The following is a 144,179-nucleotide window of genomic DNA, read 5'->3' on the forward strand; positions in this document are numbered from 1 at the left end:
AAGTTTGTCCATGGAAAAATCCTCCCCGGTAACCCTCCCCCTCAAATATCCCCCCCCCAAACCAAAAAAATCCCCCTGAAAACGTCTGTACACTTCTTATTAACCATTACTATATGTACAAACAGGTCAAAGATTGTAACTTGCAGCCCCTCCCACGGGGACTGCGGGGGAATAATTCGTCCCCAAAGACATAGTTATTGGGCTTTTCGACTGTGGTGAATAAAATAGCTATCTCAGAATTTTGATCCGGTGAATTTGGGGGAAAATGACCATGGGAGGGGCCCTAGGTTCCCTCCAATTTTTTGGTCACTTAAACAGGGTATTAGAAATTATCATTTCCGTTAGATTGAGCTCTTTCGCGACATTATGGGACCACTGAGTCGATACGATCACCTCTGGAAAAAAAAAACAACAAATAAACACGCATCCGTCATTTGTCTTCTGGCAAAAAATGCGAAATTCCACGTTTTTATAGATTGGGGCTTGAAACTTCCACAACAAGGTTCTCTGATACGCCGAATCTGATGTGTGATTTTTGTTAAGATCGCATGACTTTTAGGGGGTGTTTCCCCCTATTTTCTAAAATGAGGCAAATTTTTTCAGGCTCGTATATTTTGATGGCTAAGACTAATCTTGATGAAACTTATATATTTAAAATCAGCATTAAAATGCCATTCTTTTGATATAACTATTGGTATCAAAATTCCATTGTTTTTTTTTAGAGTTTTGGTTACTATTCAGCCTGGTTGCTCCTTACTACAGCTCGTTACCACGAACTGTTTAAAAATGTGGAATTTTGTGTTTTTTGTCAGAAGGCAGATCACGAATGCGTGTTTATTTGTTTGTTTTTTTTTTTTCAGGGGTGATCGTATTGACCCAGTGGTCATAGAATATTACGAGAGGGTTCATTCTAACGGAAATGGAAAGTTCTAGTGCCCTTTTTAATTGACCAAAAAATCGGAGGGCACCTAGGCCCCTGTCGCACGCTAATTATTTTCCCAAAGTCATCGGATCAAAATTTTGAGATAGCCATTTTATTCAGCGTTGTTGAAAATCCTTACAACCATGCCTTTTGGGATGACCTACTCCCCCACAGTCCCCGTGGGAGGGGCTACAAGTTACTAACACTGACCAGTGCTAACATGTAGTAATGGTTATTGGGAAATGTACAGACGTTTTCTTGGGCGTTTTCATTTGGTTGGGGGCAGGGGTTGAGAAGAGGGGGATATGTCAGGGGAACTTTTCACGGGTGAATTTGTCATGGGGGAAGAAAATTTCTATGAAGGGAGCGCAGGATTTTCTAGCATTATTTAAAAAAACAATGAAAAAATAAATATGACAATGTTTTTCAACTGAAAGGAACAGAATATTCCTGTTATTATTTTCCTGTAATTATTAATTCCTGTAAATATTCCAGAATAATTTCTGTTAAAAGGAACAGAAATTATTACGCATAAGAAGGGCTCTCTTCCTCCTAATACCTCGCTTTTTACGCTAAAGTATTTTTTAGAAATTTCAACTATTTATTCTACGGCTTTTGTTATTCAGGGGTCATTCTTAAGAAACTGGGACAAAATTTAAGCTTTAGCGTGAAGAGTGAGGTACTGACGAGGGGGTGAACCCCCTCATATATGTAATAAAAATATGAGAATACAGAAGTTTCTTTACGTAAGCTAATTTTTAAGTTGCGTATATCTTTAACTAATAAAATTTATTTTTAATAATAATTTTACTAATTAAAACATTCATAAAAAAACAAAAGTTCTAGTTGCCTTTTTAAGTAACCAAAAAATCGGAGGGCAACTAGACCTCCATCCGCGCTTCTTAATTTTCATCAAGATCATTCGATCAAAATTATGAGAAAACCATTTAGCCCCCCAAAAAAAAAAATTAATACGCAAATTTCGTTTTAATTATTCATCTGCGGAGAGCATAAATAAAAAAATGCATTGATTCGAAAACGTTCAGAAATTAAATTAAATAAAAACAAGTGTTTTTTAACTTAAAGTAAGGAGTGACATTAAAACATAAAACGAACTGAAATTACTTCAAAATGAAAGGGACCGCTTCCTCATCAGCGCCCCGCTCTTCACGCTAAAGTCCGACTCTTTCTCTTAACTCTATTTTTAAAACAGTAAAAACTTTAGCGTAAAGAGCGGGGCGTTCACGAGGAAGCAGTCCCTTTCATATACGAAGTAATTTCTGTTCGTTTTAAGTTTTAATGTCACTCCTTACTTTCAGTTATTTTTTTTTTCAATTCAATTCGTAAGAAAACTTTGGTTTTCTGAGAATCCTCGAAGAAAGCTTTCAACTAAGTTTGGTGTTTAGTTTTGAATTAATCAACTGAGTTATTTTAATTAGCCTATTCCTATGAAAAAAAGTGGAAAAAAATAAATTTTCAAATGTACTCTGTGCATGCCGTCCCAGTTTTATATTAAGTAAAAAAACTAATTTTTTTAGATGAAAGTAAGGAGCGACATTAAAACTTAAAACGAACAGAAATTACTCCGTAATTCCGTATGGGTTGTCCCTTCCGCAATCCCTTGCTCTTTACGCTAAAGCTTTTAATTGTTTTAAAAAGTAGAATTGTGGCAAAGGGTCAAACTTTAGCGTAAAGAGCGATGGATTGCGGAGGGGACAACCCATTTTATATACGGAGTAATTTCTGTACGTTTTAAGTTTTAATTTCGCTCCTTACTTTCATCTAAAAAAATTAGTTTTTTTTATTTAATTTCTGAACGTTTTTGAATTAATGCAAGTTTCATATCGTTCAGCCGGCTGTTTAAACAGCCGTTTTTGGCGTTTTTAAAATGTGTGCTCTCAATTGACACTGTCCACCACAAAATAAATTGCTGCATCCCTACCCACATAAAAGATATCACATTTATTATCCTTATATATATCACTGCGATGATGGTCATTAATTAAGCAACTAGGATAGAATATAATGGGTATTTCAACTTTTGTGATTTAAGCCTCATTTGTTATTTTGTTTTTTGACCTCTGTTGGGGACCATTATTTACACTTTAAGTCTTTGTGAGATTCCTTACTCATATTTTTTAACTGTGCGAAGACACATTATCAGTCAGACAATGATAATTGATGAACCTATCAGAACAATTGGTTATGCTGCTTCATTTGAGATAGCACAAAATGTTATATCATCAAATTTTGTTTAACCGTAGAAGACTCGAACTACTTAATAAACGACTTAAATAGTATAGAAATAGAATAATATAAATATATAATAATATAATAGAATAATATTAAAATTATTGGAGACCCCCATATATTTAGAAAAATCATTAAGGAACTGCTTTTTGTAGAATATGAGTTGTGATTGATTCATTTATTTCCCGGGATATGATGTTCCCGGAGGCAAAGTAAATTAATGATTTTTTTATATTTATTGTTTAGTGTGATTGTTGTATTAGTTATGTCGGTGGCCAAGTATTCTTTTTGATTTAAGGATTTTGTTTTCTCTACCTCCCCCACGGGAAAACTTTCCTTTTTATGGGAGGTAGCAATATTTTTTTTGCGTATTATGAGTTATATGAATAAATCCTTCTCTTTTCAATAGTATACGGGAGATTGCAAGATTAACCAAGTGAAATAACTGTCTGAAATAACACAACTGATTTTTAGGGTCATTGTCTTAAAGTTTTCATATGGGAAAGGGCGAAATAAGGTAAAACCTATTTCTGAGCAATACCCCCATCCATTCAACCTCTGTACAGGTAACTTCGTGAATTTAACTTTTAAATTCCATTTTCAAGCTATTTCTACAGTAAGATAAGAGCCATCCTCTCCAAGGACATACTTTTGGGGATGGAGGTCTTGAGGTCCAGCTCTCTGGCCCCGAATAAATACGTTTTTCTTATTATTGAGCCCCCCTTCCCAAAAAAACACCCTTCAAAAAGGAAAAAAATCCTGCACAAATTCCCGACTCTCCCTTCAGGATAAAACTATGAAGCTAACATAAGGAACCAAATACGAATTTGAGAAAAGCTGTTTTAGAAAAAAATAACTTATGTTGTTCTTGAGCCTTAAATACTAGAAAAAAGTCGGGCTTGTAGCCGTACCGTCAGATAGAAGTCCTAAGCTTAATAGGAAGTTGTCATTGCTTTCGCAAGTAATGGTGGCGATCAAAGTAAATAGCAACGGTTATTTTCTTTTATGGGTAGATCACAAGCTCTTTAAATTGGACGTGTTTGTGTTTCAGGGGAACTAGAATTTTTTTATTGTCACTTACTAATTGTCAGAAATACAGAATGTAACTATAAGCTGTAACTTGGTACCTTCTGTGTAAAATAAATCACTCTTCACTCGGCAGGTCTTGGTATCCCAAATGTTAAAACCCACAGCCTACGAAGAGATACCACGCTCTTACGGTACCGGGTACCTGAAGATACATTCCAAAAGCAAACATCCGAATAGAGTATTAGTAAATAGCAGACTCCTTACAAGCATCCTTATCGTACGTTCAATTCAACATATCCCAAAAAATTAATGAAGATTAAAGAGTAAGTCACTCCTACTCCATATTAAACTGAAGCACCTTTTCCCGAAAAGCTGCATATTCCGGTAATAAAAATATGTCTCTTTAGGTATGAAGTTTTCCCTCCCCCAATAAAGATTCACTGAACTTCCCTGTAATATTTCCAACTCAACTAAATGATGATGTATAATCGTTAGTATTTTTGTATAAGTAGTAATAAACATTGATTTTGTATTGACTACATACATATATAGCGATAAATATGCCACCCCATTTCCAATAGTACTAAACCGATTAACTATTTCAAGATTTGCAATTAGTAGCATATTGGATCTCGTGAGTTATTTTCCCCTGTTACTTCATTTCTGTTACTCTGTTACCTGTTACTTTGTTCTAATATTTTATGTGTCAAAACTTCAAAAAAAGTCTCTTTAAGAATTTTGAATGAAGGTCTAACTTTAGTGTAAAGAGTGGGGTGTCGAGGAGGAGGCAGCACACATATAAACTTCTCAGGTTTTAGCGCTTCTCCTCACTTTCAGCTGAAAAAATAGTTTTTCTTAAAATTTAACTTCAGATTTTTTTCGAATAATATCCGGATAAATACCTCCTCATTCATTGTAATTACCCTAAGGAAGTCCCCCCACGTAAAATTCTCCCTCCATGAATTTGCCCCGTAAAAGTGTGTCATCGCTACAAATGCCCCCCTCCCCCCCAAAAAAAACAACAACATATTGTGCACTAGTCCGCATGAAAAGTTATTCTTAGCTTATTCTTCATAATCTTACTAAAAAAATATACTAATTTCTGATCGTTTATTAATTCATTCCGAAAATTACTTCTACGTCGAAAAATTTTCCTAGATCCCTCCCCTCCATCGAGAAGTTTCTCGTAGATAATTCTAACAGACAGTTCTTCATGGATTATTTCTCATGAGGTGAATGAGCAAATTTGTATTTGAATTCAGCCAAATTTCCCCCGTGTAAAATTTCTGCTGAAAAGTCTACCACCCCCCCCCCCCTCCCCGAAAACTTCCCTTACAATGGAAAATCATCCCTGTAGAAAATAGCTCTATTCCTAAGAATATACCACACTTTCAAGGAATCTGTCATAGTCTTTCCTCTCCGACAAATACAACCCCCCTCCCAAAAAAAAAACCGTGCAAAATACGCCTTGTTGAAAATAATCACCGGCGAATCTCCCCTTTGAAAATACTCCCTCCCTTAGCAAGTTGGTCTCCAATCACTTTCGACTTATAATAAAGGACTAGAACACTGGTGGATCCAGGGGGTGGGACCCTTAACCCCCCGAGATTTCTCCCGTGCCCCCTTTTCTCTGTTTGTTTCTTTTTTCACTCTTTGACTTAATAAATTTGTCAATTATTGGCACCTTTGTGACATTCAGCTTTCCCTAAGATTTTGCTCCTTGGCATACCTGTCACATTGACCCCCCCCCCCAAGATTTTGCTCTCTAACTAAAAGTCAAGTCTCTTAATTAACTTAGTTCAAATTCCATTACTTTACGTGCTCTAAAATAGACAAGGCAATCAAATAGAAGATGATTACATGTTTCCATTAGACTCGCGGAATTACAATGAAGAGTCAGCTTTCCAAATCCTATTTTAACAAGAGGTAAGAGCTCATATGGCACTTGTGATAGTCGAATCGGGGAAACACCCCCCTCTTAATTCCCCGAAAGAGAGTAGATCCAGTCCGGTCACGTCAATCACGTATCTACGACATTTGCTTATTCTACCAACCAAGTTTCATCCCGATCTCTTCACTCAAGACGTTTTCCGAGATTTCCAGTTTACCTCTCCAACTCCCCCCCCCCCAATGTCACCATACTTGGTCGGACTTTAAAAAAATAGCTCTGAGACATAATTTCTATCTAAATATCAAATAAGATCCGGTCACCCGTTTCTTAAGTTAAAAATACCTCAATTTTTCTAATCTTTCCGAATTACCCCCCCCCCCACCACCAACTTCCCCAAAGAGAGTGGATTCCGTCCAGTTATGTCAATCACGTACCTAGGACTTGTGCTTATTCTTCCCACCAAGTTTCATCCCAATCTCTCTCACTCGAAGCGTTTACCAAGATTTCCTGTTCCCCCCTCAAACTCTCCCAGTATCACCAGATATGGTCGGGATCTAAAATAAAAACTCGGAGACACGAGGTCCTTCTAAATATCGAATTTCATTAAGGTCCGATCACCCATTCATAAATTAAAAATCTCTCAATTTTTTTTCAATTTTTCCTCTCCCTCCAGCCCTCCAGGTAGTTGAATAAGGGAAACGACTGTTATCATGTCAATTTGTGCAGGTCCCTGACACGCCTACCAATCTTCATCGTCCTAGCACGTCCAACTCGCCAAAGAACTGGAAATCCCCCCAACTCCCCCAAAAAGAGCGGATCCGTTCCAATTATGTCAATCAAGTATCTAGAACTTGTGCTTATTCTTCGCATCAAGTTTCATCCCGATCTCTCCACTCTAAGCGTTTTCCAAGATTTCTGTTTTCCCCCTCCAGTCCTCTTTGTCCCCGGATCCGATTCGAATGGAAAATTGAGAATCTGAGACATAAGATCCTTCTATATATCAAGTTTAATTAAGATCCGATCACCCATTCGTAAGATAACAATACCTCAATTTTCAAGTTTTCCAAGAATTCCGGTTTCCGCTCGAACTCCCCCCATTATCACTGGATCTGGTCGGGATTTAAAATGAGAGCTCTAAAGCACAAGATCCTACTAAATATCAAATTTCATGAAGGTCTAATCACCCGTTCGTAAGTTACAAATACCTCATTGTTTCTATTTTTTCCGAATTACTCCCCCCCCCCTAACTCCACCAAAGAGAGCAGATCCCGTCCGGTTATGTCAGTCACGTATTTTGGAATCGTTCTTATTCTTACCATCAAGTTTAATCCTGATCTCTCTGCTTTAAGTGTTTTCAAATGATTTCTAGTCCCTCCCCCCCCAATGACGCTGGATCCGGTGGGGATTTAAAATAAGAGATCTGACTTACGAGGTCCTTCTAAATATGAAATTTCATAAGATCTGATCACTTCTTCGCAAGTTAAAAATACCTCATTTTTTCTAATTTTTTCGAATTAACTGTAACCCCAACCCCCAGATGGCCAAGTCAGGAAAACGACTATTTATAATTTGATCTGGTCTGGTTCCTGATACGCCTGCCAAATTTCATCGTCCTAGCTTACCTGGAAGTGCCGTCAATTTTGTTGCCACATATGACAACTAGAGTTTCTCCAAATCTTCCTAATCCAGCGAACGTCGATTCGGCATCAGTTATGTCAAACATGAAGATCCCACCTAGTCCCTAAGAAAAGACAGAGATCAATAATTAAGGAAGCTAAAGCAAATACAAAAAAAAAACTTGAAAAGTCATAAACAAAAAAATAGGATCTGGGCTATTATAATTTATAAAGACTTGATCCATAATTTCCATTAGTTTCCTATAATCTTTTATGTTTTTAGTACATAATCAAAATTTTCATTAACAAGTCGATTTTTGAGGCAAAAGGGGATAGTAGAATAAAACCCTAAAATTCCCTGGAGGAGTAGGATAAATCTAAGGTGGATTCCATCCATCAGCTGATGTTCAGGTGTGCATACAATGATAAAAAAGGACAACCAATGTCATGTGGAACACATTCTTCAAATAATTTAGCTAAAATAAAAGCTTACCAAAGACCGGATTGAAAAGTTGATCAATGACTAGTTGAAAGAATTCTTTTGAGATAGCCCCCCCCCCTCTACTCCTTGTTCTCCTTCAAATTTTACGACAAGCTGTTTTTAAAATCATCTGGTCTTTAATACAGTGACAGGTATTTCCCGCAAAATACTGGACAAGGAAACTTTAATCATGCCCAAAACGCAAATATTGTCTGTTCACGTGACTCAGGTTTTAAGGTCACACGACCACGTGAATCAGAACTATAAGCAGTATAATGATATGGTGCTTTTTTAATGGCTAACAAAAACTAAGCAACAGCGCAAAAATGCAAAAGATGAAGAAAACAACAGTACCTTAGATTGCATTTGATGGGAGTTTCTTTTGCTATTACTAAAATGTAACCCCAGTATTATACATTAGTTAGGTACTGTAAGAAATATCCAATTTGCAAAGTGGGTCCTCAATCCATATCGTTCAGAAAATTTGATTTTCTTACGATTCTCTTCTATGATTTACTTTATTTTTCGTTTAAACAGCCATTTTTGGCGTTTTTAAAATGTGTGCTCTCAATTGACACTGTCCACCACAAAATAAATTGCTGCATCCCTACCCACATAAAAGATATCACATTTCTTATCCTTATATATATATCACTGCGATGATGGTCATTAATTAAGCAACTAGGATAGAATATAATGGGTATTTCAACTTATGTGATCTAAGCCTCATTTGTTATTTTGTTTTTTGACCTCTGTTGGGGACCATTATTTACACTTTAAGTTTTTGTGAGATTCCTTACTCATATTTTTTAACTGTGCGAAGACACATTATCAGTCAGACAATGATAATTGATGAACCTATCAGAACAATTGGTTATGCTGCTTCATTTGAGATAGCATAAAATGTTATATAATGAAATTTTGTTTAACCGTAGAAGACTCGAACGGCTTAATAAACGACTTAAACTTCCAAAGAAGCAAAAAAAAAAAAAATAAGGGTAAATAGTACATAATAATATAATAGAATGATATAACATTATGGCCGTGATTAAGTGAACTGATGGAACTCGAAAATCCCACGTTAAATCGAAAATTTATATTTAAAAAGTACTCAAGTATTCATTGGCCGAAGATGCCGCTTTTAATATCAGGCCATAGCTTCTTGAAGATGCTACAAAATGTTTGAAAGGATTTTGCTCTATTTCCTCTAATTGCTTAGAAATCTTAGAAAATGTCTAGGTCTTTTTCACAAGTGTACTCGATAAAGGATATTGCTTTTAGAACAAAATCGGTACTATCATGAGCAGAAGACAATAACCTGTAAGATGATTGGAACCATTTTTCGATTTATTTTCCTGTTTTCTAACAGTCCCCTAGAATATTTTCAGCTACCTGAAATTTTTACAAGTCGGTTGCCAGAAAGAATATTTTCAGATCACCGATAATACCCCCCGGAGACCAAAATGACAAGCTGGTATAATCAGCTGCTTGTTAATAGAGTGTAAAATTTTCATAAATTATTTCAATGCAATGAAGAAACCCAGAAATGAGAAATAGTCAGGAGCCTTCAGTAAAGTTGTGCACACAAAGCCGAAATAATGAGGAAAATTAAATCAAAGCGAGGTATACATCTTAAAAGTGTTACCACACATAGACAGCGCCTTTGTAAAAAGTATTTGGAGCTTGGTAGATGTAAATATCCAAAATACCTAATAATGCGGTACGGTGAAGAACTAGACAGGTCAAGAGATTAAGGTCAAGTGACAAACCTTGAGGCGGAGCAGAACCCCATAGATTCCTCCCCGTTGCCCTACCGGGTCGTGACTGGTGGTAGAAACTTGGATTGCGACGAATTGAAGGATTGCCGGCTAGAGACTTAGGGCGTTGAAGAGGAAAAGCCCCTTTCATATACGGAGTAATTTCTGTTCGTTTTAAGTTTTAATGTCGCTCCTTACTTTCATTTAAAAAAACTCGTTTTTTTGTTTAATTTCTGGACGTCTTTGAATTAATGCATGGGTTGATCTTGGCTCTCCACACATAAATAATTAAAACGAAATTTGCATATTATTTTTTGGGGCTAAATGGCTTTTTCACAGTTTTAATCGGAAGATTTTGAGAAAAAAAGGAGCGAGGGAGGAGACCTAGTTGCCCTCCTATTTTTTGATTACTTAAAAAGGCAACTATAACTTTTAACTTTTTACGAACATTTTCATAAGTAAAAAATATACGTAACTTTTGAATTAAATTACGTAGCGAACTTCAATATTCGTATGTTTTTATTGCGTATATGAGGGGGCTCACCCATCGTCGATACATCGCTCTTGATATTTAAGCTTAAATTTTGTCCCAATTCCTTAAGAATGACCCCTGAATCACAAAGGCCGTAGAATAAATAGTTGAAATTACTAAAAATGCTTTAGCATAAAAAGCGAGGAATTACGAGGAGGTAGACACCTCAGATGCGTAATAAATTCTGTTCGTTTTAAGTTTTAATGCTGCTTCTTACTTTCAGTAGAAAAAAAAACTTTTCATGTTTATTTTTTTATTATTTTTTTAAACAATGCTAGAAAATCCTGCGCCCCCTCCATTGAAAGTCTCTTCCCCCATGAGAAGTTTGTCCATGGAAAAATCCTCCCCGGTAACCCTCCCCCTCAAATATCCCCCCCCCCAAACCAAAAAAATCCCCCTGAAAACGTCTGTACACTTCTTATTAACCATTACTATATGTACAAACAGGTCAAAGATTGTAACTTGCAGCCCCTCCCACGGGGACTGCGGGGGAATAATTCGTCCCCAAAGACATAGTTATTGGGCTTTTCGACTGTGGTGAATAAAATAGCTATCTCAGAATTTTGATCCGGTGAATTTGGGGGAAAATGACCGTGGGAGGGGCCCTAGGTTCCCTCCAATTTTTTGGTCACTTAAACAGGGTATTAGAAATTATCATTTCCGTTAGATTGAGCTCTTTCGCGACATTATGGGACCACTGAGTCGATACGATCACCTCTGGAAAAAAAAAACAACAAATAAACACGCATCCGTGATTTGTCTTCTGGCAAAAAATGCGAAATTCCACGTTTTTATAGATTGGGGCTTGAAACTTCCACAACAAGGTTCTCTGATACGCCGAATCTGATGTGTGATTTTTGTTAAGATCGCATGACTTTTAGGGGGTGTTTCCCCCTATTTTCTAAAATGAGGCAAATTTTTTCAGGCTCGTATATTTTGATGGCTAAGACTAATCTTGATGAAACTTATATATTTAAAATCAGCATTAAAATGCCATTCTTTTGATATAACTATTGGTATCAAAATTCCATTTTTTTTTAGAGTTTTGGTTACTATTCAGCCTGGTTGCTCCTTACTACAGCTCGTTACCACGAACTGTTTAAAAATGTGGAATTTTGTGTTTTTTGTCAGAAGGCAGATCACGTGTTTATTTGTTTGTTTTTTTTTTTTCAGGGGTGATCGTATTGACCCAGTGGTCATAGAATATTACGAGAGGGTTCATTCTAACGGAAATGGAAAGTTCTAGTGCCCTTTTTAATTGACCAAAAAATCGGAGGGCACCTAGGCCCCTGTCGCACGCTAATTATTTTCCCAAAGTCATCGGATCAAAATTTTGAGATAGCCATTTTATTCAGCGTTGTTGAAAATCCTTACAACCATGCCTTTTGGGATGACCTACTCCCCCACAGTCCCCGTGGGAGGGGCTACAAGTTACTAACACTGACCAGTGCTAACATGTAGTAATGGTTATTGGGAAATGTACAGACGTTTTCTTGGGCGTTTTCATTTGGTTGGGGGCAGGGGTTGAGAAGAGGGGGATATGTCAGGGGAACTTTTCACGGGTGAATTTGTCATGGGGGAAGAAAATTTCTATGAAGGGAGCGCAGGATTTTCTAGCATTATTTAAAAAAACAATGAAAAAATAAATATGACAATGTTTTTCAACTGAAAGGAACAGAATATTCCTGTTATTATTTTCCTGTAATTATTAATTCCTGTAAATATTCCAGAATAATTGTTAAAAGGAACAGAAATTATTACGCATAAGAAGGGCTCTCTTCCTCCTAATACCTCGCTTTTTACGCTAAAGTATTTTTTAGAAATTTCAACTATTTATTCTACGGCTTTTGTTATTCAGGGGTCATTCTTAAGAAACTGGGACAAAATTTAAGCTTTAGCGTGAAGAGTGAGGTACTGACGAGGGGGTGAACCCCCTCATATATGTAATAAAAATATGAGAATACAGAAGTTTCTTTACGTAAGCTAATTTTTAAGTTGCGTATATCTTTAACTAATAAAATTTATTTTTAATAATAATTTTACTAATTAAAACATTCATAAAAAAACAAAAGTTCTAGTTGCCTTTTTAAGTAACCAAAAAATCGGAGGGCAACTAGACCTCCATCCGCGCTTCTTAATTTTCATCAAGATCATTCGATCAAAATTATGAGAAAACCATTTAGCCCCCCAAAAAAAAAAATTAATACGCAAATTTCGTTTTAATTATTCATCTGCGGAGAGCATAAATAAAAAAACGCATTGATTCGAAAACGTTCAGAAATTAAATTAAATAAAAACAAGTGTTTTTTAACTTAAAGTAAGGAGTGACATTAAAACATAAAACGAACAGAAATTACTTCAAAATGAAAGGGACTGCTTCCTCATCAGCGCCCCGCTCTTCACGCTAAAGTCCGACTCTTTCTCTTAACTCTATCTTTAAAACAGTAAAAACTTTAGCGTAAAGAGCGGGGCGTTCACGAGGAAGCAGTCCCTTTCATATACGAAGTAATTTCTGTTCGTTTTAAGTTTTAATGTCACTCCTTACTTTCAGTTATTTTTTTTTTCAATTCAATTCGTAAGAAAACTTTGGTTTTCTGAGAATCCTCGAAGAAAGCTTTCAACTAAGTTTGGTGTTTAGTTTTGAATTAATCAACTGAGTTATTTTAATTAGCCTATTCCTATGAAAAAAAGTGGAAAAAAATAAATTTTCAAATGTACTCTGTGCATGCCGTCCCAGTTTTATATTAAGTAAAAAAACTAATTTTTTTAGATGAAAGTAAGGAGCGACATTAAAACTTAAAACGAACAGAAATTACTCCGTAATTCCGTATGGGTTGTCCCTTCCGCAATCCCTTGCTCTTTACGCTAAAGCTTTTAATTGTTTTAAAAAGTAGAATTGTGGCAAAGGGTCAAACTTTAGCGTAAAGAGCGATGGATTGCGGAGGGGACAACCCATTTTATATACGGAGTAATTTCTGTACGTTTTAAGTTTTAATTTCGCTCCTTACTTTCATCTAAAAAAATTAGTTTTTTTTATTTAATTTCTGAACGTTTTCCTCGATCCACATCGTTCAGAAAATTTCATATTCTTACAATTCTCTTCTATGATTTATTTTATTTTTCGTTTAAACAGCCGTTTTTGACATTTTTAAAATGTGTGCTCTCAATTGACACTGTCCACCACAAAATAAATTGCTGCATCCCTACCCACATAAAAGATATCACATTTTTTATCCTTATATATATATATATATATATATATATATATATATATATATATATATATATATATATATATATATATATATATATATATATCACTGCGATGATGGTCATTAATTAAGCAACAAGGATAGAATATAATGGGTATTTCAACTTTTGTGATCTAAGCCTCATTTGTTATTTTGTTTTTTGACCTCTGTTGAGGACCATTATTTAGACTTTAAGTCTTTGTGAGATTCCTTACTCACATTTTTTGGCTGTGTGAAGACACATTATCAGTCAGACAATGATAGTTAATGAACCTATCAGAACAATTGGTTATGCTGCTTCATTTGAGATAGCACAAAATGTTATATCATCAAATTTTGTTTAACCGTAGAAGACTCGAACTACTTAATAAACGACTTAAATAGTATAGAAATAGAATAATATAAATATATAATAATATAATAGAATAATATTAAATTATTGGAGACCCCCATATATTTAGAAAAATCATTAAGGAACTGCTTTTTGTAGAATATGAGTTGTGATTGATTCATTTATTTCCCGGGATATGATGTTCCCGGAGGCAAAGTAAATTAATGATTTTTTTATATTTATTGTTTAGTGTGATTGTTGTATTAGTTATGTCGGTGGCCAAATATTCTTTTTGATTTAAGGATTTTGTTTTCTCTACCTCCCCCACGGGAAAACTTTCCTTTTTATGGGAGGTAGCAATATTTTTTTTGGCGTATTATGAGTTATATGAATAAATCCTTCTCTTTTCAATAGTATACGGGAGATTGCAAGATTAACCAAGTGAAATAACTGTCTGAAATAACACAACTGATTTTTAGGGTCATTGTCTTAAAGTTTTCATATGGGAAAGGGCGAAATAAGGTAAAACCTATTTCTGAGCAATACCCCCATCCATTCAACCTCTGTACAGGTAACTTCGTGAATTTAACTTTTAAATTCCATTTTCAAGCTATTTCTACAGTAAGATAAGAGCCATCCTCTCCAAGGACATACTTTTGGGGATGGAGGTCTTGAGGTCCAGCTCTCTGGTCCCATATAAATACGTTTTTCTTATTATTGAGCCCCCCTTCCCAAAAAAACACCCTTCAAAAAGGAAAAAAATCCTGCACATATTCCCGACTCTCCCTTCAGGATAAAACTATGAAGCTAACATAAGGAACCAAATACGAATTTGAGAAAAGCTGTTTTAGAAAAAAAATAACTTATATTGTTCTTGAGCCTTAAATACTAGAAAAAAGTCGGGCTTGTAGCCGTACCGTCAGATAGAAGTCCTAAGCTTAATAGGAAGTTGTCATTGCTTTCGCAAGTAATGGTGGCGATCAAAGTAAATAGCAACGGTTATTTTCTTTTATGGGTAGATCACAAGCTCTTTAAATTGGACGTGTTTGTGTTTCAGGGGAACTAGAATTTTTTTATTGTCACTTACTAATTGTCAGAAATACAGAATGTAACTATAAGCTGTAACTTGGTACCTTCTGTGTAAAATAAATCACTCTTCACTCGGCAGGTCTTGGTATCCCAAATGTTAAAACCCACAGCCTACGAAGAGATACCTCGCTCTTACGGTACCGGGTACCTGAAGATACATTCCAAAAGCAAACATCCGAATAGAGTATTAGTAAATAGCAGACTCCTTACAAGCATCCTTATCGTACGTTCAATTCAACATATCCCAAAAAATTAATGAAGATTAAAGAGTAAGTCACTCCTACTCCATATTAAACTGAAGCACCTTTTCCCGAAAAGCTGCATATTCCGGTAATAAAAATATGTCTCTTTAGGTATGAAGTTTTCCCTCCCCCAATAAAGATTCACTGAACTTCCCTGTAATATTTCCAACTCAACTAAATGATGATGTATAATCGTTAGTATTTTTGTATAAGTAGTAATAAACATTGATTTTGTATTGACTACATACATATATAGCGATAAATATGCCACCCCCATTTCCAATAGTACTAAACCGATTAACTATTTCAAGATTTGCAATTAGTAGCATATTGGATCTCGTGAGTTATTTTCCCCTGTTACTTCATTTCTGTTACTCTGTTACCTGTTACTTTGTTCTAATATTTTATGTGTCAAAACTTCAAAAAAAGTCTCTTTAAGAATTTTGAATGAAGGTCTAACTTTAGTGTAAAGAGTGGGGTGTCGAGGAGGAGGCAGCACACATATAAACTTCTCAGGTTTTAGCGCTTCTCCTCACTTTCAGCTGAAAAAATAGTTTTTCTTAAAATTTAACTTCAGATTTTTTTCGAATAATATCCGGATAAATACCTCCTCATTCATGGTAATTACACTAAGGAAGTCCCCCCACGTAAAATTCTCCCTCCATGAATTTGCCCCGTAAAAGTGTGTCATCGCTACAAATGCCCCCCTCCCCCAATAAAAAAACAACAACATATTGTGCACTAGTCCGCATGAAAAGTTATTCTTAGCTTATTCTTCATAATCTTACTAAAAAAATATACTAATTTCTGATCGTTTATTAATTCATTCCGAAAATTACTTCTACGTCGAAAAATTTTCCTAGATCCCTCCCCTCCATCGAGAAGTTTCTCGTAGATAATTCTAACAGACAGTTCTTCATGGATTATTTCTCATGAGGTGAATGAGCAAATTTGTATTTGAATTCAGCCAAATTTCCCCCGTGTAAAATTTCTGCTGAAAAGTCTACCACCCCCCCCCCCCTCCCCGAAAACTTCCCTTACAATGGAAAATCATCCCTGTAGAAAATAGCTCTATTCCTAAGAATATACCACACTTTCAAGGAATCTGTCATAGTCTTTCCTCTCCGACAAATACAACCCCCCTCCCAAAAAAAAACCGTGCAAAATACGCCTTGTTGAAAATAATCACCGGCGAATCTCCCCTTGGAAAATACTCCCTCCCTTAGCAAGTTGGTCTCCAATCACTTTCGACTTATAATAAAGGACTAGAACACTGGTGGATCCAGGGGGTGGGACCCTTAACCCCCCGAGATTTCTCCCGTGCCCCCTTTTCTCTGTTTGTTTCTTTTTTCACTCTTTGACTTAATAAATTTGTCAATTATTGGCACCTTTGTGACATTCAGCTTTCCCTAAGATTTTGCTCCTTGGCATACCTGTCACATTGACCCCCCCCCCCCAAGATTTTGCTCTCTAACTAAAAGTCAAGTCTCTTAATTAACTTAGTTCAAATTCCATTACTTTACGTGCTCTAAAATAGACAAGGCAATCAAATAGAAGATGATTACATGTTTCCATTAGACTCGCGGAATTACAATGAAGAGTCAGCTTTCCAAATCCTATTTTAACAAGAGGTAAGAGCTCATATGGCACTTGTGATAGTCGAATCGGGGAAACACCCCCCCCCCTCCTAATTCCCCGAAAGAGAGTAGATCCAGTCCGGTCACGTCAATCACGTATCTACGACATTTGCTTATTCTACCAACCAAGTTTCATCCCGATCTCTTCACTCAAGACGTTTTCCGAGATTTCCAGTTTACCTCTCCAACTCCCCCCCCCCCCAATGTCACCATACTTGGTCGGACTTTAAAAAAATAGCTCTGAGACATAATTTCTATCTAAATATCAAATAAGATCCGGTCACCCGTTTCTTAAGTTAAAAATACCTCAATTTTTCTAATCTTTCCGAATTACCACCCCCCCACCACCAACTTCCCCAAAGAGAGTGGATTCCGTCCAGTTATGTCAATCACGTACCTAGGACTTGTGCTTATTCTTCCCACCAAGTTTCATCCCAATCTCTCTCACTCGAAGCGTTTACCAAGATTTCCTGTTCCCCCCTCAAACTCTCCCAGTATCACCAGATATGGTCGGGATCTAAAATAAAAACTCGGAGACACGAGGTCCTTCTAAATATCGAATTTCATTAAGGTCCGATCACCCATTCATAAATTAAAAATCTCTCAATTTTTTTTCAATTTTTCCTCTCCCTCCAGCCCTCCAGGTAGTTGAATAAGGGAAACGACTGTTATCATGTCAATTTGTGCAGGTCCCTGACACGCCTACCAATCTTCATCGTCCTAGCACGTCCAACTCGCCAAAGAACTGGAAATCCCCCCAACTCCCCCAAAAAGAGCGGATCCGTTCCAATTATGTCAATCAAGTATCTAGAACTTGTGCTTATTCTTCGCATCAAGTTTCATCCCGATCTCTCCACTCTAAGCGTTTTCCAAGATTTCTGTTTTTCCCCTCCAGTCCTCTTTGTCCCCGATCCGATTCGAATGGAAAATTGAGAATCTGAGACATAAGATCCTTCTATATATCAAGTTTAATTAAGATCCGATCACCCTTTCGTAAGATAACAATACCTCAATTTTCACGTTTTCCAAGAATTCCGGTTTCCGCTCGAACTCCCCCCCCATTATCACTGTTTCTGGTCGGGATTTAAAATGAGAGCTCTAAAGCACAAGATCCTACTAAATATCAAATTTCATGAAGGTCTAATCACCCGTTCGTACGTTACAAATACCTCATTGTTTCTAATTTTTCCGAATTACTCCCCCCCCCCCTAACTCCACCAAAGAGAGCGGATCCCGTCCGGTTATGTCAGTCACGTATTTTGGAATCGTTCTTATTCTTACCATCAAGTTTAATCCTGATCTCTCTGCTTTAAGTGTTTTCAAATGATTTCTAGTCCCTCCCCCCCAATGACGCTGGATCCGGTGGGGATTTAAAATAAGAGATCTGACTTACGAGGTCCTTCTAAATATGAAATGTCATAAGATCTGATCACTTCTTCGCAAGTTAAAAATACCTCATTTTTTCTAATTTTTTCGAATTAACTGTAACCCCAACCCCCAGATGGCCAAGTCAGGAAAACGACTATTTATAATTTGATCTGGTCTGGTTCCTGATACGCCTGCCAAATTTCATCGTCCTAGCTTACCTGGAAGTGCCGTCAATTTTGTTGCCACATATGACAACTAGAGTTTCTCCAAATCTTCCTAATCCAGCGAACGTCGATTCGGCATCAGTTATGTCAAACATGAAGATCCCACCTAGTCCCTAAGAAAAGACAGAGATCAATAATTAAGGAAGCTAAAGCAAATACGAAAAAAAAACTTGAAAAGTCATAAACAAAAAAATAGGATCTGGGCTATTATAATTTATAAAGACTTGATCCATAATTTCCATTAGTTTCCTATAATCTTTTATGTTTTTAGCATATAATCAAAATTTTCATTAACAAGTCAATTTTTGAGCCAAAAGGGGATAGTAGAATAAAACCCTAAAATTCCCTGGAGGAGTAGGATAAATCTAAGGTGGATTCCATCCATCCCATGATGTTCAGGTGTGCATACGATCATAACAAAAAATATTTCCAAGAGAATGGGGGAGAAAAAACCCTTCAAGCAGTCTTAGATTTTTCGTCTTTTGGACCAAAGGTCCAGGTGTCAGACTTCTAAGGTCCTGGCCCTAAACAGTATAAAAATTCACATAATGTTTACTAAAAAACGTAAAAGACTAAATTCCAAATAAGTGGAGGGGTTTCAAAAGAGCAGATTCACTAAGACAAATTATTTTATTTCTATATTATATTTCCCCCACTATGTAAAAATAGGTTTTGACTTCTGATTGTCCTCAAATTTTACACTGAACTTGATGGCGGGTTCAGAGCGATTGGGTTTGAAACCCAGGGAATCACTCTGATCCAAACATCGGTTGAGCTAGACAAATCTCCTAGAGAGAAAGGAGTTCAAAGTACCGGATAAAATGTATACTTTTTTTCTGTCACCTTGATTCAGACAACATTCATACATTTCACTTGGAATTTCAGGTGCATATGGAATGAGGGTAGCCTTCCAACCTAGCCCCTTCCCAGAAATATATGTATATTTCACGATTCAAATATACCTGTATTTTTAATATTGAACACTTGTTTTGAAACAAGAGCTAAGAGCTCATATGGCACGTGTGACGAAGTCGGAAGAGCCAAGAGCTCATATGGTACAAGCTTTAACGAAATTTTAAGAATCAATAGAATGATTTAAAAGTAAAATCAGAAGCTTAATGCTGGTCGGGATTTAAAATAAGAGCTATGAGACAACACAACAACCTCTTAAATATCAAAATTCATTAAGATCCGATCACCCACTGGTAAGTTAATAATACCTCATTTTTTCTAAATTTTACCTCTCCCTTCAACCCCCCCCCCCCCAGATGGTCAAATCGGGAGAAACAACTTTATCAAGACAATTTGTACGAGTACCTGACACGCCTACCAATTTTGATCGTCCTAGCACGTCCAGAAGCACCAAACTCGCCAAAGCGCTAGACCCCCCCCCCCCCCAGCTCCCACAAAGAGATCGGATTCAGTCCGGTTATGTCGGTAATATATCTACAACATTTGCTTACTCTATCCATTACGTTTCATCCGATCTCTCCAATCTAAGCGTTTTCCAAGATTTCGGTTTCCCTCTCCAATTCCCTCCAGTGTCACCAAATCTAGTCGGGATTCAAAATAAGAGCTCTGAGACATGAATTCCCTCTAAATATATAATTTCATTAATATCAGGTCACCAGTTCTTAAGTTGAAAATACCTCAATTTTTCTATTTTTCCCGAATTAACATATCCCCCCAAACTCCCCCAAAGAGACTGGATCCGTTCAGTTATGTCAATATACGTAACTAGAACTTGTTCTTATTCTTCTCATCAAGTTTCATCCCGATCTCTCCACTCTAAGCGTTTTTCTGTAGATTTCTGTTTCCCCCTCCAGCCCCCTATGTCCCTGGATCCCATTATAATTGAAAATAGAACATATGAGACATAGGATCTTTTTATATATCAAGTTTCATTAAGATCCGATCATCCATTTGTATGATACAGATACCTCAATTTTCACGTTTTTCAAGATTTCCGGTTTCCCCCTCCAACTCACCCCAATGTCACCAGATCTGGTCGGGATTTAAAATAAGAGCTCTGAAGAACAAGATCCTTCTAAATATAAAAATTCCCTGAATATAAAATATCTCAGGTCCCAGACCTGGTAGAGTGTTCATATTTTTTTTTACATACTCCTAGATACATAGGCTAACAGATAAACAAAAAAGATACATGGCTTTTTCACATATATGACTGATATTCAACATTATTTATGAGTAACAAATTACAGACCAACTAAAAGAAGACGCAAGTTGAAACATTTGGTTTGAAAGTAAATTAAAGTTTTAAGATGGGGTAAGTGGAAATCAAAATGACAAATCCTCAAGCTTGTAGGATTGGACTATTTAAACATTCAGACTGTTTTCAGACAATTTATACACCTTCCAAAAAATTACAATTTGTATCAGAATTAACCGAGGAAGAAAAAGAATTAATTCAACTTGGATCTGGAATCAATTTAAAAATGTTTGTTCCCATCATAGCTACTACTTTCTCAATGTATTTGAAAAATATCAAACAGTATGCATAGATTCATTAAAAAACACAACAAGCCAATAGAAAAGTCACTAAGAAGTATATCTTTAAGTTTTTCAAAACAATTGTGTGAAAAAAATATTTTTATTTAACCTGGACAAAAAGAGATGCCCTTCATGTCAAAACTTCTGTGAAGAAAAAACTAAAATCACTTAAAATGAATCTGATGATGAACTAATGATTGAATTGGATTCATTTGAATCTAGAAATGTCTCCCTTTCACAAAAAAAATGCAGCCTTAGATGATTTGGGTTTAACTCTAATTAAACGTGATAATTTGTCATCACATAGTAAGGGATTGCATTACAAAAGAAAAGTTGAAAAAGTAACAAAAGAAGTAAAGAAAAAATCTCCAAAGCTCTAGATCATGACATTGAAATGTCAGAAGACAAAAGAAATTTTATCAAAAAAGCAGAAGATTTTGATAAGCTTGTGGGCTTTTTAAAAGAAAAAAACTTATGTCTGTTGGGAGATCCCAAAAAGTCCAGATTCTGACTTTGGTGCCAGAAAAAAGTTGCTACAGAATTTCAGATGACCGATATATGGTAGAACAAGCAAGAAAACTTAAACGAGAAAAAGGTATCCTAGCTATCCCTGACCCTAAAAAAGGTAACACACTCCAAAAACACAGTTAAACTTGTGACAGACTTTTACCAAAGTGATGAGAATTCAAGAGTTTTACCCAGAGCAAAAGATAAAGTGAGCATTAAAAAATATTTCGATGCAAAAAAGACTTATTCTCAGTAATTTGAGAGAGGTTTACTCTTGTTTTAAGGCTAATGGTCTTTTTTGTTCCCGCCGAATTTCTGAAACAGATTCTAAGAATCTTAATAACGCCACTGCTAGTATCTATTCGATAGCAAACTCGTTTATGAGACTTGACAAAAACATAAACCAGTGGGAGAAAAAAACAAAAGATGTTTGTTTAGTAAAAGCACGTTAGATTCTACGGAGATTAATTTAGATGAACAGGTTATGTAAAAGAAAATATACCCACTGCTGAGGTAAAAATAGTGTTTTCTTTTGCACATCAATTTAAAGGGTAATCCTATATTTTTTCGCTCAGAGATTTTGATTCGATGTGCATTGAATGCAAATGGTAGAACTTGTACGAAAAGTAGACAAATCTTTTATTTTCGAGATAGGTGTCTGTTTTGAAATGTAAAGCGTGAACTCTCCCAAACCTCAACCGAGACCGAGTCCGTTTGGAAATGAAAATTGTTTGGCTATTGGGAGAACCCTTGGGTATTGAGAATTGCAAGCAGTTAGCCAGGTGGGTGAAACACCCACCTGGCTATTTTCTTTTAATCTTCAGTTCTCGAAGTCCACCAGTCCCCAAACTTAAACCTCGTCATGTTACTTCTGAATTCCTTTTTACAAATTGTGATGAAAATGAAATAAATGAAATAATTATGAGTATGAAATAACAATCCTGTGGAGTAGATGAAGTATCGTTAAAGCAACAAAAACAATTGTTATTTCTATTTTGACTCATCTGATTAATTTATCACTTGAAGAGGGAACTTTTCCAGAAAGACTTAAATTAGCCCGAGTGCTACCCCTTCACCAAGGGAAGTCAAAAAATGAACCAAGTAATTACCGATCCATTTCTATTTTACCTTTTTTTCGAAGATTTATGAGAAAGTAGTCCATGAAAGAATGTATGATTACCTCCAGGAGTAGAATCTTCTGTGCGATACCCAACTTGGCTTTCGCAAAGGACTTTACGGATATGCACCAGCTATCTGGAATTCAATCCCCTTGGAAATCCGGAACTCAAATAACCTTACTACCTTCAAGCGAGCAGTGAAGGGTCGTTACAGAAATACTGTTTGGATTTGAATATCATGCGGTCCTCCTCTTTTCGGTCTTTTCTTTTTTTTTTTTTTTTTCTCTTCGTCACTCCCCTTTTTTCTCTTTTTTGATAAATCCAGTTGATTCGTTGTTTCTGTTAGTTGATTGTTTAATTATTCTTTAGTTAAGTTTCTGCCCTAGTCAAGCACTTTTGTGCTTTCCTGGCAGATTATGTACATGTAATTATGTGTTTTTATTTAAATATATATGATTGAATTGAATTGAAGAATTCCTGCGAACAAAACTCTAGCACAGCTTGCATCAAACAATAAGTGCGTAATTGGTAATTTGATGTGTGTGTAGACTTGTTCCTGTGTTTGCGTACGTTTGTGTTTTTGTGCTCCTCAATCTCATCCTGCTAAATAACTAAGAAGACTAATCCGCCATTCCATCATAAATTTACTATGAAAAAGTAGCATATAAACAGAATTGATGGAAATAAAACTAATTTATTGGGAAGATAACAAGAGGAAAAGTTTGTGTAAAACGAAAAACTCAATGCATACCCGTACTAATGAACTTATTTTGGAAGAAATATAGCCTCTCAGGCGCATACGGGTTAAAGCACATAAAAAAGAATTTTTATTGAAATAGAAGAAAAGCGATAACAGTAAAAAGTTCGGGATTTCCCAAAAGGAATTTAAAAACCCTTGTCCATCGTATCTGCCCCCATTAAAATACAACAACGAAAACAAACAGTCCACACATGCAAAAGTAAACTACCCAAAGAAAAAGGATGAATGTTTGAGAGGTTTTTCACTCTCAGAAATCATATACCTCAGGTGGCTAGTACCAAGCATGGCAGAAGTGTGCCAAGCATAGCGGAACTGTGAGAACAGTACTAGATCTGTGCCAAGCATGACATAAGTATCCCAAGCATGGCAGATGTCTGCTAAGTCTGATACAAGATCGTGATTTCATAGCAATCTGGGAATGTACATTATACAATTAGGCTAGTGAGTTAAGTAATCGAAAATTAAAGAGCCATTTGAAACAGACGGACAGAAAATAAAATCCTTCAATGATCTAAATGTGAAACGGTCAAACATTACTGTCTATGCATAATTGACTGAAAATGAAGAGAAATAAAAATAAATAATTATACCAAACATAAAAGAAATGGGTACTGCTATATACAAATAATTAAATCCTAAACGATTGAAAATTAAAATGAGTGCTAAAGTTAAACCAAAAAGGACACAAATTACTGCCCATAGGAGTTGGGCTAGAGTTCCCTTCTAATCGTAAACCAAAATAAAAAATTGTCGCTAAATAGAATCTGTAAACCTTAATTGTTGATGCTTCCTGTAATTAGTATATTAAACACTAAATAATTATACATTACACATTCAGTTCATTTTCAATATCTTTCCAGTCACCTTGATTTTTATAGGTTTTTTTTTTGTCAGTATTTTGGAATTAATAAGATGAAAGCTATTTTACTTGTAATAAGATTAGGGCGTTAACGTTATTTTGTGTAAGGGCGAGATGCACAAGATTTCGGAAAGAAACTTAATGATGCTTTAATTAAATACCAAAAATGAACGAATTGTACAGAAAACGTAATAATTGTAGGAAGAACTATAAAAATCACAAATATTAAGCCCAAGTAACATACAAGAAATTTATAAAAAAAACTAAAATTGTTTGTATTAAATGTATTTAATATACTTCAGACCAGATAAGAAACTTCATTATTTTTGGACATTGACGAAGAATGAGACAGAAATTTACGGAGGAAAAAAGAATTTTCCTTGCCAATATTTTTTAACACATTTTTTTTATCAAACACGAAGATTTATCTATTCCAAATCAGACCAAATTATTTCTTCAAAATCACTGTTTTCATGCATTGAGTTCCTGGTAAATTCACTGTTCTCCCCCGATCCCTTCTGTGCGTTTTTTTTCTTGCTGTTCACTTCAACTCGACTCAACCTTCTTTTTTTTCCTCTTTTTATTTCTTGAGACAAGCTTGAGTCCTTCGGTTGGTGGGCTGTTGTACATTTTACAGACACAGGTTCTCTGATTTCCATATTCCTTGCAACCCTTGAGAGTCTAAAATTTCAGGAAGTAAGGATTCATTCCAGAAGGCTTCAAGCTTCGGAAATATTTTTTCCCAGTAGTCTTTCGATCGGTGAACTGTAATTATTTCCCAATCCTCAATAGAGTTATAAACTATTAAGTGGCATACCATTTTATCCAGTATCTCGAGTTGGCCTTGTATCTGGGCGAAATACCTGTGATTTTTTTTTAGCTGAAGACCTTCACTGGATAATTCAAGAAAAAATGCTTTAACTAAATTTTTTGACTGGGCCACATCATAAATGGTTTTGAACTCTGGTATATTATGCACCGTTTTTATCTCTATAGGTGTGCCATTAGGGAGCAGTCCATCTACAGATGCAGCAAGATACTGATACTGTGGATGCACACTGAGTCCTATTTGATCTCCCTTTACGACTTTTAAGTTGAATTTGTTTTCATATGCTTCTAGTGCCACTACTTCTAAATCTAAGCCCTTTTTCATTAGGGCAGAGCAGAATCTAGGTCCCAAGTTTCGAATTTGCTTAACAATTGGGGCAACTCTGGTGCTGTTTTTTCTGGTTGCAATTCTGTGGAAGTAACTACTAGTTATTCTCTTAGATCTTTCTTCAACCCAAGTGTCATTTTTGGATTGGCCCTTGGTACTGTTGAACAAACAGCTTATACTGGCAAAATCCAATTTTAAATTCTCGTCAGTATATTTTTGTATGGCCAAATTCATTTCATCAGAAGTCATGTCTGGCTTATTGCAATTTGGTCCATAGTCACGATTACCAAAGTTATAGTTTCTATTTTTTAACTTAGCAACGTGTTTTCCTCCAAGAGCACTATAATAACTGGTCAAATTACGTTTAGATATTACACGGAGTTTAGCCGTTTTATTACAATATTTTTTTGTTACGCTAGAAGGACTAAGCCCAAAAATATTTTTCCAAGCTAATTGATGCCATTTTGGACCTGAATTATAAGCAAGACTTGCTCCATGAACTCTTGCATGATATGAACCTCGTTTAGACCGGCTTATTTGCTTTCCTCCGATGGATTTAGCAACAACTGACATGTAGCTTTCAGCTAAGTTTGTAGTTGCGTCATTTCGAAGCTGATCTGCTTTTCGACACACAATATCGACCTCTGTCATAACATCTTCAAACACGTGCAGGGGAAAATTATTCCACCGATCTTCTATTTTACTATTCACGGTCAATTCAGCAATCTTAGGACAGCCAGAATCACATTTTGTGTGGTTTCCGAAAACATGGTACGGACCTCTTTTTAACAAGATTTTCAACTCTTCTGCTGTTCCATTATTTTCAGAATTTATTTTTATCGCACCCCTTAAATTTTTTGTCAGTTGCTGGATAATTCCTCGGGGAAGACATTTTGTGTACAAACCTTTTTTATTTTTGCACAAATTATATAGATGGGCTGTATAGTTTTTTGTGACGTGATTTGCACATTCATGTTTCCGTATGTTGGAACCGTAGGAAACACTTTGTTTTAGCTTATAAAAAACACTGGAATCACCGTCACCGATAAACTCTAAAAACTGTAATCCGTGCATCTCCTCACTGGAACGAAAGCCTTCAACTAGAATATCTGTTTTCATGCTCCTTGAATTTCCGTTATAATTCAGAAAGCAGAAATGATCTTTGGGAATTACTTTGGCGTTTGCAGAAGAAAAACATATATAACAGTATTTATTTTTTATGCCAACATATAACAGTTTTTTCGTAAATGCATCTATGATAACTGCAACACATCCTTTGGCCGAATGATCGTGTCCTTTGCTACGCTTATTCCAGCCTCCATCACATATCACTTTTGTCCAGTATGAGTCCTCCTTATACCTATCATCATGAATGGCTGATTTTAAGGCCTCTCGTCCATTTTCTAGCAAAATTTCCGATAAACTATTCATCCAAGCATTACCAAGCTGCCTTTCAATACGGGAATAAACTATTCGTGACATTGGTTTCACTCCAAGCACCCCGAAGAATTCACACAATGTAGAATACCCTCCTCCACTACCCATGGCTCCCCAAACAGCCTTCGAATTCAAGCAGCCTTTAAGACTTGATTTTTTTTCGGAAAAAGCAACCTGTGTCTGGTCCGTAAAACTTGAAAGATATTCTTTTACGCTTGTTGCTGGACATTCTGGTTCACCTTTAATCCTCTTTCCCCAGTTACACTTATTACACTTAACTTTCAGTTCAGTTTTCAGGCCTTTCTTTTCTAATTGCTTTATAATCAATTTTCCGTGATCGCAACTGATTTTGTGTCTGAATGCTGAAATTACTTCAGCAAGGAAATACCTTAGATTCACAATGCAGTTTCCATCTGGAATTCCAGATAAGTCTATCTCAGTATTCGTATCGGGGCAATCAACACCGTAAGAACCACTACCGTTTCCCAATTTATTTGAATCGTCTATGAGAGGATTTGCTGAAAATTCTTCTGAAATTTTTGATCCATTTGACAAATTATCTTTATCTTGTTCTCCAAGCAGCACCTTTCTAAAAAAAATGAAAAGAACCATAGAAAAAAAAACAGCGACCCGGCTCAATAGTAAACGAAAGTCTAAAAAACGAAATTTTGATACTAACAAATACGTCAAAAGAATCGGATTTTAATTAAATTTAGTCCTACCCATCAAAAGATAAGAGCCTGAGAAAATTTGTCTTATTTTGGAAAAAAGGGGGAAACACGCCCTAAAAGTCATAGAATTGTTTTGCCAGAAGACTGATCAAGGGTGTGTGTTTATTTGTTTTTTGTTTTCTTTTTCCCAGGGGTGATCGTATCGACCCATTGGTCCTAGGGTGTCACAAGAGGGCTCATTTTAATGAAAATGAAAAGTTCCAGTGCCCTTTTTAAGCAACCAAAAATTGGAGGGCACCTAGGCCCCCTCCCACTTTCATTTTTTTCTCAAAGTCAACAGATCAAAATTTTGAGATAGCCATTTTCTTAAACATAGTCAAAAAACATAATAAGATGTCTTTGGGGACGACTTACTCCCCCATAGTTTCCGGGGGAGGGGCTACAAGTTATAAACTTTGACCAGTGTTTACCTTGACCTGATGCCCACTTAATTGGACAATCTGTCTTGGCTTTTTCTACAATTGGCCATGACTTGACTTTTCCCATAACTATTCCTTTTAATTAAAAGTCAAAGGTTGAGGGGTTTTGGCTGAGGGGGGGTAGAGGGGAGGGAGGTACGTTGAAGGATCTTTACTTAGAGGAATTTGTCACGGGGGAAAGAAATTCAATGAAGGGGCATAGGATTTTCTAGCATTATTAAAAAAAAAACACTGAAAAAATAATAATGAAGAAGTTTTTCAACTGAAAGTAAGGAGCAGCATTAAAACTTAAAACGAACAGAAATTATTACGCATATGAGGGGTTCATCTCCTCCTAAATACCTCGCTCTTTCCGCTAAAGTAATTTCAACTATATATTCTACGGACTTGGTGATTCTAGGGTCATTCTTAAAGAACCGGGAGAAAATTTAAGCTTTAGTGTAAAGAGCGAGGTATTGACGAAAGGGCAAACCCCCTCATATATGTAATACAAATATACAAAGTTCTAGGTGCTTTTATAAGTTACCAAAAATTGGAGGGCGACTAGACCTCCTCCCCCATCCCATTTTCTTCAAGATCGTCAGAACAAAAATATGAGAAAGCCATTTAGACAAAAAAAGATATGCAAATTTCGTTGTGCGGTGAGCCAAATCAAAACATGCATTAATTTAAAAACGTTCAGAAATTACATAAAAAAAAAGTTTTTTTAACTTCAAGTAAGGAGCGACATTAAAACTTAAAACGAACAGAAATTATTCCGTATATGAAAGGGGTAGTCCCCTCCTCAACGCCTCGCTCTTTACGCTAAAGTTTCTTATTGTTTTAAAAAGTATAGTTGTGAGAAAGAGTCAAACTTTAGCGTAGAGAGCGGGACATTGAGGAGGGGACTACCCCCTTTCATAAACGGAATAATTTTTGTTCGTTTTAATGTCGCTCCTTACATGCAGTTAAAAAAAACTTGTTTTTTTATTTAATGGACAAGAGGGAATGAAACTTGTATATGTAATTTTTATTTACCGGTATTTTAAATTCAGCCACCTTTTGTTGATAATTTTCTTCCTCATAGCTCAAATGTCTTATTGACTTCAGTTGACAAGTCAACATTTTTAATCAGAGACACAATGCCTTCTAGGCGTAATGCCTAAAATTGGATAAGAATCCCGCCTTTTTTTCTATTGGCTAATAAACAACGCTATTAAGCCGGAAACAGGGGTAAAATAAGTAAAAAGTAAGCACATTTTGAAATTGTATTTTTCTGATTTTGCTTTCAAACTATTTATGATAGACATCAGAAATTTTCTATAATGGTTGTAGATTATAAAATCTACATATGATCCAAAATTCTACCCTCTGGAGCCAACTTCATACCTTCTAGCAATAAAAATGTTGAAAATTAAAAATAATTTTTTGCACCGTTAAAAATAAAAATATAACAATTCTGCAACCAACATTTTTTTTTAAATACTGGCAGGATGAACTAAAAAAAAAAATCAACTGTCATTTCCCATCCACTAAATTTTTATTCACCAAACCAAAATAACTTGATTTCTTTTTTTTGCACAATAGGTAAAGCATATACAGAAAAAGTGAAACCAACATTTTTTCCCTTTTTAACTCGAGAGTCATCAAAAAAAAAAATCAGTTCAAAATCACCTAAATCGCAGAAGTTATTCATGATTTTCTATCATAGGAGAAATAGCATTGGACACAAATTAAGACCATTAGCCTTAAATGGGAATGCCCCAACTTGAAAATAGAATTCCCGAAATTTTGCAGTATAAGACCAAAGTGGTGTGTCCTTGCTGGGTCAGCAGGTACCCATACAGTATGTGTATGCAACATACACCAGAATGTGAAATTGTTACTAGATGTTGTAAAAATTGAAGAAAGTTACAAAGATTTGACCAAGATGTTGGTTTGTAATGTTGAAAACAGTGAGTGTATGCTATGCCATTGTGACAAATGTCCGTCTGATGATGCCCTAATTGAATATTTAACTGCAAAATTGAGTGAAGATTATGATTTAGAAGAAGAAATAATTATAAGCCAATGGGTTAATACTCACAGGACAGAAATGGTTAAGCAATCAATCAGCATTGAAAGCTTTATTTCTTTACTGAGCAAATCGGTAGAAAACCTAATCCCACATTCATATATTACAAAATCACAGTCTAAAACATTCAAAAAACTGAAAGAAGATCTGCCTTTGAATACAGCAATTGTAATAATGGATTTCAGTGAAAATTATTCTTACACCATTCTTACACCAATGATGTTATCCAGATGTTAGACAGCAGCATTTTGCCAAACCTCAGGATAAGGTCACCCAAATGGACTGGTTGGTTTTAGTAGCTTTTAGGCAAAGCCCTATTTTGGAGGCAACAAATTGATGGTCGGTGTTCCCAAGTTCGGCGCTTTGGTTGGTGAGACAACTCGGTACAGACGACAGCCATCGCCAGCGCATGATTATATAATCAATATATTCAAAAACTTCAAAAAACGTACTAAAATTTTTTTATCTTCAATTTTTTACGTTTTTATGTGTCAAAAAAACATTTCGGGGGGGGGGAGGGGTAGGCGGACCTACCCTCTGGATACGGCCTTGCTTGCATCTTGCAAGGACTTCTTTCTCTTTCGTGGAATTGTCACACCTTATGACACTTCTTTTCTATGACTTTTTTCAATATATGTTTGTTTGTAACCATTTACACGGTTTCAATATAGTTGTACCATGTTTCAATCCTTTTTTTCTTTAGCTGTTTTAATGTATGGTCACAGGAAACAAACGAACATATGTGTACTTCATTCATACATAAACTTTATATATATATATATATATATATATATCAAGCCTAGCATTGGTGTCTTAGGTGTCCTAATCAAGCAATTAGCATGCCAGAGCTGAAATAGAGCAGAACCAGAGAGAGTGAGAGAGTGAGAGAGAGTTATCACACAACCAAAGTTATCACTAGAACAAAATTCATCCAGTTGGACTCTACTTGAATATATTTAAAATCAGCATTAAAATATGATTCTTTTGATTTAGCTATTGGTATCAAAATTCCATTTTTTAGAGTTTTGGTTACTATTGAGCAGGGTCACTCCTTACTATAGTTTGTTACCACAAACTGTTTGAAAAGGATGGTAAAGTTTTAACTTCCAACCATTGTTTCATAAGTGATGATATACAAAATGACACTTGTTTTGTGAATTGCATTATAATTACTATTTTGCTAATTTGCTTATATTTATTTTTTGCTTATATGTCTGAAAAGTGAATTCGATTCAGTAGGAGTGCATTCTTTCCGATCTACACTAATGCTTTTTTGCTTTACTATGGCTTTCATTTTTCCTCTTTTTTATTACCAACTTCAGATTTTATTCTGACAAATTAAGTCTGCATTGAGGTTGAATGATTTTTTTTTTCCACAAAATACAAATTTAATACCTTTTTAGTATCGGGCTATAATAGTATATTTTATCAAATTGGTGGTTGAAGATTTGTCTGGATGAGAACCCTTTCCAAGTTCACAAGGCTCGCCTTAACTTAAAAAATCGCAAGCGTCATTTATTTAAAAACGAGACGTCTTGACAGGAGATGAAGACTGTAACTTGCTACGGGGTCTAGGAGAAGGAGCATGCAAAAGAAGGGATTGTAAACCCCCCTTTAAGGATTTTTGATCATGGAGATTACAACAGCGCCTTTGTCCTAGTGTTACCACTTCAGAAATGGCAGAAAAGACTGTCATTTTGGTACCGTACGCAACTTTATGGTAGAGTAGTTAAGACTAAAACATTTTAGAGTTTGTATTTACCAGCATTTTAGACCCCTTTACGCAACATTAGATATTCTGTTGCACAAAATACCATAAAACGACGCTTTGTTGTGGCGCAATCACTTAAAAAGGGCACTAGATATTGAGAATTTACTTTCAAATGCTCTCTCCGAATATTCTACCACTACTTAGCGATAAAATTACCCCTGGAGCTACCCATATAACACTGCGATTTTTCTTGTTCAAAGGAACGGATTGTTAGTCTCTAGTTAACATTTTTGGACGACGGTGATTCCAACGGTGGCCTTTTCCTTTCGATTAAATAAAAAAAAAGAGTTTTTTTAACTGAAAGTAAGGAGCAACATTAAAACTTAAAACAAACAGAAATTATCCTGTATATGAAAGGGGCTGTCCCCTCCTCAACTATTTTTTTTAATAGAATTGTGAGAAAGAGTCACACTTTAGCGTGACGTTGAGGAGGGGACAGCTCTTTAATGGAATAGTTTCTGTTCGTTTTAAGTTTTAATGTCGCTGCTTACTTTCAGTTAAAAAAAATTGTTTTGTTTTTTATTTAACTTCTGAAGGGTTGTAAATTAAAGCAAGTTTTGATTTTTGATTGGACTATTTTCAGAAAATAGGGCGGGGGAAGGGGGCCTAGTTGCCTTCCAATTTTTTTGTTACTTATAAAGGCCATTAGAACTTCTAATTTTATTAATTTTATACGAACGTTTTTATGAGTAATAAACACACATAACTTACGAATTAACTTACTTAACGAGCTTCTATATTCGTATATTTTTATTACGTGTATGAGGGGAATTCGCCCCCTCGTTAATGCCTCTCTCTTTACTCTAAAGTTTGAATTTTGTTCCGATTCTTTAAGAATGATCCCTGAATCACAAAGGCAGTTTAATTAGAATAAAAGCTCTTTTGAAATCACTAAAAATACTTTAGCGTACAGACCGAGGTCTTCAGGAAGGGACGAATCCCCTCATATACGTAATAATTTCTGTTTGTTTTAAGTTATAATGTTGCTCCTTGCTTTCAGGTGAAAAAACTTTCTTTTTCATGTAATTTCTCATTGTTTCCTTAAATAATGCTGAAAAATCCAGCGCCCCCTTCATGGAAATTCGCCTCCCCCATGATAAATGTTTCCATGGAAAGATCCTCCCATGTAACTCCCTCCCCCTGACCCGCCCTCCACCACCAGAAAAATCCCCCCTGAAAACGTTCCAATAACCAATACTATATGTAAACAATGGGCAAAGTCCATAGCTTGCAGTTCTTCCCCCGGGGACTGTGGGGGATCCAGTGGTCCTCAAAGACATAGTTATTAGATTGTTCGACTATGCTTAATAAAATAGCTATGTCAAAATTTTGACACGGCGACTTTGGGAAAAAATGTGCGTTGGAGGGGGCCTAGTTTCCCTGATCCCTTTCGCGACATTCTAGGACTACTGGGTTGATACGATCACCCCTGGAAAAAAAAATAAATACGTGATCTTTCTTCTGGAGAAAAATAAAAAATTCCACATTTTTGCAGATAGGAGCTGCAGTAGAGTTCTCTAATGCGCTGAATCTGATGGTGTATTTTTCATTTAGATTCTATGACTTTTAGGGGGTGTTTTCCCCTTTTCTCGAAAATAAGGCTAATTTTCTCAGGTTTGTAATTTTTGATGGGTAAGGCTAAACTTGATAAAACTCATATATTGAAAATCAGCATAAAAATTCGATTCTTTTTATGTATCTATTGGTACCAAAATTCAATTTTTTAGAGTTTCGGTTACTATTGAGCCGGGTCTATCCTTACTGCAGTTCGTTACCACCAACTGTCTGATCGGACATCCATTTTGAGTTATTTCAAGCTCTTTTTTGAAATCTACAAAATTTTCGTGATAAACTTTTATTAAGAATTTAAACCGATATAACGCTTATGATTCCTGAATAACTTTTAAATGGATAATGTGTCTCACTGAGCAGTTTTCTTTTTTTCTTTTCAAAACGCACTTTTAAATTTTCGGTTTAAAGCTTTTGTCGCCAAAAGCCGTATTTACTAATACTTTTATTTCCCCTTCTGTGTTTGGGATTTTACTCTGCCAAAAGACAATAAAGCTCATTAACAGTTAAACTTTTTGAGGAATCAAAGCCTATCTTTTTCAAATAGATAACAAACAAAGAATTCAACCGTATTGGTTAACTATAAGTATGATAAGGATAAAAGATAAGGTGTCAAAAGATAAGGATATTTTTTCAGTCATGTTTCTGTTTCTTCAAAAAAAGAAGCCATAACACGTCACTTTTACGGATGAGAGGTAACCAAGAACTAAGGGTAATTCTTTTGTAGTTTCCCATCGCAACACTCACATCTAATCATAGGCATAATTTATTATTGAGTTACATTTTCTTTGTTTAGACCACCACTTCATATCGTGAAAAGGGCTCTTTCGATGGAAATCGAGAGGCTAGTGCCCTTTTTAAGTCAAAAGTTATCGGAGGGCAACTAGCCCTCTCCCACGACCACAACTTCCCAAGACACATCAAATCTAAATCTTGAGATAACCATTTTGTTCAACGTAGTTGAAAGGTCCGGAAATTATATATTTGAGTATGACAACCCCCCAAGCCCTCATGGCAAGGCTTGTAAGTTATGACTTGGGGGCACACAAGGTAAATATAGAAAGGGTGATCGTATAAGCTTCGGTAGGGGTCATTGGGTTGGTAATCAGAAATTGTTGTGCCCATTTGAGATTCTGAGTGATCAGAGGGTAAAACCCCTCCCCCACACCTCCTATTTTCCCAAAACACATGTGATATAAGTTTTGAGATGGTCATTTGATATCTTGGAAACTTCGAAAAGAGCTCATTCGATTGCAAGTTGAAAGGGCTAGGGCACAAATTAATATTCAAAAGTGATTGGAGTGCTCCTACTACTCCACTCTCACGCCCACCATTTCTCCAAACGCATCCAATTAAAATTTCAAGATAGCCATTTTGTTTAACGTAGTAGAAAGCTCCAGAAATTATATATTTGAGGATGACAACCCCTCCCCCCCCCAGTCCTCGTGGAAAGGGTAGTAAGTTATGCCCCAGGGGCATATAAGGTATACAGAAAGCGTAATCGTAAAACTTCGAAAGGGGCTCAATGGATTGGTAACCAGAAGTTTTAGTGCCCTTTTCGAGATTCAGAGTGACCGGAGATTAGATCTCCCCCCCCCACACATACACATGCACCTCGTATTTTCCCAAAATGTATGTGATAAAAATTTTGAGATGACCATTTGTTATCTTAGAAACTTCAAAAAGAGCTCATTCAATTGAACATTGAAAGAGGCTAGTGCCCTTTTTAATAGTCAAAAGTGATTGGAGGGCAACAAACCCTCCTCCCACGCCCACCGTTTCTCCAAACACATCCAATCTAATTTCTGAGATGGTCATTTTGGTCAACATAGTTAAAATGTCCAAAACCTATATCATTGAGAATGACAACCCCTCCCCCTCCCCAAGAGTCCTCAGAACAAGAGTTTTAAGTTATGCCCTTTGGGGCATCTAAGATATTTATAGTGAGCACGATTGTAAAAACACCAGAATGGGCTCATTTACTTGGAAATCAGCTATTCTAGTGCCCTTTTTAAGATTCAGAGTGATTGGAGGGTGGATTTCCCCTGTAAACCTTGCATTTTCTCGAAATGCATCTGACAGAAATTTTGAGAAGGTCATTTGTTGTCGTATAAAATTCGAAAAAAAGCTCAGTGGATTAAAAACTGAATGGGCTAGTGCTGTGTTAAATAGTCGAAAGTGATTGGAGGGCAATAACCCCCCGCCCCGCCAACCAATTCCCCAAACACATCCAATAAAAATTTTGAGATAGCAATTTTGTTCAAAATAGTTGAAAGATCCGGAAATTATGTTTTTGATGATACCAAACCCACAGCCTTCAGGGCAACGGTTGTAAGTTATGCCCTGGGGACATATAAGGGATATATATAGAAAGGGGGATCGTATAAATTTCGTAGGGGGCATATTGGATTGGTAGTCACAAGTTATAGTGCCATTTATGAGATTCTGAGTTATTTGTGGAGTGGTATCCCATCCACACCTCGAATTTTCCCGAGATGCGTCTGATAGAAATTTTGAGATGGTCATTTGTTGTCTTAAAAACTTCGAAAGCAGCTCATTCGATTGGAAATTGAGAGAGCCAGTGCCCTTTTTAAGATTCAAAGTGATCAGAGTGTGGATACCCCCCCTCGCCCAATACCACGTTTTCCCAAGATACATCTGATAATTTTATGTTTAATTGATTAATTTATATCTGATAATTTTGAAATGGCCATTTGTTGTCGTAAAAACTTCAAAAACAGCTCATTCGATAAGAAAATGAAAGGACAAGTACCCTTTTTAATACTCGAATAACCATGTTGTTCAAACGTAATTGAAAGGTCCGGAAATTATGTCTTAAAGAATGACAACCTACCTCCCTCTCCCCCTAGTCCTCAGAGCAACGCTTTTAAGTTATACCCCAGGGACATAAATTACATATAGAAAAGGTGATTGTATAAACTTTGGAGGGGGCTCATTCGATTGGTTCAGAAGTTCTAGTGCCCTTTTTAAGAATCAGAATGATTGGAGGGTGGATACCCTCCCCCACACCTCGGGGTTTCCCAAAATGCATCTTATAGAAATTTTTAGATGGCCATTTGTTGCCGTAAAAACTTCAAAAACAGCTCATTCGACTGGAAATTGAAAGGGCTAGTGTCGTTTTTAATAGTCGACAGTGATTGGAGGGCAACTAACGCCTCCTCCCAAACCCACCATTTCCCCAAACACATCTATTCAAAATTTTGAGATAGCCATTTTATTCAACGTAATTGAAAGGTCCGGAAATTATGTCTTTCAGGATGGCGACCCCCACCCCCACAGTCCTCAGGGCAAGGGTCGTAAGTAATGCCCCTGGGTCATGTAAGTTATAATTCGGAGGGGGCTCATTCGATTGGTAACCAGAAGGTTTATTGCCCTTTTTGAGATTCAGAGTGATCTGAGTGTGGATACCCCACACCTCGTACTTCCGCGAAATGCAAATTATAGAAATTTGAGATGGCCATTTGTTGTCGTAGAAACTTTTGTTGTCGTAGAAACTTCTAAAATTGGAAATGATTCGATTGGAAAAAGAAAGGGTCATTACCCTTTTTAATAGTCGAAAGTGATTGGAGTGCGACAAACCCCCCTCGCATGCTCACTATTTCGCCAAACACATCTTATCAAAATTTTGAAATGGCCATTTTGTTCAAAGTAATTCAAAGGTCTAGAAATTACGTCTTTGAGAATGAAACCTCCCACAGCCCTCAGGGTAAGGGTTTTAGTTTTTGCCCTGGGGGCACATAAGGTACATATAGAAAGAGTGACCATATAAAATTTGGAGGGGGTGAATTGTATTTTTATTCAGAAGTTATAGCGCCTTTTTAAGATTTAGAGTGATCGAAGGCTGGATACCTCCCCCCACGCCTTGTTTTCCCGAAATACATCTGATGAAAATTTTGAGTATGACCATTTTTTGTCGAATCTCCAAAAACAGCTCATTTGATTGGAAGTTGAAAGGGTCAGTGCTCTTTTTAATAGTCGAAAGCGATTGGAGGGCAATTAGCCACCCTCCCACGCCCACCATTTCAACACACACATCCAATCAAAATTTTGAGATAGCCATTTTCTTCAACGTAATTGAAATGTTCGGAAACTATGTCTTTGAGGATGATAAACTCCATCCCAACAGACCTCATGGCAGGAGTCGTAAGTAATGCCATGGGGCATATAAGGTATATATAGAAAGAGTGATCGTATAAACTTCAGAGGGGCATATTGTATTGGTAATAAGAAGTTTTAGTGCCCTTTGTAAGATTCAGAGTGACCGGAGGGTCAATACCCCCCTGAACCTCATATTTTCCTGAAATGCATCTGATTGAAATTTTGAGATGGCCATTTGTTATCGTAAAAACTTCGATAAAGGAAATTCTCATTCAATTGGAAATTGAAAGGATTCCCAAAACACATCTAAATAAATATTTTGAGATAGGCATTTTGTTGAACATAATTGAAAGTTCTGAAAACTATGTTTTTGACAGCCCCCATACCTTTTTAAGACCAGAACATAATTTGCACTTTACTGAAAACAATATACATTTAATGTTGTCGCTTTGGTTTTACTTGTTTAAAGTGTTTTTACTAGATATATGAAGTGCAAAGCCCCCTCCCCCTTTAACTCCAACTACAGTGCGAGTGTCTGGTGCCCTTTTTAAGAGTAACAAGAGATTGGAGAATAAGCAGCCCTTCTCTCACGCCATTTTCCAAACGCATCCTGTCAAAATTTTTAGACATTTTGTTCAGCACAGTAGAACAGTCCAGTAACTATGTCTTTAGGGATATTGGGCATGTCAAACCCCCACAATTATGCAATTGGCCCATTATGCTTTAAAACTGAATGTTGCTTTAAAATAAATCAAAAGGCAATGTGATTATGGTTGCCAATAAGACACCTCAGCAACATATCGAGAACGACCGGGGGTGTTAAGTTGAAACTTTTTGGTGTGCTACTATTACTACTTCTGCTCTTACAGTTTAAATAAATAAAAACGGTGTTAGTGTATCCAAGTTGTCAAAGCGCATAGATAGGATATTTTGAGAATAATAATAATATTAAGTTTTATCTTTCAGGTCAACTTCAGAAGCTATAAAATTACATTAAAGATTACACTGTTTGTGTCAAGATTGAAACCTGTTGAAAAAGTTTCTCCAACATACAAATAGCAACCTATGGATTCTATGTGCTTATACAAAATAAAATACAAAATAATTTTGCAATGTTTTCACCTTTCTTACTTTCATAATTAAAAAATTATCAAAACCTCAAGGCTTTGTATGTCAATTAAACTGACAATCCATGGTCATTATGTTGTTGTTTTTTGTTTTTTTTAGTAAAGTGCAAATTGTGTTCTGGTCTTGAGAAGGCATGGGGGTTATCAGCCCTAATCATGTAAATTTTTGTTCGTCTTGAGTTTAACTCGGCTATTTATTGTATTTTCTGTTCGTATTTATTGATATTGGTTTGTGGTAGTTTTATGCTTGGAAGATAATTTGAATTAATTTTTGCTCATTCTTGGCTTAATGGAGCTCTTTACTTTTCTTTGGACACTAGTTTTGTGGTAAAAGTTTTTTTTTTAATTGATCCACATCAAGAAGGTGCTTCCAATGTTTCTCCATAATAACAAATTTGGTTATTAGACTTACAAAGAAGCGTTTCAGAAAATTTGGGCCTAGTATGAGATAAAAAATATCACCAGAGAGAAAAATCACAGTTTCAGAAGAGATTCAGTTTAGAGCCATTTTGGCATATAAATTCAACGATTTTTGCATCAACTTAAAAAAGAGTGCACACAATTCTATACTATGTAGTAGAGTTCACATACTAATAAATTGATTTTAATTTGAATAAAACAAATACAAAAAGTCAATTATATGGCAATTGATATGCCTACTATAGGTCTCTGATACCACTTGAGACAAAGAAACATTTTTCCCCCTTCATCATAGAGAGGAACTTGTACAGACGTATACAGCAGAATTATACATAACTATAGCTATTTGTCTAGGATGCTTTCTTAGTTGTTTTTTCAGTTTCTTATTTTTTTTTTTTTACAAGAGCAAATTCAGTGATGCAAAGATTATTACAAGTTCTTCAACGTCAACCTCAACATCTATGAAAAGTAAAAAGACGAATTGTTTTTACCCAATTCACGGTTATTTAAGCTTCAAAATCCAAATTTGGTTATAAAACTAGCTAGAATAAAGTCTTTTCGTTTGTATTCTTGTCGAATCTGATAGTTATAATAATTTTGTTGCAAATTTATACCTGGGGAATTTCTCTGTTTGTGTCATTTGTGAAAGGGTGACTGTTGCTATGCGCAAACAAAGCAGCATTTACTTCATTGTTAGTGTCCCCTCCATGCTCCCCTGTTGAAGTCATTCCATGATCACCAAATACAAGAAGTAGGCTATTGGGTGGGAGATTCTCCATAACTAGCCTAAAATAAAATTTTAATTGGATAATCTATCAATCTATATAAAACCTTAAAAAAGGAACTATTACTGGGCTCATTCCTCTTTGCTAGTATTATTTCGTAGATGGCACTTAAGTAAACTCAAATCTAGGCTCTAATCTAAACACAAGACAGTTAAAATGAATGGATAGCAATCTTCTACATTACATTAAAAGAGGTTATTCAAAAACGCTAGGTTTTGGTGAACAGTAAATGTCATAATTATTCCGGTAAAAAATCAGTCACATGAAATGACACAGACAGGATTACTGACGATAACAGCATGCTCCAAAGTTTAAGTGTCAGCAATAATAATTTATTATTTGTTGTTATTTTAATTCCAAGAAACTAGATAACACAAAATTATGAGCAATTTGTATTACTTATAGGAACAAAATGGACAACAATTTTAGCCCCTTTTACATATAAGGCAACCATGATTATAAGTATTTTTGGGGCTAAATATCACTTTATCTGTCATTTTAAGCTGAAAGTCGTAAAAAAAAAACATTTAATAAAAATAATGATTGTATAAGAAATGATTAATTGTAATTGATGATCATTAACAATAATTGGGTTCTGAAACAGACCCAAAGTAGCCTTGAAAAAAAAAAAAAACAATAAGGCTTTAATAACTGACGTGATCCCGCTTTGCTTTATTATTGTTTAGCCTTACTTTTCTAGTCTTTGATCTAAATTAAGTACAATATAAATTTTACCGTACAAATACACCCATTTCCTTAAGTTTTCTTTTCATTTCTTGATGATTCAGGCCGTACCTATGACCAGCATGATCCACTCCAAGACAATGAACTATTAGCAGTTTCCAATCTTTTTTCTTCAATTTGTGAAAGATTTGACGCTCAAAACCTCTATCTACCGTATCCAAATCCCACATATCAAAGGAAGGATAGGGATAGGACCGCAAAAATCTAAAAAAAAGACACATTTTCATGTGTTTTTGAACAGAGACATAACAATGGATAATTAAATATTCGTTCTCTTACAGATTATTGAAGGAAAAGAAAGTCTCAAAACTCTTGCTTATGAGATCTTGGCAAGAATCTAACAATGACTCAGAGAAATAAAAAAAAAAAGTTGTGAGGGGAATTTTTTGAAGGGAGGGGTTAGTTGACGGTGGAGTGATACCTGGAAGCGCTAAAAGATTAGAGATCTTCTGAGCATCACCAGGCGGTTTTAGCTTGATATACTAACCATACTACTGACATATTAATAAAGAATACAAGACTTACTAAGAAAGACTAGCTGGGTATTTCTATTTATAACAATATACAAGCACAAAGTAAATACATCCAAAATTTTGAGACCACCTTTGGGACATTTTTTCAATGCCAAAACAAAAAAAAATATAACAGAACAAAAAGACAAAAGAATAAAAGAGATTGAAAAGGACCAAAAAAAAAAAACACGATTTATTTATTATTGGAGTTCTCCTCAAACAAGAAGAAGATAAACCTCCCACTTGGAAAACATAAAAACAACCTGAGAGAAGAAGAAAAGATTTAGGACACAAGTTATGATCATCTAAACTGTCAAAAAGATTATTGATGAAACCCAATTTTTGGTGACAAGTGGTGTAATAAAACTACTATGGCAATGATTTAATAAGAGCTTTCTTTGAAGAATCTCCAATTTGAAACCTACATGAAAAATCCTAATTTATTTGTCGTACTATTCACAATACCAACTAATTACTTTTTGCTTTTTATAACATTAAATTACTCATATTAAAGTACAATACGTTATATAGATATTTCAAGAGCAATATTAGCTTCACAGATTACAAGAGTTAATGCTACAAAACGTGTTAGCTAAGTGACAGGTTGACTTCCATCCTTTTATATGGAAAAAGCTGGAAAAGTTGTAATAATTCATGTCATATTGTTGTTAATTGTCTAGTTATATACTCTAACATTTAAACCAGATCACATTCTGCAAATGTTTTCACTAATAGCTATCTAAATAGTTTCAACAGAAATATGGCCAAGGAAAACATGTTATATTTATTCATAGATTGTATCTGAAGAAGTTGGAACTAGTCATATTGACACAATAAAATACAGCACATGTGGCGCTGAAGCATATGTTCAAGGTTTTCTGTTATTTAAGATAAAGTTTGATTAAAAAGCCAGGCTGAAACATGGGAACTTATTTAGGTGGAGGGCGTATAACAAACTTAAACACCCATTTATGATAAAGATGAGATAACACATATCTACATTGAAAAGATATATAAGAGAACCATGGAAAACAAAATTGTAGTTACAATACACACATACGCAAACAAATAGGGAAATACAGACACTAAGACCCAAAGAAAAGGCGCTTATGCAAGGGAGAAAAGAAAGGGGGATTATTTAATTTGCAAGAAAACTTCCTTAAATACACTGAGCACAGATTCCTTTCAATATTAAGAAGAAATGGTGAAAGTTGACGAAATAGAGGACAGATTGATTTGTTTCAATTTGTGAAAACAGAGAAGTACGCCAAAAAGAGCATATTTAATGCGTATCTAATAAATTTAAACAAAAATTCCAGGTTAAGTTTGATCCTTATAAATCAATTTCTTTAAAAGTATTTAGAGCAATTTTTTTTCTGTTTTCCTTGGGATATTTGAAAAATGTCTTTTGGCTTCATAGTTCTATCTAGAGTCGAACCACAAATACAGTCTAGTCAAATCATACATACTAGTAAAATCACCATTATGATGCTAGACTAATTCAAATCTTACTTCCTCTTTGGTCCACCATTATCTTTGCATTTTGCAACACTAGCTTAAGTAATAATATGCTTAGAAAATTACACTTTAGTTACTTAGTATTTCAGTAGTTGTTGTAGAGGAAATACGCTCGGCTTTCGCCCTCTGCGTCACCAAACAATAATTAAACTAAAATCATAGAAACGAAAAGAACATACAAATCAAATAAATTAAATCATCTTCTCTTCTCACCACACTCTTGTGACTGAAAAAAAAAAAAAAAAAATGAAATTACAACCAGTTGGAAATCTTTATTGAAGACACAAAAACTCCCAATGCCTCCAATATTTTTAACTCCTTATCTTTACTAACACGAGTGAAACCTAAAACGAGAGGAGTGGACGTCTTCAGGCCCAACGATTCAATTTTTCTGATCAGAATATTTCTCTTACTTGTGAAACGAGGGCATTCTGAGAGAATGTGATCTATTGTTTCATCAATATTTACACACCTATAAAAAAGGCATGACTTGCTATCTGTAAGATGATATAGTGCTTGACGAGATCTGGTCATTGCATGACCAGTTCTCAGACGGAAAATAGAGTTTGCAATTTTCCTATTTGGGTGGATAAGGTGATGTGGGATATAATGCCCCTCAAAAGACAAAACATAAATATTTGTTGTTGCAATACATGTATTATTAATTCTAAGAGAACTTGCAGCAGAGGTTATTAACTTTGAAGTTTCATTTACAGTGAGAGCAACCTTCCAAGTAATTGGGTGGTGGATAGCCTGTTTTGCAATACTGTCAGCAATTTCATTTCCCTTAATCCTTATGTGAGAAGGAACCCAGACCATTTTCAGTTGAAGACCATCAGAAGACATTATTTTCTGAATCTTTCCCTGTAGATGAACAATAATTGGAATAACTTTTCCTTGCCTCTTTTTTAGATCAGAAAGAACACTTTTAGAGTCAGAAAAGATAACAAATGCGCCTGATCCTACTTCCAGCACTGTATCCAAAGCTTTTTGGAGAGCAAGACATTCTGCATGGAAAATGGAGATTCCATCTGGAACTCTAATCCCAACTGATGAGCCATTCCACTCAGAAAAAATGCCTATGGATGCCTTCCCATCATTTGAGACAGATCCATCAGTAAATATCTTTTTCTAATTATAAAATTCAACCATTTTAGCTAGTGTAAGTTGATGAAGGATTAGACTATTCATTTTATTCTTAGGACAATCCATGCCAGGGATTTTTATATCTATAACATTATCAATGCTATTAGGAGGGTTGGGAGATATCTGGGTCTGACAAGAAAAGATTAGGTTTTCAGGAACACCTATACCATTCAGCAAGGAGACCAACTTGATAATGGCTGGACTACTATATGTCTTCCGATTTTCATAGAGAAATGTATGATTTATGAGACATAGTATTTCAGTTATCTTAACTACGAATTTTACATGCCTGAAGAGTTCAAATATGGTTGCTCTAGTAGGGATTTGCGCCAAAGAAGAACAAAGAGTCTTTATCCTCCTCTACTGGCTGAAAGAGTAGGTTCACACGCGTATAAAGTAGGTAGGGTATAGATAGTGATGTGTGTTTTTTGATTTTGAATAGTATGTGTGCACTTACAGGGATTATTCAACTGGGAAAATATACACAAGACTATATAGTTCCTACTTCTTACGGTCTTATTTTTCATTATTCCTAAAATTATCCTCTAAATTCACAACTCCCTCCTAAGAGGAAAGGTATTTCTCTTGGTACATGAATGGGGCTTAAATTCATCACAATTCAACATAAAGAAATAGTCAACAAAGAGGTCTATAAAAATTGATCAAGAAGTTTAAATACAGACAAACAGGCATAAAACAGAGACAGCAGTGTGTCAGGGTCAAATAGTTACAATTCTAAATAACATCTTTGACCTTAAAATTGCAAAGTCAACATCGTTTTATTAGCCTGTTAGTTAATGCACAATCCACGACAATCTAATAATCATCAGCTTTTAGAAAGACTTAACGAAGCACCCACGGTTATTTCTAGTAATTGGTAAAGATTTATGAATTAATGTTCATACTTGTGGCTTAATCCAGAATATCTTGGACAATAGATCATTACTAATAACCTTTAATTCGAGCTTTATAATAAGCCATAATAGCTTTAGAAAAATTAGAGAACCTTAAAGAACCTCCCCACAAGGAACCTCAAGGAAAAATCCTTCGAAAAGTATAATACAGTTCTAGAAGAATTGAAAATAATACTTCAAAATAAAGCTAAGTGAATATGGATAATAATTTTTCCTTAAGGAAATCAGATATTTTCATAGCGCTAAAGCAACTTCTAAGACATCTTAGCAAAAACAAAAGTAGGAACTGAATCCATAGAGTAATTGAAGCGTTTCAGCTATGCTGGAGTGTCCACACTTTGAAAATAATTAAAGTAGAACTTATTTACTTTAATACTGAGTTTCCACGCCAGTACTAGCACTACCCTAAGTATTGCACAAAGTGCTAGACTACCTCACAGGAAATATGGAATCCCAAGTGCTAGCACGCTAGTACTAGCACTACTCTAAGTATTTCACAAAGTGCTAGACTACTTCTCAGGAAATATGGAATCCCAAGTGCTAGCACGCTAGTACTAGCACTACTCTAAGTATTGCACAAAGTGCTAGACTACCTCTCAGAAAATATGGAATCTCAAATGCTAGCACACTAGTACTAGCACTACTCTAAGTATTGCTCAAAGTGCTAGACTACCTCTCAGGAAATATGGAATCCCAGGTGTCATCTCCCATTTGTACAACGCTACTCTTTTGTCTCAGAAACTGGTCAATAATATTGTCCTCAGTGATCTCCGAACCACCAAAATTAAGTGCAGCCTCGATGAATCTTGGCAAAGTTCCAGTAGTCATGCTTTTTAATCTTTGTAATGTCGTGGTCGGTGGATCTGCTACAAACTATATATAAAATGTTCAAAATTAAACGTAGTCATATGTTTCTAGAATTAATACTTATATACAAACTTCAAATATATTAACTAATAAAACAAGAGCTAAGAGCTCATATGGCACTTGTGACGAGGCGAGAAGAGCTAAGAGCCAAGAACTCATATGGTATGAGCTCTAACAAAATTCTATGAATCAATAGATTGATTTAAAAACGAAAATAAGAGGCTTAATACCGGTCAGGATTTAAAATAAAAGCTCTGAGTCACGATGTCCTTCTAAATATCAAAATTCATTAAGATCCGATTACTCACTCGTAAGTTATAAATACCTAATTTTTTCTAATTTTTCCTCTCCCTTTAGCCTCCCAGATGGTCGAATTTGTGAAAACGACTTTATCAAGTCAAATTGTGCAGCTCCCTGACACGCCCACCAATTTTAATCGTCCTAGCACGTCCAGAAGCACCAAACTCGCCAAACCACTGAACCCCTCCCCCGACTCCCCCGAAGAGAACGAATCCAGTACGATTCTGTCAATCACGTATCAAGGACATTTGTCTATTCTATCCACCAAGCTTCATCCCGATTCCTCCACTCCAAGTGTTTTTCCAAGATTTCCCCCTCCAACTCCCCCCAATGTCAAAAGATCTGGTCGGGATTTGAAATAAGAGCTCTGAGACATGATTTCCTTCTAAAAATCATACTTCATAAAGATACGATCACCTATTCGTAAGATAAAAATACCCCAATTTTCACGTTTTCCAAGAATTCGGGTTTCCCCCTCCAACTCCCCCCAATGTCACAGGATCTGGTCGGAATTCAAAATTCGAACTTTAGAGCACAATATCCTTCTAAATATCAAATTTCATTAAGATCTGGTCACCCTTTCGTAAGTTACAAATACCTCAATTTTCAAAATAACCCCCCCCCCCTATTCCACCAAAGAGAGCAGATCCAGTCCAGTTATGTCAGTCACGTATCTTAGACAGGTTTCTATTCTTCCCATCCAGTTTCATCCTGATCTCACCGCTTTAAGTATTTTCTAAGATTTCCGGTCCCCCCAACTGCCCCTCTCCCAATTACGCTTGATCCGGTTGAGATTTAAAATAAGAGATCTGAGTTAAGAAGATCCGATCATTCCTTCGTAAGTTAAAAATACGTCATTTTTTCTTATTTTTTCAGAATTACCCCCCCCCCCCCTACTAGAGCGGATCCGTTCCAATTATGTAAATCATGTATGCAAGACTTTTGCTTATTTTTCCCACCAAGTTTCATCCCGATCCCTCTTTCTAAGCGTTTTCCATGATTTTAGGTTCCCCCACCCCAAGCTTCCCCCAATGTCACAAGATCCGGTCAGGATTTAAAATAAGAGCTTTGAGACATGATGTCCTTCTAAAAATCAAATTTCATTGAGATCCGATCACCCGTTCGTAAGTTAAAAATACGTCATTTTTTCTATTTTTCAGAATTAAACCCTCCCCCAACTACCCCAAAGAGAGCGGATCCGTTCCGGTTATGTCAATCATGTATCTAAGACTTGTGATTATTTTTTCCACCAAGTTTCATCCCGATCCCTCCACTCTGAGTGTTTTCCAAGTTTTAGGTTTCCTCCTCCCAACTTCCCCCCAATGTCACCAGATCCGGTCGGGTTTAAAATAATAGCTCTGAGACACGATATCCTTCTAAATATCAAATTTCATTTAGATCCGATCACCCGTTCGTAAGTTAAAAATACCTCATTTTTTTTCTAATTTTTCAGAAATAATCTCCCCCTCCAACTACCCCAAAGAGAGCGGATCCGTTCCGTTTATGTCAATCATGTATCTAGGACTTGTGTTTATTTTTCCCGCCAATTTTCATCCCGATCCCTCCACTCTAAGAGTTTTCCAAGTTTTAGGTTTCCTCCTCCAAACTTCCCCCCCAATGTCACCAGATCCGGTCGGGATTTAAAATAAGAGCTCTAAGACACGATATCCTTCTAAACATCAAATTTCATTGAGATCTGATCACCCGTTCGTAAGTTAAAAATACCCCATTTTTTCTAATTTTTCAGAATTACAGACCAACAGAATTTGCGATTGCTATATGTGACTTGGTTAATACCATGTGCCATAAAAACGGTAATTATCTACCCTCCCTTCCTTCAGATTTTTCCTTGACAGCATAAACAATTGAAAATGGTCTACCTCCTACATATGCCTTTTGATCCGGGGAATAATAATATTTCTTTAAATTTTGTATCGTATTTATCCTAGTTTATCGTACCCTTTTAATAGGTATACGTGTAGCTAAACCTATATAGCTGAAACTTCATGCAACTAAACCCTCGTGCAACTAATCTCCCGTTGTACTCAGCCCCCGTACAACTTAACCCCATTAACTGAATCCTAGTTCAACTGAACGGCCGTGCAACACAGCCCCTCTTATCTGAGCCCTTGTTTAACTGAACCCCCTCCCTGCAAATCAGCCCCGTTTAACTGAACCCCAGTAAAAATATTGTATCGTCTTTGTCCAAGTCTATCGTACCTTTTTAGCAGTACCTTCCTGCAACTAAACCATCGTCCAACTGAACTCGATTTAACTCAGCCCCCGTGCAAGTCCGACAGTTTTGCATTTATTTGATCTCTTTCTTTTTTCAGGAATCATTGTACACAATTAGTGGTTACAGAATAAAACAGAGGACTCATACAAAGCAAAATTTAAACTTCTAATGCTTTATTCAGGTGACAAAAGACATAACATGACAGGAAAGTACCAACTTGCGTTACAAAACAACAATTTTAGCCCAAATAAGGAAAAAGATGTTTTAAGCAACAATTCTGACACATCCAATCTGTTCAGAATTAAATAAAAAACCAAGTTTTTTTAAACTCCAAGCAAGGAGTGACATTAAAAATTAAAGCGAACAGAAATTACTCCGTATATGAAAGGAGTTGTCCCCTCCACAACACCTCGCTCTTTACGCTAAAGTTTGATTATGTCACAACTTTACTTTTTAAAACAATAAAAAAAAAATTTAGTGTAAAGAGTAAGGCGTTGCGGAGGGGACAATAACCCTTCATATACGGAGTAATTCCTGGTCGTTTTAAGTTTTAATTTCGCTCCTTACTTGCAGTTAAAAAAAAACTTTATTTTATTCAACTTCTGAACGTTTTTGAATTAATACATGTTTTGATTTTGGCTCACCGCACATGAATAATTAAAACGAAATTTGCACATTAATTATATTTTTGCTAAATGACTTTCTCATAGTTTTGATCGGATGATTTTGACGAAAAAGGGAGTGGGGGAGGAGGCCTAGTTGCACTTCACTCTTTGGCTACTTAAAAATGCAACTAGATTTTTTTATTTTTTGTTTATTTTTGCTATCGTTTTTGCTAGTAATAAACATACGTACCTTACGAATTAACTTACGTAACGAGCTTCTATATTTGTGTACTTTTATTACGTGCATGAGGAGGTTTGCCCCCTCGTCAATCCCTCTTTCTTTACAAAAAAGCTTTCATTTTATCCCGAATCTTTAAGAATGACCCCTGAATCACAAAGGCCGTAGAATAAACAGTTGATATTGCTAAAAATACTTTGGCGTAAAGAGCAAGGTATTGTGGAGGAGACAAACCTCCTTATAAACGTAATATTTTATGTTTGTTTTAAGTTTTAATGCTACTCATTACTTCCAGGTGATTTTTTATTTAGTTTCTAATTTTTTCTTTTAAATAATGCTAGAAAATTCTGCGCCCCCTTCATGGAAATTCTCTTCCCTCATGATAAATTCTTCCATTGAAAGATCCTCCCACGTAACCCCCGACCCGCTCCCACCACAACGTGAAAAAGTCCCCCTGAAAACGGCTGTACACTTCACAGTCACAATTACTATATGTAAACAATGGTAAAATATTGTAGTTTGCAACCCCTCCCCCAGGGACTGTGGGGGATTAAGTCGTCCCCAAAGACATGGTTATTAGGTTTTCGACTAGGTTGAATAGAATGACTATCTCAAAATTTTGATCCGCTGACTTTGGGGGGAAATTTTCCGCAGGAGGGGGCCTAGGTGCCCTCCAATTTTTTGGTCACTTTAAAAGGGCACTAGAACTTTTGATTACCATTTGAATGAGCTCTCTCGCAACATTCTAGGACCACTGGGCTAGGACCACTGGTGATCCAATCACCCCTGGGAAAAAAAATAAAAAATAAACATGCATCCATGATCTGGCTTCTGGCAAAAAAAAAAAATCCACATTTTTGGAGATAGGAGCTTGAAACTTTAACAGTAGGGTTCTCTGATATGCTGAATCTGATGGTGTGATTTTCGTTAAGCTTCCATGATCCTTTAAGGGGGGTGTTTCCCCTATTTTCTAAATTAAGGCAAATTTTTTCAGGCTCGTAACTTTTGATGGGTAAGACTAAACTTGATTAAACTTATATATTTAAAATCAGCATCAAAATTGGATTCTTTTGATGTAATTATTAGTATCAAATTCCGGTTTTTAGAGTTTCGGTTACTATTGAGCCGGGTTGCTCCTTACTACAGTTTGTTACCACGAACTGTTTGACTATTGAAACACTAATTGCGTACCCATTCAGTTTTAGAGGACATTCTGTCACATGATTGCGTAATTTGCCACTAAAAATTTACGCAATTCATGTCAAATGAGTGTACAAAGTAAATAATGTTGAATCAACTATATTAACAGCAAAAAAAGCCTTGCATAGATGCACCCCATCTATCAAAGGAGGTTCATTGGATCTTTTTACTGTGGTAGTAAGTAACTGAAAGCTCGAAAGTAGCATTTCTAGGAAAAAAAATTTCAATGTTTTATGGAAGTCAGTTCCAAAAACACAAACTCCTTGTAAAGGAGCCTTTTAGCACATATTTAGATATTTTAATTGTATTATATTAAGAGGATACAAGTAAATTAGCACTAATCTTCATAGTTTAGTGATACAAAAGTTAAACTTTAGTGTAAAGAGCAGGGGTTTGAAGTGGTACATTTATTTATCCCAAATATAAAATTAGAAAAGAACATAAAGTAAATATACAAAAAACATTTTTCTTAAACGACAGAAAACAACAATATCCAAACTAAAAACTAACAGAAAATAGACATGAAGGGCTCCTAACTGTCAACTCTGTCTCTTTACACAGAACTTTTTTTATTTTCAGTACAATACATCAAAAATGAATGCTATATGTTTAAAAAAACATTCTTGTGATTTTAGAATTTGTTTCATTAAAAATATGGTGAAATTCTTTTGGCTATCTTGGAAAGGGGTCAGTTTAGGAAAATGAAAATTTTAGGGACGGGTATACAGGCTAAAGTATGTCCCAGGAAGGAATTCTGTAGTACATACCTCCACTTTCACTACCTCCACTTCAGACCTTCAAATAAAAATAATATCTATACTAGTGTTGTTGTTGTTGTAGAGAAAATACGCTCGGCTTTTGCCCTCTGTGTCACCAAACAATAATTAAACTAAAATCATAGAAACGAAAAGAATATACAAATCAAATAAATTAAATCATCTTCTCTTCTCACCACACTCTTGTGACTAAAAAAAAAAAAAAAAAAAAAAAAAAAGTTGATGAAGGATTAGACTATTCATTTTATTCTTAGGACAATCCATGCCAGGGATTTTTGTATCTATAACATTATCAATGCTATTAGGAGGGTTGGTAGATATCTGGGTCTGACAAGAAAAGATTAGGTTTTCAGGAACACCTATACCATTCAGCAAGGAGACCAACTTGATAATGGCTGGACTACTATATGTCTTCCGATTTTCATAGAGAAATGTATGATTTATGAGACACTCCTTGAGAACATGGAGGTTTTGGTTAGTATTTACTTTCATAAAGTAATTAGAAGAAAGTTTCAAGAATCTTTCTTCTAAAGAAGGTATATTAACCTCATTGAACAGAGCTGCAATAGGAGTACTTTTTAGTGCACCTGTGATTAATCTCAGGCCATGGTGAACTATTGATTCAATTTTAGAAATTAACTTTTTTGACGCTGAGTAATAGACAGGGAGACAATATTCAATCTTTCCATATATTATAGATGTGAATAGTTTTCAAAGACCATCTCGGCTAGCTCCCCACTTTTGCCCAGCAACAGCACGCATAAAATTCAGTCGTTTTTCAAGTGCATTACAAAGATAAGAGATATGATCATTCCAATTTAACTTACTATCCAGCCACATACCAAGAAATTTCACATTCCTGGCAAAATGAATTTGTTGTTTATATAGAGTCAGATTAATTGAGAGACAATCTTGCCTAAGGTCAATTTTCCTAGAAAAAACCATGCCAGTGGTCTTTGGGATAGAAAAAAACCAGATTTTTTGTATTAAGCCATATTGACAATTTATCAATTGCTCCCTGGAGCTTGGGTTGACAAGCTTCAGGAGAGGAGCCTTCAGTCCAAAGGGCTAAGTCATCTGCATATAAGGCAAACTTTATTGAGGGCATATCAGCCAAAATAATATCATTAATCAGTATGTTAAAAAGAAGAGGACTCAAAACTCCTCCTTGAGGAACACCTAATGAGACTGTACTAGCAGAGGAGCATATGGATCCAACTCTGGTTTTAATAGTCCTATTAAAAAGCACTGCCCTGCACCACTTCCAGAAATTATTTCCAACATTAAATTTATGAGCCTGTCTAAGGATTGCAAAGGGGTCCAATGTATCATAAGCTTTCTTAATATCAAAGAAGACTGCAGAAACAACTCTCTTTCTTGTAAAAGCTTTCTTAATGTCATGATCAAGTTGAATTAGGTTATCAAGGGTTGATCTACCTTTCCAAAAACCTGCTTGTTCAGCGATAAGAGAATTATCAATAAGGGGTTCAAATCTTAGCTTAATCATTTTCTCATAGAGTTTAGCGATGCATGAGGTTAAGGCAATTGGGCGGTATGAAGCTGGGTCTGAACGATCTCCTTTACCTTTATATATTGGGACTAGAATAGAAGACTTCCAAGCAGATGGGACAGAGCCACTTTCCCAACATCTGTTAAACAAGTAAAGAAGAGGGACCAAGAAAGTTGGTGGAAGAGCTCTAAGCATCTTATTGTGGACCAAATCTTCACCCATTGCTGAGTCATTTAGAGACTGTATTGTAGAAGTTAGCACATCCATATTAAAATATTTGTCAAGATTAGTGACATACCCTGGGGGAAACTGAGCTTCCATAAACATAGAGTTATTATATGTACTACTATTTAAAGATTGACCTGCAAAATAACTATTCAAAGACTCTGCCACTTCATATGGCTTGTACATAATTGAACCATCATTGGACTTAATCTCTGGAGTAGACTGTTCAGTATGCTGATATCCTGCAAATTTTCTGACATTTTTGCAAAGTGTTTTAAAAGGAGTTGACTGATTAAACTGATTTTCACAAATATCTTCTCAAGCTGCTTTTCTTTCAACTAGGACATGTTTCTTAAAAGTAGCTTCAGCCTTTCTCATTTCAATTTTTTTGAAAAGGTTGCTTTTATCTGAAAGCCAGATTTTTCTAGCATTACACTTATTTTGTTTTAGTGATTCTAAATTATTATTCCAAAAGTGTATATTTTTTTTCCTATTTTTTACTAGTTGTGTTTGGAGTTTAAAAAATAAATTTGAAGCATCAATGATGCTTTTAGTGATATTTTCATTTAAAACATCAATATCATTAATTAGAGCTGGTACCATACTCCCCAATTTAAGTACCCATGGTTTCCAATTATCCTCATTGAAAATCCATCTAGGAGCAATGTTAAATTTAGAGAGAACTGGTCTTTTTGACAGTTCTGTAATAAGTGGGTAATGCTGGCTGCCAAGATTGTCATGGAACCTGGACACCTTACTATAAGCAGATAGTCTGCTACCAACAAAGCAAAGATCAATGGTTGAGTTTTTACCATTGGAGGAGTGCACATAAGTTCCTAAATTCTTAGGTGTGATTAGTGTGTGGGAAATCTGACTGATAGAGATTGAATCCAAGAGCAACAATGATTGAGGGTCTCTAGGGTGGGTTGAGTCCCACAGGGGATGGTGAAGATTGAAATCTCCAAGTATTAGTTGGTTTGGGGAAAGATCTAATAATTTCTTGAAGGTTGGGTTATTGAAAGAAGAGGGTTTATTTATATAAATATTAACTACTGACAAGGGGGGAAGGTCATCCATCTCAACCTTTATAACTAGTATTTCCATTGATGACTGGACATCAATATTGACAACAGAGCTAATCAAATCCTTTTTCACAAGAGTCAATAGGCCTCCACCTTTTTGAGAAGAGGAATTTAGGACCCTATCTTTTCTATGTGATGTATAATTTTTAACACCAAAATTTCTTCCAGGGGACAAATGGGATTCTTGGATGCAGACAATTTCTGGGGATTCAATGTCCAAAACCTTTTTAACTCAACCAAACAATCAATGAGTAGACCTGTAGAGTTAAATTGAACTATTTTCATTCTAAACTGTTAGCTGTCTTTGATATTAAGGACTGTTTCCATTTGTTTTTAGTTGCTTTCTGTTTTGAGATAGGTGAGAGAGCACTTGCATTTCTTTTAAGGAATTGATTTTTTGCTGGAGAAGGTTTTTTTGAGATTTCTGATGTTGGTTTTACAGGTGAAGTAGAGATTGGGACAGAGTCAAGAGATTCCAAATCATCTTCAGAAATAGAATGATTTGAGGTGAGATCTTTAAATGTTCTATCAGATGGTGCACATGAGGAACTAAAGTCTTGAAACATTTTTTCCAAACGGCCTGAGATAGAATCTTCAATTTGTTTAAATTTTGAGGATAGGAATGAGCTGATCATTTCAGGAATTCTAACTGTTAAGATATCATCAATTATTTTCTTAATTAGGAGTTCTAAGACTGTTTGTTGAGTTGACACAAATGGGCTAGGAGTGGGGTTTTCAGGGGATGGAATGGGAGGGAATTCTTCATTAGAAAGAGCTGGAGTTGTGTCATTTAGTTGCACATTGGATTTAAGGATATCTGCATACTTTTTTTTTGCAGCACCAATAGTGATTTTTTCTTGTACTGCCTTAACAATAACCTTTTCAACATTTTTTGTTACAGGCTTTGTCTTTAGCGTGATGGTTGCCAAGACAATTGGGGCACATGAATAGTGTAATATTATCTCTCTTAATAGTACAAGAAGATGTTAGATGGTTTTTTGAACATCTAGGTTTACTGCAACATACTTTGGCAGTGTGGCCATGCCTTTGGCAGTGATTGCAGATCATGGCACAGGGAATATATGTCTTGACTTTTTTTTCCATACCCAGAATACAAATAAATTCAGGAAGGTCAAGTGAAGGAGTAAGGATACACCCATCAACATTCATCTTGTCAGATATCTGTTGACCAAAAAGTGGACGTACTCTTGTGAAACCTTGACCCATTAGTTCATCTAATAAGGTTTCACTTGTAAAAATACCCTTGTCCAGCCCCTCAGGCATGAAGCCCTTGGGGGAGTTTGAGTGCAATCCCTGAGAGCCTTGAGCTGAGGAATCCTTCTCACAGGAAAAAGTTAATGATTGGTTATTATCCAAAACTAGCTTCCCTATCTCTAGTATCTTGTTCAGTACTGCTTGATTTCTGATCTTAAGGCAGTTAGAACCATTTGAGGATTCTACCAAAATTGTATCTTTTTGGCATTCATTAAATTGCTTTCTCAACAACATAATTCCTTTCATGATTACACCCAGTGGTGAATTATGAAGATCAGGTTGCCCTGTTTTAGTCAACCATACTCTAATGATACTGTCCTCACCCTTGAGAACACCAGATCCCCCTGAATCATGGGGGTTAGGCATGATTAATGCCTTTCCAAGCACAACAGAGAAATTAATAGAAAGAAATTCCACAAAACCAGTCACAGGATGAAAAGAACAGAAGGAAAAATATCTTAAATACCTTAATATTAACTGTTTAAACAGTAAACAAAGAAAATAAAAATTATCAAAATGCTTTATTAATTTAATCTTTTCTTCTTTTCTTGTTTTTTTCTTTTCTTCTATACTCGTTCCGGAGTGTCTCCTGAATCTTATCGCTGTTTACTTTGGCAACGGTGATTCAATGCACCGCGATGGATTAAAAAAAAAAAAAAAAATTCTTGTGATTTTAGAGTTTGTATGTATTATTTTCATTAAAAATATGGTGAAATTCATTAGGCTATCTTGGAAAGGGGTCAGTTTAGGAAAATGAAAATTTTAGGGACGGGTCTACAGGCTAAAGTATGTCCCAGGAAGGGATTCTGTAGTACCTACCTCCACTCCTCCCTCTAGAGGGTCCTGAAATTTGCCTAAATGACAGGTCTATACCAAATGGAATTTTGACAAAACAGAATTTTATCTTACGTTAAAGTTATCAGTTTCTTAACCCCCTATTTAGACATGAAAATGCAATTAGCCTACTGTTACTTGAGTAGCCTAGAATTTTAAGCCATATCAATTTTTTTTTATTTAGGAAATGTATTTGCATATCTTTAAAACCTTATTAATCGGGATTGAGGAAAGTTGTGAAGGTGAAAACAATTTTTTTGGACTTCAGTTAAGAACATTTATTTTGCAAGGTTTCACTTTTATAACACACATATTTTTAAAAGTCATCAAAGGTCAAGACCATCTAGAGGGAGAAGAAGTGGAGGTGTGTACTTCAAAACACCTTCCCATGACATACTTTAGCCTGTAGACCCATCCCTGAAAGTTTCATTTTCCTAACCTAACCCCTCTCCAAGATAGCAAAAAGTAGCTAAAGTAGAATTCTTCCTATTTTGGGAACAGATTATTAGAACACAAATCAGGTAAAGTTTGACTAGGGTAGGCTAGTTTTACTTTAAAATTGGATATTACTGTGAGTTCTCAGAATATCTATTATTTTCTAACACAAAAGTTGTTCTACAGTGAATAAACTTGATTTGAATTTAGGATCTAAAGTCCTAATTAGGACCTAAAAACTTGCTTCTGAACTGCTATGATTTGACAAAAGGAAAAGTACACTAAGCTAACCTTAGTGGTGGATTTCTTTCCTGAAATAAGCTCCACACTCCACACTAAGATAGTTACTGAAGATAGCCTTAATCTGTTCCTAGATTACTGATAATACACTCTTTTGACAGACCCATGTACTTTGTGTGTTCTCATTTGTTTATTATCCCCCTAGACAGTATCTGAAAGTTTTATCTTAATAGTCTTAGTAATAATGAATAGTAGCAGCAGTAGAAGTATTGATAGAAGTATGCACAAACCCTCTTTTTAGTAGTTCAACATGGCCAAAGAGTTCATCATGATACTCTAAAGTTATTTCCAGGTTATGGCAAATAGCCTATGCCCTTTTGACAACCTGTGCATACGTAGTGACCTTGATTTAGTTCTGAATCTCCCTCAACATTCTGTGAGTTTCACTTTAATAATCTTAGCCTTTTTAATAGTAGTAGTTGTAAAAATAGCAGTAACAGTATGCACATACTGCCTTTTTGTTAGTTAAAAACCCCCTCAACATAACTTTGAGTTTCAACTTAATGCTGAGCTTATTGCTTAATTCTCTTAATACCCTTGACAGTCTACATGAATATAATTTGTTTTTATTTAGTTCAACACTCCTAAAGATTCCCTAAAGCTTAATACCCTTAGCCTCAGATGTAGGCTAGTTTTAGCAAAATGATATCAGTAATAATAGTAGTAATGGTAGCAGTGGGTAAATGGTGTTTTTTGGTTAGTTCTACAACTCTCTCATTGTGCTCTGAATGATTCAACCTTAAGCTCTTCACAAGATATTGTTTTTGACAGCCTGGATGCACATAATGTGTTCTGATGTAGTTCAACATCCCCTACCATTCCCTGAAAGTTCACCTTAATACCCTTAGCTTAGTAACAATAGCAGCAGCAGCAATAGTAGTAGCAGTGTTAGTAATAGTAGCAGTAGCATGCACATAGTGGCTTTTGGCTAGTTCACTATCTTGCTCAAAATCCCTGTAAATTTCAAATTAATACTCTAAACCATCCACAAGATTATCTGGTATGCTTTTTTGACAACCTGCATGCACATACTTTGTTTTAATTTAGTTCAACATACCCTAAACACTTCCTGAAATTTTCACCTTAATACCATTAGTGCTGGCAGTAGCAGTATTAGTATTATTAACAGCAGTAGAAATAGTTGTTGAAATTGAATATATTTAGAACCTTTTGGTTAATTCAACATCTCCCACAACAATCCTGTAAGTTTCAACTTAATACTTTAAGCTGTTCCTAAGATATTGCTAATACATCCTAGTGACACACTGCATACATATAGGGTGTTTTGATTTAGCTCATTGTCTCCCTTAACATTCCCTAATATTTTAACATTAACATTATTGCAATTAGAAGTAGTAGTAGTCATATTAGAAACAGCAGTAATAGTTGAAAGAGTAGTAGTATTTGTAGAAGTGATAGTAGCAGTAGCATGTGAATATTTGCCTTTTTGTCAGTTGAACACCCCTCTCACTGTGCCCTGAAAGTTTCAGATTGATATTCTAAACTCTTCCTGAAATATTGATTACAAGCCCTTTTAACAACCTCATGACATAGTGTATTTCTCCATTAATACCCCTAGCTGTAGTAGTACAGCTAGTGACTGGCAGATGCAGCCATAGAAGACAAAGAGGGATGTAGGCAATTTGAGTCATTGCCATCAGTCACTGGTGCCATCACAGGACTTACCCTAGTTGCTCAACAATGTAATTTAAAGTATTCTAAGATAATGTCAGAAAACCCTTCTATCTGCTCCATGACATCCTTTGTTGCTGAATAAGGCACTAGACATTGTGATTTATGTTCAAAAGAACACTTTCAATATTCTATGGTCACTGGTTCAGTACAATCTTTTCTCCATAATAGCTGAAAGCATTGCTGTGCAGCCCAAATTCACTTAAGTACTACAATAATTTAAGTAATAAAACCATTTTTGCTCCAATTGTTTGTTTTTTTTCTAGCAAATATGTCTACTTTTGCCTATGATATGCCTACTTTTAAATTGCACGTGGTTGGGAAAAAAGGTAGTGGGAAAACGACTTTTGTGAAGAGGCACTTGACAGGTGAATTTGAGAAGAAGTATGTTGCCACAAAATGTTTTGAAATACATTCACTAGTTTTTCACACAAATAGAGGTGCAATCAGATTCAATGTATGGGACAATCCTGGACAAGAAATTATTGGAGGTTATGCTTGGGTAGGTTGTTTTTGTGTTAATACCTGTGTTTGTGTCTATGCTAGATAGTTTGACATTGCTGGCCTTAATTAAACAATGCAGGGACAAAATATGGTCCTCAAGCTTTAGAATCAAAGTGTAAAAATTATTGTAAATGATCAATAAGTAAACACAATAAAACTACATAAGGAATATCAGTCTTGTGGGGTGGGTATTTGATGTTCAATGTTTTGTTTTTCTGTTGAACTTTATCTTATCAATAGAAAAAGAAAACAGTAATTTAAGCCTTAAAAAAATCATGTTAAATGAGTAAGGTGTTAATAAAACCTGAGAAAATTAAAATAAATACAGCAGGAGATTTTACTTTTCTATGCCATGTTGCTTTAGTTTGGGGCTATGTTTGGCAAACTTAGCATTAAAAAGTAAAATTAAGAAAAATATTCTCTTAATTTCAAAATATTAAAACACATTTATGGAAAGTTATTATGGATCTTATATGGATTGTCACAGTCTTTCCTTTATGGCAAGATACAATATTTTATTTTAAAACATTCACATGCTATTTCTGCTGAATTGAATTTTATGTCTAAAAAGACAGAACAGTGATAATAATAAAGGGAAGCATTTTTCCAAATGTAATTTGTATAATAAAAAGAGAATTCAATAAAAATACACATCAGGTTAAAAAGTTGAGAAGAAGGGGGAAAAGGCACAAATCTAGACTGAGATTTACTGCAGATCTCTTAGAGATGCAAAAGCTCCATTTTGGACTAAAGATGTGTCATGATAGGAGAAGCTAAAATAGAAGAAAAAAGTTGACTGTAGTTACTATTGAATCATTCATCTGCAATCTTGATTGGGCAAAAAAACAGCAATTTGGACTAATACTTACTGCAGGAATTTTGGAGATAGCAACAGCTCATTGGACACTGGTGGTTCAAGATAGGTGAAATTAAAAGGGAACAAAAAAGTGGACTACAATTCATATGGAACAATAAAAACAAATACTGCCATTTAGATGGGTTTTTTTCTTGTTGCTTTTCTCCCCTCCCCAAATAATGTTGAAGCAGTGAAGAGGATTGAGGTGATTGTCTGGCAGACAAACAATAAAAATAATCATGTAAACATAATGTACTTGTCACTTCAGATTCTTCATTAAATATGAAAACAATCACAGTTTTCTGAAATTGTGTTTTTGGGAGGTGAAAAAGTAAATATTGTGTTTTATTGTTGTTTCTTTATCATTTTTACACATTTGAGCTTTTTTTCTATCATATCAGACATTTTAAAGATGCTCTTTTGCATCAAATATGTTAAAGATATTACTTCTCAGGACTTGAAATGTTTCTGGACTCAAAATCAATTATCTAATCAAATGTTTTCATCATATTTAACAGCTGTTGTAACTAGGGCACAATCAATATGGATTTTTGAGGCCTGATACCAATATATCAGTAGCGTACCAGTACAATACCAATATAATTTTATGATAAATTCCCCTCTAGAAAAAAACCTTGCCTGAAAATTAAACCCCCCATTCTCTCCCCATATAGTCACATATTCCTACCTGGTCTATTACACACCAAAGAACAGCCTCAATAATTTACTGTGGATTCAACAAATTAGGCCATTTACAAGAATTGTTTGATTTTCTTTACTTTATCTGATCAGTAGCTTCAGAGCACACAAACAAAATGGCCAATATTTGCAGAAGTGACACATAAGAAAAAAATCGATAAAAATATACTTTTACTTTGTGACTCACCTGTGCTTCTCTCTCCACCTTCGTCATACTTAGCTGGTGGCTCCGCCCCCAATGACTAGGCAAGCAAAAATTACCTAAGGAAATCTGTTGCCATCTTCTGGACAAACTCTGCAAAAAAAAATGTATTGGCGAATAACCAATATTGTTTTTTCTAATATCTGTAAATGACACTGACCCAATGAAATGAACAAATGATATCTGGAAATGACAAAAATCGACTTGTTAATGAAAATTTTGATTATGTACTAAAAATAAAAAAGATTATAAGAAACTAATGGAAATTATGGATCAAATTTTCAGAAATTATAATAACCCAAATCCTATTTTTTTCATTTTTGACTTCAAGTTTTTTTCGCATTTGCTTTAATTGCTTCCTTGATTACTGTTTTCTGTCTTTTCTTAGGGAGAATGTTTAATCGTAATGTTTAATGTAACTTCGACTCTCCCAAACTTCAAATGCTTATATGAACTTGATGAAAATGTTCCAGTTCTTCTATGTGGTAACAAAATTGATCTAACAAAGTTAACAGATAGGAATGTTCTTGAAGATTTTTGGCGAATTTTATTACGTTCTATACCAAGTAATTTGCCACGTTTTTTGCCAAATACGTTTTACACCAATCTTGCCAAAGATATTCTTCCCGTGTTATATCATGGAATGAGAAGTGAAGGTTCTGTTGAAGTAAGTATTTTTCCTCTTCAAACTAATTCCGCGTTTTGTTTTGTTTATTTATACTTTTCACTACATCTTTTTTATTGCCCAGAGCATTGCTTTTGGAAGTGCAAAACAAAATATTTTAAAGATTTTTATTTCATTTTCTTATGCTTAAATGTATATATACACATATATTGGATCTTATGAAATCTCATATTTCAAAGGACCCTGTAAGTCAGATCTCTTATTTTAAATCCCGACCAGATCCAGTGTCATTGGAGGGGGTGAGAGACTGGAAATCATGGAAAACGCTTAAAACTGAGAGATCAGCATTAAACCTGGTGGGAAAAATAAGCACAAGTCCTAGACACATGATTGACATAACCCGACTGAATCCACTTTCTTTGGGGGAGTTTGAGGGGGGGGTGTTAATTCAGGGAAAAATTCGGAAAAGATACGTGACTGACATAACCGGACCGGATCCGCTCTCTTTGGTGTCGTTAGGGGGGAGAGGAGTAATTCGGAAAAATTAGGTATTTGTAACTTCCGAACGGGTGATCAGATCTTAATGAAATTTGATATTTAGTAGGATCTTGTGTTTTAGAGCTCTCATTTTAAATCCCGACCAGATCCGGTGATATTGGGGGGGGGAGTTGGAGGGGGAAACCGGAATTCTCGGAAAACGCTTAGAGTGGAGAGATCGGGATGAGACTTGATGGGAAGAATAAGTGCAAGTTCTAGATACGTGATTGACATAATTGGAATGGATCCGCTCTTTTGGGGGAGTTGGGGGGATTACGAGTGCTTTGGCAAGTTTAGTGCTTCTGGACATTCTAGGACGATGAAAATTGGTAGGCGTGTCAGGGACTTACACAAATTGACATGATAACAGTCGTTTCCCCTATTCGACCACATGGGGGACTGGAGGGAGAGAAAAAATTGAAAAAATTCGAGTTATTTTTAATTTATGAATGGGTGATCGGATATTAATGAAATTTGATATTTAGAAGGACTTCGTGTCTCCGAGCTCTTATTTCAAATCCCGACCGTATCTGGTGATATTGGGGGAGTTGGATGGAGAAACAGGAAATCTTGGTAAACACTTTGAGTGGAGAGATTGGGATGAAACTTGGTGGGAAGAATAAGCACAAGTCCTAGGTACGTGATTGACATAACTGGACAGAATCTACTCTCTTTGGGGAAGTTTTTTTTTTGGGGGGGGGGTAGTATTAATTCGGAAAAATTGAGGTATTTTTAACTTAAGAATGGGTGACTGGATCTTAATGAAATTTGATATTTAGAAGAAATAATGTCTCAGAGCTGTTTTTTTTAAGTCTGACCAAATCTTGTGACATTTGGGGGGGGGGGAGTTGGAGGGGGAAATCGGAAATCTTGACAAAACGCTTAAGATTGAGAGATTGGATGAAACTTGGTAGGTAGAATGAGCAAATGTTGTAGATATGTGATTGACGTGACCTGACTGGATCTGCTCTCTTTGGGGGAATTAAGAGGGGGTCCAGTGCTGTCGCGAGTTCGGTGCTTCTGGATGTGCTAGGAAGATGAAAATTGGTAGGCGTGTCAGGGACCTTCACAAATTGACTTGACAAAGTTGTTTTCCCCGATTCGACCATCTGGGGTGCCTCAGGGAGAGTAAAAATTAGAAAAAATGAGGTATTTTTAACCTAGGAGTGGGTGATAGGATCTTAATGAATTTTGATATTTAGAAGGACCTCGTGTTTCAGAGCTCTTATTTTAAATTCCGACCGGCATTAAGCCTCTGATTATCCTTTTAGTTCCATCTATTGACTCTTAGAATTTTGCTAGAGCTCATACCATATGAGCTCTTGGCTCTTCCGTCACAAGTGCCATATGAAGTCTTAGCTCTTGTTATTTTATTTAGCTAGCTCGTGTAAGCAATGCTTTTTCAGCTAAGAAGAACCATAGTCTAACTACAATACATATTCCAGAGATTGAGAACCTATAGCTCAATATTAACTTTAAAGCTGGTCCAAGATAGAGGCACAAGCTTACGGTATTGTTACCCTAGATCTCAGAACAAAATAAGTAAGGTTTGGCTGTTTGTAAAGAAGTTGAAAGGGCTTTATAGTAAAAGTTAGTAGAAATGGTGGTTCTAGCAAATAATCAGTGGTTTTATCCAATGAATTCCACACACTATGGATGCATCAGTAGCTTTAACCTAACAAAGATCAAATCTTGGCCTATAATGACCGAAAATGAAAAAGATAGGTTTTTGGAAAAACTATTTTGTGGAAAACTATTTGATGTTGATACAGCGATGTTAGTTATTACCTCCATTAAACTTCAATGTCAATCTTACCACAACTACAAATTTCCTTTATTTTTGAGTAAAGCCCGAAACCTCTGTTAGATGGCATCGGATTGAAATAAAAAGCGCACAGTTGTCGAAACTGAAATAAAAATCGCCATGGTCGAAACTATCCGGAGGTATACAGTCCCTACCCCAAAAAACAAATAAAGTCGTGTTTTAGAATGGATAATGCAAGCAATCCAATGTGCAAGAACAACTGATGTAACACTCAAAACAAAAATATTTTTATCTGACAAGTTCAAAATTGGAACTTGAATTTTATTCAAAGCTGTTGTGCTTGTGTATTTGAAAGAAAAGTTTTTATGGCATTTCTGACTCTGTTGTTCAACATCTTAAGGTGGCAAGAACGAAATCGTGCCGTGCCCAGGTCCTCTAATAGGTTTTAGAATCGCCTGTGCAGTCGGGGTCGTATTGTATGCACATGTATTTGATTAAAAATAAGATGGATTAGTGGATTTGAGATGGTTTCAAAAGGATTTCTGCATGTAAGCTTGGGAGTAATAGCATATAACTTGCTCAGCATAGATGACAGGGTGCAAAACCTTAAAATAGAGGAAGATAAACGAAAAAAAAAGCTGTTAAAGTAGCAAGTGTTAAGGTAGCAAGCTTTTTTTTATTTAAAAATCGCTTTTTTTTTGTTTTTCAAAAAAAAAAAAAAAAAAAAAAACAGAACGTAGGAACAGGTCACCTGTTTTTAACATACCTATTTCTTCTTCTTTTTTTGTCGTTTCTGTTTTTCTGAAAACAGAAACAGTGCTGATTCTTAGCAGCAACCTAGTAAAGGGTCCATAATTTTTTTATAGAGTGTAAAAATCACAACATTGGGAGAGGCAAGAGCCCCACTCTGCTTCCTGTATGTATGCTAAGTCAAGCTTCTCCTGATTTTACATCTCTTTTGAAAGTTCAATGTTTTCAGTAAAGTGTATAATCTATTACATTTTGTGTAAAAGTTTGGGGGGTTTGCATCTCACTTCTCGTCTTGGATAATTTTGATGCATATCAGTAATAATATACAACTATTAAATATAATTATTTTACCAAATTGGAGGATAATTATCTCTTCCTATTTGCTTTGTTTTATCTTTGGTTCTTTCATTTTAACTTAAATTTCCTTTTTTTGTTATAGTATTATGACATCTCTGCAAAGTCGAATTACAATTTTGAGAAGCCTTTTCTTTGGCTTGCAAGGAAACTAATTGGTGATCCAAATTTGGAATTTGTTGCAATGCCTGCTCCTCAGCCCCCTGAGGATCCAATCCCAATGGATCCTAATTGGCAACAGCAAATTGAAGGAAATCTTGCGGTAAGTTTAACTGCGATTCCTAGTAGTACAATTTATCTCGAAACAAATGCAAAATCAATTAGCTGGAAGCTCACTTTGCAAGGGTGTGAAGGGGGGCCTAAAAACAATTAACATTTTACAAGAAATAATAAAGGAAATTTTTAGTGATTGCTTTTAACAATTATTTTTTGTTCAATCCCAAAATAAGGCGCATCTAATATTTTCATTTTAGAGATTTATGTCCTTTTTTGCAAAGGGAGTGCCACAAAGTATTGCAAGTTAATATTGTAAACACCAAGCATTAAAGCTGTAGGTTGTGCTTTTTATTATTACTATTATTATTATTAGTGGGAATGAAAATTATGTCATGTGTAGCTATGAAGTTCAGTTGGTAACTCCCCAAGGATTGCATGTAATTAAAATGTATTGGGAAGAGTAGTATATTTTACACTGAAAAATATTCTTAAAAAATGATCCAATCATAAGTTCTTCGTTATATTCAGAATAATCTTATTTCACACATCTTGCATGAACCTAACCTTTATCTAATTTCTTTTATTATTTTACTCTTTTTCTACCAAATAAAAAGTTTTTTTTTGTACTTTTCTACCAAATGGTTTTGGTTTCTACCAATGGTTTTTCTACCAAAACCAAAAAAAAAAAAAAATTCTGAAAAAAAGAAGTAAGCGTTCAGTAAGCACTTTTTATGGCACTTGGTATTAACCAATTGACATATAGCAATCGCAAATTCTGTCAGTCTGTATGTCTGTCTGTCTGTCAGTCTGTCTGTCTGTCAGTCCCGGTTTTGGTACTTTAGGCACATCCAGGTAAGCTAAGACGATGAAATGTGGTAGGCGTATTAGGGACCGGGCCAGATTAAATTAGAAATAGTCGTTTTCCCGATTTGACCATCTGGGGGGGGAGAGTGGGGGGCCCGTTAATTCGGAGAAAATAGAGAAATAGAAGTATTTTTAACTTACGAACAGTTCATCAGATCATAATGAAATTTGATGTTTGGAAGGATGTCGTGCCTCAGAGCTGTTATTTTAAATCTCTACCGGATCTGGTGACATTGCGGGGGAATTTGGGAGGGGGAAACCTAAAATCTTGGAAAACACTTAGAGTGGAGGCATCGGGATGAAACTTGGTGGGAAAAATAAGCACAAGTCCTAGATACATGATTGACATAGCCGGAACGGATCTGCTCTCTTTGGGGTTAATTCTGAAAAATTAGAAAAAATGAGGTACTTTTAACTTACGAACGGGTGATCAGATCTCAATGAAATTTGATATTTAGAAGAATATTGTGTCTCAAAGCTCTTATTTTAAATCCTGACCGGATCTGGTGACATTGGGAGGAGTTTGGGGTACGCTTAGATTGGAGGGATCGGGATGAAACTTGGTAGGAAAAATAAGCAAAAGTCTTAGATATGTGATTTACATAATTGGAACGGATCCGCTCTATTGGGGGGGGGGGGTTGATTCTGAAAAATTAGAAAAAATGACGTATTTTGAATTTACGAAGGAGTGATCGGATCTTCATGAAACTTCATATTTAGAAGGACCTCGTAACTCAAATCTCTCATTTTAAATCTCAACAAATGAGAAGAATAAAAACCTGTCTAAGACACGTGAATGACATAACCGACCGGATCTGCTCTCTTTGTTGGAGTTGGGGGGGGGGTAATTTTGAAAATTGAGGTATTTGTACCTTACGAAAGGATTATCAGATCTTAATGAAATATGATATTTAGAAGGATCTTGTGCTTTAAAGCTCTAATCTTAAATTTGGACCAGATCCTGTGAAATTGGGGGGAATTGAAGGGGGAAACCGGAATTCTTCGAAAACGTGGAAATTGGGGTATTTTGATCTTACGAACAGGTGATCGGATCTTAATGAAACTTGATATTTAGAAGGAATTCAGATCTCAGAGCTCTTATTTTAAATCCTGACCAGATCTTTTGACATTGGGGGGAGTTGGAGGGGCAAATCTTGGAAAACACTTGGAGTGGAGGAATCGGGATGAAGCTTGGTAGATAGAATGAGAAAATGTCCTTGATACGTGATTGACGTAACTGTAATGGGTTCGCTTTCTTTGGGGGAGTTGGGGGGAGGGGTTCAGTGATTTGGAGAGTTTGGTGCTTTTGGACGTGCTAGGACGATGAAAATTGGTAGGCGTGTCAGAGAGCTGCACAAATTGACTTGATAAAGTCGTTTTCCTAGATTCGACCATCTGGGGGGCTCAAGGGAGAGGAAAAATTGGAAAAAATAAGGTATTTATAATTTACGAGTTGGTGATCGGATCTTAATTACTTTTGATATTTAGAAGGACATCGTGACTCAGAGCTCTTATTTTAAATCCTGACTCGCATTAAGCCTCTGAGTTTTCTTTTAAGTTAATCTGTTGATTCTTCGAATTTTGTTAGAGCTCATACCATAAGAGCTCTTGTCTCTTAGCTCTTCTTGCCTTGTCCCAAGTGCCATATGAGCTCTTAGCTCTTGTTCACTTTTCAAAATCGGATTTGTTTACAGACGCCACCAGAAGTCGCAGTGGTGAGTTTAACTAAAACGGTCAGAAACTTGACATTTAACAGGAGCGGCAAGAGTCGGTGTCGTCCGTAAACATATTTTGCAGATGGCATTTGTTGCAGCACGAGTTTGAAACCTGAAAAATAGTTTATTGAACGCACGACTTTTATGGCACTTGGTATCTACCAAGTGACATATAGCGATCTTAAATTCTGTCTGTCTGTCTGTCGGTCCCGGTTTTGCTTGTTTTGTTGCTTCCAGATAGGCTAGGACGATGGAATTTGTCAGGCGTATCAGGGACCAGACCATATTAAATTTAAAATATTCGTTTACCCGATTCGACCATCTGGGGGGAGTGGGGGGATGGTTAGTTCGGAAAAAATTAGAAAAAAATGAGGTATTTTTAACTTACGAACGGGAGATCGGATCTTAATGTAATTTTTAGAAGGATATCATGTGCCAGAGCTCTTATTTTAAATCTCGACCGGATCCGGTGACATTGGGAGGAGTTGGAGGGGGAAACCTAAAATCTTTGAAAACGCTTAGAGTTGAGGGATCGGGATGAAACTTGTTGGGAAAAATAAACAAAAGTCCTAGATACCTGATTAACATACCTGGAACAAATCTGCTCTCTTTGGGGGAGTTGGGGGGAGGATTAATTCTGAAAAATTAGAAAAATGAGGTATTTTTAACTTGTGAAGGAGTGTTCAGATTTTAATGAAATTTAATATTTAGAAGGACCTCGTAACTCAGATCTCTTGTTTTAAATCGCGACCAGATTCTGTGTCATTGGGGGGACCGGAAATCTTGGAAAACACTTAGAGTGGAGAGATCAGGATAAAACTTGTTGGGAAGGATAAACACAAGTCCAAGATACGTTACTGACATTACCGGATTGAATCCGCTCTCTTTGGGGGAGTTGACGGGGGGGGGAATAATTCGGGAAAATCGGACAAAATTACGTATTTGTAACTTACGAACGGGTGATCAGATCTTAATGAAATTTGATATTTAGAAGGATCTTGTGCTTTATTGCTCATATTTTAAATTTTGACCAAATCCGGTGACATTGGGGGAGTTGGAGGGGAAACAGGAAATCATTATTTTAAATTTTGGCCCGTTAATTCGGAAAGTATTTTTAACTTACGAACGGTTGATCAGATCATAATGAAATTTGATGTTTGGAAGGATATCGTGCCTCAGAGCTTTTATTTTAAATCCTGACCGGATCTGGTGACACTGGGGGGGGGGGTGGATTTGGGAGGGGGAAACCTAAAATCTTGGAAAACACTTAGAGTGGAGGGATCGGGATGAAACTTGGTGGGAAAAATAAACACAAGTCCTAGATACATGATTCACATAATCGGAACGAATCCGCTCTCTTTGGGGTAGTTTGGAGGGTGGGTAATTCTGAAAAAAATGAGGTGTTTTTAACTTACGAACAGGGTGATCGGATCTCAATGAAATTTGATATTTAGAAGGATATCGTGTCTCAGAGCTCTTATTTTAAATCCCGACCGGATCTGGTGACATTGGGGGGGGACCTAAAATCTTGGAAAACACTTAGAGTGGAGCATTGGGATGGAACTTGATGGGAAAAGTAAGCACAAGTCCTAGATACATGATTCACATAACCGGAACGGATCCGCTCTCTTCGGGGTAGTTTTTTTTTTGTGGGGGGGGGGGGGTAATTTTGAAAAAAATGAGGTGTTTTTAACTTACGAACGGGTGATCAGATCTCAATGAAATTTGATATTTAGAAGAATATCGTGTCTCAAAGCTCTTATTTTAAATCCTGACCGGATCTGGTGACATTGGGGGGAGTTAGGGGTACGCTTAGATTAGAGGGATCGGGATGAAACTTGGAGGGGAAAAATAAGCAGAAGTCTTAGATATGTGATTTACATAATTGGAACGGATCCGCTCTATTGGGGGGGGGGTTAATTCTGAAAAATTAGAAAAAATGACGAATTTTGAACTTACGAAGGAGTGATCGGATCTTCATGAAACTTCATATTTAGAAGGACCTCGCAACTCAAATCTCTTATTTTAAATCTCGACATGATCCAGCGTCATTGTGGGGGGGGGGGCAGTTGGAGGGACCAGAAATCTTAGAAAATACTTAAAGCGGAGAGATCAGGATGAAACTGGATGAGAAGAATAAAAACCTGTCTAAGATACGTGAATGATATACCCGACCGGATCTGCTCACTTTGGTGGAGTTGGGGAGGGGGGGGGGGTAATTTTGAAAATTGAGGTATTTGTAACTTACGAAAGGGTGACCAGACCTTAATGAAATTTGATATTTAGAAGGATCTTGTGCTTTAAAGCTCTAAATTTAAATTCCGACCAGATCCTGTGACATTGGGGGGAGTTGAAGGGTTAAACTGGAATTCTTCGAAAACGTGAAAATTGGGGTATTTTGATCTTACGAATAGGTGATCGGATCTTAAAGAAATTGGATATTTAGAAGGAATTCAGATCTCAGAGCCCTTATTTTAAATCCTGACCAGATCTTTTGACATTGGGGGGAGTTGGAGGGGCAAATCTTGGAAAACACTTGTAGTGGAGGAATCGGGATGAAGCTTGGTGGATAGGATAAGAAAATGTCCTTGATGCGTGATTGACGTAACCGTAATGGATTCGCTTTCTTTGGGGGAGTTGGGGGGAGGGGTTCAGTGATTTGGCGAGTTTGGTGCTTTTGGACGTGCTAGGACGATGAAAATTGGTAGGCGTCTCAGAGAGCTGCACAAATTGACTTGATAAAGTCGTTTTCCCAGATTTGACCATCTGGAGGGCTAAAGGGAGAGGAAAAATTAGAAAAAATGAGGTATTTATAATTTACGAGTGGGTGATCGGATCTTAATTACTTTTGATATTTAGAAGGACATCGTGACTCAGAGCTCTTATTTTAAATCCTGACCGGCATTAAGCCTCTGATTTTCCTTTTAAGTTAATCTGTTGATTCTTAGAATTTTGTTAGAGCTCATACTATATGAGCTCTTGGCTCTTAGCTCTTCTTGCCTTGTCACAAGGGCCATATGAGCTCTTAGCTTTTGTTCACTTTTCAAAATCGGATTTGTTTACAGACGCCACCAGAAGTCGCAGCGGTGAGTTTAACTAAAACGGTCAGAACCTTGACATTTAACAGGAGCGGCAAGAGTTGGTGTCGTCCGTAAACATATTTTAAAGATGGCATTTGTTTCAGTACGAGTTTGAAACCTGAAAAATAGTTTATTGAACGGACGACTTTTATGGCACTTGGTATCTACCAAGTGACATATAGCGATCGCAAATTCTGTCTCTCTGTCTGTCGGTCCCGGTTTTGTTTGTTTTGTCACTTCCAGATAGTCTAGGACGATGGAATTTGTCAGGCGTATCAGGGACCAGACAATATTAAATTAAAAATATTCTTTTACCCGATTCGACCATCTGGGGGGAGTGGGGGGATGGTTAGTTCGGAAAAATTAGAAAAAAGGAGCTATTTTTAACTTACGAACGGGAGATCGGATCTTAATGTAATTTTTAGAAGGATATCATGTGCCAGAGCTCTTATTTTAAATCTCGACCGGATCCGGTGACATTGGGGGGAGTTGGAGGGGGAAACCTAAAATCTTTGAAAACGCTTAGAGTTGAGGGATCGGGATGAAACTTGTTTGGAAAAATAAACAAATGTCCTAGATACGTGATTGACATACCTGGAACAAATCTGCTCTCTTTGGGGGAGTTGAGGGGGGAGGATTAATTCTGAAAAATTAGAAAAATGAGGTATTTTTAACTTATGAAGGAGTGTTCGGATTTTAATGAAATTTCATATTTAGAAGGACCTCGTAACTCAGATCTCTTGTATTAAATCCTGACCAGATTCTGTGTCATTGGGGGGGGACCGGAAATCTTGGAAAACACTTAGAGTGGAGAGATCAGGATACAACTTGTTGGGAAGAATAAACACAAGTCCAAGATACGTTACTGAAATTACCAGATTGAATCCGCTCTCTTTGGGGGAGTTGATGGGGGGGGGATTATTCGGGAAAATCGGACAAAATGACGTATTTGTAACTTACGAACGGGGGATCAGATCTTAATGAAATTTGATATTCAGAAGGATCTTGTGCTTTATTGCTCATATTTCAAATTTCGACCAGGTCCGGTGACATTGGGGGGAGTTGGAGGGGAAAAAGGTAATCTTGGAAAACGCTTGGAGTAGAAATATCGGGATGAAACTTGGTGGGAAGAATAAGCACAAGTCCTAGACACGTGATTGACATAACACAACTGAATCCGCTCTCTTTGGGGGAGGTTGATTGGGGGGTGTTAATTCGGGAAAATTAGAAAAATTGAGGTACTTTAACTTAAGAACGGGTGATCGGATATGAATTAAATTTGATATTTAGAAGGAACTCATGTGTCAGAGCTCTTATCTTAAATCCCGACCAGATCTGGTGACATTGGGGGGAGTTGGAGGGGGAAACCAGAAATTTTGGAAACACTTAGATTGGAGAGATCAGGATGAAACTTGGTGGTTAGAATAAGCAAATGTCGTAGATACGTGATTGACGTAATAGGACTGGATCCGCTCTCTTTGTGGGAGTTAGGGGGGGGGGGGGGGGTCCAGTGCTTTGGCGAGTTCGGTTTGTCAGGACGTGCTAGGACAATGAAAATTGGTACACGTGTCAGGGACCTGCACAAATTGACTTGTTGAAAATATTTTCCTCGATTCGACCATCTGGGGGGCTGAAGGGAGAGGAAAATTTAGAAAAAATGAGGCATTTTCTATTTGCGAGTGGCTTATCGGATCTTAATGAATTTTCACATTTAGAAGGATCTCGTGTCTCAGAGCTCTTATTTTAAATCCCGAGTGGCATTAAGCCTCTGATTTTCCTTTTAAGTTAATCTATTGATTCTAAGAATTTTGCTCGAGCTCATGTCATATGAGCTCTTGGCTCTTCTGACCTCGTCACAAGTGCCATATGAGCTCTTAGTTCTTGTTTTTTTTTTTATATTTAATACTAAAAAAAAGATGTTTCAATTGCCTAGTTTTTTTAGCCATTCAAATGAAAACTAAATGAGTTTTTGGGATTTGTTGTCTAATTCTTCTAAGTTCCCACTTATACATTCAGGCTACGCCTTTATTGTTGGTCCTAAGGTGGGAGTGGGGACGGCCTGTCATATCTGTTAATTTATTGCAATGCTTATTTGTAAATCACTTTTTCCTGGTAACTTTTGATTATGTTCGACAAGTTATAAAATATGTTTTGTTTTGTCCAATAACTTCTATTAGCTCGATAATAACTTGGAGTTTCCCCTGAAATTGACACTGACAATCCATTTATTTTCTGGCAGAATGATAATTTTTCCCCCAAGAGTATTGATACTGTTCGGTGACAGCCAGAGGGCCAATGTCTATTTATCATTTTGCTCTTTTTGTCTAGCTAAAGACAGAGTCTGTGATCTATTTGTTCCCCCATACGGATTTGGTATCTGATGATGGTCTGATAGAGTAATTTAGTGGAAAATGACCCAATTGTCAGAGCAGTAGGTTAGGATGTAGTACAAATATCCAAAACTTTTTAGGGGTGCTCTTTTTCAGAAACTATCGTACCGAAGCAACAGTCATGAAAACAGGTAGGAATCTCATTAAACAAAAAAAAAATATTTGAAATTTATGCCCTTTTTAAGAGGCAAAAGTAATCACCATAATTAACTAATTTTATTTTATGTCATTTTTTTTTTGTTGTATTATGCAAGCTTTTGGTCCAAATTGGGCCAGAATATTAAGGTGGAAACTTAGATGCGCAATAGGTTCAAGGGGGTATCCAAAGGCGTGCTCCAACGCGGTGTCGCCTTTTGTTTACACATTGTTATTTGGTCTATAATTTGCTTGTGATAAGACAATTTAAAAAAACTATATATTATTAATTGCATTCATCAGTAACAAAAAAAAAATTCATAAAAATTTACCATTTTTCTATATCCAAAGGCGTGCTCCAACGCGGTGTCGCCTTTTGTTTACACATTGTTGTCTGGTCTATAATTTGCTTGTGATAAGACAATTTAAAAAACTATATATTATTATTTGTGTTCATCAGTAACAAAAAAAAAATCATAAAAATGTGCCATTTTTCTACACTCAAGTTGTGAACAAGAAATTTCTTATGTAATGGTGCTTTCTTCCTTTGTTTTACAAGTCTAAGGTTATATTTTCCTGAAATTTTAATACGATTAGTTTGAAGCAATCATTATTTCGTAGATCTCTAATGTGTTCTGCTTTTGGAAGTTCCCCCCCCCCTAATGTTCATCTTACTTTTTCAGGAAGCTCAGAATGTTGCTCTTCCGGAAGATGATGAAGGTTTATTTAATGTTGCTCCTCCGGAAGATGATGAAGATTTATAAGCTTGTGCGCTGGGATATTGTTGGACAATCAACTGCTGAATATTTTTAATTTGCAAAATAACTTGACTTGAAAAATGGCGAATGCAGTCTGACTCCTAGGTTTTCTTGTTTAATGTTCAGAATGACATATGTGATATAATGTCCTTTTAATGTGAAAAATGTCCTTATTTCTATAATTTTTATATAAAATTATTTGTAATAAATCAAAAGTATACTCAGTTTATTGAGATTCAGTTTTGTTTTCAGTGGAGAAAAGAATGGTCATGTTGAATTTTCTGATGACTGGGATGCTCTAGAATTGATCCAGGTATTTAGCAAGTCTTTAAAGCTGATTTTCCAATCTGGTTCCTGGAGCTGGAGCTGGTTCCAAACTGATTTTGGACCATGCCCCACTTGGGCATTTCTAACTACTGATAGAGAAGTTTTTGAAGTTTGGAGAAGTTGGACGCTCTGGATTTAAGGAAGGGGTTGGTTGTTGGCGTGAAGTTTCAAAATTTCGCTAGGAACAATTTTTATGGTTTTTACTTTTTGTCTTCTTTTTTATAATGAAAAAAAAAAGAAAGCCCCTGCCGATGATAATTTAAATAAACGCTAAGGTAAATTTACATAAAGATTTTTTCTAATAAAAGTTGTTTTAAATGCATTTTTAACAATAGGATCGTTGATATCCTGAATCAGTAGAAAAATTCTTTTCTTTTTCTAACTACAATAAAATTTAATTAAACATGCAAAAAGGTTTTAAAATACTCAATTTTAAATTGGTACAAGAAAACTCTTCTACTCAGAGTCTAAAGAACAACGTTGAATTTATAGGGAGCTTTGGGCTTCCAGCATGTTATCAGATTATAGATAAGTTATAGATTATGTAGGATAGACTATATAGAATAGGGGATCGGAGAAAAATTGGAAAGTGATCGTTTGATTGTAAATTCGCAAATCTATCACTCTTTTTAAAGTGACAAACCATTCGAATGCAGGCAGTGAAAACGATGATTAGTAGATGTAAATTTACTAGTTTTATGAGCTTTTACTCCCATTTGGAGGTACGTTTCATTCCAAAGCACATCGTTCTGCAATCTATAATTTATTTATCTATTGTCCTTATGTGTACTTTATTAAAGACGCTCGTTAATCTAATAAGAATAATAAAAAATCCTTCAAATTCTTTTGGGCGGAAGTAAGAAGGAAGATTAAAACTGGAACCTAGACGAAGTATTTTAAATATTAGTAAACTACCATTCCTATATTATGAAACTTTTACGCATTTAACATATTAAAAACGACAAGAAGAGGTAAAGAACAACGTTAAAACCTAAAATTATCGCAGTTTTTTAAAATATAAAAAGAGGAGATGCTTTCAAGCTTTAACTGCTTTAAAAACCTGTTAGAATCGAATCACTTATTGGAAGAAAACAGAGTTCTTGAAACACAACACAAACCTTTTTGAGTGTACATACAGACAGGACAGGACGTCAAAAAGTTCTGTTGCTAATAATCCAAAACATGGAACAAAGTAGAACTTTCCGACTGGTTCTTATTTTTATTTTTATTTTATCAATTTAGCCAAGATTATTCGTACTGATTTCTTTGAAGGATCATAAGCTGTTACAGAAATTTATTGTGAAAGATATTCTAAAGAGGGTAAAACTACTTTATCTGTGAAAAGACCAGGAAAGATGAATTGAAAATTTTTCGCCATGAAGGACTTGTGCATCTCTGTGCAAAGACCGCATTGTGTTGCAGCAATTGCGATTCATGGTTCACAGTTGTGGAGCAATACTTGCAACTATATTTCATGGGTAATAAATGTACTTCTCGTTTACAGATGCATTTTGATTATTTAGGTTATTATTTATTAATAAGGAAATAAGTTATAATAACTTATGAAATAAGTTATGTGTGTACAAAGCAGTCGTGAAATTCTGTATCCGTATTGATTTTACCTCCACATTTTTACTGTGTATAGTCACTGAAATCCATGATAAGGTTCATTGTGTGAACTTTTATTGTTTGCTCTACTGTTCACATCCACATACATGTCTTATTGCTTACTTTTACGGCATTGAACGTCTATAACATGATAAATGTCAAAATAAAAAAATTTGAAAATTAGTTTTGAAATAAGGGTTCCTGATATTATTTCCCAAAGATTTATTTCAAATATGGATATTCTGCTTCAATTTTTGAAGAGATATTATGTATTTCTGCTAGTATTCAAAGCTATTTGACTTATATTTATATTTAGCTTCGAAGTTTGGACATTTTATCCCTTCTCCTCATCTACAAATTTATCTCTACATTCGTCATTCCCGATGTAACATAATTTGCTATCTCTCTTTATTATCAAATAAGCTTTTCATCCGGTTAATGAACAAAACCACTAATTTTACCCCACCTTTCTTAAAAAATTCTTTGCTTAAATCCTGCAATTCGGGACAAAGCATCATAAACAGTGAAGCAAATCCTCACCAGTTTCTTCACACAAGGGCATAAGTTAGCACCGTATGCCACCCTAGCGTTCCTAGATATTTCCTTCCCTTCCATTAATCATACGTCCTTGATATGTATCAATTAATGTTTTCACTATTTAAACATGCTTTAAAATAAATATCATGTCCCAAGACCTCCATCCATTGCCGGTAAACTCCAAGAGAGGCTGGGGCTATGACCTCACCCTGTCATTTCTGTTCTCCTGGTTGTCCAGCATAAAAGCTTTACAAATTTTGCTACATTCCTAACTCTTGTCCTAACCCCAGTCGTTCATTCTAAACACTTGGTATCCTACAGCTATCTAAGATATATTTCAACTGCGAAGCCCAAGAAATTCTCCTTCTACCCTTTAACACTTTCAAATGAACTGCATTTACTTCATATTATTTGATAGACTAGTAACCTTTTTCCTATGTCCTTTCATTCTAGGCAGTTTTTTGTACCCTTAGTGAAAATAATCCTAGTTTACCCTTTAACTCCAAACTAATGAATTTTCGTTTAAACCCACTAATCTCTTGAATGTGCCCAAACATACTATTGCTATTTATTTTTTTTTTCTCAGACCACCAAACGTTTCCACCATGATTCAAAACTGCCTCTACTTTCGTCTCCAAAATTTCTTAAATAGCTTAATATCTACCAGCCCTTGATGTTTAAGGGGAGCTCCACAGTAAAACCCACGAAGGTTTTTCAACAGCTTTTTCCATTGATTTTTGAATTAAAATGGACTTGTTGTGGGGTATCAGTCCACGGCTAATTGTAGACAAAGCCAAGACAGATAGTCCATTTGAGTGAGAAGAAAAACCAAGTAATAGTCCCCCCCCCCTTTATTGCTGTCGTTACCATCTCCCACTTATGCTACACCTCTCATGTCACTCCACAGTGCCAACCTAGAGTCAAGCTGTTGAGGTTGTAACAAGTTCATCACGCTGGGTTCTTCCATTACAATGGAAAATTTCAATTATAATGAAACATCAGTCAGGTTTTCACCCTGTTGAGGTTCTTTCTAGTGATTCACGGCTCATCATGCTAGGTTGAGCAAACATATTTGGAAATCAGCAAATACATTTGGTTTTAGGTAGGTTGAACCAAGAATTTAGAATTGAAACATTAGACCAATAATTTCACCTAGAATCAAAGGCAAACAAGCATCTAAAGTCAAAATATGAGAGAAACAGTCTAATCATTTAACAACAGTCACCATTCAACCTTTTCAACTTAACAATTCAACCTTTTTGTTTTACAATTCCAGAGCCTATTTCCCTATCAATGTTTTTTGTCTATAAATAATTAACAATCTCAAGACCAGAACATAGTTTGCGCTTTAATTTAAAAAAAAAAGACCATGGATTATAAGTTTAATTGACATTTACTGACATTTATTCCTTAAAGTTTTGATAATTTTCATTTATGAAAGTAAAAGAAGCGAAAACATTTAAAACGTAACTTGTTTTCAGTAAAGCGTGAATTATGTTTAATTTTGAAACTTTTAACTTTGAATCCAATTTGCTGCTTTGAAAGTTTCAATGATATTTCTAGCTATTATAAAGTGGCGTTGTCTATGATATTGCCTATATACTCCTTTGAAAACCTGCATGCATACTGTTTTTTCATCGAATTGAAACGTTCCCTATAAGCTTCATCTTAATACTCTTAAAGTCATTAGTTACAGTAACTGTAGTGGTAGTATTAAAAGTATACATCTAGTGCCTTCTGACTCGTTCAAAGTCCCCACATATTACCCTTAAAGGTCTAAATTAATAATATAAGTTGCTCTTAAGATATTGCTTTGCTACCTTTTTGAAAGCCCACGTGATCATAGTTCCCTTTGATTTAGTTCAACATCCGACTGAATCTTACTTAAAAGCTTCACCTTAAGACCCTTAACTTGCGAAGCAGCAATAGCTGTAGCAGCAGTAGTAGCAGTATGCTCATTGCACCTTTGGTTTCTTCAACATCCCCTCCAACACACGCTGAAAGTTTCAGCTTTATACATATCATCAATCGTTCCTGAAGCATTTCTGATGCGTCTGCTTGACAATCTGTGTGGGCATGGTGTATTTCAAATTAGTTGCATACAATTTCTATGTATTCCTAGTTTTTCACCTCAATATTCTTAGTTGAATGGCTGTAGCAGTAGGAGACACAGTAAAATTAATTTTGGTAGCATAAGCTTTAATGGCAGTAGTAGCAATAGTAGTAGTAGCAGTAGCAGTATTATGAGTAGAACCAGTAGCATTAGGATGCAGATATTTTCTTTTATTTAGTTCAACATCCCTCACAACAAGCCCTGTTAGTTTCAAATTTCACACCCCAAACTGCTCCTAAGATATTACTGTTACGCCCTTTTGTCAACCTGCATACCAAGGGCGTGTTCTGATTCAGTTCATCTCCCACCGACAAAATTTCTTGAAAAATACCCTTAGGCATAGTTGTAATGGTAGTCAAAGTAGTAGTATTGATATTATTAGTAACAGTATTGAATAGCGGTAGTGCTACTAGCAGTAGTAGTATTAGTCTATAGCCTTTTGTTCAGTTGAACATCCCTCTCATCAGGTTCTAGAAGTTTCAACTTAATACAATTAGCCACAGCTGGTATGTCATTTTGATAACCTGTACGTTCACATACTTCTTGAAATTTTCATCTCAATGCTCTGTGGTTGCAATTGAAGTAGTAATAGTAGTAGTAGTAGTAGTAAATGTAGCAGTTGCAGTAGTATTAGCGGTAGTGTGCACATACTGCTTTTTGGTGAGATGATCTTTCCTTAAATTATTCACTCTAAGTTCCAACTTATTAACAAACCGATCCTTAAGATACGCTATTTGGACAATGTGCATGCATAGAGCGTCTTTTCATTTAGTTTGAATTTATCATTAAAACAGTAAATAGAGTAGTGTGGTAGTAGTAGTGGTTGTAGTTGCAGCAGCATTGTTAGAATACAAATACTGCCATTTTGATCATCTCCCTTATGGTTTCACCGAAAAGGACAATCTTCGGCAATCTGTCATCCTTCATCCACAGAACGTGCCCTAGCCATCCCCCGCTTTCTTTCATTACAGCCCTAGGAAGCAGGATTGAATCACATTTTTCTTATAGCCTACTTTTTGAACTACGATTAGTCAAAACAATCAGTAGACAATTTCTCTGGAAAACATTTAGTAAATCTTCATCTGCCTTTTGGAGCGCCCAGGCTTATGAGCCATATTTGACTACTGTCTTCATTGTGATTTCCAATATTGTAATGTTGGTTTAAAGACTCATCTTCCTATTCTTCCAAGTTGTTTTTTTTTTTACTGTGAAAAAACACCCTGAGCCTTGGCTATTCTATCTTTAACATTTTCTCTACTCCCACCGTCTTTACTAATAATACTATTATGGTAAGTTAAGCTTCACACCTGATAATATTTTTGTTACCCAGCGTCACCTTTTCATCTTCACGTATTACTAGCCTTGGCGACTTAGTCTTCTTAACATTAATTTTCAAACTTAAAACTTAATGTAGCACCCTGAACTCCCAAAATCTCTCAGAATTCATTCATTTTGCTCAAACTTTCATCTAGGATTCTTAAATCATCTGCATAATCTAAGCCCAGGAGAGTTTTTCTCCCCATTTGATTCCATGGTCTCCTATTGCCTATCTTACAGTCCTTGTCCTTAGGACTGGGGGGGGGAGGTTGACGTCCCCAAAGGAATAATTATTAGACCTTTCAACAAGGCTGAACATAATAGCTCTCTTAACATTTCGACCGGTCACAAGAAGGTGTAACAGACGTCACACGTAGTTGTAACCACGAGTAGTTATAATGCAATATATAAAAAAACGAGCCACAGCCCATTCGGACTTAAAAAAAAAAAAAAAACCTGAAAAAAAATAACGGTTAAGAATCCATATTTTTCTATTAACGATGTACATAAGGCGCCCTTTGTATGCAAAGAAAAGCTTGCATTGAATGGATACGATTTTGGTACCTCGAAACTACTTTACGCTTTTCAAAAAGAGAAGACAATAAGAACTTGAGGCATCCGAACACATAAATTGTTTGTCTATTCGAAAAGACGAGCAGACAAGTGCGGTGCAGTATGTTTGGATTAATATGAAACAGGATGAAAGGGTACATAATCTCTAAAATTTTAGTTTAGTCAGTTGCTCTTTGATTCTCATTGAAGTAACTCAAATAGCTGCTTTTCCCTACGTGGAGAAGTAGCGACAATTGTATTTATTATTATTGGTGGTGGTTTTTATTTGTTTTTAGATTAGTTTTCTTTTAATTTTCTATCTTGTGCTGAAGACGCCTTGTTTGGATACAGGCGAAATATCCGCGTTGTCGTCGTCTCGTTTGAAGTTTTCTTTTTCTAGAGTTGTATCTCTCTTGGTTGTTTATTTACATAATCTCTATTAAAAGACACTGCTGATGGTTAATATGAAACATGAAGGCTATTCCTAAGCTGCTAAAGTGTCCTCTTTTAAACGAATTAAATAAAAGAGCAATTTTTTATTTTTATAGTGAAGAACGACATTACAATCTAGGACGAATATAAATTATTTCGTATACTACAGGAATTTCCCTAGTCTCAGCACCTCACTCTTTACGCTAAAATTCTACAGTGCTAATCTGAAAGCGCTTTTGAGCGCACTTGTGCTAGAGCAGTCGTTTTCAAGACATTTTGGACAAAAAGTTGACCCCCACCCCCCACAAAGAGCGGGAGGAGGATTCAGAAAGATGCAGTTCGATTTTTTTGCTTGTTTGATTCAGTGTCTCATCCACTCCGTTTCAGTTTGCTTCAAAAGGTTAGTTTTTCTTCTCTTTTTTAGCACAGAAGACGGCTTGGCGGTGGTCCTTGCCTAAATATCTGCTTATATCCTTTTGAATTTTTTCCTATTTACAGGCTGATATTACCCTCGTTTTCTCGGTTATTTGATTATGTTAATTTTTTTCGTGCATGTCGTATGTCATATATCGCCATTGCGGCCTTAGAATGTACTTAATAGAAGGTAGGCCCACCACCCCTTCAAACCTGACCAGTACATGCCTGCTACATTCTGAGCATAAACTACCATGCCAGCATAAACTGATCCATTGACTAGCACAGCTGCACACTACAATTCCCCTCCCCTTTAACTATCCAATCTTTCAGAGAGACTCACACGCCGTTTGTTCAGGTATTCGGTTTCAAATTTGCAAGCCTCAAATCACGTACTAACGACATCTATTCTCAACAATACCAACGAAATCTAAGGGAATTTCTGCACGTTTTGGTTTGAACATCACCACAAATGGCATTTTGTCAAGTTTTTATCTTCAACAACGTTCTTCACTTTCTTGAGTAAAAACATTTTTTTGGGAATTTTGTCTTAGGCAAGTCTATCTAAAATAATGTATTGAAAGTTCAACATGTTTCACATGAGATATCAGGAAATACAACACAAATTTTCTGCGGAAAAATTATGATCTGACTTCCAAACTGTCTATTCGATTGGAGCTCAAGGAAAAAAAGGTGCCATTTAAATACTGAAAAAATGCAAGAAATTTAAACCTAAGATGGTGCAACTGGCACACACTCTAATTGCTTCTGGAAATTAACTAACGGTTGGATGATGATGAAAAACAAAGGAACAACTTATAGGTAAGTTTGGCTCCACATGAGGTGATATTAGCTACCAATATATTTTGCTGGAGTTAATTGCCTTTTGTTAATTCTAGTTGTTTTTCGAAACTGTGAAGAACATTCCCTTTTCGACGCCTCAAAAATACATATTACCATAAGGTAAAAGGTAAAGGATACGGCATTGGACTTTACAGTCCCTACCGGCGGTGCTGATCTCCGTTTCTTGGCCCTTCAGCCAGGAAGTGCAATGGGGGGTTGGGGGCCAACCATCCTGTGCTTTCGCACACCCTTCCTGTTTACCTTCCCCAGATTTCTACCGTGATTGACCGAAATTAGTGAATATCGACTCTCAACGGGGAATGTCAGAAATACTTTTTTTTTCCTTGGATTTAATAAGCGTCGCCAGTCAAGTTTTTCAGTTTTATGCAAGGTTTGATGGTGGCAGGTTAGTTTAAGTTTGTAACCCATTTCTGAGATTCGCAGAGTAAATTAACCTAGCCTAACTTTAGCTTTCACTATCAAAGCTTGCAAAAGACTGAAAAAGTTGATTTGCAAAGCTAATTGAATCCAAGTAGATAAAATGGAATTTTGGACATTCACCGGTGAATTAACCAGATTTCGGAAATTCACAGTAGCATACACATTTCCAAAAAAATAACGTAAGTAATTTTGAAGACGACACTGCCTTTCCATGACGATAAATAAAAGTCCAAATAGGGGATAGAAATCATTTTAATAGATAGCGATAAATTTCACAAAAACACTAGATATATCAGTTACATATGCAGTGACCGTCATCAGTAGTAATACTAAACAAAAAATTTATATACAAAATAAACTACATATTATTTAATAGTCTTATTCTTTCCAAAGCAAAAAAGGAAGCGAGTCTCTTTGACCTTCTTGGATCCAGTTCGTTAGCATTGAATGAACTAACACTTGGACAGAGGTTAATCGCATTGGGTGAATTGAACTTTATTGTATCTGATTTTAATAAATTATCGTGAATAGAGTTCAAACCAAATTCACCCGTGTCTCTATTTAAAGCCACATTCTTGAATAAAATTTTCTTAATTTCAAGAATTTCGCTTTTTTTGTGCGAAAAAAAGCCCGGATTTTAACATCTACAGAAAACTGACTAATAACAATAGATTTTTGTGGTTTAGCTCTAGTCATGCTCGCCAAGTAAAATTTTTTTATCATTTCTTTAACTGACCGGATCCTTAGTATTTGCTCTCCAAAATTAATTGAGGAAGAGTTGTCTTTTTTAAGAAAAATACTAATAAGTAACATGTATCCAGAGCGGTTAATTAACCAAACTTTTTCAAGAGAATGAAAAAGTTTCAAGAGATTTCTAAGGAAGTCTTGGAGACAACTCAGGAGAAGGATGTTTTTTGTTCCTTGCCATATGTACCCGGGCTAAATAAAAAACTTAAAAGAATTTTACAGAGTAATAATCTAAAGGTAGCTTTAAAGAGTAATAATACTTTTGTAAATTCTGAGCAAGTTTTGGTAACAAAGTGGGGTTTATAAGATTCTACACTCTTGTGGAGGCTCATATGTGGGACGTACTAACCAGAATTTGGAAATGAGATAACTACGCCAGAAAGACTGTATTTCATCAGCTTAATAGAAAAACTTTAATCCTGAGGATTTCACTCCCACCCTTTCGGAACGTATTTTAATTTTCCATACCATTTTATTTCGGATTAAAATCAGATTGAGTGAATACTCAATACGATTAACATCTGTCTAAGTGTTAGTTCATTCAATGCTAACGAACCGTAGACTATCCAAGAAGCCCAAAGAGACTCGCTTCCATTTTTGGTTTGGAAAGAATAACATTATTTAACAACATGTAGTTTATTTATTTTGTAAATAAAATGTATTTTTAATTGTTTTAGTTTAGTATTACTACTGATGACGGTCACTCCATATGTAACAAAAATATCTAGTGTTTTTATGAAATTTATCACTGTCTATTAAAAGGATTTATCCCTATTTGAACTTTTGTTTATGTTGTTGTAGAGAAAATACGCTCGGCTTTCGCCCTCTGCGTACTTTTGTTTATTCCAAGAAATAACATCCCAAATATACAAATTGGTAATATGATCCCAAGTATACATATTTTACTTAATTTAGGTTACGATTAAAAATCAATGCAAAATTATTTTCTAATACAAATTCTCTCTAACTTGTAACTCTCAAATAATAAATCACAAGAAAAATATGTCTTTTTATACCAATAGAACAAAAATATCATGCAGAATGTGTTTATATTCAAACTTACAATTTAATAGTCAAAACAAAAACTCATCCTCTCCTAAGGTGAAGGGATAGGGTGAAGGATCCGCGGGGCTGTCGCTGATTTGAATCCTTTTCCTTATAGATTTATAATTAGGTATCATTTAGTAAGCAAATAATAGTTTTAACATTATTTATTTATTGCAAGTCGTTTCCCAAATAACGGGCCATTAGCCATTTAGCCATTTAGCTGTTGGCCATTAGCCAATCGAGATACTGTTTTGTTATTGCTCCTTTATGGAAATGAATGAAACTTGAACATTGAATCTTCGTTTTATGATAACATAATGAATAAAGTTATGAGTCATACTATCATGCGACAACCAGGTTAGCTAATGGGTCATTTTGTGACCAAATACCTTATTGGTAGAAAACAGATGTGCACCTACAAACTGTAGCAATCTACAACCCTTGACATTTTCTTTTTCTGCCCTAAAGTGGTCTAAGATAGGAAAGTGCCTATCACTGTTTGTACTAACATGACATTAAAGTCCCCTAATAAAAATATCACATTTCTACCAGGGATCTTGTATGTTTGTTCCTGTAACACTGTATGCGGATTCATTCAAATTCCTACTGTCAGTAGTCCTACAGGACAATAAACCACTATAATGGATGCATTGCAATTCTTTGTCATAGAGTGTGGCACTAGAATTAAATTATTAATACATTTCCAGCCTGAACAAGGCTCAAAAGTTTCCTTATTCGTCACGAGTTCTATTCCGTTTAAATGTACACCCGTCTTCCTACTTAAATTAATAAATAAAATATGATGCAACGTTATGTTTCCTAACCCTAGGAGATGAGTCTTCAGAACCCTAACAAGTCCAGTTCAAAACGTCTAAATTCGTCAGTTAAAATACAATTTCGTTTTCTTTTTTTAAATTTAATCATGTATCACAGCGTTAAGGGTAAAAGAACAGCAGAAAGAAGAGTGTGACAAAATTCCTTGTAAAAATTATAAACTTTTAGCAAATACATTTACAAATTTTTTTTTATGAATTTAACAATTATACTTAATTGTTACTGAGAAGCATCACTACTGACTGTAAACAGTGGTGCAGGTTAACATTGAGGGACAGTACACCTCAACAAGCCAACTATGATGCTATCTAGCTTTGGAAAACTAAACATTTGGTGAATTTTCTCATTAGACAGAATTTGCTTCTTCCACAGTCTTTTAAAAAATAACTTTTAAACCCATTCAAGTCCCTGGACTCTCAAAATCTCCAAAATTGTATGTTTCTGATCAACATTTTTACCAGTTCGGATGCACATATTGATCTTGCTCTTGAAATCCTGGATTTGTTCAAACGGAGATAACAGTTTAATTAAATCGTTCAACCACATAATTGCTAATTTGAAGCTGCTTCTCAGCATAGCTTTATACAGAAGTTTGAGTACTAATCTCCTAATTACGTAGTAATTGTACTAATTATAAATTACTAAGTACTAATATGTGCTAATTACGTAGAGAAATTTAAAAAAGTTTTTTTTTAGAAAGAAGTGAATCTAAGGGTTTTAAGTAGCATTGGCTGTGACAGTGATGATTGATGCCTCTAATCCGATCATTCCCAGGGCCACAAAGATCTATCCAAGACTCTTAAAGAATATTAAATAAAAAGCAAGTTTTTTAACTGAAAGTAAGGAGCAACATTAAAACTTAAAACGAACAGAAATTACCCCGTATATGAAAGGGGCTGTTCCCTCTTCAACGCCCTCCTCTTTACGCTAAAGTTTCTACTGTTGTAAAAATTAGAGTTGAGAGAAAGAGTCAAACTTTAGCGCAAAGATCAGGGCGTTGAAGAGGGAACAGCCCCTTTTTTTGCCGTAGCAAAAAACAGCAAATTTGCAGCTCTTTACGCTAAAGTTTGACTCTTTCTCTTAACCCTACCTCTTAAAACCGTAAAAACCTTTAGCGTAAAGAGCGGGGCGTTGAAGAGGAAAAGCCCCTTTCATATACGGAGTAATTTCGTATAAGGAAGTATGCGCATATTGCCTTTTCGTCAGTTGTACATCCCCCTCATCATGCCCTGAAAGTTTCCACTTAATATCCTTAATCCATTCATAAAATTAAAAATCTTTATTTCGATCTGAATGTTTCTATTTCTCATAATTTCAGAAAAAAAAAACGTTATAACCGAGATTACCGAAAAAAAGAATTTAATTCAAAGAAGATGCCTGCAGTAGGCTATACTGATATGCTGTAGTATTGAACTGGCTCTCAAAGGGATTACACCTGTTTGAACTTTTGAATTGTTTGAACTTGATTCCTTAGCCTCCTTACTACAGTTCGTTACCACGAACTTTTTGATATAAATCAAGCACCTCTGTTTTGCAAAATTTTCAAAGTTTTATCGTGAATATTTTATATTGTAATTATCAGAGCATTCTCTAGAATACGATTAGATGAGAACAAGGACCAATTGTATCAGAACAAGGATCAGAGGAACGCTTTGCTATAGATTATGTTCCTGGAAGTACATTTCTCTGCCCACCCTAATCCTCATGTACATAAATATGATATAATACATAGCTCATTCGCATTGCGGAAGAAATTCCGGATTGTTTGACTTGGTCTGTTGAACTTCCGAGCAGTCAGTATATTAATCGGTGATCGTCATATTTTTTCTTTCATTGCGTTTGTTCGCTGGGATACAACTAAATCGAAAGACCCTGCATGCACCTAAGGTTGTTTAAAGTGCATATCTTCAATTTACCGGGAGCTTCTTTGGGTTTAGAATTCAAGGCAAATTGAAGGGGTATTGATATAAAGCAAAATACACAATGTCCAGCTGGGCCACCAAAACGATATATTTGCAACATTTCGGGGACAACTTAAAGGTTGTTAAGTTGTAACTTAAAGGGAGTGTTGAGAAGAATTTGAACTAAATCAAAAGCACCCAAATTGTTAAGCTAAGCGTATCTGCAACAAATCAATATTGGCTAAGGGTATTAGGCTAAGTTGAAATTTGAGTTTTGATCTAAATCAAAAAAGAAACTAAGTTTATCCAGATTGTCAAAAGAGCGTATTTTAAATTCATAAGGAACGACTAAAGAAAAATTGAAATCTTAGAGGAATGATGAGAGGGGATATTGAACCAAATGCAAGGCACTATGCCCATCCAGGTTACCAAAACAATACATGTGCAACATTTTGGAAACGACTAAAGGGAATTAAGCTAAAACTTTCATGGTATATTAAGAGGGATTTAGAACAATATCTAAAGACAATGTATCCAGATTGTCAAAAGACCATTCCTTCTGTTTATCAGGAACTTTTAAATGCAGGAACTTTTAAATGCATCAAGTTTACATGTTCAAGAAATTTGACAAAGACGTTGAATAAAATAAAAGACACAATGGGCATCTAAGGCTGTCAAAAGGCATATCTGTAGCTTATGAGGAGTTTCTAAGGGTTTCAAATTTAAATTTTCAGGGCACAATGAGTGGTATATCGAACAATATTAAAAGACAAAATGCATATACAGAAGGTCACAAGAACGTATCAGTAATTTACGAGGAACTTCCAAGAACAATAAGTTGAAATTCTCAATGGACTTTGATAAAGATATTATAATTCTAATTTGTAATCAACATGCTCAGAAACCCCAAAGTGCAAACGATGGTTGGAATCAAATACTAATTGTGAAAGAAATAATTTTACTTTGATTTAAAACAATAATATTGCAATCCCGAAAAAAGTTGACCCCATTATTCACCGAAAATGAGTAAGATATCGAGCAAAGACACCGTTAATCAAATCGGGTGATATAGGGAGGACACATCACAAGGAAGATTTATTTTCCAAGGAAGAGTTAGAGACAGTACTGAAAGGATTAAAAAACGTCTCGGGTGCTGATAGTGTGGTAAATAAGTTTGGAAATATTGTCACTGTGAAGGGACAAATTACTGAATATTTGAATATGATTATCGGAAAAAACAGAATTTCCTAGTAATCTTAGGAAAATTTTTATTAATCCCCCTCAAAAGAAATATGACTTATAGCCTCGTGAGGTTATTAATTTTAGAGGCTTAGCTTTGTTTCTATACAAAGCAAATTACTTAGCGTGATGATACTTACTATTCTAAAAGAGGTTTTGGATAATGTTTTGACAACATAGTTTTTGTAAGGGGGGGGGGGGTGATGCGTCGACCAAAACTTCCCTCCTCAATTAAGAATTGAGAAGTGTCTGATCCATCAGCCCATTTAGTCATTGGTGTTCTAAATTATGAGTAAGCATTTGATCCAGCTAATAGAAGAGCTTTAGTCAAGGTTCAATCTCTGTATGGTTTACCAGATATGTAGATTAAACGGTTAGTGCTAAGTACTAGAACGATGTTCGTCTGGTTAAGGTAGGAATTGAGGTTAGTAGCGAGTTTGTTGTTAAATCAAAAATTAGACCGGGCTGTGTCCTATTCCAGTTTATCTTATGTGTTTTCATTGACTAGTCCCAAGGAACATGGCAACGGCTATGGGAGAGCGTGGAATCAAATGGGAAGGCAAAATTCTCTTAGATTTCGATTATACAGATGATTGTAGTATCTTAGAGAAAGATATTCGCATTTTTTTTCGAAGGCTTGAGCATTCAGGGTACAGGAAAAAGTTTAAAAATAAACTTTAATAGAATCGGAATAAATGAAAGTATAGAGGTAATGATGGATAAGACGAACATTGATCAAGTGGACGGCTTTACTTGCATGGACAGTTTTAGATAATGGAATTAAAGATAATGGATGCAGTGACGATGTGAAAAGTAGAATAGCCAAGACACAGGGTGTTGATTCAAAGTTGAAGAAAGTTTGAAAGAATAAAGTAGGGCCTCATTCGTCCTAGAAAGAACCAGTTAAAGATCATAAGGAGGGGGCAAAAGTATAAAAGTTTGGACAGATTAAGATGGAGGATAAGAGTACTCAATTTCGTTAGCCTCGATCAGCGTGGTCCTGCAGTGAGTTGTTAGTACTAATAGTAAGAGCAGCAGAAGGCAGTTCAACCTGCGCAGCCACAAGGGCAAGAATTCATGCAGAATTATTTATAAATAAATTTGACAGCGGTTTTCGACAGTAAAAATTCCAACATTACCAATTGATTTCAAAGACAATAACACTTTCAAACGAAAGTTACACGTCCCTAAGCAGCTCGTTGCCATCTTTGATTAACTTTTTTGATTTTTTTTTTTACCAGCCTCTCTTTTTTTAAATGAATCCCCCTGCTACGAAAAACTCTATATCTGCATAATAAGGTGTTTTTCATTAAAAATTGACGTCCCATTTTCCCCCACAAATTTGATAAATATGTAGTCAAGCATAATAGGTAGCCAAAATGTCCAATAAACTAGTTCAAATAATCAGATTTAATTTTCACTCTCCCTTGTACCCTCTTTATAGTTTTCACAAAGGTTTTATGTATTCTTGTCCAGCTAAGGGTTTTTGTCCTGAAATAAAGACCTAGACCTTATCATCACTGTCCAAGAGGTGGGCATTTTAAATTTCCCAAAAAAAACTCTTAAAAGTTGTATATTTCTATGTCTATTCAACAATTTGAAGCCCCAGGAGCTCCAATAGCCAATAATGACCCCATTACAAGGTTTATGTCCTGTATGGCAAATGCTGGCTCTAAGTTGTTACTGTTATTTTAGAAATTAATATTAAAACACCTAAAAAGAGGTATTTAAGGTTCTTATTAAGAAAAACGTGTGATAAGTAGAGGTAAAGATTTTCCCAAAATCGATTTGAAAACAAGGCTGGAGTAACTCCAGTTATCCGAATGACAGTGCTGGAATCCATCCAGAGTCTTAATTCAGTTTCTTACTAAAGAGAATTTTCTCCAGAAATTGTATCAAACTTCCTTATTAAGAGAGATATTCCCGCTCCTATAATTAGCGTAAAAATCAAATTTTAACTTAAGTTTCCACTCTTAGGCATGTTAAAGAATAGATGTTTAACAATACTCTTTTTTCAGTTAAATGATTCATTTGGTTCCGTCTCTGTTTCACCAAAAATAGAACAAAGTAAATCTGATCAAAACGACAAGAAATTCCGGGAAAATCCTGATGGTATCTATCTTTCCCAGCAGGAAGGCGTTGAAATATTTCTGCGCACATAATATATGATAAAATTTCTTGTATATATTTTGATTCACAGACTGTCTGTAAGGAGTTGGGAAGCTCTTTCTTCACACACTTTCCAAATTCTTGTTTAATGACGCGTGTTAAGGGCTAAACGGAAAGTAGGTTGTCCTCGTTTGAGGCGGGAGGATGTCATTAATAAAGATTTACAGGAAATTGGAACTTCCTAGGAGGGTGTAAAGAGGGAGACCTTGAATAGATTGGGTTGGAGGAGGAGCGTGCGTAGCTGTGTTGGCCTTAGGCGGCTTGGTGCTGCGGATAGTAATTAGTAGTAGTAGTAGTAGTATTGGGGAGCTTCAATATGTTGGTTCGAGTCTGATTGGTTAATAGTTTTTAGCTGACGAATCACTTACGATTCTTATATAATTCCTCTCATAGTCATCAATCAATCAATCATTTTATTAATACTAAAACACTATTACAAATGTAAAAAAGTTATTTTGCCCAAGAAGCTTTGCTTGTTATGGGCCATACAGCACAATAATACGGCACTTAAAGAACCATAAGTAACACCCTAAATCAAACAATACGTATGAAATGAGGATGAGGAAGAATAAACACTAGCATACAGTAAAAACAAACAAAAAAAACTGATAGTAATTATAACGAAAGAAATAAGTAGAAACCAAAACAGTAGAGAAACAGGAGAGAAAAAGTTCACATTAGAAATTAAGAAAAAAAATACAAATAAACAAGGACATTAAAAGTTAAGAAGATTCCTGAAAACAATTTTAAAAAGAATAAGAGAGAGATTGATCAATTATGAAAGAATTCCAAAAAGGAGAAATAATAGGAAAAGAGAAAACTGGAAAAATTAAAACAAAGGAAAGAGAGAGAGAGAGACAGAGAGAGAGGGAGAGAGAGAGAAACTACTAAACTGGAAAGATCCGACAAAAAACTGCCTTTGCAGAAAGAAATAGAGGGACATCCGGAGTGATGGAGTTCTATAATATAATTGATTGATATATAGGAAACCTCTGGGCTGCTGTAGATGATCGTTTTGGTAAAATAAATCGTCGAGAAGAAGTACGTAAAAAAGAAGAGCACCTACCTGAGCCTGTCCGAGAAAAACATTGCTGTAGGGGCGGTGGAAGAGTACCTAGAAAAGCAGAATGCGCTGAATAAAGATTACTTTTACCTACGACACGATCCAGTGGAGCTCTTCTAGTATCATTATAAAGATCAGAGGAAGGTTAAAGCCAAGGGCGATGAAAAGTGGCCTTCACTGCCCTATTTTGGGCTCTTTGAAGTGAGCAGAGAAGATATTTATTAGTATTACCCCAGACAGAGCAGCAATAAGAAAAGTAAGGATAAATAAAAGCATAATAAAGAGAAACCATGACATCAGGAGGAAGAAATGACTTAACCCGGTGCAACATTGAAGACTGGTGGAGGATTAGGGAACGGATGTGAGTCGAAATGTAAAGTTTACAATTACCATTTATAATAAAAAACTCCACCAAAAGTAATCCAGATCTATATTCAGTACCACTAGAAGCAAAGAACAAAAACCCTACTCTCGTTACAAAAATTTCAAGATGTACGAAACATTTCAACTTTAAGTAGGCTACCTTATCTGTTCTGTAAAAAAAAATGCGTGTATCTGTCGTCCATACCCTCCTCTCTTCTGTTTTCCTCCAGTGTGAACATCTTTTTCTACTGATAGGCGTTCTTCAAGCCTATCCTCTATAAAACGCCTCGACGACTTTTAGTCCCGGATGTCTTACCCCCTTCTACTACATATGTTCTGAAACTACATTGGCTATACATGACGATAGACAGAAAGGAAAAAAAAAAGAATTTAAATGTGGGCGATTTTCAACCAGTGAAAAAAGACAAAACATATATTTCCGCAAACAGCTACACACTAAATGATTTACCGCAATCTTTTTGGGAGGCAAATGAAATTTAAAAATACGGACATAGGAATCCCGTTTTAAAAAGAGATACTAGAAATATTTTTGTAAACTCTATTTATGATGATTTAATAGAAAGAGATTCAGATTACTCCTTTTTTGTTTTAAAACAAGGTCAATTAGCCTTCCTAACACATCAGGGCAACAGACGGCAGTAAGGACTATTCACTAGAGAAAGAATTCTCTCCCAATCTAATTTCTGAACGGTCTTTCATTTGTTTGGCCTATATTTTGTTCAGTCACTTTCCTGGTTCGGTTTAGTTTACTTCAAAAGTTTTCTTTCACTTGTACACCTTCCTTTCGTTTATTTTTCAGTGTAGGAGACGGATTAGGCGAGGGTCTTTTCCAAAAAATCGAAATGGACAAAATGATGCTTTTAAAATGGTGCCATGTTAAAAAATCTTAAATAATTATATTTAGATAGCCGACCTATCTATTGTCATTAGAATAATTTTCCAGGAGGCACTCTTTCATATCCTTTAGTTGAGTTCATATCATTTCATATCCTTGAATAAATTTGGCATATCATTAGTATTACTGGTAGTATGATTTGAAAAATGACCCCCCCCCCCTGTATAAAATTCTGGCTACATCCCTGATAACTGGTTAAAACAAATTTAAAGCTCACACGCCTTAACAACAACAAGAAAAATTCTGTTATCAACTAATTAGCCTTAAGGCAAATCTAAGTTTGATAAGTAAGGTAAGTCTAAACAGTTTAGGGTCAAATTAAATTCCATGGTGACTATTTTTGTAAAAATTTTAGGGTTTGAAAATTTAGAAAGCCTTGTGTGACAAAATCATGAAAGTTCATTTTAATACTGATGTCTCAAGATTGCAGTACCACCAACTCAAATCATTACGATATATATTTCCTATAAAACTTACAATTTTTGACAAGCCTACAAGCTACTACTTGCAGCGATAATACAAGATAGCCTGCTTGTGTTGTTGAATTTGATACTTTTAGATCTATCAATTCAGCAAGCCAGAATTAAGGTATTCCATAGACTTTTTCCTTAGAGAAAGATCCAAAATTCCTTAGAAATTGGGAAAATTTGCACATATTTGCATTATATATTGCATGTTTTTGAGATAGTTTCAACATGTTTTTCAATAATTTCTAAGACCACACTGATTTTCTGTTAAGAAAAATTAAAAGAGCAAAACGGGTTTATTTTAAATAAATCAGTGATACAAAACACAAAGAAAAACAACAACAAAATTTAATTAATAAGAAAATCCGAATACCTCGGCTCCATGTCCGTCCTCCTTTTTCAACGGAAAAAAGAGAAGAATTATCCGTTTTGTGCTATATTCATCCGTTTGTTTTGTCAGAGATCACAGTAAATACTATTCTGGAAGTGTTTAATTAAAACGTCAGTTATATTTATTTGTTTATTTTCTTGTTGTTTCTTTTTTTCTCTTGAGCCCTAGTTGTCATTTTTTAGATCATTTCAGTAGAAAAAAAATACTGTATCTTTTTCTTTAAAGTTTACTCTAATTTTTTTTCATTAATTAAATGATACTTCTATGATATACCCCCTACCACATGTTCTTCTAATATGTTTCCCTGACGCTCAATATAATATTTTAGAAACAGATTTAAGCTACATTTTTGCACATAAGGGAGGGTGGGGGTAATGTATAGCGGGTCTGCATGCCTAATTTGTTAGGTACAATTATTCTGCATAAAATGTAGTAAGAATCGCTCTTTAACTTCACTATGTTAAAATACTTTAGCCCCCCCCCCTAATGTGCAAATATATAGCCCGAATTATATATTTTCCATCAATTCCGTCACTTCTCTTTATATTGCCTCACGTTAAGCTGAAAAAAATAATGCAAAAACCTGGTTCTATAGTGCGTCAATTGAATGAACAGCTTGAGCAGCGGGGGGGGGGAGGGCTTATCATACAAGTACCAATTAAAGTTGTGTTGTTGTCTTTGTGTTTTGTTCCACTGCTATACTTAAATTAAACTTGTTTTGTCTTTTAACTTTTCTGTTGGTTATGTTCAAAGTTAAAAGTTCAATCGGGTTTAATTAAAAAAGGAAATAACTAAACTTAAAGTACACTGCTCTGTGACAAAACTCACGTTAAGACCCATAAACATAAGAGATTCTTCACTAATACGCAGTACGGCTCCCACTTCACTCTTCGACACAACCACACGCCTCCTCATTATAAATATATATTTTTTTAATCTTAACTATAGGGTTCCCCCTCCTTCCCCGGACGTACAAACACCTCACCCAAATATACTAGAAAATCTAAACTTCATCTGATTTAATTTATCTCAAATGTTTTTAATTTCAAAAAATATAAAACAAAACTAAAAATGTAATTGGTTGATGCATAAGGCTGACTCTCAGCCATCAGATTGTAGCGAAAATCTCGTCTAACCATGGAATACTAAAGCCTTATGACAACAGAAACATTACATTCCAAAGCTTACAAAGGGAAATCAGTCTTGCTGTGACACAAATTTCAATTTTCAATAAACCTTACTCTGACCAAATCTATGTAATCGAAATGCGTGCTACATGGAAATTTTATTGGCAAAAACACTTCCCGGAAGAAGAATTCCTTATATCTATTTAATCCAAGCCACGAAACCCTTTCCCGTATGATTCTTGACTGCACTAACGCTTCACTATTATCTCTGAAATGAGATTGCTGTGGAATTTTCCACAATTCAGCTTTTCTATAGAAAACTCAATGGTATAGAATTTCATAGGAATGGAATTGAAAGATAAGAAGGTTTCCATTTAATAACTTCTGAATGCTGAAGTCGTCCACAAAATCTGGTATCACTGCTGACAACTTTCCTCGTAATAATAGGCTTGGATTGCACAAAGTATTATCCAGTTTATAAGTAATATTTTTGCAAAAGCCTTTAAGAGTAAGACTCTTGTACTAAAGATATCTCCTCTGAAAGTTCTTCTGCAATACACAGCGTAAAACATGTTCATATAGATGCAATATGGCACAGGGGAGAGGGCAGAGCTAATAATGGGGGAGGCACCGATAAAAATTTGGCCTCCCCATTGGTAATTTTTACCCTATAACCCTATAGTTAGTGTAATTTTCTACCTTCTTGTGGGGGGGGGGGGGCGTGCCCTTAAAGCCACCATTGGATCCAGCACTGATTGTGTACATCGGCTATATTTGTCAGGGCCAAAAGATTCTTCCAATGGGTGGGGGCTTGAATTAAGTGCCTTTTACGTTTTTGAGTAGTTCGTGATAACAAACTGTAAGTAATGAGCAACACGACCCAATAGTAACCTAAACAAAAAAATGGAATTTTGATAATGATAGATGGATCAAAACAATTGACTTTTTATGCTGATTCCAAAGATATAGAGTTCAATAAATTCAATGTTACCCATCGAACGCTACGAGCCTGAGAAGCTTTGCCTGATTTTCGAAAAAGGGGAAAACATCCCATCAAAAATTTTAGATAGTCGTTTTGTTCAGCATAGTTGAGAGATCTAACAATAATACCTCTGAGGATGACCTGACTCCCCAGGGCCCGTCGGGAAAGGACTGTAAATTTTTTAATTTTTTCACTTGTTTACATATATTGTTTGTTATTCAGAAGTATGCGGACGTTCTCGAGGAGATTTTCCACTGGGATATTTTTTTTGTGGTGAGGGCAGTTTCCAGGGGTGAACTTTCCAGGGGAAACTTTACATAGGGGGATTTGCCAGAATTCTCATACAAACTCTTTTATTTATCTTACTTTCTCTTTGGCGTAATTTGAGTATTACTGCTGATAACGGTCACTGCATATGTGACCGAAATATCTAGTATTTTTGTGAAATTCATCACTAGCTATTAAAAGGAGCTCTTATTTATAGAATGACTCCTGAAACACAAGGGCTGTCAAATCAGGATTGGAAGCTTTTTAAAGCACTAAAAAGCTATAGCGGGAAAAACGAGAGATTAAGGAGGGGGCAGCTCCCCCATTTCTGGAATAATTTCTGTTTCTTTTCAATTTTTAATTGTACTCCTTAATCTTAACTGAAAAAAACGCTTTTTTTATTTAATAGTTATGCAGATTAAGGTATAAGAAGGTGATTGGGTTATTTTTATTAACAACTTGATGGATAATTGTCTATAGTGTATTGCCAGGTCAGTGATGCTAATTAAGGAGAACGTAATGAGATGGGTCAAGGGTTTATTCCATCAATAAAGATACCAAAAATAGTATTTTCCCAATTCTAGGGGGGAGGATTTTACTTTTTCTCGATTTTTCAGTGTAAATACCATAAAAAGGTATTTTTAAAATCTAGAGGGGGAGGCAATACCTCCTTCTAAGGCTTGAACCAAAAAATACAAAGTCCTATGTTGTTGCCTGATATGCCACTGGAGTGTTGATCAAGCCGTAATTTTATTTGTATGTTACTAAGTGAAATAACACACCCTAATTATAGCCAGTCATAGTTTTCACAACAGCAAGTTTTTATTGTTTTATTCCCTGCTCTACCGCAAAGAATGACTCGTTGTGGAAAGTTATATGAGGCTATTCTATGACGAATTCAGATATCTAATACCTTTTCTTGACGAACCCTATTAAACAGTTTCTTGGTAACGAACTGTAGTAAGGACCGACCCGACTCAATAGTAACCGAAACTCTAAAAACCAGAATTTTGATGCCAATAGTTACATAAAAAGAATTGCATTTTAATGCTTATTTTAATTATATAAGTTTTACGAGGGTTTTACGTGGGAAGATCTTTCCATGGATGAATTTACCATGAGGGAAGAGAATTTCCACAAAGGGGGCTTATAATTTTCTAGCATTATTAAAAAAGAAACAATGAGAAAATAAATAATTTTTATCAACTGGAAGTAATGAGCAGCATTAAAACTTAAAACGAACAGAAAATATTACTTATGTAAAGGGGTTCGTTTCCTCCACAATACTTTGCTCTTTACGCTAAAGTATTTTTAGTAATTTTAACTATTTATTCCACGGCCTTTGTGATTCAGGGGTCATTCTTAAGGAATTGGGACAAATTCAAGCTCTAGTGTAAAGAGCGAGGAATTGACAAAGGGGCGAACCCCCTCACATACGTAATAAAATACACAAACATGGAAGTTCATTAATAAGTTAATTCTATATTTAGTACTAACGAAAACGTTCGTAAAAAAATATAAAATTCTAGCTGCATTTCTAAGTAGCCAAAAATTGGAGGGCAACTAGGCCTCTTCCCCCACCCATTTACTTTATCAAAATCGTCCGATCAAAACTATGAGAAAGCTATTTAGCAAAAAAAAAAATAATGTGCAAACTTCGTTTAATTATTCATGTGCAGGGAGCCAAAATCAAATTATGCATTAATTCAAAAACGTTCAGAAATTAAATAAGAAAACATTTTTTTTTTTAACTACAAGTAAGGAGCGACATTAAAACTTAAGACGAACAGAAATTGTTCTGTGTATGAAAGGGGTTGTCCCCTCCTTGACACCTCGCTCTTTACGCTAAAGTTTTTTATTGTTAGAAAAAGTAGAGTTATGACAAAGAGTCAAACTTTAGCGTAAAGAGCGAGGCATTGAGGAGGAGAGAACCCCTTTCATATACGAAACAATTTCTGTTCGTTTTTAAACTGCTCCTTACTTGCAGTTAAAAAAAACTTGTTTTTTTTTCTTATTTAATCATACCATAGGGTGATGATCTTTTGGTTCTATGGCGCCGTATTTAATAGCTGCTTCTAAAATGAACATTATACACCAGCTAACGCTAATTGTAACTGGATATTGTCGATTGAAATATTTCTTAAATAAAATTGGAAAGGTTTGAAGTGGAGAATGTGTTTGTGGTGAAAGTGAAATTTGTAGTCACTTACTGTTTACTTGCATTATTTTTTTATTTATTTTAACTTTTCGGTTTGGAATTAGAACTCCAATCTCTAGGGATTAATTTCCCTTTTTGTCCTAGTTCAGTAGTTTCTGATAAAGCGCTAAGGAGTTGTTTAAAAAGATTTAAAATTCAACTAGAAGACTTGTTTAATGTTAATATTTGATATGTTATTTCTTTTTTTTACTTTCGATTGTTACCTTCGATCGTGGCATTTAGAAATTCCATTTATTCTAGCTTTATTTTCCGTAATATTAGTCCGTATTGTTCATTAGTTTTATTTTTTGTTTTATTTTCAGTAGTAGTGAAATACTTGTAAAGGTTTAATCAATAAAATTCATTCATTCATTCATGGCACTGCAACTTAACGCAAATTTAACGTTGTGAAAACGTTAAACTTTAATCAATTAAACAAATCAATCATAGATAAGCGAATCATATAATCTAAGAAACGAAATAAGCACAATTTTAGGCCACGGATTCTTTTTTTTGGGGGGGGGGGTGTATAGGACTAATATTGGAAACCCTTCTTCGTTCTGTTCCCTCCTTAATCTTCGTTGCAGATTTGGGATTTCTAATGATTGTAAGTGCAGTCTGTTAATAGTTTGTTCTAGTAGATTCTCGTTGAAGCAAACGTATTAAGCTCACTGTACTTAAGGAGTAATGTACTTTGTAGCAGTATTAATGAAGACGACCAAATTAGATATGTTCATTTGTATGTATCATTTATTTATCATATTAGTATGTATAATATTAGTATGTATCATTTGTGTTTCAACCATTTCATTTTATATCAGTAAAATTTTAGCAGTATTAGTCCGTATTGTTCATTAGTGTGATTTCAGTAGTAGTGAAATACTTGTAGAGGTTTAATCAATTAATAAAATTCATTCATTCATGGCGTTCATTCATTCATCTATTCATTCATTCATTCATTTCATGGTGCTGCAAAGAGCATTAGAATTTGACTGGAATTTCAAGATAACTTTTATAATCTTTAAAGGTATCTTTCTGTCACATGTAGCATTCAGTGCTGTGTAGGTACCACTCTACTGCTAACTTGTGTGACCTCTGAATTATAAGAAAACAGTCAGAAAAAAGCAGAAATATTGTACCAAATGAGATCTTCCTGGGAATTAGAAAAGTATGCAGCTTCGTCGTTGCCTGTAAATCAGGTCTTTCTTTTTTTTTCTAAAGGGGGAGGATAGGAACTGAATTTTGGTTGGAACCTAAACAAAACGATAATTCTTAAATATTCTAACTTTGAGAAAGACCTACTTTTAAATTTTTTTTATACTATTCAATAAATATATTGTCCTTAAAGGGCTTGTCCGCAGATGAGGTTGTATAAAAAGCCTCAATTTTACTTTTTTTTTGTTTCGTTTTTTAAGGAAATCCATTATTAGATCTCTATACGATATTGAGATCGATGATAACCCTATGCAGAAAAAATGGCTATAATCATGTTTAAGTGGTTTCATAACACATTTTCTCCTCATGGTGCCGTAATTTACAAATATCCAGATGCCTATAAAAACCAGTCAGTTAATAATTACTTTTCATAATTCACGCAAAACTGAGTATAACCTGTCTGAAAGATGTGATCCAAAGTGGGTCCGAGGCAGTAAAAAAGATCGATATAATCCAGATTTTGTTTGAGGTTGCCTTTCCTATAAGTACTACCCTTTAAAAAAAAAAAAAAAAATACTGCAACACACAACAAAAAAAAAACAGGTGAGTAAGCATTGTCTTAAGCATCAATTAAATACTCAAAAACAAATTTTGTAATGGAACTTTATTGTTTTGGGGGAGGGGCTTAAAGCTGGAAACCCGCAAATTGGTACAGCATATTTTTTGGCCCAGGGAAAAAAGGCAAAATCCCTCTAAGAGTGGTGCAAAGAAGACTCCTCATGCTAGGAAAACTTTCATCATACAAATTAAATTCTTTGTGTGTTTAACCAGACATAATGAAGAAATCTTTTCACAACTTAATATCCTAAACACCAAAAACAAGAAGAACAATAGGGAATTTCTCAAGACAATGGGAAACCAATTAGAATGAATATTTCGACTCTATGTTCAAGGGCCGTCCTCAGCAATACAAATAATAAAAAACAACTTACAAGAGGATAAAATCAATAAAACTAAAATGAATATTTTTTCATAACAGTCCCAGCATCCTTACTTCAGCGAAGTTCAACTTGGACTGATAAATAAATTGTGATGAAACGAGGCAATTCATTGAAATGAAAGAAAATGATTTAAAAACACGTTTTTAATGCCAGCCTAGCTTTTTTTCGCTGCTGATCTCATAGGTCAATTTGTGACAGGTTCTGTGTTAATATATATTGGTTTCTTACAATATTTCGTGAGGTCATTTTTAATTAAGTTTGTGTATAGAGCATTCAGTGAATATTCTCCTAAATCCCTATTTAAGGAAATATTATTATTAATCTTAAGTCTGACTATTTACATACTGACTATTCTGATATATAATACTGACTAATTTTACTATTTACAGAAAACCAACACAAAACAATAGATATTTACACTTTGAATCAAGCCACCCCCCCCCCAAGTTAAAAGAGGTGTCGTAATATCTCTCGTCGATCGTGCCCTAAACATTTGTTCTGATTCCTACATCACAGCTGAACTAGATTTTATTAGGGACATACTTTTTGGAAATGGGTATCCTCTTTTATTTATTAATAATACAATTAACCGTAGAGTGAAAAGACACTCCCATAAAATCAATGATAATTTACCATGTGAGAATTCCGATAAGCCCAAAAACATAAGTTACCTCCCATATATCCCAAAAATCACTAGAAATCTTAAAAAAGTATACACACAAAATAATCTGTATGTTATATTTACCAATAATTTGAAAATCATAAATCTCCTAAATTCTGGTAAAGGCAAGACTCCAGTTACTCGCCAAAGAGGTTTCTATCAAATACCACTTGACTGTGGCAAATTCTATGTAGGGAGAACCCACCAAAATTTTGAGAAACGCCTACAACAACATAAGGATGATATCACCGCAGCTCTGAATTCTAATATTACTTATGTTTCTGCTTTAAGAAGCCATGTCTTTAAAAATCCTAGCCACAAAATACTTTTCGAAGAATTCGCCATTATTAGCAATGATCTAGGCATAAAGCAAGTAGTTCGAGAAGCAATTGAAATCAGACATAAGATTAATAATAATATTTCCTTAAATAGGGATTTAGGAGAATATTCACTAAATGTTCTATACACAAATTTAATTAAAAATGACCTTACGAAATATTGTGAAAAACCAATAGATATTAACACGGAACCTGTCACAAATAGACCTATGAGATTAGCAGCGAAAAAAGCTAGGTTGGCATTAAAAACGTGTTTTTAAATCATTTTCTTTCATTTCAATGAATTGCCTCGTTTCATCACAATTTATTTATCAGTCCTGGTTGAACTTCGCTGAAGTAAGGATGCTTGGACTGTTTTGAAAAAATGTTCATTTTAGTTTTATTGATTTTATCCTCTTGTAAGTTGTTTTTTATTATTTGTATTGCTGAGGATGGCCCTTGAACATAGAGTCGAAATATTAATTCTAATTTGTTTCCCACTGTCTTGAGAAATTCCCTATTGTTCTTCTTGTTTTTGTTGTTTATGATGGAAAAGCAGTGAGGTCTTCGTCGTTGTTGAACTTAATATCTCTTAGAACTGGGACGAATAGCCATCAAAAGAATTTCGAATCAGATTTCTTTTAAATACTTTGAATTAAAGATTTCAGAAATTAAACGCAGGGAATTTATGCTTCATTACTAGACTGATTAAAACAAACTGCTTTCCATAAAGATTTTTTTTAAAGGGAACTAAAAAGGTACATCATACCAAAGACGAACAGAAATAAAGCTAAATAATTATAATACTTCAAATTTAAGATTAAAAGAAATAACTAACGATAAGTAAATAAATGAGACATAAAACTAGCAGGAATTACAATGGATAATCAAGTCTTCCTTAAAACAAAGAGGGATTTCCGTAAATAGGCATTGGGTTATGGCCCTTAAGTCTCATAAATCCCAGAGCGTCATTTGCGCTTTGCTGAACACATTCTTTATTTTGAACAGTGTCTTTCTTTGTCATAACTTCAACAAAAAAAAAAGAAATTCAATGCATTAACCTATATTATTAAAAAGAATTAATGAGTATATACTAACCGTTTAATATGTAACGATATTTATTCCTGAAAGTCTAAAACAATTTGGAATTTATTAGAGTTATAAAAGAAGAAATGTTGAAAATACAGATTGTTTTCAGAAAAGTGCAAACAACGCTCTGGTCTTTAGAAAATTAGGGGGCACTAGCCCTGCTCTTGTTTATGATAACTTCTGTTCGTGTAAGTTTGAGCTGAGTATTCGTTGTAATTTCTGCTCATTCCGGGTCTCACCTATTCATTGATAGCGATTTCTGTTATTTTTAAATTTGAATTATAATTTTACTTTATTTCGGCTTGTATTTGGTTTAGGCCTAATTAAAAAAAAAATAATTATTTTTCCAAATTAGTATATACTCGTTTTATTAAGCATTTTTTAGTTAGATAAAAGGAGCATTTTTAAGCATTTTGTGTGTGTGTTTGAGAGAGTGGGGTTGCAAATTCAGGTTTTGATTTGCTATTTGCATTTTGGACAAAATTTTGCAACAAATTTTATTAATAGTTGTACTATAGATTCTTGGATTTTTTGGATTCTTGGACTGGTGGGTAGGGGCAACATTATCCAAAAAAATTATTGAAAATCTATTTGTTAGATTTAACAAATAACACGGGTTGTGTTATAAACCCCTACTATGTTACAACCTTAAGATCGACCATTTCATTATAAGCATCTCATTGTGTTAGATTTTATACTAACTGCTTATTTGTTTAAATAAATAGGTTTTGGGCTCATTTATGAGAAATGGTTCTGATTTGATGTTTTAAAAATTGATTTAAAAAACTTTTTAAAAAAGGTGATGTTCAAAGAAAAGTAAAGGCCATATTAAACTTAAGATCAGAAGAAACAGAACCCTATAATAATTCAAAGGAAAGTCCAAAGACTCTTGAGTTGTATACCGAAGATGGTTTGGAGGGAACCTTATCCCTGTTTTAAAGGCAGCCCTATCCCTGCTTCAAAAGGGAAATTTATCCTGTCATTGCATGACGACCAGTGAGTGTTACTTACGTTATAGGGACTGTTTTCTAAAAGATGCAGGTGTCTGTTACGTAATTGGTGTTGAGTACCACGCAATCGCTCTTGAATAGCTAGATTTATTGGGAATGACGCAATCTTGCACGACTTGATAGGCAAAAAAAATGCCCCGCTTGTAACTGAGCATAGTCCACATGTGGATGTTACGTAATGAGGAGTGGGCACACGTGGTTGTTACGTAATGACTGCACACACGTGGGATGTGACGCAATCTTATACATGGATGTTACGTAATTGTGATGCACACGTGTGGTGCTACTAATGATGGTGCAAACGTGGGACGTGGCGAAATGTTGCACGTGGGGTGTTAAGTACTGTAAAAATGATCATTGTTGTTATTTGAACAGCGGAAACTTGCCATTATTCTTAGATTGTGATGTTTCATGGTAATTCCCATTCTAGGACAATAAATATCTGACACACGGCACCCTATAGCAGGCATTATAGCACACATGAAAATTTTCAGGCATTTTCCTGCAAAAATAGTCGTTTACACTAGAATCGATCGTTTAAACTTAATGCAAAAATCCCATTTAGTGTTTCGACTGATGACTTCTAGCGATTGAGACCAGCTTGGCACAACAAACCACCCCCAACAATACCATCAGGGGGTATATTATCAAATCTCATAGTTTTTCAACCTTTTTCTGTCAAAATTAAATTTTAGAACTAAAAAGTGACCATTATTTTTATTTGAACATCGGATACTTGCCATATCATTGTTTGTTGGTGATGTTCCATGCAAAATTCCCAGTGTGTGACACTTAATGGCTGACACATTCCCTAGCCAGCAATTTCAACGGGATCACCTAGAAACCAATTTCAGAGAGAGAGATTAGAGATAAATTAACCAAAATAAAAAACCAAATTAAGAGTTATTTCTGGGAGGTTTTATTGGAAGTCCTACGTTTCTTTGAACCATGGCTATACATAATCACACCACTGTGACAATAAGTAGCTGACCCATCCCCTAGTGAGCGATTCCAGCAGTATCACTAACATCCCATTCTAGGGGAGGGAGTTATTAGAGATAAATTTAAACCAAATTAAGAGTTATTTCTGAGAGGTTTTATTGGAAGTCCTACGTTTCTTTGAACCATGGCTATACATAATCACACCACTGTGACAATAAGTAGCTGACCCATGCCCTAGTGAGCGATTCCAGCAGTATCACTAACATCCCATTCTAGGGGAGGGGTGCTCTAGCAACGAATTCCAAAGGGGAGATTTTTCATTAGAAATAAATTTAAACTTAATTTTTAAGAGTTATTTCTGAGAGGTTTTAATGGAAATACTACGTTTTTATAGCTGTGGCTATGCATATTCACGCCACCGTCACAAAATGTGGCTAGCCCAACCTAGTAGGAAATTCCAGAGGGTTAAGCTTGTTATTAGAGAAAAAACTAACATAGATTTAAACTGAAATTAGAGATATGGTCCTAATGAAAATGTCTCGTTTCTTTGACTGAATATTAGATTTCAGTCCCCCCATCGCTGAAAATTCTTTTAACGCCTCCCACCTTAACTTTAAGCTCTAGATCATGTTAGTCCAAGCAATTCACGTCAACTAGTCAAAAAACGGATGGCGAACGACAACCTATACCACCCATCAACATGATGGTGGCAGTGCTGGATATACCGTGCTAGCTAAGCGGTTGGCGTGCTCGTGTGGGAGTTCTTTGTCCAAGGGCCACGGGGTCAATCACAGTTTTGACCAATTATTAGTTAGGGGCAGGGGTCAGTGGCGTGACTCCGTAAGCTCAGCCAAAGCCTGCCCAGCTATAAATGGTACCTGGAGAAATCTGGGGAAGGTAAGCAGGAAGAGTGTGTGAAAGCACAGGATGGTTGTCTCCCAGCCCCCAAATTGCACTTTTTGGCTAAAGGGCCGTGAAACGGAGATCAGCACCGTCGGTTCGGACCTTAAGGGTATAGTGCCGTCTTACTTACTTACTTTACTGATAACAACATGATGACCTCCACGGCAATTCATGTCACCACGAAAATATGCGGATACCCTGTGACAACCCTATGGTTATAGTTAATAAGGTTAGATGACGCGTCATCTAACCTTACTTAACATAACTTATCCTGTGTAGTTTAGGTTAACCTAACTGACTAGCTTATCATGATAAATTAAGTCTCACGAGCAAAAATCAGCACGAACAAAATTCCATGAACAAATTCAGTTACAAGATGAGTAAAATCAATGTACAAGTTTCACAAAGAGCAAAATCTACATGTAGCAAGTTTCATGAACAAAAATAAGCACGCAACAAGTTCCATGGACAAAAATAAGCATGCAGCATTCAGTTTCATGAGCATAATCAGTTTCATGATAATAAAAATCAATGTACAAGTTTCACGAACAAAAATCAACATGCAACAAGTTTCACAAACAAAAATCAGGACATAACATGTTCACTGAACAAAATGAGTTTCACAAAGAAAAAAATCGATGTACAAGTTTAACAAAATGAAAAATCAACATGCAACAAGTTTCATGAGCAAAACTCGGCATGCAACAAGTTCTATGGATGAAAATCAACGTGCAACAAGTTCCAAGAACAACAAGAAATAGCACGCAAGAATTTCCATGAAAAAAATCTGTTTAAAAAGGAGAAATATAAATGACAAGATTCTTGAATAGAAAAATAGACGTGCAACAAGCTTAACGAACAAAAATTAACACTCAACAAGTTCACGAACAGAAATCAGCATATAGCATGTTCCATGAATAGAATCAGTTTCACGACGAGAAAAATTAATGTACAAGTTTCAAGAAGAGAAAAATCAACAAGCAACAAGTTTCACGAACAAAAATCAGCACGCAACAAGTTCCACGAACAGAAATCAGCAACCAACCATTCCCATGAATAAAATCGGTTTGACGAGGAGAAAAATCAATGTAAAAGTTCCACGCAGAGAAAAACTCAACATGCAAAAGTTTCATGAATAAATATTAGCACACAACAAGGTCCACGAAGAAAAATCAGCAAGTAAAAATTTCTATGAACAAAATCATTTTCACGAGGAGAAAAATCAATGTACAAGTTTCATGAAACAACAATCAAGATACAAAAAGTTCCAAGAACAAAAATCAGCCCACAACAAGTTCTACGAGCGAAAATTAACACGCAAGAAGTTCAATGAATAAAATAAGTTTCTCTTGGAAAAAAAACAGTTTACAAGTTTCACAAACAGAAATAAATCAACATGCAACTTGTTTCAGAAACAGAAATCAACATGCAACAAGTTTCACAAACATAATTCACCAAGCAACAAGTTCATTGAACAAAATCACTTTCAGGGGCAGAAAAATCAATGTAAAAGTTTTACAAACAGATCCACATGCAAAAAGTTTCACAGACAAAATATCAGCTCGAAGCAATTTTCACGAGCGAAAATCAGCACGTGACAAATTCCATGAACGGAGTCATTTTCAGGAGGAGAAAAATCAATGTACAAGTTTCATGAAGAGAACATTCAAGATGTAACAAGTTTCACGAACCAAATTTAACACGCAACAAATTCAACGAGCAAAAATCAACACGCAAGAAGTTCCATAGATAAAACCAGTTTCACGAGGAGAAAAATAAATGTACAATTTTTGAGAACAGAAATAATCAACAAGCAACAAGTTTCACAAAATAATAGTTCACAAACAAGTTTCACGAACAAAAATAAGCAGTAAAAAAGTTCCATGAACAAAATTAGCGTGCAACAAGTTTCAAGAACAAAATCAGTTTCAGGAGGAGAAAAACGATGTAAAAGATTCACGAAGTGAAAAATCAACAAGCAACAAACTTCATAAACGAAAAAATCAGCAAACAACGAGTTCTACGAAGAAAAATCAGCAAAAAAATTCAAAAACAAAATTACTTTCACGATGAGAAAAATCAATGCATAAGTTTTACAAAGAGAAAAATCAGCATCCAACAAGTTTTGCAAAAAAAGTCAGTACTTAACAAGTTTGAAAAAGAAAATCAGCAAGAAACTAGTTCCATGAACAAAATCAGTTTCACGAGGAGAAAAATGAATCTACAAGTTTCACAAAGAGAAAAGTCAACATGCAACAAATTTCACGAACAAAAAATCAGCACGTAGCAAGTTCCACGAACATAAATCAGCAGCCAACAAGTTTCATGAACAAAATCGGTTTCATGAGCATAAAATCAATGCACAAGTTTCACGAAGAGAGAAATCAACATTCAACAAGTTGCATAAACGAAAAACAAGCATACAACAAGTTCCAAAAACAGAAATCAGTCAGCAGCCTGTTCCAAGAATAAAATCGTTTTCACGAGAAGAAAAATCGATATACAAATTTCACGCAGAGAAAAAATAATATGCAAATAGTTTCATGAAAAAATATCAGCAAACAACAAGTTCCATGAAAAAAGTCAGTTTCACGAGGAGAAAAATCAAGGTACAAGGTTCACGGACAGAAAAATCAACATGCAACAACTTCCACGAAAACAATCAGCCAGCAGCTAGTACCACGAGCAAAAATCAGCAAGCAACACGCTTCATGAACAAAATCAGTTTAACAAGGAGAAAAGTTAATGTACAAGTTTCAAGAAGAGAAAAATAGACGTGTGACAAGTTAAACGAACAAAAGTCAATACGCAACAAGTTCCACGAACAGAAATCAGCATATTACATGTTCCATGAATAAATCAGTTTCAAGAGGAGAAAAATCAATGTACAAGTTACATGAAGAGAAAAAATCAACATGCAACAAGTTTCACAAACAAAACTTAGCATGCAACTAGTTCCACTAACAGAAATCAGCAAGTAACAAGTTTCATGAATAAAATTGGTTTGACGAGGATAAAAATCAATGTACAAGTTCCACATAGAGAAAAAGTCAGCATGCAACAAGTTTCATGAATAAATATCAGCAAACTACAAGTTCCACGAAGAAAAATCAGCACACAACAAGTTCCATGAACAATATCGGTTTCACGAGAAGGATAATCTATGTACAAGTCTCATGAAGAGTGCAATCAAGACGCAAAAAGCTTTACGAATAAAAATTGGTACGCAACAAGTCTTACGAGCAAAAGTAAACACGCACGAAGTTCCATGGTTAAAATAAGTTTCACGGGGAGAAAAATCAATTTACTAGTTTTACAACTCCGCCTAATGTCGGATTATTTCGTCAGTAGCCAGTCTCAAGCCTGGGTAAAGGAGGAGGGTTGGGATGGGGGCTCGCGACCCCCACCTGAGACTGCAGCACGAACGTGCAGTGGAAGAAAACCAAATTGCAAACGAAACATCAACGAATAGCCTCAGATCAACCCCTTTAACGATGACGACTAATGCATGCCCACGGAAAAGATTTTTGACTGCTAAGAAAAAGCTTAAACTGGGCTTTTGGAACGTGAGAACCATATCCCAGCTTTCAAAAACGGAACAAGTCATAAAACAGATGATTCAATATAAAATTGATATCCTAGCTCTATCTGAAGTCCGATGGACGGGTATGGGCGAAAAGCGAATAGACAAAGAACATACTAGTATATATAGCGGCAACAATGCGACCAGAGATCAAGGAGTGGCCCTTCTGCTAACAAATGTTCCTACCCAAGCTATGATAATTTGGACCCCAGTATCATCACCAATTATAACGGCTAGATTCCTCGGTTCCCACGCGAAGCTGTCCATAGTAGCATGTTATGCCCCCACGAATGAAGCATCCACAGAGGATAAACAGAGCTTCTATAATGAACTAGCAGGTGTATTCAAAGACATACCAAGACATGATGTGCTATGCCTCTTGGGAGATCTTAACGCCAAAATTGGAAATGATTACACTTTCTGTCCGGAGGTCTTCGGAAAGCATGGCATCGGAGAGCGAAATGACAATGGGGAACTACTAATTGATTTTGCCCTTTTACATGATCTGGTGATAGGGGGAAGTCTGTTTCCTCGTCCAGACACACATAAATACTCCTGGACTTCACCTGATGGTCAAATGAGAAACCAAATTGATCATTGTCTCATTAATAGGAAATGGCGCTCAAGTCTACAAGATGTTAGAGCTTATAGAGGAGCAGATGTAGGATCTGATCACAATTTAATTATAGCCACCATTCTTTTGAAACTAAAGAAACATACAAGAAAGTGCCCCCTGCCTGCAAAACCACTTTTCGCATCAGCAAAGCTAAAAGACAATGAAATGAAAACGTTGTTTAGTGTTGAACTATCCAATAAGTTTGAAACCCTCGCTTTGCCCGAAGATATAGATTGTGAGACAATATGGGAGAGTATGAAGTCATGCTGTCAAGAAGTGGCAGAATCAACAATTGGGTACCGTCCAAAATTGAATGATGAATGGCTCTCCCAAAAGACGTGGGACCTGATCGCTAAAGGAAAAAGTTAAAAGCCAACTCCTGAATGCCCATGTACCAAGTGTACAAATACACAAACAAAATGATTATAGGAGGATCGACAAAGAAATCAAGAAAAGTGCACGGACAGATAAGAAAAATTACATTGAGCAAAAAATAATACAAGCCGAAGATGCAGCGAAGAGAGGAGACTGGAGGACCCTTTATAAACTAACGAATGAAATAATAGGCAAGAAACCGATTCAAGATGGACCTGTAAGAAATTCTGATGGCGTTCTCATCACCGAGCGATCGGCTATTGATGAAACATGGGCCAACCATTTTGAAAAGCTTTTGAATAGACCACCGCCTGATGAGCTTCTAGATGTACCCTCTATAGCTTTCCTCAAGCTTGACATCAATACAGAACCCCCGACTCTTGACGAATTACTAACAGCCACAAAGAAATTAAAAAACGGCAAGGCACCAGGCGAAGACCGTATCACGGCGGAGTTGATAAAGGCATCAATCGGTCCATGCATATCTATATGGCTGTCCTTGTTCCAAAAATTTGGATGACACAAAAAGTACCAACAGATTGCAGGCGCAGCACACTCATAAAACTCTTCAGAAAAGGTAATAAGACAATACCTGGGAACTGGAGAGGTATTAGTCTCTCATCCATACCTGTCAAACTTCTTTCACTAACAATCCTTCACAGAATGCAGAGTCCACTTGACAAGTACTTGAGAGAAGAGCAACATGGTTTTAGACCAGGACGTTCATGTACCGATTTGATCTTCACACTAAGGGTGTTAATTGATGATAGCCGAGAATGGCAAAACAAATTGTACATGGCATTTATAGACTTTGAAAAGGCCTTTGAGTCGCTGCATCGGGAGACTATATGGAAACTACTAACCTTTTATGGGATCCCTGAGAAGTTAATAGCCCTCATAATGGCTCTATACGAAGAATCTGAATGCTGAGTTAAAACAACAGAAGGAAGGACAAGATACTTTCGTGTCCTTTCCGGTGTTAAACAAGGCTGTGTCTTGTCACCTTTCCTGTTTGCGCTAGCCATTGACCATCTGCTCTGTAACACTGGCACCAGAAGCATACAATTAAACGTAGAACACCAAATTATTGATCTAGACTTTGCCGACAATATCACGCTTATTGAGTCCTGTAAATAAAGACTGCAAGAATTTCTAGAAGATGTACATGACAGAGGCCGACTTATGGGACTAAGAATCAACGATGATAAAACAAAAAGTATGGCAGTAGCCGATTCACCTTTACACCTGAGATGCGATAACCAAGACATTGAGTAGGTTCTAGACTTTAAATATCTTGGGAGCACAGTGTTAAATACGGGATCAACTGAAAAAGATACATCATGCCGCATTGGGCAGGCCTCTGGCACATTCAACAGACTGAAATTGATATGGAGGTCGCAGAATTTCTCCCTCCGACTCAAACTTTGTCTATCCAATAGCAAAGTCATCCCTGTCCTGTTATATGCTTCTGAAACCTGGCATCTGAATAGCACACAAGAAAGGTGAATGCTAGCTTTCGAGAATACATATCTCTTGAGAATACTAAACATCCATTGGTCACAAAAAATCTCTAATGAAAAGGTGAGACGGATGACCGGGCAACCCATAGTGACAGATGTCATTAGGACACGTCCGTGAAAATGCTTGGGGCTTGTACTTCGCATGGACGATTCCCGGATCCCGAAAGCGACGTTCCAGAGGCAACCTGAAGGAAGAAGAAGAAGAGCCAGGCCGCGTAATACACTGCGGCGCACCTATCAGACGGACCTGCGAAACATAAATGCTTCCCTTCAACCGGCGTGGGAAGATGTCCTTGCTGCGGCACACATGAGGGATGACTGGTGGCTTCTCGTTGATGCCCTGGGCGCCTCTGGAGTCACAGGAGGATCTAAGGTCTAAGGTAAGGACTTTGTTTTACAAACAGAAAAAATCAATATGCAACATGTTTCACAAACGAAAATCAATATGCAACAAGTTTCACAAACCAAAATCAGCAAGTTTCAAAAACAAAACAAAAATCAGCAAAACAACAAGTTCGACGAAGAAAAATCAGCACACAACAAGTTCCATGAACGAAATCAGTTTCACGAGGAGAAAAATCAACGTGTAAAAAGTTTCATGAACAGAAAATCTGGAAGCAGCAAATTGTACGAACAAAAATCAGCATGTAACAAGTTTTGTGAACTTTCATGTTCAGTTTTACAAGGAGAAAAATCCAATGTAAATTTTCACGGAAAGAAAAATTAACAAGCAAAAACTTTCACAAACAAAAATCAGCTCACAACATGTACCACGAGAAAAGTCAGCATGCAACAAGGTCCATGAACAAACTCAGTTGCAAGAGGAGGAAAATCAATGTACATGTTTCAAGAAGAGAAAAAATCAGCATGCAACAATTCTCACGAACAAAAACCAGCATGCAACAATGTCTCTGAAAAAAATCAATTTCACAAGGAGGAAAATCAATGTTCAGGTTTCACGACGAGAAAAATCAATATGCAACATGTTTCACGAACAAAATTACACCGTAGCAAGCTCCAGGAACAAAATCATCAAAAATCAGCACACAATAAACTCTGGAGTAAAATTAATTTTACGAGGAGAAAAATCAATCTATAAGTTTCAAGAAAAGAAAAATAAACATGCAACAAGTTAAACCGACAAAAAATCAGCATATAGCAAATTCTACGAACAAAAATCAGCACAGAACAAGCTCCATGAACAAAAGCAGTTTCACGAGGAGTAAAATCAATGTACAAATTTCACGAAGAGAAAAATCAAGATGCAACAAGTTTTACAAATAAAAATCAGCATTCGACAAGTTCCATGAACAAAAATGAGCCCACGACAAGTTCTAATAACAAATCAGTTTCAAGAGGAGAAAAATCATTGTACAACTGTCACGAAGAGAAAAATGAAAATGCAACAACTTTCACGAACAAAAATGACCACGAAGCATGTTCAACGACCAAAAATTAGCACGCAATAATTTCCAAGAACAACATTACTTTCAAGAGAAGAAAAAACAGCAAGCAACAAATTTTACAAACAAAAATCAGCACACAACAAGTTCCATAAGGCTATTTCATGGGGAGGGAATCAATGTAAAAGTTTCACGAAGAGAAAAATAAACATGCAACAAATTTTACGAACAAAAATCATTACATAGCGAATTCCACGAACAAAAATCAGCACAAAACAAGTTTCATGAACAAAATCAGTTTCACGAGGAGAAAAATCAATGTAAAAGATTCATGAAGAGAAAAATCAAGATGTAACAAATTTCACAAACAAAAATCAGCACTCGACATGTTCCATGAATAATAAATGACAGCGCAACAAGTCCCATTAACAAAATCAGTTTCACGAAGAAAAAATTTATTGTAGAAGTCTCACGAAGAGAAAAATGAGATTGCAACAAATTTCACGAACAAAAATCAGCACGTAACAAGTTCCAAGAAGAAAAATTAGCACGCAACAAGTACCATGTATAAGATCAGCTTCACGAGGAAAAAATCAAAATACAAGATTCACGAAGAGAAAAATCAACATGCAAAAAGTTTCACGGACAAAAAGGCAGCAATTAGCAAATTCCACGAATGAAATTCAGCATGAAACAAGTTCCATGACCAAAATTAATTCCACGAGGAGAATTGTACAAGTTTCAAAAAGATAAAAATGAGATGCAATAAGTTTCACAAATAAAAATTGGCACTCGACAAGCTCCATGAACAAAAAATCAAACAGCAACAGGTTCAATTAACAAAATCAGTTTCACGAGGAGAAAATCAATTATAATGTTTCACGAAGTGATAAATCAGTATGCAACAAGTTTCACGAACAAAATCAGCACGCAATAGGTTTCCGGGAGTAAAAATCATTATTCAACAAATTTCAAAAAGAAAACTAGCTTACAAGTATAAAAATCAATGTGCAAGTTTCACGAAGTGAAAAATCAACATGAAACAAGTCTCACGAACAAAAATCAAAATTAAAATAAGTTTCACCAACAAAAATTAGGACGCAACAAGCCCCATGAACAAAATCAGTTACTCGAGGAGAAAAATTAATATGTAAGTTTCATGACGAGCAAAATCAACATTTAACAAGATTTATGAACAAAAATCAGCACGCAACAAATTCTACGGACAAAAATTAGCATGAAGCAAGTTTCATGGATAAAATGAGATTCGTGAGGACAAAAATCAATGTGCAAGTTTCACTAAGAGAAAAAATTAACATGCAACAAGTTTCACCAACCAAAATCAGCACACAATAGTTCTGAAGACATATCAGCACGCAACAAGTTTAATGAACAAAATGAGCTTCTCAAGAAAAATAAATCGATATAAAAGTTTCAAGATGAGAAAATCACCATACAATAAATTGCACGAAGGAAAACCAGCAGGCAATAAGTTCCAAGAACAATATTTGTTTCAAGAGGAGAAAAATCAGTATGCAACAAATTGCACAAACTAATGTCGTTATACAACAGGTTCAATGAATAAAATCAATTTCACGGAGAGAAAAATCAATGTGCAAATTTCACGAAAAAACAGATCAGCATGCAACATATTTCACGAACAAAAATCAGCACCTTAAAAGTCTCCAGAAGAAAAATCAGCACTTAACAAGTTCCATGCATGAAATCAGTTTCACGAGGAGAAAAATCAAAACACAAGTTTCACGACGAAAAAAATAAAAATGCAACAAATTTCACGAACAAAAATCAGCACCTTAAAATTTCCCAGAAGAAAAATCAGCACGCAGCAAGCTCAATGTATGAAATCAGTTTTACGAAGAGAAAAATCAACATGCAACAAGTTTCGCGAACAAAAATCAGAATGCATCAAGTTCCATGAACAAAATCAGTTTCACGAACAGAAAAATCAATGTGTAAGTTTAACGAAGCAAAATCAACATGTGACAAGTTTCATGAGCAAAATTCAGCATGTAATAAGTTGAAGGGACAAAACACAGCCTGCAGCAAGTTCCATGAACATAATCGGTTTCCAAAGAAAAAAAATCAACGTACAAGTTTCACGAAGAGAAAAATCAACATGTAGAATGTTTCGCAAACAAAAATCAGCACAATATAAGTTCCACGAAGAGTAACAAGCAACAAGTTTCATGAACAAAATCAGTTTTATGAGGAGATGTATTAATGTACAAGTTTCAAGGTAAGAAAAATCAACATGCAAGAACTTTCACGAACAAAAAATCAGCATGCAGCAAGTTCCACAAACAAATTGCGTGCAAAAAGCGAGCAATAAGTTCCAAGAACAAAATCAGTTTATAGAGGAGAAATATCAGCAAGCAACAAGTTTCACGAACAAAAATCAGCACGCAAGAAGTTCCAAGAACAATATTAGCTTCAAGAGGAGAAGAATCAGCATGCAACAAGTTTCACAAACTACTGTAATCACACAACAGGTTCAATGAATAAAATCAATTTTATGGGGAGAAAAATCAATGTGCAAATTTCACGAAAAAACAAATCAGCGTGCAACATATTTCACGAACAAACATCAACACCTTAAAAGTTCCCAGAAGAAAAATCAGCACTTAACAAGTTCCATGCATGAAATCAGTTTCACGAAGAGAAAAATCAAACTACAAGTTTCACGAAGAAAAAATCAACATGCAATAAGTTTCCCGAACAAAAATCAGAACGCACCATGTTCTACGAAGAAAATCAGCACGCAACAAGTCCCATGAACTAAATCAGTTTCACGAAGAGAAAAATCAATCTACAAATTTCACGAAGAGCAAAATGAGCATGTGACAAGTTCCATGAGCGAAATTCAGCGTTTAATAAGCTGAACGGATGAAACTCAGCATGCAGCAAGTTCCTTGAACATAATCAGTTTCCAAAGGAAAAAAACAGCGTACAAGTTTCACGAAGAGAAAAATGAACATGCAGAAAGTTTCACAAACAAAAATCAGCACAATATAAATTCCACGAAGAGTGACAAGCAACAATTTCATGAACAAAATCAGTTTCATGAGGAGAAATATTAAGGTAAAAGTTTTAAGGTAAGAAAATCAACATGCAACAAGTTTCACGGGCAAAACCCAGCACGCAGCAAGTTCCACAAACAAAATTAGCGTGCAATAAGTTACAAGAACAAAATCAGTTTCTAGAGGAGAAAAATCAGCATGCAACAAGTTTCAAGAACAAAACTCATCAAACAACAGGTTCCATGAGTAAAATCAGTTTTATGAGGAGGAAAATTGTCACGAGGAGACAATTTAGCTTGCAACAAGTTTCACGAACAAAATCAGCACGTAACAAGTTCCAAGAAGAAAAATCAGCTTCCAACAAGTTCTATGCACAAAATCAGTTTCACGAGGCGAAAAATTAATGCAAAAGTTTCAAGAAGAGAAAAATCAACATGCAACAAGTTTCAATGAAAAAAATTCAGTACGTAACAAGTTCCATGACTAAAATCAGTTTCACAAAGAGAAAAACGAATTTACAAGTTTTACAAAGAGCAAAATCAACATTTAACAAGTTTCATGAGCGATATTCAGCACGCAACAAGTTTTACGAACAAAAACAGCCTACAGTAATATCCATAACATAATAAATTTAATGTGATGAAAACCAATGTACAAGCTCTATCAGGAGAAAAATCAACATGCGACAAATTTAACGAACAAAATCACCACGCAATAAAGTTCAAAAAAATTCCAAGTTAAAAAATTTTAGTCCCCAAGAAAATCTAAGTTCCAAAGCCCCTCCCCCTTCAAAATTTGACTCTACCTTCAAAAATTTAACCCCCTCCCTTTCGGAAGGGTAACCTATACAACAGGCTAAGTCGTTTTGTACTAAACATGTTTATTATTAATATAAAAATACATATATACATAAAACATTTATTACTTAACATCATTCATTACCCACCTAGTGGGGTCCCAATTTATACCACGAATTTCGTTCTTTTCCTACAGTTTCTAATACACATATTCCGAGAAGGTATGTGTCTTGGAATCTATACACTAAAAAGTCGTATCTCTTTCTCGGGAATATATATCCATACAGATATTTTGGGCACTCGAAATCTTCTAAATTGAATATTTGGAAGTTCCAAAAAATACCCCCTTCAAAATTTCACTCTCCCCTTAAACATTTGACCTTTCTCTGAGGAGTAACATATGCGAGAGGCTAAGTTGGTTTTTACTAAATATGTTTAGTACATTAGACATGAATTTCATAGAATCAATCGGAAGCCGCTTAGACGTTAAAAAATGTTTTTGGCTCAGCTGTTATTTTAAAGGACCATATGTAAGGGCTGTCACAGAATAAACTTCATTTTTTCACCGACAACACTTATGGTAATGCGATAACAGATAACACATTATTCTTAAAATTCTCAGAAACATACCAAGAGATTCTCCGAAATCAAGATTTGGGCCTGCTTGTATTCATTATATTGTTTCACCGAAAACATGAATGATGACGCGATACAAGATAAAACATCATTCTTAAAATTCTCAAAAACATGCCAAGAAATTTTCGGAAATCATGATATGGGCCCGCTTGTATTCGTTGTATAGTTACATCAACAATATGAATGATTACATAATACTAAATAATTCATCATTCTTAGAATTCTCAAAATTCTCGGGAACCGGTTTCAGGATATGTGTGTCGTTGAAGTGCTTAATGGGATAATACTACTTGCTATTATCCTTCGATGTTAGTTCAAGAGTTTTTCAATTTTATGCAAATCATGGATATTGGTGAATAACTAGCTTTTGGTTGCTGGGTATTTGGTTTTAACTCTACTAAAAATTCCAATTTACAGTCAGAAAAAACTTCTCCAATGATAATAGGGTTATCTCTTCCATAAGAACCTTATATGATGACGATGGGCAGCTTGCATAGCTGTTAGCTCTTGTCCTATGAGCTGGGAGGGAGCTATTAAACCCGGAATCATAGTTATTGAACATTTGGACAATTTCTCCAAGGCTCTGGTTTTTTTTTTACCCCGAGAGCATTTTTATATGATCTTTGGACAATTTTGAACAAAATCACTACCTCAAAATTTCCATCAGGTGTGATTGGGGAATCAAAGGGTTTGAAATTTAAGTCCACCCTTATATAAGAACCTTATATGGCCTCGGGCCATATTCTATGGCCCTTCAGCCGGGTTTTCTAGTGCCCTTTTTAGTCAATAATGATAGAAGGGAAACTCTTTTTACCATTGAAAGTTTTAAGATAGCCATTTTGTTAAAAATAGTTGAAAGATCAAATAACAAAAACTCCGGGGTCAACTTAACCCCCCCCCCAGCCCAGGGGCAGGTGTTTTAATTTATTCCCTGGGGCGTTTAATGTTTTCATGGAAGAGTTTTTGAAACAGTTCAAAGGTAAGATAACACCGACCCCTCGCCCACACAACCCAAAAGAACCTATTAACGATATTTTATTCCAAAATTTGAGAGTAATAACCCAAGGCACAGGGCTTATCTCCAACTTATTACAACAACTTATTAACGATATTTTTCCAAAAATTATGGGAGCTATCCCCTAGCCCTATATTTCCCAATCCCCTTCCCCAACTCTTCAAAACACTAATTAGGGATAGTTTATTGCAAAGCTTATGGGAGCTATCCCCTAGCCATATATTTCCCAATCCCCTTCCCCAACTCTTCAAAACACTAATTAGGGATAAGGTATTGCAAAGCTTATAGGAGCTGTCCCCTGGCCCTCCTCGGCCCGACCCCCCCAAAAAAAAACACTTATTAACGGTGTTATATTCAAAAAATAAGGGAACTGACCTCTAGCATTCCCTGGCCCGACCCCCCTCAAAAATTTTATGAAGGATAAATTATTCCAAAGCTTATGGGAGCCGACTCCTTTCCCTTCTTGGCGCAATTCTCCCCAAAAACTTATTATTTATATTTCATTCACATATAGTTTTCAGTAAATAATAGTTTTCAGTTACCACGAATTGTATGATAAAAATAGGACGTCAACCAGATTTGGATTGCAGCCAGATTTGTTCCTGGTTGTGGTTCCTTTGGTCTGAAATATTAACTGAGCTATTTTTATGGCCTTAAATCTACAGCAATTTAACATAAGAAATCACACTAAGAATCAGTTCGCATACATTTTCTCTGATGATATTTTTCACGATCACTCTGACCAATATTCCCTCAAAGTTTAAACTGGGCCCCGTAATCTTTTGATTTATACCCTCATCAGTAGATGAGATATTGCAGGTATACCGTTTTGACAACCTGGATGCACATAGTGTCTTTTGGTTTAGTTCAACACTCCCTATAGTTTTTAACTTAATACTCTTAGTAGCTCTTGAGATATTGCAGATATACCCTTCTGACAACCTACATGCATACAGTGAATTTTGATTTAGTTGAACTTCTCTCTCAGAATTTTCTCAGAGTTTCAACTTAATATCCCTAGCCGTACTTGAAATTTTATAGATGCTCAATTTTGACAGCCTAGATGCACATGATGTGTTTGGCTTTAATTCCATGCCCCTCAAAAATTCTCTGAAAGTTTTTATTTAATATCTTTACCCGTTCACTAGATATTACAGGTACGCCGTTTTGACAACCTGGATGTACATAGTGAATTTAGATTTATCCAAATACACTGTATTCAACTTCTTCTCCTACTTTCAACACCCCCTAATACTTTCAACCTAATACCATTAGCCTTTTTTCAGATATTACAATATAGGCCCTTTTGAAAACCTGGATGTATGTTACGTCTTTTGATTTAGTTCATCATCCACCTGAATTTTCTTTTAAAGTTTTGGCTTGATACTATTATTCGTTTCTGAAATAATTCAGATAAGACCTTTATAAATAATTCAGATAAGACTATGCGCAGCCACTACCTGGATGCGCATAGTTTCTTTTGGTTTTACAAGCATCCCCTCTCAACATGCCTTGAAAGTTTCAAGTTAATACTTTCAGCCGTTCATGAGATATTGCACTCCCACTTTCTTAGCAACCTGGCTGCAAATGGTGCCTTTTGACTTGTTCAGCATCCTCCTCAACATTCCTTGTCTATTGACAAAAGATCTTATTGACAATTCTGAACAAAATGGCAATCTTAAAATTATTTGGGGGATGTCTTTGAGGCTTGGGAGAGCAGCTAGGAAAGGTTTGGGAAAGGTCTGGTTGTCCTCCAAGAATTTTTGACTCTTTAAAAGATCCTCGTAAATTCCTATACTTAAATATTAAAGCGTCAGCTTCTCCACTCAAATGTTTAAAAATGAAATTAAAACTTTGTTCAATTGTTGTATCAAGTTTTGGGTAGATGAGTTACAGCGACTATTTTTCCTTTGGGTGAATTAAGATTATTTGGGAGGAGGGAAATTTATGATAAACAGAGAGAATTTGTAATGAACGAAAAGTATTGTTGGTAAATATATTGTAATGTTGACTCCACCGTAGAATGAGGTCCCAATGATGGAAGGGACCCTGAAATAAGACTGGAAGAGTGTTTGATAATGGCAGCTGGTTGTAGAATGCCCAGAATTAAATTTACTCGTTTTTTAACCACCCAAACTTACTAATCGGTAAGGTAAATATTTCTAAATTGTTTGTTTTCAAGTGTAGGAGTTACACGAAAATGATCATTAGTTTTTGATTTTATAGAGTTCGGGATCCATGAGAGAAGATGAGGTGGGATTTGAAAAGAAGCGTAACTTATGCTATACTGAAATTTTAATACTAAAAATATACATCAATGGATATTTTTTAGCCCTTTTAAGACTCAGTCCCTATAAGTAAAGGCCTACATATAGGGTTCTGGTACCCTCACTAAAGTTTGTATTTGCGCAAATCTCATTTAGAGACTTGCTTTATTTGACCAACATTCATCTTTATTTGACCAACATAAAAACCATGATTCATCGTTGCATGCCTAATTATCATTTGCCTTTATAGTCATTAAGATCATGATCAGGTATTTTTATTTACCTCTATAATAAGATGGCTGATATGGCTGTTGCTTTTGATGAGAAACTAAAATTTCTTAATAAAGAACTTGTTATAAATCTTTACACTAATCTGAAATCTTAATTAGTGCCCTAAAAATTAACTGGGCATTCATATTGGCTTATTATAGACAAAAATTAATGGCAGAGTGGATTTGTATTTGTGGAGAAATTTTAATTTCTTTACAGCTTAAATATGGTAACTTGAAGGTTATCTGAAAGATAAAAGATCTGATCAGTTTCTAAATTATATGATATTCCAATGGTCTTGTTAGGAGTTACAGCCCCTAATTTAACAAAAAGCTAATGGTCCATTCCAGGTTATTTCGCTTACACAAATCTTTACACAAAATTAATAATTACCTTAATATGTTTATAAGCCTTACACAAAATCAATAAAAATAAGGTAATTTATAACAACTTTTGCTTGAAGCCAGTCATAAATATAGGAATTGGTAGAGGGGCTTCACCCCTCTCCTTCTCTTATTAAATCAGTATTATATTACCTATAAACACATAGAATATATCTGTGAAGACTATAGATTTGGAATTTTTGGGGGACTCGGGTTCCCCATCGTACGTCCGGGGGGGGGGGGCTAAAAATTTGCCAGGTAATTAGAAGAAACGTTTCGAAAGAGAGTAGTTCAATAAAGGACGAATTAAGGAAAGAGAAGATGCCCCTGGTGTTCAGGGTACTCAATGAACTTTGTCTTCACTCAGCCCACGGCTACTATCTAAAATCAAGAAGAGAAATATTTTGTACTTTTGCCTTCTTATTTTTAGGGTCCTTTTTTGTATCTGGTATGCAATAAACGTAGCTCTTGGGAAAAGACAAACTGATTCTTTTCGCTTTCCAATAAGTTTTCAAGAAAATGCAAGTAAAGCTTTAGCTTAGCTTAACTCTTTAGCACAGAGTTAAAGGAGGCTGGAGTAGCAATTTCCAGTTGAATTTTTACCTGTTTTAAACCTTAAGTACGCTTTACTTTTATGTAGAACAAATTGGTTTTGTCGAACTTGTAATAAGTAAATTACAATTTATATAATAATAATAATTTATTTATGACCTCTATACATACATGAATGTGCACAGAAGAGTATAGGAAATAAACGAAAATAAACTGAAAACTACAAAATGACACTCCTGAGAAAAACGACATTCCTGATGATAACAAATAGTTCATAATGCTCATAACAGCTCATGAATAGATAATAAATAGCTCATAATAGAATGAAACGTATTCGCACTTGGGAGTGCTGCCTTGGAAACTAGTGGAGTTTTCATAAAGCATTTTGATACCTTAAGCCAAATGGCTACCTCAGAATGTCGGATGACACTTTCACCTAAAGTGGGACAAAATGGCAGACAACCGCAACTTATAGAGACTTGAATTTTTCAATACTTAAGAAGACACAAGCGCTAAAACCATCCGTTTGAATGAGCCGTCTCTGCATTTTCTGTGAACATTAGAACATTAGTTGGATTTGATACGATCATCACTGAAAAATACACGGTATCTATATAGGAGTTTCGGCCGAGGGGTTGGATTAAAATGCCAAAAAAGTCAATTTTTTGGCCATTGAAATTTCCTGAAGGATGGAGTTTCAGCAAAATTTTTATTTTGGAAGATTGTGTTCTCCCTTTCATCGTTCTTTATGTAGGTCATATAAGTAGGTCATATGAAGCCTACCTAGGCTTCTTCTTTTATCTTTTCAGCAAAAAGAGGGTGTCTGTTACTTCGTCAGTCTTGCCGAGATGGGGTTAAGAGTGTTGTCATCCTTTTCCACCTGGGGCGGTCAGCAGCAAGGGTCTCTAAACTTTGCAGCAGAATTTCAACCTGTTCCAGGGATTTCCCGGGGCTAAAGGAACTTGGACCTTATTTTGGACGTTTCCAGTCACTGCTAATTGGGTCAATGTTATAAAGAATCCAAAGCCAGAGTGTCGACAAGCAGGGATAGACAATCTCCGAACAAGTGAAGTGTCCACTGTGCAGCCTGGCGTGGAAATAGCGACTGGAAAGACATACCTCGTGAGCGGTTGTTGCTGACAAAACCTGTCAATCAGATTCCCTCAATTCACTGAAGCCATATTGATTGAAGAGTATCAAAATGACCTTTGACGGCTGCAAGTCAAGTCTCGGCTCCGTGTAGCAGGATCGACAAGACTGAGGCTCCAAGGATCTTCAATTTGGTAGCTCGTCATCGGCTTCTTCCAAACACTGCTCAGCCTACCGAAGACGGTAACAACTTTGGGGTCAATGTAGTTGCCCGAAGATGTAGCAAAACCAAGGTAGGTGAAATTGTCACACACTTCGATTTAGTTTCCGGTTATCAACCCAATAACTGATTGGCGTGACTTTTGTCTTCTTCCAGTCAATTTGACGATCCACGGTAATTTGTGTTTTTTTTGTTTGTTTTTTTTGTTTATTTTCACATGAGTATGGCTGATAGCTCCTATGCCTTCTGAAGACTAAAACAAAATTCTATAGCTTCTGATATTGACCTGAATAATAAAAGTTAATATCATCCTCAAAAGATTCTATCTAGGCTGTTTGACAACCTGGATATGCTTACACTCTTTTATTTATTTAAATTGTAAAAGCAGAAGTAGTAATAGTAGTATCCTCAAAAGTGTCAACTTAATACCTTTAGTCGTTCTTGATATATTGATGAGGTTTTTTATTGAAAATAAATGTCAATTTTGTGACAATTTTGTTGATGAGGGGGCATTTCCTATCATATACATAATAATGTATGTTCGTTTTTTAAGTTTTAATAGTGCCCCTTACTCTCATTTGACAAAATTTGTTTTTTGTTTAATTATTAGTAAAGACAGTAAGTGCCTATAAGATATTAAGATACAATAACCAACGCTCAGAGTGTTTTTTCACAGTTGCTTAAACTTTGGGAAAACAAGAAGATAAGTCTTTGAACCAAGATTAGCATATTGCAAGCTACAGTGATAACAGTGGTCAAATATGTTACTGAAGCATCGGTACTCTGAAAATAGGAGGAACATCTGCTAGATTTTTATCTGAGAAATTACTCCCAGATTGATTTGGGAACCCGAGTGACTGACCGTACTTCAAACAGTAGACTCGACGGAAAGTATGATTCAATCCACTTCCTAGGGCTATAATGAGAGAAAAATTCAGATGGCTAGGACACGTTTTGTGGATGAAGGATGACAGATTGCCAAAGATTGTCCTTTTCGAACAACCGTCTAATGTCACAAAATTGACATTATTATTGACTTATTAAAAAGAAACATTTAGCTTTAAAGCATAATGGGGAAATTGCAGAACCGTTTTACTATGCTGAATAAAATGGTTGTCACAAAATTTTGACTGGATGTGTTTGGAAAAAGAATTGGCTTGAGAGAAAGGCTGTTTGCCCTCCAATCTCTTGTTACTCTGAAAAAGGGCACCAAAACTTTTAATTTCTTATTAAATTGAATCCTTTAAAAGTTTCAATTATATTTCTAGCTATTATAGAGCGGTGTTGCCTATGATATTCCTTATCATAGCCCTTTTGAAAACCTGCATGCATACAGTTTTTCCTTTAATTGAAACTACTAAACATTCCCTAAAGTTTCGTTTTACCTTTAGTAAGATGAAAAATACCTTTAGCGTCTTTAGTAACGTTAACTGTAGTAGTAGTATTGAATATATTCACATAGTGCCTTCTGGCTAGTGGCTAGTTCAAAATCTCCCAAAATTTACCCTTAAAGATCTTAAATAAAGATATAAGTTGTTCATCAAATATTTTTTTGTCATCTTTTGGAAAATCCACATGCTCATTTTGTTTTTGGTTTAGTTCATCATCCGCCTAAATATTTCTTAAAAGCTTTACCTTAATACCCTTAGCTTGCTCAGTAGCAATAGTTGTAGTGTGCGCATAGTACCTTTTGTTTCCTCGACATCCCCTTCTACGCACGCTGAAACTTTCAGCTTAATATATACCATCAACCACTCCTGAATCATTTCGGATCTGTCCGCTTTACAGCCTCTGCGGGCATAGTTGTTTCGATTTAGTTCTATACAGTTTCTATATCCCAAATTTTTCGCCTTAATATTCTTCGTTCTAGTAGTAGCAGTAGTAGTAGCTGTGAATTAATTGTAGTAGCCTAAGCTTTAGTGGCAGTTGTAGTAACAGAAATACTAATAATAATGACAGTAGCAGTAAAATGAGTAGGGGAAGTAGCATTAGCATGCAAATATTTTCTTTTGGCTAGCTCAGCATCCGTCACAACAAGCCTTGCTAGTTTCAACTTCACATACAAAACTGTTTCTAAGATATTGCTGTTACACTCTTTTGACAACCTGCATACAAGGTGTTCTGATTCAGCTCATTTCCTCCCTCTTGGGCATAGTTGTAATAGCAGCCACAGTAGCGGTATTGGCATTATTAGTAATAGTGTTTAATAGCGGTAGTACTACTAGCAGCAGTAGTATTAACCAATTGCCTTTTGTTCAGTTGCACATCTCTCTCATCAAGTCCTGTAAGTTTCAATTTAAAACAATTAGCCATTGCTCTGACATCGCTAATATGTCCTTTTGATAACCTGTATGTTCATATACTTCTTGAAATTTTCATACCAATGCTCTTAGCCCTACAAGTAGTTCCAATTGAAGTAGTAGTAGCAGTAGGGAGTGTAGCAGTAACAGTAGCATTAGCAATAGTGTGCATATATTGCCTTTTGGTGAGATGATCTTCCTCTTTAAGCATCCTCTGAAAGTTTCAACTTAATACTCAAATTGATTCTTGAGATGCGCTATTTCGACTGTGTACAAGCACATAAAGTCTTTTGATTTAGTTTAAATTTTTTCTTAATACTGTAAATGGAGTAGTTTGGTTGTAGTAGATGTGGTAGTTGTAGTTGTATTGACAGCATGCAAATAGTGCCTTTGTGATCATCTCCCTTATCATTTCCTTAAATCTCCAAATTAATATACTCAGTTATTCCTGTGTTGCACCCTTTTGACGACCCGTAATCACAGATCGTGTTTTGATTTAGTTCAACACTCGCCTCAAAACTCTCTGAAAGGCTTACCTGAATACCCTTCGTATTCTTGGAAAATAAAGTTCAGAAAAGCATATCTTTCTCAATAACATATAGTATGTGTAAACAATGAACGATTTTCTTAACTTACAGCCCTTGTCCTTAGGACAGTGCGGAGGTTGACATCCCCAAACACTGGACCTTTCAACAGTGCTGAACAAAATAGCTCTCTTAAAATTTTGATCAGATATGTTTTGGGAATGATAGGCTTGGGGGAGGAGCTGAAGTTCCTCCGTTTGCTTTTGACTCTTAAAAAGCGCACTAAAACTTCCGACTTCCAATAAAATAAGCTCCAGCCAACCCATAGTTCTTGCAACTGCCCGAACCCCTGCCCACGGGTTCTTGGGGATTTTATCCACCGGAAAGACGTAGCTATATGGTTTTGGACTATTTGTATCAAAATGGCTATCGCACAATTTCAATTAGATGTCTTTTGGGAAAAGAGGAAGCCTGGAAGGGGAGCTAGTTGCTCTCCTCATGCTTGACTTTTAAAAGGGAACTATAACTATACATTGCAAATCAAATGAGCCTCTTCTAAAGTTCGCATGACCAACTCTTCCATAAAAAACTTTTATACCCTTGGGGCATAACTTACAATCCTTACCTCAGACTGTAGTAAATTCTGTCCACCCCAAAGGCCTTATTATATGATCTTTGGACTATTTTTGAACAAATGGCTAGCCCAAAATTATTAACATATACATTTGTGGAAAATAAACTTAGAGGGAGGGCCTGCCCCCAATCACTTTGACTCTTAAAAAGGGAACTAGAACATCTAATTTCAAATCAAATGAGGCCCTTCCAGAGTTTATCCGACCACCCTTTCCATATACTATATTACAATTTATAACATAATAGTGTTATAAGTTATGCCCTCAGGGCATAACCTATAACCTTTTGCGTTTAGGGCTTGGGGGGGGGGTGTCATCTTCAAAGATATAATTACCCTTTCAACTCCACTGAACAAAATGGCTATCTCAAAATTCTGATTAGATGTGTTTCGAGAATTGATGAGCATGAGGAGGGGGGGGGGGGTCTTGTTGCCCTCCAACCACTGTTGGCTATTAAAAAAGGCCCTTTACATTTCTAATCGTAGGAAACCTTTTTTGAAGTTTCTACGAAAACAAATGACAATCTTAAAATTTCTATCAGAGTTTGGGAGAGGGTGTTATCCATTCTCCAATAGCTTTGAATCTTAGAAAGAGCACTAGAACTTCTGATTAACAATTCAGTGAGCTCCTCCGAAATTCATACAGCCACTCCTTCTATAAAAACCCTATATGGCCCCAGGGCATACCTTGCGTCCCTGGCCCCGAGGGTGGTGAGGGGGGCGGAGTTTTCGTCCTCAAAGACATAATTTCCAGACTTTTTAACTACACTGAACAACATTACTATATCAAATTTTAATTGGATGTGTTTGGGGAAATGGTGGATGTGTGAGGGGGTTAATGCCCCGCCAGTGACTTTTGATGATTATTAAAAGGGGCACTAGCCCCTTCAAGTTCTAATCGAATGAGTCTTTTTCAAAGTTTCTACGACGAAAAATGGTCATCTTAAAATTTCTATATGTTGTATTCCTGGAAAATGTGGGGGAGTATTCACCCTCTGATCACTCTGCATCTTAAGAGGGGTTGTAGAACTTCTGATTACCAATCCAATGAGCCCCCACCCAAGTTTATACGATGACCCTTTCCATATAAACCTTATATACCCCCAAGCATAACTCACAACCCTTGCCCCGAGGGCTGTGGGGCTGTCATCCTCACAGACAAAATTTCCAGACCTTTCAACTGCTTTGAACAAAATGACTCTCACATTTTTATCGCAAATCTCAAAATTTTGATTGGATGTGTGCGGGAAAATGGTAGGCGTAGGAAGGGTTCTAGTTGCCCTCCAATCACTTTTGACTATTAAAAAGGGCACTAGCCCTTCCAATTTTCAATCAAATGAGCCTTTTTCGAAGTTTCTACGACAACTCTTTTGATACAAAGGGTCCTGGTCTAAAAACATCCCCCCCCCAAAAAATAATACATTGGACCCACATCACTCTTTACTTGGCAACGCTATTGCGCTGCCTATAATCAATCTAAGGAAACTCGGCGATTAAAGATTTTTTCACTTTTATTTTTTTGCTTTAAAAATTTATAAATAAAAAAAATGTATTATTTTTTGTTTTCAGTAAAGCGTAAATAGGACAGCAAGCTTTAGCTCTCTTTTGGTTAGAGGAGACGGAAGGGGGAGCAGTTCAACTCCTACATGATAATAGCATGCAACATGTTGATAATACCGGGCGAGATTTCGATAGTACTCGGCCCATTTTAAAACTAAAACAATTAAGATAGATTTTCAAAACTTAAACTTTGAAACTACATCTTTAGAATTAATATTTAAAACGGTAAAAATGAAACTTTAAAACTGAATCTTGGAAGCTACAACTTTAAAACCAAAACTGTTTTTTAAAAGAAGAAACGTTTAAAAAACCTATTTAAAAAAAAAACATTATATACAAATTATGAAGTTTCAATTCCAAAAATCATATTTTGAAAATGTGATTTTTAGGTTGGGGTAGGGGAAGGGCAATTTGAAGGGAAAACGGGAAATGTTCAGATTCGAAATAAATGAGCTAGCTTCGGAGACCTCTCCAGAACTTTATTTATAAGTTCTTTAGGCTTAAATATTGCTCTTTACTTTCCTGTGGAGGTCCAAGCTCAATATAATTGATAGATTTAGTTCAAATTGTTTTTTCCGTCACCTCCCTCAAAGATTCAACTAGATAACTCCAATCAATCCTTGGATATTAATTGTTGACTTTTCATAACATTTATGACCCTTTATTGACACGCCGGGGGAGGATAAAATTTTCAAAACTGAAATCAGAATCGGCTAGCTTGTACATTAAACAATGTTAATTTGTAATTAGAAATGTTCGGTTTGTAATTCATTTTGAGATAATAAAATTTATATTTTAAGTTTTGATATTGCTCTTTAGTCTATTTAGAATCTATTTGATATTCAGCCGAAAGTTTCAATCACTGAAAGTCTCATCTCGATATGTCTGTCTAATCCCAAGATTAAAAAATATTTATATTCCAAATAATTACATGTTTTTCGTTTTCTGATTTTGAATTTATTGGTAAAAACAGGCTATCAGCAATGGCTCGTTAGCTGAGTTGGTTAGTGTGCCGGATCAGTTAATAGGGGGTCCTAGATTTCTAATTTACATCAGTCAAATTTTTAAACTATTCAAATTTCTAGCCATAAATGATTGAATGATTGATCAAATGGGCTTACTACGTCATCTGATAGTCAAGAATGTTCTGAGAAGAAGTTAGGGATATAGGACGCATTTATCCATTATACCTTATACTACTGTTCGTTACCCTCCATAACATTCACACCAATTATGTACAAAATATCTGAAAAAAAAGAGATCATATCAAGACAGTTTATAAAAACGACAATAAAACCCGAAAGTTCTTTATATTGGAATGGCTGGATTCACAAAAAATAATCTCTTTTAAAAAGCAGACATGTCTAAAGCGAAAAAGATATTTACCAAGTTAAAAATATTTGAAACTACTATTGCTCCCATTATAACTAATAATTAGGGGCCTCCAACTAATTTGGTTCTGAACTAATGAGGAATTTAATATACATGAGCACAATAATGATGAGCAAACGCAAGGGCGTGCAGGAGAAGGCAGATGCAATTTAAAACTACAAGATTTGCACGATAGAAGCAAAAAACACATTATTTAGTCTTAGGATTGTAGGTATGGAGCATGAAATACTTCACTGCGATATTTTTCATAAGCGCTTAATTCAGACGAATAATTATAGCAGTGTTAATTTTGTCTGAACGAAAAACCAACGAAACATTTATCGAGAGAAATAATTGTATTTTCTTATTACCCGTTAATTCTTTTTCTTTTCGGTAAGTTCTCCAGATAGTCCGCTTATACTTATGTTTTTCCAAGTCTTTGTAACAGTTAAAAAGGGTCAAGGAAATGTTGCAAGTAAGAGTTGCTATTAGCAACATATATTATTGCCTGTATCCATTTCGAAGAAATCTACTTTCAGATGTTGCAAGTAAGAGTTGCTGTTAGCGACATATATTATTGCCTGTATCCATTTCAAAGAAATCAACTTTCAGATGTTGCAAGTAAGAGTTGCTGTTAGCGACATATATTATTGCCTGTATCCATTTCGAAGAAATCTACTTTCAGATGTTGCAAGTAAGAGTTGCTGTTAGCGACATATATTATTGCCTGTATCCATTTCGAAGAAATCTACTTTCAGATGTTGCAAGTAAGAGTTGCTGTTAGCGACATATATTATTGCCTGTATCCATTTCGAAGAAATCTACTTTCAGATGTTGCAAATAAGAGTTGCTGTTAGCAACATATATTATTGCCTGTATCCATTTCGAAGAAATCTACTTTCAGACCGACAAAGGAATGCTGGAAATCCAGTACACAAAGGATGCTTATGCTTACCTCGAATTATCACACCGATAGAAACCACATTGATTTAAGCGTCTCAAGCAGCAGCCACCCGACTGATTTCAGCTGGTTCCTCACAGCTTGACACAGAAGCCACATACCTTAAGTGCCGTAATTACTATAAGTTTGCAATAAAAGGATTTATTTCATCGGCTCAGACAATTCAGTCACTTCGCATAGGTTATTAGTTTACAAGGGTGTCTTGAGATTTCCCTAATGCAGTTTCCCATCACCTAAAATATTTTATGTTTTACGACATAGGTAGTATTTCTTGCTAACCAAAGCAATGTCTTCCTTCTGGCGTTTAGTTTGAGCTGATAAAACTAGAGAGGTTTCCGCAATAGTGTTTGCTTAAAGTAGGCGAGTAGTATGCTTAAACGAGACCTTTGTAACATCAGATGTAATTGCGGTAGAATGTCTGTCCCCAAACATTCACGCTGCCAATACAAAATAAACAGTTACACTAGACCAGGGCTTCTTAAACTTTTAACTCCATTAAACTTCTTAAACTTCAAGAAGCCCTGCAATAGACAATTATTTTCAAGCTTCATCTGACGAGGCTCATTCATTTGAGGCTTCATTAATTGTGTTGCGAGAGCAATACTTTGGTTTTGTCCCGGTTTTTTTCCTATGCCGCCGATCTCAGATTATTCCTGGAGACAGGTAAGGGTCTAACCTGTGCGGTTTTACGGAAAGTGTGAACCTCAGGCTGGATTGATGAATATGACTTTACATTTTGGAAAGCTCCGCAGAACTCTTGCCTGGGGCCAAAAAGGATGGTTTTGCTTGTTCACGAGCCAGAGTCTATGGTGTGCTAAGTGAAGTCGAGTTATATAGCCTATGTCAGAGAGAAATATCTGAAGTATATGTAGAAACCACCAACTCCATGCTCATCCTTGTAGCTTTCGTCTTCAAATAAATAAATACATTCGTATATACCCTTAGAAGCAGATACCTTAGAACTCAGGGTAGTTGCGGTTTATAGTGTCAAAGGATTGGGACATACATTCAATTTTACTTGCAAGTATCACAAAAAAAAAATATTATTCGTCGTCTTGCCAATAAAATCCCACCTAGATCTTTGTATTAATAAATACAGGACGATTAAATAGACCACTATTTTAATAAGAATATACCTACGACGAATAAGAAAAAAAACGGCGCTCTACTTTAGCATTATTAGCACCATTCACCTAAAACACGTCCCCCTCTTTGTCAATAAACTTCTAAGATAATGAGTTTTCAGACCTCAACTCCAATCCATCAAACCCCAAAAGTGTTTCTATTCCAACAATAAGAAGAAACTTACTGGTATATATTTCACGGCTTTATTTTCATGACATATGACACCGTCCTTCTCTGAATAGATCAAAAAAAAAGTTTTTTAACTGCAAGTAAGGAGCGACATTAGAACTTAAAACGAACAGAAATTGTTCCGTATATGAGAGGGGTTGTCCCCTCCGCAACGCCTCGCTCTTTACGCAAAAGTTCGACTCTTTCTCACAACTCTACTTTTTAAAATGATAAAAACTTTAGCTTAGAGCGAGGTGTTGCGGAGGGGACAACCCCTCTCATATACGGAATAATTTCTGTTTGATATAAGTTTTCTCAAACTTCTTTAAAGTTCTTTTTAAACTTCTTCAGTTTTAAGTTTCAACTTTTAAGTTTTTCTCAAACTTCTTTTTAATTTCTGTTCGTTTGTAAAATAATTTACATCCTTTGTCTGCAAATATTTCAATCAAGGAAGTTAGCACAACAGAAAACTTCTAAAGATGTGAAATTATACAATGAGACTAATTTTGAGCGAATTTTTATTATTTTTTTTTCAAGCAGGTATACTAGAATATTTTTAGGGACTGCCCTTTCTTGAACTACGAAAAAAAAATTCAGCTTCGTTCAATACGAAAAAAAATTCTAAGGATGTAAGTTTAATTAAAACTGAATATCTATAACTCTAACACACAACTAGATAGCTAATTTTTTATTTGCAACAATTACATAGATAGATATGACAAACCAGTACACATGCCTGGAGGCAAACTTTCGCACTGAAATGTTACACTACAAAAATAAAAACTAGTACTTACAATATTACAATGTTGCACTACAAAAAAAAAAAAAAAAAAAAAAAAAAAAAAAAAAAAAAAAAAAAAAAAAAAAAAAAAAATGTTTTGGGTAGCGAAGTCCTAGCTCAAAGTTCTCCTCTCTTTCCTGCCATAATCTTTCTCAAAGGCCTACTTTGACCTGCCTTGGGCCGTAACGAGTTAATTGAAATAGGAATATATAGGAATAAATATGATAAATAGGAATATGATTATTAAATGAAAAAAAATACCGATTAAAAATAGTGAAGTGCAAAACGAGCTAGATAAAAGGAAAAGTGAATAAATGAGCCACGTCCAAGCTGCACTTAGTTTTCTCCGTCAAGGGAAGATATTAGAAAAAAATCTTAAGGGGAGGGGCTCAATATGACATGGGCATCAATAAGCAAAATCTTGGGAGAGGAAAGGGGCAATATAACAAAGGCGTTAATAATTGACGCTTGTTCGATAATTGAACAAGAGCTTAGAGCTCAGATGGCACTGAGCTCTATCAAAATTAATTCAGATCCGATCACCCACTCGTAAGTTGAAAATACCTCAATTTTCTAACTTTTCTTCTCCCTTCAATTTTTACAGCTCCCTGACACGCCTACCAATTTTCATCGTCTAAGCACGTCCAGAAGCACCAAACTCGCCAAAGCACTGAACCCCACCACCTAACTTACCCAAAGAGAGTGGATCCACTCCGGTTACGTCAATTACGTATCTACGACATTTATAAGCGTTTTCCAAGATTTCCGTTTTCCCACTCCAACTCCCCCTAATGTCAATAGATCTGGTTGGGATTTGAAATAAGAGCTCTGGGAAATGAGTTCCTTCTAAATATCAAATTTAATTAACATCCGGTCACCCGTTCTTAAGTTAAAAATACCTCAGTTTTTCCAAATTAACAACCCCCAGCTCCCCCAAAGAGAACGGATCCATACTAATTATGTCGTTCTCGTATCTATAACTTGTGCTTATTCTTCCCATCAAGTTTCATCCCGATCTCTCCACTCTAAACATTTTCCATGATTTCTGTTTTCCCCCTCCAACCCTCTATGCCCCCGGATCCGATTCGAATTGAAAATGGAGGATCTGACACATAGATTCTTCTATATATTAAGTTTCACTAAGATCCGATCACCCATTCGTAAGATACCTCGATTTTCACGTTTTCCAAGAGTTCGGGCTTCCCCCTCCAACTCCCTTCAATGTCACCGGATCTGGTCGGGATTTAAAACAAGAGTTCTAAAACACAAAATCCTTTTAGATATCAAACTTCATTAAGATCTGAGCACCAGTTCGTAAGTTACATATACCTCATTTTTTCTATTTTTTCCGTATTACCCCCCCCCCCAACTCCACCAAAGAGAGCGGATCCGGTCGGGTTGTGTCAGTCACCTATCTTGGACTTGTGCTTATTCTTTCCGCCAAGTTTAATCCTGATCTCTCCACTTTTAGCGTTTTCCAAGACTCCCCCCCCCCCCTAATGACACTGGATCCGGTCGGGATCTAAAATAAGAGATCTGAGTTTCGACGTCTTTCTAAATGTGAAATTTCATTAAGATACGATCACTCTTTCGTAAGTTTAAAATACCTCATTTTTTCTAATTTTTTAGAATAAATCCTCATCCCCCCAACTCCCCTAAAAAAAGCAGATCCGTTCCGGTTATGTCAATCCCGTATCTAGGACCTGTGTTTATTTTTCCCACCAAGTTTCATCCCGATCCCTCCACTCTAAGCATTTTCTGAGATTTTAGGTTCCGCCCCTCCCCCAAACTTATCCAGATCTGGTTGGGATTTAATATAAGAGCTCTGAGACACGATATCCTTTCAAACTTCAAATTTCATAAGGATCTGATCACTGCTTTGTAAGTTAAAAATACCTCATTTTTCAGAATTAACTCCCCCAAACAGAGCAGATCCGTTCCGATTATGTTAATAACGTATTTAGGACTTGTGCTTATTTTCCCCACCAAGTTTCATCCCGATGCCTCCAATCTAAGGGTTTTCCAAGATTTTAGGTCCCCCCCCCCCCTTCCAATGTCACTGGATCTGGTCAGGATTTAAAATAAGAGCTGTGAGACACAATATCCTTCCAAATATCAAATGTCATTAAGATCCCATAACCCGTTCATTAAGTTAAAAATACTTCATTTTTTCTATTTTTTCCGAATTAGCCGGAACCCAACCCCCCCCCCCCCAGATGGTCAAATCGGTAGAACGACTATTTATAATTTAATCTGGTCCGGTCCCTGATACGCCTGCCAAATTTCATTGTCCTAGCTTACCTGGAAGTGCCTAAAGTAGCAAAACCGGGACATCGCTATATATCACTTGGTTAATACCAAGTGCCATAAAAAGGGATGGCATATTTGGATACTCCAGCCCTAGATTATACTGTTTTTCTGTGAGGCCCCTCGTGAAGTCACAAAATCAATTTGTGATTATAATTCGTAACACGTTTATTAGCGCGGGTCCCCGGTGGGGTTTTTGGAGCAGTGGCGTCAATGGGGTATTATGAGCAGGCCTAGTGGGGTTATACCACTTGCCATCCCCAAAGGCTGGATCTGCTTAATACTTTCTTATGAAAACAAGATATTCTCAGCAATTACACATATGACTCAAATCTTAAGAATTTATTTTATCAAGAGCCTAAAATTTCACCAATGGCCTTGCGATATAAATGTCTTCAAATCGTTATTGAGGCATGTGGACTTAAAAACAATAAAATGAAAAACAATTTTTCCTTTCAACTGAAATCAAGGAGTAACATTACAACTTAAAACGAACAGAAATTGCTACGTTTACGAGGGGTCGCCCCACCTCACTCCCTCGCTATTTATGCTAAAGTTTTTGAATTTTTAAAAAGCTAATTGTTCTGATTAAACATATCTTGTGTTTCAGGAGTCATTCTTAAGTAATTGGAGCAAAAAGTCAAACTTTGGCGTAAAAAGCAGGGTGTTGAGGAGGGATAGCCCCCTCTAAATCATTCTTTAGAAAACTGTTCACCATAATAATTAGCTCCCTAGAAAAGGTCTCCAAGATAAATGGGAGCCATGATGCACCCTATCCACTCCAAAAAAGCAATTCTGTAAATTCTCCAAACTTTTATAATTACTCATAAAATACTCTACGTCTCTCCCATATTCCCAACAAAGGGCGCAAGCAGACCAGCCTCCCGGACCATTTTCATCACAAGAATCCAAGTGTGCCCTAGGCTATGGCATAAAACTTGCAAACACCTACAACCAACACCTTAGCACGCTCCACGGTAGGTTCAGTATTAACTAAAACTCCTCTCAATACATTACTTTAATCTGGTTATAAAATCATAAGCTACTTTAATCTCCTGGTGGTAAAGAACCAAATCCAACATGCCAAGGAAATCATTAGGTTTGCAATGGGGACCCTGGTCATTATTCCATGCCCATGAGAAGCCAGCTTCTTCCAGCGTGGCTTTAATCTGTTTTGGCCATCTCGCCTTTTTAGAAGATTTCAAAAAATTGTTGTGAACTGCCTTCACTAGACAGTTATCTTTAATAGCAAAACTGCTTTCAAGTCGACTACTTTTTTAAAATACATACACTGCAGAGACTTCAATTGTCTCATTGTAGTGGCCCCCCACAATAAAATCATGAACCGCTCCCAAAAACCTAATAGGGTGAAGATAGACTGAAACAGAAAATTGTCAACAAATTGCTTTAAGCCTTAAATATTCTAAAGAAATTTGGCTCCTCGTTACAAGGAGCATCATTAAATTAAGCTTTTTAATACTTTCATTACAGCTATGGCCAGGCCTCCCTCGTTAACCAGGTATGGGTTGAATGTTTAGTTTTATCGTTGGACGACACTAAAGGTTCCAATTTGATCTGGTGTTGGTCTTTATCCCACAAGACCAAGATGTAAGCTGGTACGCGTACACATTCCGAAGGAGAAGGTTGGGCGGTGCTTTCGGTAGCAATGGCACACCCTATGTGATAGTAAGACTTTATTTGTAGTTTTTCTATTGAACGGCTCTAGTTTAGAAGAGAAGACAATGCATTAGATTTAATTTTATTCATGATAAAAAAACAAAAAAGGTACTGATACTGGGTGCTTGTGAAGCGAACATTAAGCCAAATCTTCCTTTAGTAATGGAGCATTCTGAATAAACTGGAGCATTGCGAATAGAGCATCTGCATGTGATTGTATTTGAATCCAAAGTAGTCTATACTGTTGTCCTGTGATTGTGTTTAAGCACCATCTATAACTCAAATCACTGGATAACAGTTAATAGACCTGAAAGAAAACAGAAAAAAAAATGAAAATCTTGAAGCGAAGAGTTAAAAGAAAAGAAAAAAGAATAACTAGCGTCCAATAAAGAATAGACAAATAAAAAGAATAAATGATGAAGAATAAAAGAATAACGAATATCTAAAATTAACCCGACTACCAAGGAGGCCGATGAAGCAAAAGCATTCATAGGCAACAAATCTTGGGCCAAAATTGACCTTATTGAACCTACTTCCACCCTTGAGGTTTTGAACTGCTTTGCTTAATTACTTGCGTTTCAATCCTCTTTAACTTAGCTTAGTTTTACTTGCAAAAAAAAAAAAATAACAAATTTGAGCTCTTTATATATTTGGCATGCTTGCTGTAATACAGCTGCATTTACATTTAAATGAAACTACTATAATTTTTTCATCTATGTCTTTACTTTTAATTAATGTAAAAACTTTTTCCACAAGACATCTTTTCAAAAAAAGTAAAGAGCTACATTAAGCCAAAAATTAGTTTTACTTATATTCATAAATAAATGAAACTCAAAACAAACAGAAATTACGATCGAACAGTTCGCGGCAAGGAGCTGTAATAAGCAGCGACCCGCCTCAATGGTAACCGAAACTCTAAAAAATGGAATTAAAAAAAAAAAATTTAAATGGAACCTCAAAGGAATTATATTTTTATGCTGATTTTAAATATATAAGTTTCATCAAGCTCAATCTTAGCCATCAAAAGTTATGAGCCTGAAAAAATTTGTCTTATTTTAGAAAATAGCAGGGAACATCCCTTAAAAGTCATTAAATGTTAACGAAAATGACACCGTCAAATTCAGCGTATCAGAGAACCCTACTGCAGGATTTTCAAGCTCCTATCTACAAAAATGTGGCCCTACAATGTCAGAGAAGGACTAATTCTAACGGAAATTGAAATTTATAGTGCCCTTTTTAAGTGACAAAAAATATTAGATCTAAGTTACAAACTTTGACCATTGTTTACATATAGTAAGGGTTATTGGGAAGTGTACAGTCGTTTCCAGGGGGAATTTTTTGTGTTGAGGGGGAGGGAGTTAACGTGGGAGGATCTCTGCATGGAAGAGTTTGTCATGAGAGAAGAGAATTTCCATGAAGGGGCTGCAGGATTTTCTAGCATTAATTAAAAAAAATAACAAAAGAAAATTCAGATGAAAGTAAGGAGAAGCATTAAAACCTAAGAAGTACGGAAATTATTATGTAAATATGGGGGTTCATCTCCTCCATGATACTTTGCTCTTTATGCTAAAATATTTTTAGTAATTTTAACTATTTATTGTACGGCCTTTGTGATTCACGGGTCATTATTAAAGAATTGGGACAAAATTTAAGCTTTAGTGAAAAGAGCGAGGTATTGACGAGGGGGCAAACCCTTCATATTGCAAACCGTTCACATGCAAACCGTTCATTACACAAGTTAATTCGTAAGTAACGTATATTTTATTACTAACAAAAAGCTTTTATTTTATTCCCCTCCCACAGCGCAAACGGTATAGCCACTTCCAAAATCAATCCCAGCTTGATTCAACAAGCTTGAGTCACACAGAGACTCAAATCAACAAGCTTGAGTCACACAGAGACTGGGAGGGAAAGCTGTATTTGGAAGTGTGCTGTAACTAGATCAAATTGTGCATAATTGTTTTCCTTCGATGTTTTGAAAAGCCATAAAAAAACAAGGGCAGCTATAGAAGACTTTTAAGACAACTCTAAAACATCAATTTTACCCTATATTTCCTGACAAGCACCATATTGTATCCAATATCAATCACCACGTTTGGCCCTTTGGGGCTTGTGATAGTATTTTTTTTAAAAATAAACATATTATCTTGCCACATTTTGTTACAGCAATTTTACAACACTTGCCATACCCAATTTTTCTATCTTAACACTACCATAGCCTAGATAGTTGAAGACATCTGAATTAAAAAAAAGTTTGATTATTTGAAAAAGCCTTAGTTAAGTAATGACAGTCTGTAAACATACTAATTAATATGCAACATCGACTTTAATATGTTTACAATAAAAGCTAAAGGAAGAAGAAACAAGAGCTAAGAGCTCATATGGCACTTGTGACGAGGCGAGAAGAGCTAAGAGCCAAGAGATCATATGGTATGAGCTCTAACAAAATTCTATGAATCAATAGTTTGATTTAAAAAGGAAAATAAGAGGCTTAATGCAAGTCCTTCTAAATATCAAAATTCATTAAGATCCGATCACCCATTCGTAAGTTATAAATACCTAATTTTTCCTCTCCGTTTCGCCCCGCAGATGGTCGAATCTGGGAAAACGACTTTATCAAGTCAAATTGTGCAGCTCCCTGACACGCCTACCAATTTTCATAGCCCTAGCACGTCCAGAAGCACTCAACTCGCCAAATCACTGAGCCCCTCCCCCAAAGAGAGCGAATCCAGTACGATTCTGTCAATCACATATCAAGGACATTTGTTTATTCTATCCACCAAGCTTCATCCCGATTCCTCCACTCCAAGTGTTTTTCCAAGATTTCCCCCTCCAACTCCCCCAAATGTCAAAAGATCGGGTCGGGATTTGAAATAAGAGCTCTGAGACATGAATTTCTTCTAAAAATCAAATTTCATTACTATCCCATCATCTATTCGTAAGATAAAAATACCCCAATTTTCATGTTTTCCAAGAATTCGGGTTTCCCCCTCCAACTCCCCCGAATGTCATAGGATCTGGTCACAATTTAAAATTAGAACTTTGAAGCAAAAGATCCTTCTAAATATCAAATTTCATTAAGATCTGGTCACCCTTTCGCAAGTTACAAATAATTCAATTTTCATAATTACCCCCCCCCCCCAATTCCACCAAAGAGAGCAGATCCGGTCCAGTTATGTCAGTCACGTATCTTAGACAGGTTTCTATTCTTCCCATCCAGTTTCATCCTGATCTCACCGCTTTAAGTATTTTCTAAGATTTCCGGTCCCCCCAACTGCCCCCCCCCCCAATTACGCTTGATCCGGTTGAGATTTAAAATAAGATATCTGAGTTACAAGGTCCTTCTAAATATGAAGTTTCATGAAGATCCGATCACTCCTTCGTAAGTTAAAAATACGTCATTTTTTCTTATTTTTCAGAATCACCCCCCCCCCCATTGAGCAGATATGTTCCAATTATGTAGATCACGTATGCAAGACTTCTGCTTATTTTTCCAACCAAGTTTCATCCCAATCCCTCCAATCTAAGCGTTTTCCATCATTTTAGGTTTCCCCACCCCCAAACTTCCCCCAATGTCATCAGATCGGGCCAGGATTTAAAATAAGCTTTGAGACACGATATCCTTCTAAATATCAAATTTCATGGAGATCCAATCACCCGTTCGTAAGTTAAAAATACCTCATTTTTTCTAATTTTTCAGAATTAACCCCCCCCCCCCCAACTACCCCAAAGAGAGCGGATCCGTTCTGGTTATGTCAATCATGTATCTAGGACTCGTTTTTTTCCCCACCAAGTTTCATCCCGATCCCTCCATTCTAAGTGTTTTCCAAGTTTTAGGTTTCCCCCTCCCAACTCCCCTCCAATGTCACCAGATCCCGTTGCTTTTAAAATAAGAGCTCTGAGCCACAATATCCTTCTAAATATCAAATTTCATTGAGATCCGATCACCCGTTCGTAAGTTAAAAATACCTCATTTTTTTAATTTTTCAGAAATACCCCCCCCCCCCAACTACCCCAAAGAGAGCGGATCCGTTCCGTTTATGTCAATCTTCTATCTAGGACTTGTGTTTATTTTTCCCACCATGTTTCATCCCGATCCCTCCACTCTAAGTGTTTCCCCCCTCCCAATTCCCCGCCCCCGTCACCAGATCCGGTCGGGATTTAAAATAAGAGCTCTAAGACCCGATATGCATCTAAATATCAAATTTCATTGAGATCCGATCACCCGTTCGTAAGTTAAAAATACCTCATTTTTTTAATTTTTCAGAAATACCCCCCCCCCCCCAACTACCCCAAAGAGAGCGGATCCGTTCCGTTTATGTCAATCATCTATCTAGGACTTGTGTTTATTTTCCCCATCATGTTTCATCCCAATCCCTCCACTCTAAGTGTTTTCCAAGTTTTAGGTTTCCCCCCTCCAACTCCCCCCAATGTCATCTGATCCGGTCGGTATTTAAAACAAGAGCTCTGAGACACAATATCATTCCAAACATCAAATTTCATTAAGATCCAATTACCCGCTCATAAGTTAAAATACTTCATTTCTTCTATTTTTTCCGAATTAACCGGCCCCCCACTCCCCCCAGATGGTCAAATCGGGAAAACGACTATTTCTAATTTAATCTGGTCCGGTCCCTGATACGCTGGCCAAATTTCATCGTCCTAGCTTACCTGGAAGTGCCTAAAGTAGCAAAACCGGGACTTAAGGTTTCCCCCCTCCAACTCTCCCCAATGTCATCAGATCCGATCAGGACTTAAAATAAAAGCTTTGAGACACAATATCATTCCAAACATACAATTTAATTAAGATCCAATCATCCACTCATAATTTAAAAATACTTCAATTTTTCTATTTTTTGCGAATTAACCGCCCCCCCCCCCCCAGATGGTCAAATCGGGAAAACGACTATTTCTAATTTAATCTGGTCCGGTCCCTGATACGCTTGCCAAATTTTATCGTCCTAGCTTACCTGGAAGTGCCTAAAGTAGCAAAACCGGGACCGACAGACAGACAGACCGACAGAATTGGCGATTGCTATATGTCACTCGGTTAATACCAAGTGCCATAACAAGTAAATTCGATAAGGACTATTGACAATGCCCTAATGCCAATTTCCATCAAAACGAACCTGAGCTGAATTGGAGTTTGGCAACAAAATATTTTGTATACAAAGCATGAGCTATATTTTGATTAATCCTATATAGTTTCTAATAAGGTTCGAGTAGTATTTTGGGTTAGATTTTTAAAATAACATACTAGAGCGTTTTCTTAAATAAGTTCGGAGACCAAGCAGCTTTCTTAGGCAAAATTGGTTGAGTGGAAACAATTTTCAAATCCGCTTAGTTGCTAAAAAAAAAAATAAATAAATAAAAAAAATCAGAAGCGCGAAGTCTTTTCCTGAAAAAGCCTCATTGAAATCATGGCTCAAATAAGATTTTTTTTTGCAAAATTATTATTTTCTTTTTTGCTGTGGATAGCTTCGTTTTTTTTCCGTGTCCTTATTCTCCCGTAATGTCAAATAGAGACGGTTCAGAAACTTTTATATCTGTACGATATTTTTACATATAATTTCTCCTTAGTTGAGTTCCAGCAATTTCAATTTAAGAAACTCATTTATCGACAGCATGAGAAAATATAAGAAAACGTGGTAGTTTGCAGCCAGTTGAAAAGCAGAATAAATTTCAAAAGCAAAGGCAATTTTCACATTCAGCCGTGTCTTCAATAAAGTTTTTCAGGCAAAGCTGGTGTACTTTTTTTTATTTTTCAGGGCAACTACAATGAAAAGGCCTTAACTAATTATGGTGTTTGAAATCGAAAAAGGAAAAATTATGAACTTGTATAAGGCTAATAGATTGGTATTATGTGAATTTTTTTAGGTAATTGGGGGACCACTGTTAGTTGATGGGTTGAAAATTGAAATTTGGATAGAATCAAATTTTGAATGAGGGTATATTTGTTTCACGTCTACTGGACTGCCCTTCTAAAGAGCCTTTTGTCAGGCACTTGACAAGATCAGAAGAGTATTATATTGTAATGTATACTGAAAATACTTAGTTCAGTAAAAAAAAAAAAAAAAAAAAAAAAAAAAAAAAAAAAAAAAAAAAAAAAAAAAAAAAAAAAAAAAAAAAACAAGTTCTATGGACCAATCAAGATAGAGCGGTAGTAGGCCTTAAAAATTTTTGTCAAAGATTGAGCAAAGCACTAGGTATCAGTCAAGGGCCCTGTTGCTATATCAAGCATTGTTAACATTAAAGAGCTACAAAAAGAAAGTGGAACAAAACTTGAATTGGCTCTCACTACGTTTGTTACTAAAGAGAACCCGTCCATCAGCAATATGGACACCCCGCCAGAGATATTGAAACAACATGCACGATTCGTAAGGTGTTCAACTTATGGCGTGCTGACACCTTCCCTCCCCCCACGGCAAAATAATGTTTAACATTCTATTTTTCACTGATTTTGTGAAGAAAGTAAAGAGATGAGAGTCATTTTTGAAGCTGATCGAAATTTATGAAGAAGATTTGGAAAACAACACCTTAAACATTTGATGGCGGAAAGAAAAATTTGGCAAAAATTTCTCTAACGGAACAAGGCACACCATGTCAATGCAACTGATTTTCTAAATATTTGTGGCAAAGCAATCTCTCCGAACATCCATATCTTACTTAATATTTTAATCACTATACCTGTATCGACCAGCACAACAGAGCGCTCCTTTAACACATCGGAGAATCAAGACATACCTAAGAAACGTGACGTCTGAAAGTAGGCTAAATGGCTTTGCCAATCTCAATGTCCACAGGGAAATTCTAGTTGACACAGACAATGTATATACCCATACTGACGAAGACTCAATTTTGTTTTGTAAGACAGCTAATATAGGAATATTGTGTCAGAATAAAACGTAAAATCGTATTTAATTTGCTGGGTTTCATCAATCATTCTTATAGTCCCTACTCGAAACTTGCATCCAAAGAGCTAAAATAAACTTTAAGTAATGCCTTAAATTACCGGTTTTTCTGAGGATTTTTGAAGTTTTTTGTTGATTAGCCCGCACTAGACATTACCACCCTTACTTACGGCAACTTACATTTTTTCTAAGCTTGCTTTCATTCACTCTTTTCGTTTTTCTTCATTTTAAGTTTCCTTCTCTTATGGATTTCTGCTTGATTTATCAAAATTATTTTGCTCAAACTAAGAGTTTATGCAAAATCTTTTGGATTTTACTTTTTGGTTCTCGTTTGGTTTGAACTTTTTGCTTTTTATGCAAAACTTCCTGTTTTCAATAATATAATTCAAAAGAGGCCATTAACCATTTTTATTTAAAGGGCAGGTAATAATCTTGTCAACAGAAAAAAAATCGGCTTATGTAATTTAAAATGCATTATGGTGCAAATATTAAATATTAGTGGAGAACACTTTCTTTTTGATTTATTCAACTTTTATCATGACCACATTTATGGACAAGCAGGGCTTTACCGTATGCAATACATTAAAACAGATTGGACTAATTGACAGTGTTTTCAGATCGACGCTGTTTTGAGGTAAAGAATTCTCTATACTTTTTTACTGATACTGACAAATGTCCTTAGAAATGGAGACACAACCTAGGTTTCCCGGTACCCACAGGTATATCTTGTGGAGACAGAAAAGTTATCTATTGTCAAGAGGGTCAGTAAAATATATTTTCACCATCCATTCACGCGGAAGATATTCTCGAATGGGTTTGTTCCTTCTGGGCAAGAAAGCATGGTGAAATTATACCTTCTATGGACACAATGCCATCCATCTCAATTATACTTCTCTGCAAATTTTA

General features: G+C 35.7%; 4 protein-coding genes across 5 annotated transcripts; 2 read left to right on the plus strand and 2 right to left on the minus strand.

Annotated features, from left to right (window-relative positions):
• Nucleotides 1-16,885: 16,885 nt before the first annotated feature.
• On the minus strand, nucleotides 16,886-51,228 carry LOC136033432 (GPI ethanolamine phosphate transferase 3-like). The gene is made up of 6 exons (XM_065714181.1): nucleotides 51,010-51,228; nucleotides 45,470-45,669; nucleotides 40,698-40,910; nucleotides 39,792-39,963; nucleotides 18,615-18,733; nucleotides 16,886-16,919 (listed from the first exon to the last, which is right to left on the minus strand). Exons 2-6 carry the CDS (start codon nucleotides 45,622-45,624, stop codon nucleotides 16,886-16,888), a joined length of 693 nt encoding a protein of 230 aa, XP_065570253.1. The 5' UTR covers nucleotides 45,625-45,669; nucleotides 51,010-51,228.
• On the minus strand, nucleotides 21,942-29,285 carry LOC136033682 (uncharacterized). Its single transcript, XM_065714530.1, has 2 exons — nucleotides 29,136-29,285; nucleotides 21,942-27,557 (listed from the first exon to the last, which is right to left on the minus strand). The coding sequence occupies exons 1-2, from the start codon at nucleotides 29,180-29,182 to the stop codon at nucleotides 25,007-25,009; spliced, it is 2,598 nt and encodes an 865-aa protein (XP_065570602.1). The 5' UTR covers nucleotides 29,183-29,285; the 3' UTR covers nucleotides 21,942-25,006.
• A 4,471-nt stretch (nucleotides 51,229-55,699) lies between the features above and the next one.
• Nucleotides 55,700-74,046, plus strand: LOC136033683 (GTP-binding nuclear protein Ran-like). Of its 2 annotated transcripts, XM_065714532.1 has the most exons (4): nucleotides 55,700-55,792; nucleotides 58,638-58,873; nucleotides 64,749-64,925; nucleotides 73,747-74,046. In XM_065714532.1, the coding sequence occupies exons 2-4, from the start codon at nucleotides 58,643-58,645 to the stop codon at nucleotides 73,825-73,827; spliced, it is 489 nt and encodes a 162-aa protein (XP_065570604.1). In that variant the 5' UTR covers nucleotides 55,700-55,792; nucleotides 58,638-58,642; the 3' UTR covers nucleotides 73,828-74,046. The 2 variants fall into 2 exon arrangements, with proteins under 2 accessions (XP_065570604.1, XP_065570603.1); XM_065714531.1 differs by lacking the exons at nucleotides 55,700-55,792; nucleotides 58,638-58,873 and adding an exon at nucleotides 61,022-61,299.
• A 34,641-nt stretch (nucleotides 74,047-108,687) lies between these two features.
• Nucleotides 108,688-109,761, plus strand: LOC136033433 (craniofacial development protein 2-like). Its single transcript, XM_065714182.1, has one exon. The coding sequence runs from the start codon at nucleotides 108,688-108,690 to the stop codon at nucleotides 109,759-109,761; it is 1,074 nt and encodes a 357-aa protein (XP_065570254.1).
• Nucleotides 109,762-144,179: the final 34,418 nt, after the last annotated feature.

Source organism: Artemia franciscana, chromosome 12 (assembly GCF_032884065.1).
Source record: "Artemia franciscana chromosome 12, ASM3288406v1, whole genome shotgun sequence".
Taxonomy (NCBI): domain Eukaryota; kingdom Metazoa; phylum Arthropoda; class Branchiopoda; order Anostraca; family Artemiidae; genus Artemia; species Artemia franciscana.

What these genes read in the sequence shown, in the direction of transcription:
- LOC136033682 (XM_065714530.1), bottom strand. Translation starts at nt 29,182, where the DNA reads ATGAGGAAGAAAATTATCAACAAAAGGTGGCTGAATTTAAAATACCG. An exon ending in TGGCTGAATTTAAAATACCG is followed by an intron (nt 27,558 to 29,135) that starts GTAAATAAAAAT and finishes CATTTTTTTTAG; the next exon opens with AAAGGTGCTGCTTGGAGAAC.
- LOC136033432 (XM_065714181.1), bottom strand. Translation starts at nt 45,624, where the DNA reads ATGACTACTGGAACTTTGCCAAGATTCATCGAGGCTGCACTTAATTTT. An exon ending in GATTCCATATTTCCTGAGAG is followed by an intron (nt 40,911 to 45,469) that starts GTAGTCTAGCAC and finishes TCTTTTTTTTAG; the next exon opens with ATTTTTGCGGTCCTATCCCT. An exon ending in CAAACAGAGAAATTCCCCAG is followed by an intron (nt 18,734 to 39,791) that starts GTATAAATTTGC and finishes GTCTTTTCTTAG; the next exon opens with GGACTAGGTGGGATCTTCAT.
- LOC136033683 (XM_065714531.1), top strand. Translation starts at nt 61,039, where the DNA reads ATGTTTAATGTAACTTCGACTCTCCCAAACTTCAAATGCTTATATGAA. An exon ending in GAAGTGAAGGTTCTGTTGAA is followed by an intron (nt 61,300 to 64,748) that starts GTAAGTATTTTT and finishes TTTTTGTTATAG; the next exon opens with TATTATGACATCTCTGCAAA. An exon ending in AAATTGAAGGAAATCTTGCG is followed by an intron (nt 64,926 to 73,746) that starts GTAAGTTTAACT and finishes TTACTTTTTCAG; the next exon opens with GAAGCTCAGAATGTTGCTCT.
- LOC136033433 (XM_065714182.1), top strand. Translation starts at nt 108,688, where the DNA reads ATGACGACTAATGCATGCCCACGGAAAAGATTTTTGACTGCTAAGAAA.